General features: G+C 41.8%; 10 protein-coding genes across 12 annotated transcripts; 3 read left to right on the top strand and 7 right to left on the bottom strand.

Moving 5' to 3' along the window:
• Positions 1-14,483: 14,483 nt before the first annotated feature.
• Positions 14,484-18,730, bottom strand: rps15a (ribosomal protein S15a). Its single transcript, XM_076145658.1, has 5 exons — positions 18,623-18,730; positions 17,662-17,799; positions 17,070-17,149; positions 16,619-16,704; positions 14,484-14,615 (listed from the first exon to the last, which is right to left on the bottom strand). Exons 2-5 carry the CDS (start codon positions 17,792-17,794, stop codon positions 14,522-14,524), a joined length of 393 nt encoding a protein of 130 aa, XP_076001773.1. The 5' UTR covers positions 17,795-17,799; positions 18,623-18,730; the 3' UTR covers positions 14,484-14,521.
• A 2,496-nt stretch (positions 18,731-21,226) lies between these two features.
• notum2 (notum pectinacetylesterase 2) lies at positions 21,227-26,748 on the bottom strand. The gene is made up of 11 exons (XM_076145758.1): positions 26,459-26,748; positions 26,157-26,209; positions 25,599-25,694; positions 25,440-25,500; positions 24,719-24,825; positions 24,474-24,576; positions 23,866-24,054; positions 23,585-23,685; positions 22,711-22,858; positions 22,542-22,589; positions 21,227-21,530 (listed from the first exon to the last, which is right to left on the bottom strand). The coding sequence occupies exons 1-11, from the start codon at positions 26,746-26,748 to the stop codon at positions 21,227-21,229; spliced, it is 1,500 nt and encodes a 499-aa protein (XP_076001873.1).
• Positions 26,749-36,687: 9,939 nt separating this feature from the next.
• On the bottom strand, positions 36,688-39,820 carry coq7 (coenzyme Q7 homolog, ubiquinone (yeast)). Its single transcript, XM_076145814.1, has 6 exons — positions 39,632-39,820; positions 38,559-38,743; positions 38,307-38,421; positions 37,994-38,133; positions 37,178-37,246; positions 36,688-37,064 (listed from the first exon to the last, which is right to left on the bottom strand). Exons 1-6 carry the CDS (start codon positions 39,693-39,695, stop codon positions 36,987-36,989), a joined length of 651 nt encoding a protein of 216 aa, XP_076001929.1. The 5' UTR covers positions 39,696-39,820; the 3' UTR covers positions 36,688-36,986.
• An 11,228-nt stretch (positions 39,821-51,048) lies between these two features.
• Positions 51,049-54,821, bottom strand: LOC142994796 (galactose-specific lectin nattectin-like). Its single transcript, XM_076145652.1, has 7 exons — positions 54,517-54,821; positions 54,234-54,336; positions 53,483-53,570; positions 52,706-52,833; positions 52,369-52,494; positions 52,009-52,117; positions 51,049-51,179 (listed from the first exon to the last, which is right to left on the bottom strand). Exons 3-7 carry the CDS (start codon positions 53,532-53,534, stop codon positions 51,115-51,117), a joined length of 480 nt encoding a protein of 159 aa, XP_076001767.1. The 5' UTR covers positions 53,535-53,570; positions 54,234-54,336; positions 54,517-54,821; the 3' UTR covers positions 51,049-51,114.
• A 3,914-nt stretch (positions 54,822-58,735) lies between these two features.
• LOC142994611 (galactose-specific lectin nattectin-like) lies at positions 58,736-67,583 on the bottom strand. 2 transcript variants are annotated; one of them, XM_076145362.1, is made up of 8 exons: positions 67,329-67,583; positions 62,207-62,374; positions 61,924-62,026; positions 61,173-61,260; positions 60,396-60,523; positions 60,067-60,192; positions 59,695-59,803; positions 58,736-58,865 (listed from the first exon to the last, which is right to left on the bottom strand). In XM_076145362.1, the coding sequence occupies exons 4-8, from the start codon at positions 61,222-61,224 to the stop codon at positions 58,801-58,803; spliced, it is 480 nt and encodes a 159-aa protein (XP_076001477.1). In that variant the 5' UTR covers positions 61,225-61,260; positions 61,924-62,026; positions 62,207-62,374; positions 67,329-67,583; the 3' UTR covers positions 58,736-58,800. The 2 variants fall into 2 exon arrangements, with proteins under 2 accessions (XP_076001477.1, XP_076001476.1); XM_076145361.1 differs by lacking the exon at positions 62,207-62,374.
• Positions 64,987-87,350, top strand: abcc6a (ATP-binding cassette, sub-family C (CFTR/MRP), member 6a). Its single transcript, XM_076145360.1, has 31 exons — positions 64,987-65,535; positions 68,124-68,300; positions 68,406-68,531; positions 72,576-72,713; positions 74,591-74,713; positions 75,822-75,883; positions 76,010-76,141; positions 77,154-77,360; positions 78,539-78,716; positions 78,946-79,107; positions 79,228-79,320; positions 79,860-80,063; positions 80,180-80,326; positions 80,442-80,529; positions 81,028-81,097; positions 81,195-81,321; positions 81,416-81,592; positions 81,713-81,880; positions 82,094-82,277; positions 82,392-82,476; positions 82,580-82,697; positions 82,798-83,005; positions 83,184-83,494; positions 83,779-83,978; positions 84,132-84,258; positions 84,487-84,588; positions 84,778-84,924; positions 85,027-85,185; positions 85,286-85,452; positions 85,586-85,780; positions 85,970-87,350. The coding sequence occupies exons 1-31, from the start codon at positions 65,494-65,496 to the stop codon at positions 86,076-86,078; spliced, it is 4,533 nt and encodes a 1,510-aa protein (XP_076001475.1). The 5' UTR covers positions 64,987-65,493; the 3' UTR covers positions 86,079-87,350.
• A 608-nt stretch (positions 87,351-87,958) lies between these two features.
• cep20 (centrosomal protein 20) lies at positions 87,959-90,251 on the top strand. Its single transcript, XM_076145599.1, has 4 exons — positions 87,959-88,017; positions 88,683-88,880; positions 89,465-89,549; positions 89,790-90,251. The coding sequence occupies exons 1-4, from the start codon at positions 87,990-87,992 to the stop codon at positions 89,917-89,919; spliced, it is 441 nt and encodes a 146-aa protein (XP_076001714.1). The 5' UTR covers positions 87,959-87,989; the 3' UTR covers positions 89,920-90,251.
• A 4,370-nt stretch (positions 90,252-94,621) lies between these two features.
• myh11a (myosin, heavy chain 11a, smooth muscle) lies at positions 94,622-120,239 on the top strand. 2 transcript variants are annotated; one of them, XM_076145773.1, is made up of 42 exons: positions 94,622-94,781; positions 97,613-97,980; positions 98,253-98,409; positions 102,565-102,592; positions 105,879-105,978; positions 107,928-108,020; positions 108,148-108,211; positions 108,729-108,827; positions 109,078-109,221; positions 109,540-109,635; positions 109,895-110,013; positions 110,112-110,264; positions 110,497-110,670; positions 110,774-110,947; positions 111,081-111,195; positions 111,351-111,544; positions 111,818-111,939; positions 112,028-112,097; positions 112,223-112,383; positions 112,542-112,650; positions 112,781-112,912; positions 113,048-113,254; positions 113,389-113,526; positions 113,649-113,772; positions 113,876-114,047; positions 114,141-114,353; positions 114,443-114,587; positions 114,728-114,934; positions 115,052-115,156; positions 115,280-115,432; positions 115,519-115,767; positions 116,005-116,217; positions 116,406-116,618; positions 116,703-116,864; positions 116,948-117,076; positions 117,154-117,242; positions 117,329-117,452; positions 117,550-117,758; positions 117,880-117,988; positions 118,219-118,391; positions 118,583-118,615; positions 119,061-119,197. In XM_076145773.1, exons 2-41 carry the CDS (start codon positions 97,636-97,638, stop codon positions 118,605-118,607), a joined length of 5,808 nt encoding a protein of 1,935 aa, XP_076001888.1. In that variant the 5' UTR covers positions 94,622-94,781; positions 97,613-97,635; the 3' UTR covers positions 118,608-118,615; positions 119,061-119,197. The 2 variants fall into 2 exon arrangements, with proteins under 2 accessions (XP_076001888.1, XP_076001887.1); XM_076145772.1 differs by lacking the exon at positions 118,583-118,615 and having other exon boundaries at positions 119,061-120,239.
• Positions 120,240-120,297: 58 nt separating this feature from the next.
• LOC142994889 (nuclear distribution protein nudE homolog 1-like) lies at positions 120,298-125,769 on the bottom strand. Its single transcript, XM_076145774.1, has 9 exons — positions 125,610-125,769; positions 125,138-125,261; positions 124,905-125,058; positions 124,111-124,259; positions 123,742-123,878; positions 122,968-123,144; positions 122,721-122,806; positions 122,452-122,606; positions 120,298-122,142 (listed from the first exon to the last, which is right to left on the bottom strand). The coding sequence occupies exons 2-9, from the start codon at positions 125,221-125,223 to the stop codon at positions 122,049-122,051; spliced, it is 1,038 nt and encodes a 345-aa protein (XP_076001889.1). The 5' UTR covers positions 125,224-125,261; positions 125,610-125,769; the 3' UTR covers positions 120,298-122,048.
• A 1,993-nt stretch (positions 125,770-127,762) lies between these two features.
• Positions 127,763-134,680, bottom strand: epn3b (epsin 3b). Its single transcript, XM_076145594.1, has 11 exons — positions 134,466-134,680; positions 134,096-134,254; positions 133,698-133,781; positions 133,014-133,371; positions 132,403-132,521; positions 131,582-131,716; positions 130,349-130,472; positions 130,097-130,267; positions 129,878-129,973; positions 129,486-129,779; positions 127,763-129,395 (listed from the first exon to the last, which is right to left on the bottom strand). The coding sequence occupies exons 1-11, from the start codon at positions 134,532-134,534 to the stop codon at positions 129,097-129,099; spliced, it is 1,908 nt and encodes a 635-aa protein (XP_076001709.1). The 5' UTR covers positions 134,535-134,680; the 3' UTR covers positions 127,763-129,096.
• Between the last annotated feature and the right edge of the window lie 1,999 nt (positions 134,681-136,679).

Genomic DNA, 136,679 nt, shown 5'->3' with positions numbered 1-136,679 from the left:
GATTTAGTGGGAAAAAAAGAGAGGAAAACATGACATGAATGTATGCAACAGTATGCAACACGAAGGAGCTCGGCTTTTCTTTCCCTTTTCTCATCAAGTTTAATGTCGTTGATATGTAGCCACATAACTCTGCACAGTGTTTTCCTGTGAGACATGAAGTCACATCTCAAGGGCATTGTGGGGTTTTTTTTCTGACTTTATGGGCTGCATGAGAAACGTCCTTTCTCCTCTGGCCCCCTGTACATTGTGAGTGACCCACATAAAACAGTCAAAAGGAACAACAGCCCCTGCCTATGTGCTTACTGTTTGTACACACATCATATGTCACACTGCACTGAGTGTCATCATTGCATGGTGGTGACATCAACATCCACACTGGGAGCAGCCCTCCTGTCTAATGTGTGGGATGCATCATTCCTCAGCCCCTGCACCACACACACACACACACACACACACACACACACACACGCCACCCGCACACTACCACAATCTCTCAGTGTGAATAAGTGATCTGTCAAGCTCACAAGGTGGCACGCCGTCTCCCTGCAACATGCAATGTGAGTCCCTGCTTTATGTAATGTGTGCGATGCAGCTGTGATATTCTGCTTAGAATATATTCATCATGTATGCGTGCAAATATCTCCTTGCTATTTCAAGATAAAACCCCATCTTTTCAGAAACTTACACAAAACTTTATGAGCCAAACGGGCCATATGTGTTTTTCTCATAACAGAATTGTGAATTGCTGGACACCAATTGTCCCTCCACACAGCAACACTGTGTGTTACGCTGCCTGAATACGCAGACAAATCTGATGCTGAATGTGCATTTTATTTGCAGACTGATAAGAAGACTGAAAGGTTTTAATCTATTGTGTGTCTGTAGATTATTGGTGTTGTGTATCCCACTCTCTGCTCTACTTTTCTCTCTGTGCGCTATGTTACTGTGCTCATTGTCAAATGTGTTTACGGACCATATTCACTCAAATTTTCTATATTTCCACGTCTTAAATGCCTGCTGCAGACCTAACAACGCGCTAGCTGGAGGCTCAGGGAGAGTTTGTTGTTCCCTTATTTCACACCTGGAGAACAGCATGAATTTAACAGACTTCAGAGGTGACCGATTTTAGTTACAAGATTGCTGTTTGGAAAATATTGATCAAGCAGATGGTGGTTGATTATGCTGTTTCAGATGTTTCTACCTCTGTTTGTATCCAAGTGAAAGCATGTCACTATTGGAATCCTACTTGGCCAAATCACTTTAACAACGAGTCCAGCTATTACTAAAAATTAAGTTACAAATAAGATGAGGTTTTGATGCCTGCATATTTGAATTGTCCCACCCACAACCCTTCAACATCTCTTCCCTTTTCTTTTGAGCTCTATTATGAGGTCATGCATTAGTCCTCAGCATACACTGCAGGCACACTGCACCATCTTTCTAAATAAACAGACTGACATCATCCTAAATCTGACCACATCCTCCTGCTACTATGTGAAATTTCCTTCTGTCTCTCTCTCTCTCTTCACTCCCTGCAGACCTTGTCTTGTCTTGCCTGCCTCCACAGCGCTTCTTTCAGTCCTTCCTCCTCTCCTTCCTCCTCTCCAGGCTCAGAGGCTCAGCCAGTCATGATAAATGTGTAACAGGGCTAAGCCCAGGCTCCTGCCATTACCCCATGACAATTTATTACCCTTTATCTGTAGGCACAATTAACCCAGGCCCAGGAAATAGGGACTTATCAGTCCTTCATTACCAAGACCCGCTCATGTCCCCATCGCTCTTTGTCACCTGACACACATAAACATGCACATACTCGCACACTCACCTCTCCTTCTGTGTGAGTTTTCAGTTTCTTGATTTGTATGTTGCTGTGGCTGTTAATAACTCCATTACACCTACACACTCTCACCTGAGACACGCTCGCTCTCCCGCTCCCCTAATCTCTGTCCTTTTCACGTGTCCTTCTGTTCTCTGTCACGCAGGCATTCACTCTCACATGGTAATATTCATAGCGATTATATTTATGGACTACGCAGAGCACCCACAAAGCTGCATCGCCCATTGCGTTGATGCATTTACTCACAGTAGGCAGTTATCATTCTTACACAGCAACAGCTTTGAACTTGGAAAAGCAGTTAATGTGATGCAGACGGGCCAACAATGTAACAGTTTTGGACAGTATCATGAATCCTTTTCTTTCTTTTTTTACTGAAACTCTTTGTATTTGTGCCGTGACAATAATCTGGAGGTGCACACAAAAGCATTAAAGAAAGGATCATTAGTAATGAGGATATGATTACCAAACAGGAGGAGGCATTCGTTATTCATTTCAACTTGAGATAAATGTTGCATCAAGACCAGAAAAGACTACATTTATGATAAGTAGAAGGAGAGGTATTTAAATCATTTTCATGGATTAAAGTACAATGTATCTGTGCCAAACCACAAGAGAAAATACTCCATTACATGTCAAAGTACAATATTCAAAAGTCTACTTAATTAAAACTAAATAAAAAAATAGCTTTTGTGAGGAATTGTCCATGTAAACATATTAAATGTGCATGGCATTGTTGTTAGAAGGTATCTAATTCAACTGTATGGACATTTTATACAACATTCTATAGTTTGGAGAAAATGATGTTTTAAAACTCCAGAGAAATAACAAAATCATTTTCTAAATATCCATGCATTTCATCTCAATGGAAGGATTGCATGCTCATTTAGAGCAAACTCACCAAAATATTGTCCCGCCCAAATTCAAAGGGCCAACAGTCTGAAGCCAATCGAGGGAGCAACGATGATTCCACATTGCTTAATTGTCTTGCTTAAGAGTATTCACCACAAACTCTCAGAAAATGACCACACTGTAGTAAAACAAGATTTAACAATGCTTCCCATTGGCCCTTATTGCTCAACTACCAATTAAGACAGGAGCATTTGGAGCACACATGCTTTGTTTCTATGGAGAAATATGACTCCTGGGAAAGTTATTGATATAACAGTATCAAAATTGCTTGTTTGTTTATTGCCGTGTGTTTTACCTGTATTTTCATTTGTAATTATATTTTTTGTGATGGTGAAGGTGTCTACAACAATTGTGAGTTTTGCTGTGTTTCTGTGGTGTGATTATTAACAGTATCAAGCATAAAAAACAAGAACAACAATACATACATTTGCCTATGTGTAGTATGTAAAAGAACAAAAGCCACACAAAAAAAAAAAAAAAAGTGAGCACATGGACAATACTTGACTCAATCTGCTCAGTTACTGTTTACACTACATCACCATATCATGGTAAATAAAATCCCAGATTATATCAAGTCTTTATGGCTATTATACCAGTGTGCTGCCTGGCTCTGCACTGCAGTCACATAAGCTGCAAGAATCCTTTTATATAAATGATAGCACTAATCTGCCCACATTATCCATGCATGTCAAGGGGATAGCCTCCTAATGTGGGTCCAGGAAACAGACAATGGCCCACTCTGTACAGTACACCATAGACCAGGTTGCCATTTGGGCTCATTCAAAGCTAATCGGTGCCAGACTATGAGGGATTGCCACTGGCACAAACAACTGGCAGGCACTGACATTAAACTGAGCTGCTATACAAAATGGAGAAACGGTGTAAAAAACTGCAGTCAATCAGGTGAGAGATTATCCAGCTCTCCTGCTGTCAGGACCCCGAGCAGGCTTCACTGTGGCAGCACCCTGTCACTCCAGCCATACTGTGTAAAACCACTGCTTGTAAATATTATATAAGAGTTTGAAGCTGACTAATGAATGCAGGCCCTGTCCACTTTGCCAGGGTTTGGGGGACGATGACAGCCGGGCTTAACAATTTGTACATTTAGAGCTTTGTGTGTGTGTGTGTGTGTGTGTGTGTGTGTGTGTGTGTGTGTGTGTGTGTGTGTGTGTGTGTGTGTGTGTGTGTGTGTGTGTGTGTATCTGTAGTGTGTATCTGTAGTGTGTGTGTAGTGTCATGTGTTGTTCATTTGCAGTTTACATGCTTGTGATGTGGGCCGAAGAAATTCATGTTACATAAATTAGATATATCGTATAACCAGATGATTTATGAAATCCATCCACCCTCGGCTCGCTCTCTCTGTCTTCCGTGTCTTCTGGTAATCCGAAAGAGGACATCACTCATGCATATGTGTGCAAATCATACACAGTGCCACGTACAGAATCGGAATCCATTTGGATTATGATCATTTCCCTGTTAGGGTGGTAGTGGGTGGAATGGAATTCCTGTGGCAGCTGAGGACTGGGACACAAAACTGGCCAGAAGCAAATAATAATCAAAAAAACACTCCTTATTCTGAACAAACCCACCCACCACACTCCCTGCATCTTATATTCAACTATACTCGGTTTATAAATTAACATTTTAAGACACTTAAGCCTAAATGGACCCAGTATCAACTTTTTGATCAATTCTGCTGAATGAGTCCAAAACATAAATGATTGCTACAACCCCCAAAAAAACAGACTGTGAAGATGTGTTTGTTTTTAATTTAAGTTTGTGTTCAAATTATCTTCACTCATTTATTACTGTGAACAGTAGAAGAAGAATTACGCAGATAGTGTAAAAGTGCAAAACCCAATTCCAAAAAAGTTGGATGTGCCTTCAGGGCTTAACTGGTTAAACATGAATACAGATGAGACAGATTCACCTGTGCACACATGCATGTATCTACATGTGCTACACAGAGCTTCATCTACTGTAGCTCCATGTGAATTAACTACTGACTTCTTTGAACAGATCAGTTCAATAAAAGTGGTGTCTGGAGGTTGAAGTGGAGGTTTAAGCTCTTGTGCTGTCATCTGGTCTCTGTGGGCTGCAGACAGACAGGCGTGGATCTAAGAGAGCAGACAGTCAGTTATCTTGGTGGGATAAAAGGATGAATTCAGCAAGGAACACATTCAACTCAAAAGGACCCAAAGCAGCAGCTTGTTAGTCTAACAGAGACATTGCCTCAAAGATTGCGTTCGCAAGATGTAAGCTTAGAAAAATATGTAGTTTGTCACAAAATGAGTAGGATCAATACAGGCAACCTCCTCTATAAAACATCCTTCAAAGTCTAGTGTCTAGAAAACAACTTAGAGCTCATAACTCTGTCTCAAGGAGGCACACCACTAAACCTGCCAGATTGTGTGTTACACGGCTGTCTCGTCAGAAGTAGAAAAGGTAGCATCAAAGCACGCTACAGGCTACATCCCCAAGCAAACATCCCTTGACAGGCTTTTCACTACTTTTACACGTTACAAACTGCATCTTTAAGCAAAGATTAGCTTAAGAATTACAGGGCTGGATGCTTTCAGCTCTGTGAGAGTGCTGAATCTCTATCCTTAGAGAGTTATCCCCCCATTTTCACTCATCCTTTATACGCATTAAACAAAATGAAGATGTGTGATAGAGCAAGAAGAGAGAGAGGGGAAGATGGAGAGAGAGCGAGAGAGAGAATTAGATTCTCTGACACCCTGCTAATTGAGCGATCTCCTTTGTGCCGGGCCCAGCCAGCCAAGTTTTAATTAGCAACTAATCAAATCAATATGGAGTCTGCCAAGCGAGGAGGAAGGCACCTAGATGGCAGGATAGCTGCCTGGATCACACCTGCCTCTGACCTTTGCACATGGAGCTCGTGTTTCATGGCTTTGAACGATGTGGGCCATCGGTGTTAATGGTGGGGAGTCCTCTTTGTGAGAGAGGGATGGAGTGATTCTGAGAGAGGAAAGGTAGCAACATCTGGCATCACCCAACTGTCTTCAAAGTGAAGATTTTGAAACGTTAAGCTGCTGAAGGAAATTAAATATTTCCTTTTAAATTGACTATTTGCAGGAGGGGAAATGATGGAGTCCAAATTCAGATTCTGCTGATTTTATTGATGGAAGTGATGATCGGTAACGGTTCACATGCAAGCACAAATACCACAGGACTAAGACACACACACACACATATATACAGAGGATTTCATATGTGAAATTAGTTCTGTGCCACAAAATGTATATTGTCATTGTGAAACTAATTCATACCTTGTTGCATTTGTATTTGGTCCACATAATGTTTACACGGGCTTTTCTTACAATTTGTTTCACACACTGAAACAACAACGGCACATTTCATTTCATTTACGAAAGGCAGAATATAATTACATTTCAAGGATGATTAAAAAAAAGTCATTTTGTGAAAGAAAATAGATTTTGTCCGAAACAAAATGTGCAAGGGCGTTAAGAGGATTAATAACAGGCTCACACACAAACCCTCCACCTTCCATCACACACACCTACCCTTCAACAAACCCTATGTGTTAATTATAGACTAATCTGATGTGATGTGTTTTGCCATCTTTAGAGACATCCTATAAGCTGAGATGAGAGGAGAGAGACGCTTGTTCCTTAGGAAGCTGTCAACACATCCTGACCTCCCCAGGGGGCATCCAGCTGGGTCTGACGTCTTCTGCAGCCTGGAGGCTCCTGACTCCTCCAGCTGTTACCTCTCGTTCTTGCTATCAGTAATTCTCACGCTTTTTCTCTCTCTCACACATGAACAGTTACGTACGTGTAATTTCATAAACAGACAATCACACACACATGAACACGTCTTGTCACAAGGGCCTTCAGACCCCTGATGTTCTTCATTCTCGTAAAAGTCAAAGCAAGCTTCACTTCCACCGGCCATTGTCATTTACTGTATGTGTGTCAGAATGACAATGATGTAACTGGGAGGTGACCAATGGAGGGGACACACATGCTGCAGCCCTCCTCGTCAGAAAGAAGAATTCATGCATCTCTAATATACATATTTTTTCGAATTAACCAACAAGCAAACAAACAAACTGACTGATGTGCAGTCTAAGTTTAGCCTGGAGTATAAAGCACCACAACTATCAGAAAGAGCAAACCGGGCAAGACATGCTTTTAAGTGGCAGATGTCTGTCTTGTTTTACTTAAACACACTTAATTGGCTCCTGCTCAAACATGCTTACATTATGTGTTATTTGGCTGAAATGTGGAGCAAAGTGTGTTTCATTTGTTGTATTTTGACACATGCTGCTCTTCATCAAAAATGCATCCAGGGTGTTGTATTTGGCTGAAATGTCAAGCAGAGTGTGTTTAATTTGGTGTATTAAGCTGGGCAAGCATTCTCGCACAGGAGCTGTGGTGTTGTGTTAACAGGCTGGGACCATCGTGGTTGTGTTTTTAATGTTTGGGGAGTCATATTTAATGGTGGAGGTTCGGAACAAACTGATGTAAGTGAGAAGCAGGATCCTGCAGCATCTAAAATACTGTATGTACTAAAAAGATGTTTCATGGGATGTGTGGTGTGTGTGGTTGTTCATTGTTATGGTGATAGTGCTGTAGTGGTACTGTACCAAACACTGGTAACACTGGTACTGGAAACAAATCACAAGTTAGAGAAGTTCTGTGTTGCTTGAATTTCTGCCATTGAGAGCAATAAAGAGGCCAGATTGAACAAACATCCAAAAAGGAAAAAAATCTAAAATCATGTCACAGTAGAAATCTCTTAAGTGAAACAAATTGGTTAAAATGTCCCATTTAGTTATAAAATGCAATTTTTACGGTCCATGTCCTCGAGTAAATCGGTCAAACTTACCATTTCGGAACAAGTACAATTCAAAAATCAAACAAAAAGAACAGGCCTGAACAGAACATGTCCTAGAACACTGTATGCTGTGTAGCCACTTAGCAGCGACGGCAGTGAGGCCTATCTGAAGCTTAGGATGATGATAAGTTTGTTTAGCAATTAAAAAGAAGCCAAAGAAGATGAAAAGACGTTCCTCCTCTGCATCAGAGAAGGTTTATTCTGCAAATATGGACTTCAGATGTTACTCCTATGTATTATACAAACAAAGAATGGACCAACTGTTGCTAGGTAAATTTACATGCATGTACAATTAGTTAGCACATTGAAGTTTAACATCTCACATTAACTCTACTAATTACATTTCATATTTACATTTGTGTTTCACATATATAATTTACAGTTATACATAATATGCTGTTTTCCTGTTATTGTACAGGTAAAAGTTTGCAAGGAAATGTCCCTGTACATGAATTCATCTAAAAATGTGAGGAAATCGGGCGATATAAAGAAATGCTGTAAATCAGAGAAAAGACAGCTTGGTAAAGCAAAGACTCGACATCAAGGATGAAGTGTGCTTTTCTCTTTCATTACCTTCTGAGGCAAGATTGTAAGGACCGTATTATGCAATGGCCCTGATTCACCAGCTTGCTTGGAGGAGTGTTGAAACTATTAACATATAGTCTTGGTTTTATTTGCATAGGTATTTTCATAATCTTTCTAAACTACATGCTGGTGCTCTGGAGGCATAATAGAAAAAACAAAGTTTTATTTTTCAGATGAGGGGAATACACAAGCTGAAAGATGATGATTCAACACCTGTGAGTAATAAATTGACATGGACCTTGGCAGATGGAAGCCTGCAGCAAACTGCACAGAAAATGTCTATCAAATCTATGATGCAAGGAGAAGCTTGGGACATGAAGGAAATATAAGAAACTGTTTCGTGACACCTCATTAGATTTATACCTGACAAAAAAATCATCTCCCTATTATTTTGAATGATTGATTTCTGCCATTTGATGATGTTAAGAGCCATGTAAGAAGGTGTGATGCAGCGTAAGTCCAAAGCAATGCATTGTGGTTACATGCAATCCAATCAGATTAATGCAATTTGATATGATGTCCTGTGCTGCTCGGATTGTATGTCTGCTACCTGGAATGATGATAAATTGTACTTTCTGCTGACTCCTTATTTAAGCACAGAACAGTAAGCACTTCTCATTTACAAATTTATTGCGCTACAAACTGCACATCATTCCCATAAAAGGCCAGAATGCACAATGATGTTCAAGGTGATCTATAGCGGACAAATGAGCGAGCTAATTAATAAAGGCAGACTGTCGTTGGTGCCTTTGGCCTTTCAATTACGATGTGTGCATTAGCTGTGTTTGTTCATTGCCTGTTAATTAACCGCTGTTTAACATGCAGTGGGGCGGCTGTGTGATATTTACCTGTATGATCCAGGCACCCTCTACACAGCAGCACGAGTGGGATCCCCAGTGAGCCACCTGAGACGGGACCCGCAGGAGTACGATGCCCTTGAGGACAACCAGAAACTGTGGGGTAGGATGGATGGCTGCATTCACAGCCATAAATTCACCGCTTCCTAACTATCTCATTCATCATATGCACACTACACTCCTCCACACGGTGAAAATACCCACACACGTATACAACCCCCCCACTCTTACCACCCTGGTGCGTCCTAGTAAATAAGGCATACAGACAGAGATAGGGCAGAAAGTGAAAAACAGGAGATAAGTGTATCAGTGAAATGACCATATGACAATGCTGAGACCTCTATTTCACCTTGGAACATATGAATGCATTCTTGTTAGAGAGCAGCCATATAACAATAGATACATTTTCATATCTTTTTCTCAGCGGGTCACCATTTATTCCAGGATTTCCTCAGGTCTTTGTAGACACTGGTGTGTGCCGAGGCTGTGGAATAAATCACACGGCTGCAAGGAGAGTCCAGTACGGAATTTGATCTCAACCACCACTGGTATAGGAACATAAACAAGATGTGTTTGGGTTGCTACAATCATTTTCACCCTGTTGAATATTTAGCAAACCCATCAGGCTGTGTCCTGCTGCTTTCACAAATATGAGCCACCTATTTCCTATACTGATACACAGGTTGTTTCTTAGATTCATCTTTCATCCTACCTCCTCTCTCTGAATGCAACTTTGAGATGAGAGTTTTTTTGGATGTTTTATGGATGGAAAGCTACGAAAAAGCAGAGGTGAGATACTGTGTTAATGAAATTGTGTGACCGTGAGATAATGGAAGGGAACAGGATCTTCACGATATCATGGACACTGATGAAACTGCTTTGATGGATTTTAAACCTTACCACACCTTTGGAGTAAATGGCGGCCTCGACTTCATTATCTTTGAGCCATAAAACTTATTTATGTAGTAGCCACAAGTTTTTACCTTGTGGCCACGACTTCCATATATTGCATGGCCATACACGACTTCTTTATTAAAGCAGGATATCTCTCCTCTTCTTACTGAGCTCTTTGGGCTGTAGATATTCAGCTTTCTGACACAGGTTAAATATCATTAAAAATACATTGATAAGCCAATAACAACCTTCCTGGATTCACTCGTCCACATCCACATTCCCATTCTGCTATTTGCTGTCACCTGATAAGTGATTTAAGGCAGCAGAAGACTATGTAGAGCTGAGTTAAATTAAATTCATTTCTTTTGACTGAATGCACGTTTCATACTTTTAAAGCTATTTCAATATTAATTCTCTTATCTGTGAATCAATCATAATTAGTCTTGCTGCCTGTCAACTAGACTGGCCTGAATGCAGTATGAGCAGGGTGAGGATCAGGACTTAAAGATCAGATATATTTCTACTGCCCTCAAGTGGTCTCTGGTGGAACTTGCATGATATAGCGGCAGAGGAAAAGGAAAGAGCAGACATCAGACCCTACTGACACCATCTATTATCCACGGTGCAACTCCACTGTTTGAAAACAACTTCCACAGCCATTTGCACAGGGACCTCAGTGTCAACTATAAAATGCTTTCATCTCGCCAAGAATGTGTAATATTGGATTGCTTTGCTCAAGATCCATCTCACTGGCAAAAAGACGGGGTGACCAAATAATTTCACTTGGTTCATAGCAGGAATTGGGTCGATGTCACTATATTCTCATTTCTCAGCACAAAGCAAGAGGACAATTATTAGAGACATTGGAGACAGCTGATTTTGTCAACAGAAATGAAAGAGGTTGGCAAGAAAAACATCTATATGGATGACACAGAAAGCTTTAAACCTGTACGTGGAAGGAGTGGGCTTCTTCTTCTGCACCCTTGAACTCCACAACTCCTTCCACCTGACAACGCAAGACATGATTGACAGTTGGGAAAGTGAGCCCCCTTGTGGTAAAAAAGTGTTTGTGTGGCTCAAACGGTTTTCCACAAACCAGATTCCATCAGTAGACAGCACTGGATTGACATGATGACCTATTTCATCAGTGGAAAGGGGCATAATACAATAACCTATATTCCCTGCACATAGAAAACTGTATTTTGTGAACTATCTCCACCACTCTTATCAAAGAAACACTAACTAATCCATTTTTATTTTGCAGCACAACAGAACAGTTGGTTTGAATTTGGATTAAAAACTCGATAAGATAAGAGCTAATTCATATTATTAACTTATTAACAATTAACTTCCCCACTGTGGATTTTGTATGTATACTGTGAATACAATAAGTCTCTGTCTCTGGCTGTCAAAACAGGCAAGAAGTAGACCTTTTCTTTCAGTATGAGTATTGTATTTGTTTTGAGAATGCACATCTCCAAGCTTTAAACCCTACAGGATCTTCTTTGAGGTCCAGCTGACATATGGTGAAGAGTGGAGACGGATGTTGAAGGCTGCCTGGCTCTGAACCATTCACCGCTGATCAGTCTTTCACTATGGCATTAAGGCAGAAAATCACTGGAAAATGAGGAAACATCTCCAGAATGTGTCTTTAACTTCAGGTGGAATCCTCCTCAAGCCTTTTTCATTTTGAAAGAGCCTCTCAGTGCCTCTCTTCTCCTTTTCGACATTCACTGTTACAGTCTGATGCTATTTGTCTCATGAGCCCCTTTAAGGCTGATACTGATCAGCCAAGGAGCTGAAAGGGGTTTGTAACCAGTTCTAAAGAGCTTTGATACTGCAGTTTCCACACTTATATATAACTCCAGAAGATTGAGTCCAATCACAGCACTAAAATATTTAGACTGAAGAACGTTTCACGGATCAATCTTGGTATTTTAGTCCAGTGATTGCACTTAATCATCTAGATATCTCACTACCTGATTAGAATTTGCAGGCACTTTATGCAGACGTAGCTTTTATAATACCATTATTAATTTGACAATTGTATCCAAAGTTACAAGAACGTGACAACCTAACAACCACGCCCTTCGACAGTACAAACACGCAAACTGCACACACAGAAGCATGAGCGGGATTTGAACCAAAAGTCTTGATGTGAGGCGATCGTGGTATCAAACATGTGCCACGTCTCCTCCGTCCGTCAGTGGACAGCTAATTTTTTTCTGCGAAGCAATCGATCCAATATTCATTGTCGTGGAAAGTCCTGCTGAAATTACAAGATGTGAAATAAAACAGAAGCAAATATTAGAACTCTTCACTTCCAGCAGCCTTGTGCTTAGGTGTTCTGAGATTAAACAGAAGGAGCTGACATATTGATTTAAAGCCGTGGATAAAAATGGAAATATCACTTACTGAGAAGTATTTGAACAAATCAAGCAAGATAATCAGGAAATACTAATACTCATGGCGTGATTTCATTATTCTACTTACTATCTGCATACTGAAGCCCTCTAATTTGGTACGTGCCCCCCTATTTAATATTTCAAAGGTGTCATGTGGCATTTAATATTATACCTCTAATCTTAAAACCAGATTACATGTAAATCTGGATGTAATTTAAGTACACTGTATTTGTAATGGATGAAAGGGGACGCAAATGCCACCATCCAGCTCTCAGCAGCTAGTTTCCTAATTTCAAAATGCACCATACCCCTGGAGTAAGCAGACATTTCTGGTGCGGATTATTTTCAGGACATTATTAAAAAGTTCAAAGTGAAGAGAGAGAAAAGATGAAAGTTGGATGTTATGAGCTTTGAGTTTTCTTTGGAGATTTCAAAATCACAATGTGGTCCGAGTCTGAGCCACAGCCAAAGCTCAGACGTTGTCCTTTAAGAAAATGTGTCCCTGTCCTTTACAGCCTGTGCATGCAAGAGTATCTCTCTGACATTTTGTAGCGTTCCGCCTCTTCACATTAAACTGTTTACAACCTATTTGAACAAAGGGTGTATTTATTGTAGTCAAGAAGCCTGCACCCAGATGATTTAATACCAAAGGCTCACTCTTATCAGAGCATTAAAGCGGTACCTCTCCATCTCTGCTCACTTTAAGCTTGGCATCCTCGTGAGTGTTGCGACTTTTTAAAAACAGCAGCAGCGCACAAGTTGTCTCCTTTTCTTGGCAGCACTTAAGGGCTGTGAACTCATGAGGGAAGCAGCCAGTCTCTGTGCACTTAGCCCTCGCAGTGCGCTTCGATAAAGCTGTTGCATTAGCAGGCTGTTACCTCTCCTCTTCAGTCTAATACGAGGTCAGCAGCCAGACTCCAAAGAGTCTGGGGACAAGACAAAATACACACAAGACTGGCGAAAAGGTCACAGTGGTGAGAGGATTACAGGGGCAGAGAGCCAGGGTCTTTACATGCTGGGGACCTTGGAGCAGAGATGTGGCAGCTCTTAGGAGCCACGTGGGGCTCAGCTACGACATTTGAAGGGAGATTAAGCTCTTTTGCTGTCTGCTGTTAGATGAACAGTGATGTGGCATTAAGTGGTGTTCTCTGTGAAAATGCTTCTCCGTCCTTTGTTGCTCAGATACCAAACAATTGAATCCTTGAGCTAATAGAGAACACCTTGAAATAAGAGCTTGATCTTTCTATGTTGCCTTTCTGTCAGATGGAAAACAAGGACATCTCCTGCCACTCAACTCATCTCAAATCTATTACTATATGACTTTACAATCGGGCCTTGTTTGATTGGATTCATACTGTACAAAATAGAATTGATGCTCCTTGTTCCCATCAAGTTTAGGTCTGCACACCATGTACTCACACTCCAGTTACAGCCCAGAGGATGATTATAAAAAGGGTTACTGGGTCCCCTAACTGTTACTTAAAAGTTTGCATTTTATGCAAGGATAGGGGTTTATATTGTGCATTTTATTCCAAACTATCCAATCAAAATCAAGTGCATTAGCATAACAGTACAGGTTACTGCTGAGAGGCCGTGCTCTGCTGTGGTTGTGGGCCTTCCTTTCCAAGACCTAACTCATCAGGTGGAAGCCCATGACGATGCTAGATAGTAAACCGGGGTTGTTATGGCCGTTGGCCCTAGTCTGTAAACTTCATTATAGCAGAAATTAAGCTGACAAGAGGCTTTCCCCACCTTTGAAACTAAATGTCACGTTTGCCCATTTGTTTTTAGATTAACCTCATGCATACCAAATTGCAGTTCAAGTTTCATGTTGGAACTAGAGCATACAAGTTCGCCCTCAGAGATGGAGTACTTGTTTGTGTTTTGGATGTTGCACTGTAAAAGTGCCTATTAATTTACATGTGGATGTGAGATGTGATTAGTGACTCACTTATTACATCTGTTTGTGTACACAGTTTCTGAGGTATTATGAGGAGGTGCCACTAATTTAACACTTAATCTACAAAAACCCAAGAGACAACATATGCCAGTCTTCACTAACTATCCAGGCCGTGGAGGCATTAATATTTAGAAATAAAAGACAGACAACAAGCATTCCCCTGGGTGTTTTTTAATTTGCAGTTCTTTACATTTTAGAAAAAGAATCCAAGGATTTTGCCTCCTGTGTGTTTCCGTCTGGCCTCTTCGTGGTCCATGATACCAGCTGAGGTGGTCAGGACGATGTATCTGTGAAAACAAGAAAATACAGGCTCATCCCATGTTGTCTCGTATTGAGGAACAGAACTGGACAGAATCAGTGAAACAAAACCAAATACATGACTTCCATAATACAACACACGCCACACACAAGATAGGAACACAACTGCAACACGGAATGAGGAATGGTCAATAGACACGGCAAAACAAGTCATTGTTTAAGTTCCTACATTAAAATGAGCCACAAATATTAAGTTCCCATTGTGAAACATATCGATGGCATAATGTGTGAAACTGGGATTCAACGCAAACGGCAACACCTCTGAGTTGCATCTTCCATGAGATCACAACACATCAATCTTTGCATCAGCATACAAACTGACGGCAGACGTTTTTTAACAACTGTGTCTAGAGTATATGAAACTTTGCCCACCAGAATAAGTCAAAGATTAACAGAGACAAAGCTGCTTTATTCTATTAAGATGGCCTGTTTTATTATTGACAAGTAAACAAACCGATCAAAGGACTTCAGATCAACACTCCCAACAGACCTTGATTGTGTGATGGCAAAACATTTAACTCATGAAATCCTCTTTCTTGTAATATTTGGGGCAACCTTACAAAACCAAATCTCCATCCATGTATACGTCTTATTCTAAAAGTATGCCTTATGCACATTACTGACAAAATTTGAACTATATACATCTGTAAGTGTACCAGCTAATGACCAGTTACAGGCACAGTCTTTAGGGTGGTAAACTGATTTCTGACAGCCAATATTCACACCATACAAAGCTCAAAGCCACGTAGACACGTAAGTTTTTAGTCAAGCTCAAATTTTGTCTGGGGTGACCCACCACGTTTGGTTTCATGTGGAGTATAATCCCATCAAAGCCTTGCATGTCACACTGGGACCAGCTACAGCTCGCCACATCTAATTATGTGTCCCGTAGAGAAAAAAACACCAAAACAACTCCACCTCCAACAACCATACACTGAAAACAGTGTAGGTCCGGCCCTCACTTTGTTACTGTACTTGGGTAGAATTAAACCACCAGTCACTTCTCTTGAAGTGACTGACCGTTTACATTACGAATGAAACGTGTAGAAATAAAAATTATGATTCATGAGTGCCATAATGTAGAAAATAGTTTTACCAAATTAGTGCATGTGTGAAATGGCTCAGAGAAATCCAAATCAAGACCAATGTCTGCACCACCACTGAAAACACACCCAGCAAACACTTCCACAGTGTGAATGTTAGAGTTCAAACTACATGGATAATAGGAAGCCTATAAATAATGCATGAACGGCACATATCTGGACAAGAAAGGCAATTTTTCATTTCTCCACACAAGTACAAAATTTCAATATATTCACCCCCATTTCTCATAAGCTAATGAAGTGACATTTCCAAAACTAACTAACGCTGACTTCCAGCTCAAAGACTGCATGGGCTGGAGGAAGCCTGGGCAGCGACTTTGTGGAGGGAAAAATCTGCAGTCAGTGTGGGCACAATACTGAAATAATCAGCAGGTACAAGGACCCCACATTTACCAACTGTGAGCAGGATTTGGGGTTGATGGGCTTGCTGGGATTCATGGTTCATTTAGGCGAGCATTTATCTGATTTCACTGCATCTGCAGGGCAATAATCCCTCCACACACACTTGGATAAGGAGTTTCCAACCATTCAATGCTACTTTGGAGCCACTTGTTTTTCATTCAAGTGATCCTGTCATGACTATTTAAACATTCGACTAAGGGGGAGCCTAATAACAACAACAACAACTGCAACACTCCTAATAATCATGTTGCTGTAGAAAATGTAACCTTCTGTGACCCTGAAGACCAGATTTCTGTATACATATCTTACAACTTCAACATCTTCAGCCATCGATACACTGCAGTAACTTACTGAGCGAGATCGAAAGCCTATTCGGACCTATGCCAGCAAACTTCACTGTTACAGTAAACGTTAATTCTTTATCATTTGTTCTAAACTGAAGGTTTGTTAGTAAATGTGATTCTCACCCAAACTGTCTTGAGGGCAGCAGGTTGTTCTGCCACTTCTCCAGGTCTTTAAGCTGGAGGTCAAAACGTGGACTAATCACACCACACTGTAAAACAAAAGGAAAGGAGACATTTAAAATGAGAAATACTGTAGGTTTTCTAATGTCAGCAGTACAGTGTGTATCCATTTGTTCATGTTGTGCGACAGCTTGAAGAAGGGTCTTGATGGAAACTAAACGTTGATTATATGCCAGAAATTGTACAACAACGGATATATACCTTTTGCTACCAAATGTACTTTTGCTAGATGCGTTATTACTGCAGTTACACAGCATTAGATTCTGAGGTGTCCACTTAACTTTCTTAGATAGAGTGCAATCTTACATGAATAATTCAGGGTTGAACACCATATGTATGCCAACACTACAAAGATGTTAACACCAAAACATCACACCCACTCAATCATTCTTACCTTGTTCAGCCTGCCAGTGAGATTGACGACTATTTTCCCGGCTCTGTGGTCATCGATGATCTCAAACTCACCAATGTAACCTGAATAGATAGATAAAATGCAAGAATGAAGTCATACACCAGGCCAATTACTTATAACATAATAGCTCAAGAGTGTAAGTAAAGTAAGCCCATGCCCTCTATTAGAGAACCTTGGCATAGAGGAGCAGATAGAGTTGATGGGGTGGATGCTAAGTGGAACGCGCAGCTGCATCCTCACATGGGGTTAAGAGGTGTAACTATGGGAATAATGATGCTGGCAACAAATACAAAAGTTGTGTTTATTATCAATTTGTCATTTCAAATTGTAACAGCGTCTACTGCATTTAACGTAACACTGTTCACACAAGGATGAACAGCAAAAATAACTAGTAATTTTTTTTCCTACTGAAGTTGTGGATGGTGCAAGTGGTTCCAGTAAATACACCACCCCCATTAAACCTGAATCAACACCCGAGAACACTAGTACATGTCTGGGTTGCTGTACCAGCCTCTGTACCAATCCCCAGACTCAAGACAACTCAGGGCAAGTTAACGTACCAAAGTTCACTTACCGTGCTTCATCATGACGGTGAGGAAGCGCACAATAACCTTGGAGCAGGGCCTGATGAGGACCTGGCGTTTCCCACGCTTCTCAGCATTGTTGATGCATTTAAGCGCATCCGCAAGAACGTTCATGCGCACCATGATGCCTGCAGAGGAACAGAGGCAGAGAATACATAAGTTTAAACTGTATGGATGTGACAGAAACAATAGAAACCGATATGTTCCAACCAGTACTTTCAAATAGGCGCCGGATATGGCGACCATTCGTCAACACAACGATGAACCATCGCCCTCCATACTACACTAGAACGCGCACATCTTAGAATGAGTACATACTTTAAACGGGATACACAATTGTAACCAATGAATGATGAGATGCAGATCAACGGGGCTATCGTTCAATGTCTGTCCGGGTACTTGAGCACGGCTAGCATCATTCAAATACAAGATCCTACATATCGCACGGTGGCTACACAGTCCGGGTCATACCTCTAAATGTTACACGGACATTTGTAGTCGGTAAAGTCGCTTATTATATCCGTCTATAACCCGCTCTGCCTCCCTCCACAGCATGGTCCCTCCGCTTCACAGGCTACCGGCTAGCAGCGGCTACATCAGCGTAGCACATTAGTTAAGACAGTGCGTTATGTTTGGACGCCATTAAATTATTTTGGAATAAAACAGCATTTCTATATTTTAAGTTTGAACGCACACACGCGTGTTTTAAATTGAATACTGACGAGAAGCCGTCGTGAACGCATTGATTCACAGGGCCCGAGATGGGAGCAGGCGAAGAGAACTGTTCTAGCCCAAATTGCGGAATGATTGTTATGCTGAGACAGACGATAATCAGCCTACCTTGCTACTAAACACGTCCGCTCAACTATGATCACAAAAATGGCACATATAACATAACGATGTTTTAGATATTTAAAAGATTGAAGGTGACAGTGTTGAAAAGGTTCTTACCGGTTCTGCAATATGGCGGAAAGAGGAAGTAGAAGGGGGCCGCAATGCAATATGGGAAAAAGCCAAAGACTGTATCAGGTCAAGATGGTCCACACAATCGAAGAACTGGCGTTTATTTACGGGTTTGATAGACTCCTGCGCCTCTGATATGCTGGAATAAAGGCACAGGCTGAGAACGTCATCATTCCCCGTCAAATATCAGTTCATGTGCGATTAAAATGTCATTCTAAATGTCAAGGTTTTGCACGGTTCTGCAAGTAGTAGGACCTAATGTAATAGAATAGTAAGATTTTGGAGGGTGTATTTGCCTTTTGAATAAATGTAATAAAATAAATGTTATTTTTGGCATTGGAAGTCGTCACAATTTTAACAGCGCTACTTTTACTTTGTAATTGTATGCAACTGTTCATCTTGTTATTTTGCCTAATTCCTTGTCAAATTCTCTTACATAAAAGTCAACATCTTTATTGATAAAAGCGGCAGTCAAGACGTTTTTCCCAGTGATTTCCCAAAATAGACTGATTGTCCCTGTATCTAAATATGTTATTTCGCCAATAATTGTGGTTTCTTAATATTTGTTTTCTTTTTCTTGTTGATTTGGCTGTAATTGCATTCCTACACACCAGTTTGTCACCATTGTTCCAAAAGAAACTTTTAGGAGAGAGAAAGAGCAGTCAGAGCAGTGCCATCTAGCGTAGTGGATAAAAATGGCATGTCAATGCATTACATTACATTACGATCATTTGGCAGACGCTTTTATCCAAAGCGACTTACATTACATTACCACCCTTCGCAGAGGGGGGAGCAATTGAGGGTTCGGTGCCTTGCTCAGGGGCACCTCGGCAGGGGCTTGAACCGGCGACCCTCCGGTTCCCAAGCGGAAGCACTACCGACTGAGCCAATGCATTTCAACAGTAAGTGAATCATCAGACTATTCTATCCTGGGAGACAATTTGACAATCTTTTGAGATCTACACAGTAGTGTTTACATAGCATGACATATTAATCTGAGTGTGATGTTAAAAATCACAGCAAAATAATTAAATGTGCTGTGAAATTTAGGAACATCTCCTCTATATCTTAACCTTGCATTTCTGTTCAAGATAAGAACGCATTGTGTTCAGCTCAGTATTAGTGTTTCTAGATGTCATTCTATTTCTAAGATTTAATTTGTTTTGTTTGTTTTTATTGAGTATTTCTGCTGTCATCCACGATTTGCATGACTTTTTCCATCACTGACAATGTGCAACTACAAAGTATTTTCAGTCCAGGTGACATGGCAGTATGATGCCGGAAAGGCAGAATGTGAAAAAGCTTTTTGAGTTTATAAATCCTGAAAACTCCTCTACTTATCAGCGCCAGCAATGTATCTGCTCAAATTTTATCATTTTAGAATGTCACAAAAGAATGGAAGATCAGTTAGGACACAACAGGGACACGTGACGTCTGAGCCAACTGACATTTTTATTCACTGTTTTAACACATACCACAACTGTGTGATTCTTATTTGTCAATCTTACATTTATAGCAACATCTGTAAATGCCTTGCAGTATCTAGTATCGTACTTTAAGAACTAGAATGACATTTGAATGTTGACAAAATTAAAAAATTGTCTTTTCATATTTCATAGCTTAACCATACAGCTTGGTCACATCCACAGCATTACTGATTTGTGTCTCTATGAGAAGAAACTTCATATGTGAAAGGTATGTAAATTGGAACTACAGTTATAGGTTTAACAGTATACATGAGAAGAAATGTTGGGTTGTAGTTGTCTGTGACATTCTCCTATCAGCATACACTGAAGAAAATCCATAACCACACATTTGTTGTAACTCCTAATCACACATTTGTGTTACATGCACATTAAATATTTATATATATATATATTAATGTTTTAGTATATGTCAGCAAAGAATCATGAGCTAGAGGCTAAAACTAAGTCACGTTGTCACAATCAGTATCTTTGGATGCAAAAAAAGAACGAGTTGCCTCGAGTACACTTTTAGTGTCTGTTTCATCCTGTATAAGTCCATAAAATAAGAATGTTGAAAAGCACTACAATTTGGCACATTGTGAAAAGATGTGATAGAAAATAAGAGGTAAATTTCCTATTAACTTTTCTATGAAGAGTCACAGAACACATGTATCTGAAACTTATACAGGGGTGGTGTCTCATTACTAAATGTTATTTTTATTGTCAAGACCAGATGTTTGTGTCACTGCTCACTGAATAAAGTCAACTTTGATACCAGACTTCAGAAATGAGTGTATTGATCGGGGTCAAAGTGTGATGTAGGAGGGATGTCTGAACATCTACACAAACTTAAAAACTTTCTAACCACTACAAATTAATAACTTAGGCTTCAGAGCCAAAGCCCTTTCCTCTGGTGTCCAGTAGATGGAGAGCCAAACTCTTGAGACCCAGACGCCCTGACATACAGACCAGTAAAGTCGCCAAAGTAACAGACACACAGAGCATAATGGAATGCTGAGCAGCAAAAGAACTAGCAACCAGATTTCTGTACTATTTCTATGGTTACATCATAATTTCATCATTTTTCCTAGCACGACTATGTATGTTGCTACTCTCCACTTTAAACTTAGCCACCGTTGCTGACAATGCTGGCCAGGGATTCTGCATCTCCCTGGGAATCAAGGCCCAACCTTTGGAGGTCAAGGCCCATAGCTACCAGCATCTGGACCAGGGTGAGCTCCTGCTGGGTTGCTTGGTCCACCAAGGTTGGGCAGGTGGGATTGCACTGAGGCCACTGGCAGGTGTCCACCAGGTGGAAGGGGCAGCCCTTTGCGGGGGTCCGGTTATTGCGGGTTGCCTCCAGACTTCTGTCCCAACAATGCAGAGCACGTGGCAGAGAGGTCCCTTTAACTTGAAAATTCATCCAGTTACTGGAAGATGGACAAATGAGACAGAGGGAGAGAGAAGGATAAATACAAAGATCACACAAGTCTTCCAATTAATTCTTTCTACATAATAGACAAATAAGGTCTGTGGTTCACACACGTTTTACATTTCACTTCTAAATGAATTTTACCCATTATTATTTCAGCTTTCATTTTTAAAATTGAGTTCTCATAAAAATCTGTTTTAACAGGCTTCAGATCAAAAAACCTTTTAACATGTGGAGAATATCTTCTTGCACAGAATGTGTGAGAATTAATCAGCTTTGTTAGCTGAAAAGCCTACGAGAAAATTAATTTGAAATCTACAGTGGGAACTCATGGCAGAGTAAACAATCAGGCCTACAGAAAAGAAATGGCTGTAATGCTCCATAATTAATTCCACCAAGGAGGTTGCCAAAGAGTGAGTGGGCGTGGCTCATACTTCAAAAAGTGCTGCATAAAGTGCTGCATCTCGGGCAGCAGTCTACTGTAACATAACTTGGTGGACATTCACTCACTACCTTTGCAAATAATGAAACATTAATTGATCTGAGTGCCTTCTAGTAACTTTATTGACGGAGGAAATATCTCTCTAAAATTAAGAAATACATATACTGCATTCAACATTATGGTCTGACAGATATGAAGCTACTGCACTTCAGCTGAATGTCACCTCCGCCCATGAAGGAACATATTCCTCAATAAAATAGGCCTAACTTAGACTGACTCTTTAAACATAGCTAAGACTCCACCCCTTGGCCTCACGCTGGCCCATGAATGTTTGCATGTATGGCGTGTGCAGGTTTGAGACCATAAAAGAACGAGTATGTTTGAGGTGTACTGAGGGGTTAGTGAAAGTGTGAAATGGCATTCTGTGACCCACAATATGTGGCATGATGAACGAGCTAACAGAAACAGCAGCATGAGCTCACTAGGGAGAGACGGCAGTGATAATAAAATGAGCGGCAGCAGTGTAAAAGTGCATAAGCACCACCAGAGTCAAATATCCATTCTTACCTTTTAGTGATCACCGTATGGGAAAGGCAGGATGGAGCAAATACAGCCCTGAAAAACACACACAGCAGAAAGCAGTTTTGAGGTTGTGGCGTTCACATAGAATTCTGACCAATGGGTTATTAGATCAATATGTTGGCGCTGTTTCCTCTTCAAAGTAATAGTTACATACGTGACAACTTGCAGCGAGTTCTTGAGCTCCTTGCCGAGGTTCTGTATGTACACCCACTGCTGCTCTGACAGAGCCTGTCCTCCCATATAGATGTTCTCCACTCTTAGCTGCTCCTCATCAAACAGCCACTGTACAACAAAAAGAGGGGCTACGGGGCACAGAGATAAACGTGGTTCAATAATAAGACAACAAGTATTATAAGAATTATCACAGTTGTATCTACACACTGTCCGATATCCAAGCCCTTGATTTTGGACAGGAGAACATGGACATTTTGGACAGGACAACATGGACATTGAAACGTGGACATGGAGAACATGGACATTGAAAGGAAAGATTGTGTTGATTGACTGAAACTGAAGTCCATTTTGCATTCTATTATTTGTAATATGGTTTAAGTTTGTAAAATGTGCAGATTTTGTAGGCCTGGGTCATTATTGAACCCGAGTTGTGTTTAGGATCGAAAGATTTTCTTGTTACAGACTTTGTGTATAGAGCTCAGGAGAGCAGACAAAGAAATATCTTAACATTGTTCCTATACATTTTGGCCACTGTAGGCTAAATGCTTACATGAAACAAAGTTAATTCATCAATCATTGCATTGCATCATTGCAAACATTCCTAATTTCCATGTGATACCGGCGTACTCTTTATGCAATTCTACAGGGATAACTCAATCAAAATGCAAATCATTAGATTAGATTAGATTAGATTAGATTAGATTAGATTAGATTAGATTAGATTAGATTAGATTAGATTAAAATTAGATTAGATAAGATTTGTTTTGACATTTTAGTGTCATTGCATGTCACAGCTATAAGCAACGAAATGCAGATATTGTTATACAGTTCAAATCTCATAAACCGGCACTCACAGGTTAAGGTAGAGTACAGTCTGTGGCCAAAGAAGCACTGCCACTCTTCTCCTCGCTTATAGAGCTGACGACACCTATCAGGCACGGCTCCATTCCACAGCCTGAGAATACAACATCCACAGTCAATACAAACAAATCAAATGGGGCACAGTCACTTGGACATATCATACTACAAAACCAAACTGCACTGCACAAGTGTCACACAATCTACAAAATGTCTCTCTGGAAAGTGAAAGTGATTCAGATTTTTAACATACGTAAGTGTAAGTCTGTGTGCTTACCTGAGTCCTAACTTGATAGCATCTTCAGGTGAACATGAAACAGTCTCAGGACAGTCAGGTGATCTCTGTTGTTTACTTTCCAGAAACCACCCAGAATCCACCAGGCCTCGGACCTGAGCCTCTGCACCTAGCTGCTCCAGCTGGCTGGCCACCCTCTCAATGTTTAGCAAAACACCCGTCCCTCCAGCGCTGCAGGGGAGCCAACATACTGATTGAATCATTTGGCTTTAGAAAGACATTTTGGTTTTGGATATCAAAATTACAATGCATGCCAGGTAATGTTAGGACAGTGAAAATTAAGCAGCTTTACAACCTGACGTAACAGTGGATTCTGTTTCAGGTCTTTAGGTGTTGCTGCTAACATGGGAGGAATGTGCACTATTACAGGGCAAAGGCCCTTTAATAGACATCATGTCAGTGTTCACAGATGACTGTAAACATCTTTATTGTTGACAAGAGGATGCACCCAAAATAGGGCTTCTGTTGTTTGACATGGAGATGGTCAGAAGTGGCCTGGTATAGAGCCAGAAATGAAGTTGTGTAAGAGGGAATTCAGGCACTTGCCAAGAAGCTGTGGTCAACAGCAGAGAGCGAGAGAAGGAGCTCACCTTGTGCCCGACAGCATGACCACCTTGGCCTGTTTGATTCCTTTGGGGATGAGGTCTTTGATGACCTCTTGGATGATCAGAGATCCCATGAAGGTGTACTCCGCTGATAAACACAGACGTCAACTTTAAGGAGAGCTGCATACTGAATGCAAAAGTTACATTAAAAGTGTTCTGAAGGCATATATATTATATTATATATAAAATATATAAGGCCGTATGAGGGACCTAACCAAAAAGAAACATACTTGCATTTCGATTTCTTTCTTTCTCTCTGCCCTGTCGCACCCTTGGAGGAGGGCTCGGGGCAGGCCCAGTGCCACTCCACACATCACTGGAACAGTATGGGATGAATCTACAGAAAATGAAATGGCTACATGTGTTAGACTGATGAGCTCCTCAAGACAAGCCTAACGCTCACCCATAAAGATCTGCCTACTGAGGGAATTCTATAGATGTATAGCAGTGAGATGACTTGACTTCTCTTAGATATAATATACATCTGTCATTTGATAAATTGTCCTTTTACTACAGTGGAAATATTCAAGTTTTGAGCTACAGCACAACTTCATGTAATGGATATAACCATAGAGATGAAAACAACCATATGTGCCTAGATACAGAGAAAAAGTCACTGTTCAGAAAAATATTAAATAACCCTTAATAAATTCTACAAATGTCCACATTAAATATGTATAATAACCCTATAAAATGACCCAGTTTTTAAGCTAATTTAGGTAAGTGAAATGATCAGAAGAACTACCGGCATTAATTTCATGGTTTTAAATTGTATTTCTTCCACTAACCTAATGTCTTCCAAAACAGCGTATTTATCTTTACCTTTACCTAATTCAGTGTGGATTTGAAGGGCAGCGTCAGCATGTTTCACGTCCAGATAATGAGAAAGATTTTAATAGTGCATGCATCTGAAGATTAAATACATTCTTCAGAGGACATACATATACTTACACAATGTTTGCATTATGCCAGTGTGGGTTTTCCTCTGCTTGTGAAGACAAAATTCCACTTCCTGTAAATCAAACAATGAGCGACATATGTTTTCCTCCACTTGTCACCTATAGTAAAATGGGAACACGCATGACGTGTTTTCATGGCCGAATGACCTACCTCTTTTTGACACGGGCCACCCCGTTGAGCTCATTAGCCGAGGGATATTTTGGTACCTGAAATTGCAGGTCTCTTTGCTGTAACAGCACCAGCCACCTAAAAATAAGAGACTTATATTAGTCCATTACATCCGGCACGGAAAGGGAGACCCCTTGTTAGCCCATCACGGAGGCCTGTGAGGAATGGAGCGGGAATATGTAGAGGAATTCACCTGCAGCTTGCTGAGAGGACAACACAACACAACTCTAAACTGTGAGGGAAAACAGCTGACTGTCCCTGAACTGAAACTATTGAATCTGACTTGATTTCATCCAAGCACAGCCAATTAATTAGCTCTCTGAGTCTAAAATTGTCAACAGTGATGAGCTGTAAAATCTGCCAAAGGCATCTTCACTTGCAAGTCACGTGAAACCTTTGTATATTTCTCCCATCCTAACTCCTTCACAGATGATGACTGGACAAGATGACATCCCCATCAAAATTCCAATGAGGGGCGACACGCCAAAACAAGCTGACCTTTGGCGACCAAATTAACCAGTTGACTTTTTAAATACACACCTTCCAGAAATAACAGCCATCGGCGGCTTCCTCTGAACTCCTTTAGGTAAAACCTGTAGAACCACAAATAAACAGGAATGAGGTAATGGCCAATGTGTTGAAGATAAAGAAGCCATGTATGGACACACACTGCACTGGACTCCTTTTGGCTTCTGAAATCTTTCAGTCTTTCAGTAATGATTGCATAGGACAGACAGAAGTATTCACTCTGACTAGCTGGTGGGAAATCTCAATAATAGAAATATTTCTAACAACATAAGTGTAAAAATGGGAGGACACAAAGAAGATCCAGAACATCTCACCCAGCTGCTGTTCCATCATTACATGTCACTTGGGTGTTCTTCAAGAACTGCAGTCTCATTTCATCTGACTGTTGTGCAGCTGCTCGAGCTCCTGCTGTGCCCTCCCTCCCTGATTCGGCAGTGCTTCCAACTCCAGGAGGGACACCACCCGGGGGGGGAGACGGAGCAACATCACCCCCTTGGTTCACAGGCTTCTTGGTGGACCTGCCGCCAGATTTAGCATTACGATTGTTCTGACAGCAGATTCCCCCCAGCAAAAGCAAGAAAGCAATGTGGCTCAGGATCTTCATATCTAAGACGACACAAGAGAGAAAAGGGACATAACTGAGCTGTAATCCGGCTAACTGATAATCTAATACACATTTAAAAAAAACTTTACAAATCACTCTTACTATGACCAAAATTAACTTACCTCTTAACGACTGTGCTTTGAAGACCTTTGTTGAGGCACCCAAAGGGTCAAGCAGAGAGCTGCTGCTGCTGAGGAGGGAGACAGAAGTTCAGATCACAGTAGCCAGGTGTGAGAGGAAGATGCCAGGCACGGGGTGGTGATGAAGGCTTGACCAGGTTTTGATGAAGCCTGCAAATCAGCAGTGAGCTTTATAGTGCCACCATATGGATCATATTTCCCCTGTTTTCTCTTTGAGCTCCTGCCAGGCCCTGAGATAAGCTGCTGACGACACGCCGCAAGGGGAGGTACTGGATGCTCAGTGGCGAGGAGAAAACATAACACACGCTTCTCCACAACATATTTCAAGTCTTTGCTCACACCCACCACCAAGCACCTTCCCATCTGACTGCGGTTCAAGCTCTCCTTCCCCCATCCTCTTTTCTTCTCATCCTTCCCCCTAACTCCATCCATCTCTGATTGCTCCTCTTTTGATTTAAACATCTCTGTGGTTGGCATAACTGCATAGACCCTTTGAGCGGTATGTGACCCTTAGCCTCGCTGGAGCACACACCTCAAACACTTTCCGACACGGGAATGAATAGTGCCGTCGGGTCCTCGCATGGTCAACAACTTAGCGGACACTAAAGACACAGGTGGTGGACACCCTGGTTGGTCTGAGTTCCCCTTTTTTTAACAATAACAGAAATAACTGAAATGTACTCATAAACGTAATTAGATAATTACAAGAGTTTAATCTTATTGCCTTCGGCACAGAAATATTAGGATTCTGTGACACCATATGATGAAAGGATCACTATTCCACTACAAGAGACGCACAGTTTGGAATGTATGCACAAAATCGACAAACGTTTTTCCCCCCTGTGAATTACATCACCTAAAACGCTGAAATATTGTCTGCAGTTCATTACAATTATATAGATATAGAATTTTGTAATTGACATTTCTAACCTTAAACCTTTTTCCCCCTCATGACATGTGTGTGATCTAGGTATGACAATATCTACGGCACAGTTTTGAGTGAAAAGACTTCAGAGCATTTTTCAGCGCATGAATTTTCAAATGTCTACTTTTATCATATGATATGGCAAAAAACACACACACACAACAAAACACAAAAGTAGTGGCCAATATTTCAGCTCTTCATCTAAGGCCAAAAATGAGTGAACACTACAAAACAGTGATCAGTAATGTACTAATGAGTTTAGATCAATCCTATAAATTATCATCTTCTATCTTGCAGAATGATTTCAAAGGTTTTATGCAACATGTGTGTCTTAAGGTGTCTTTACTTATGGCTGTGTCCCCATCAAGGTGGACCTCTCCAGGTCCAGGCAAGTTAGGTTACTTTGCCTTTGGAGAAAAAAGAGACAAAGAATTTGAAACTGATCCATGTCTGTCTGCCTTGGATGGCTGCAGGGTGACGCACCACTGATCACTGAAGGATCACAAGCTCCACGGCTCTAAAATGCTCATCAATGAAATGCACACCATCCAGACATGTCCATCACAGCAAATAATGATCTCTTGGGAGGTCAGGGCTAGAGAGCAGAGGCTGCATGGTACTGTTGGAGATGAAAGGACCGCATGTGTGAATGGAGCTTTGAGCAAAGAACGGAAGGCAACAGCAAATATATGATTATAAAGTGAATACACAGTCAGTTGATAAACTCCCCAGTCATAGATTTGACAGAAAAATTAGCAGCACACATTCTGCTTCAAAGGTTTAGAGTAAAGTTCATAGTAAAAACATCCAACTTTATTCGATGTGGGATCGATATGGAAATGGTATTTTGTCTAATTTTTAGGCATTTCATGCTAGTTACTTTCAACTATGGCCAGAAGATACCAAAGCTACTGCGAAAATATGTGTGTGAGAGCATATGCACCCACGCACAAAGAAATGTACCCCAATGACACCACTATACTGAAATTGATCTACCGAGCTGAACAATTCTTCATTCCTTCAGGAGTCTTGAAGCATGCACACCACCATCTGTCTTCCCAGAAATCGATGCAACAATCTGTTAAGCAGATACCTCAAATACCTGAAAAACAAAAAAGGTTGTTGTAAATCTATCACAATTTTGCCAGAACGTCACGAACAGAGAGATGGCATTGCTGCTGTTTTGTTTTTCTTTGATATGCGATTCGACAGAATGATAAGTTTTTCAGAACAGGCCTCAGATCAGTGGACTAAAAGGGCATTTGTGTTCTAGACATCCTGTGGTTCAACTCCCAGAACCTGTCATGAGTGAAACATCGGCACTATCTTACACGTTCACCATTTTACACACAGCCAGTGAGAATTGACACACTCTCGTAATCCCAGAGTCTATAACATTAGCTTTGAAAAACAAACATTTTGCATAACTTGCTGCAGAATGTGCAAAGGGCGGTTGAGATATGTTGAACTTAACCCTGACAGGGGCAGCAGCTTGACCCCTTGTGCAGCATAGGAGGCATACTTTCTCCCCTTGTGTTGTTGTTATTTTTCCCAGCCAACCTCCAAGGTCAGGACACCTAAAGCCCGGGTGGTCCGGGCACTTTGTCTGCTGAGCATGCGTGTCATCACCAGCCTCAGGAGCTGAAGGCCCAGCAGTGAGTAAGAATATTTGTCGGCTGATGGCTTCAAAGAACAGCAAGCCAGAGAGAACAGTCATGTGCTAGATGCTTCTATCTGCACTGCAATACCGAGAGGTTGTGACCACAAGTAAGCCCTCCAAAGTCCAATCACATGAACAGAATGCCTGTCAGGTTTTATCTAAACAAATGTCCAGTCAATGAACACAGCTTTCAGACTAACACAGAAATCCTCCACGATATTGTCAAAAATACGACTTGGCTTGGTTGTGATCAATACCACAACTATACTGCAGTCGTGTAATCTAACAATATGCGATCAATCTCTGATGTCACCAGCAGTCTCCACAGAAGGAGAAAGAGGCCCTTGATTAATAAAAGAGAAGAGTGGCATCTTTGCAAGCTAAATGATAACCAGCCTCAGGTGAGAGATATGAGGCCTGGCCAGAGTAACACTGCCATAGCCTGCACTTCGTCAGGGTGGATGACAGACAGGTCTTAGCGGGATCAGTACAAAGTGCTGGAAAGCCACTAAGGTATACTAGCAGGTGGGGTGGTCAAAGTTATCCCTAAAACCAGGTGTTAAGAGGACTAACGTGGTAACTGTTAATGTATCAGTGTGATAGATGAAGGAGGTGTCAATGGCAGGAATACAAGGTGTTGGACTCAGGAGAGGGCTTGTGATGTAACGGGCATATAAAAGGATGGCTCACGATGAGGTTTCTGCTCTGCGAGAGGCAGCAACTCAATCTGCTGAACCCCTCACAGGCAACAATTCACCCTGCCCACCTTTTTGACATGCCAGGCATATCTTTGTCCCGGCAAAATATGTTCACCTTCTAGTATGAACACTACAACCACAATCCTGAACAGTCAATCTGCTATGTACTACAGTAAATGACAAATGGTGAGATTAGGGCACACAATTCATCACATCACAAGAATTAATGCATTCAACATTGTAGAGCTGAAATTAATATTCTAATTCTTTTCTATATGTTTTGTTTTCATCTATTTTGTTTTCCGGGTGTTAGAGGAGACTTAACTTCACACCTGGACCTAAAAACAAATATTAATTTATTTGAAAGATCTTAAGGTGTAATGCATCTGCAGATTTGCACCTTGTTGCATGTGCATTTTGTGTGCAGTGTGGAGTTTTATGATGTGCCACTTGCAGACCTCAGTTCTCTGCCTTCACCATGCTTCTCTCGCCTAAGTGGGCCATTGGTTCTAGTAGGGGAACATACTTCAGTGAATAGCTTTAAGTGTCTTTGGGGCTTATGACACAGTGGAGCAGCAACGTGGCCTTGGAGTCATGCTGCATGAGCCCTGTCACTGCAGTGATGGATATCAGTTGAGGGGTCACGCAATGTTCAACTCTGGCACTTAACAACAGGGCCTTGGCGTAAGTCCTTCCACCTGATCAACAATGCAATGATCACACAATGGCAACTGCAAGCTGCGTAAGTCCATTCTGATGAGGACAGATACACACAAATGTCACCCCAATATGACTAAGAGCTTGTGTTTTAGCATGTATGTATAAGTTAAGTTAAGCTAAGTTAAGTTAAGTTATTATTTTGATTTATTATTAATTATATTCTTGGAAGCTGTGGTTAGATTTCTATGATTTGATTATCTTTTTATGATGAAAGCAATGCAGCATGGCAGCTCATGTTTGGACAAGCCTCAATTATAGATAGATAAGAATGTCCCCCAATCTGTTTTTGTTTTCATCTGCTGTACGAATAGGGTCAGTTCAGTCTTCAATAGAGAGAACTCACTTGGGGCATCATTTACTGGATCTAAAAACTGCAATGTTGGCAATAAATCCATTTGAATCAATTTGAAAATGTTAATCCAGGAAAACTATCCATAAAAATCTGTCTATCCAAGTGGCTCCAGCTCGAAGTTTTTGTGTGTGTTTACTTTGACTGGCATGAATGCCCCGCTGCATAGGAGGTGGAGGGTGGTGGAGCCCTCATGTTCATTGTACGATTTGTGACTGTACTGCTCTTGGATTATATTCCACCCCTCAATAGTAGTAGAAATTTATTTTTCTTGTATGCAATTTGACCAAATCTCACCTGTTGCTTATACAACTACAGATCTGCATAGGTCATTGAAGCAACACAACCTAGTCAATCTCATATATTGCATAGTTTTCTGGTTTTATTGCAGAAAGGACACCAACACTTATGAATGTACTAAACAAATATCAAGGGTATGATTAGGGTTTCAGTGCAGAAGACTACATTTAGACGTTATTTTACTGTAAATACACTGTATAGATTTACCTGTAAATACATTGACTTTGTGAAATTGAAAGCATGTATGATCTCAATACAATAAATGAAAATGGTGCAACACATGGCAGAGTATGTGACAGGCAGTAAATCAGAGATTCCAGCTGAGGTGATGTCAGCCCTTAGCATCATGTGTTGTCACTTCACACTGCGAAGACATGCGGACACGTGGTCACGGCTCTTTCCAAATGACTGTGAGATTCATCAGAGCAATATAGGTAGTCAGATGGACATTGCGGCAATGTAACTTCGGGTCTCTTATATTTTGCTGCTCTGTATAGCGCAGTTATTTAAAACAAACAAACATGACATCACATTATAGGTATTTATATGCGTACGCATACCACAACAGTAAAAAAAAGTTTACTGTTTACTATTTATAAAGTTGCCTGTGTTTTTTAGCCCATGCACGTGAATAGTTGACCTGGACATCCATAAGTACATGAAAAGCTAGACTGAATCTGCTCCTGGTCACTTCTAGGAGCCTCTTGTTAAAGGTTCAGAGGAATGGATACTCCAAAAAGCAGGTACACAATGAGAGCATTACATTTATGGTGGCATGAAAGTGCGCATCGGTGAAAATTTTATCATCCTGTATTGTCAAGCTACATTAGTTAAAGGCAGGCTGGATAAGTTGTTGAGATGTCCAGAATGCATTTAACACCGTTTCGATGGCAATCCAAAGCCTATATCTGAGCATATGTCATGTCTTTAGGTACACAGTGAAATACAGACACTGCCGATCTTTTAAAACAATGATACAAGTACAATAGCTTACAAGGGTAACCTACAAGTTTTCCTTTTCAACCACATTAAGCTCCATTTTAACCAAGGCAGACATATCTGGAAAGCTAGTTGGTTAATTAAGGAAATTGGCTTTGCACATGAGAAGGTATGTGGCCATGAAATAAAGGATTGGGAGTGTAGTGAGTGGGAAATGCCAGCAAATGTTGGCCATCCTGCCAACATTCTAATTAATACTTTTGTAGCAGCAGTGTGAGAAGAAAATGCATCTGAATGAAGAATTGAGGGTGTTTTCAAATCCCACCCTAACATCACTTCCATTGTGTTCTTTTCTTCCATCATAACTGTGCTGCCTTGAAAGGAAAGTAGCACTTTTTTTGAATGGGCTCTCAAATGTGTTTCTCAAAAACACTAACAAAGACAGCTTCACAGAATGGAGCCTTTTTTGCAAATACACTTTACAACATGTAAAACCTATTTTACAAGCACGCATTTGAATCCTTTTGAAATCCTTGCTTTTGAATCAAAAACATTTGTTTTTGTAAACGTTGTAGCTATCATATTAATTAACCAGGCTAAGCTTTGATGGGTGCAGTGATAAGTGCAGTGCTCAAATGGAACGACACCATTTGCTGCATTTTCATTGCCAGTAAACCCAGAAAACCTGCTGATTGACAGTTTGCTACTTTCCAAGCCAAGAAGCAATACAATCTGTATCCGAAAGCTTTTATGACTGATAAGGATTTGTACTATTCCTACTCTTCAAAATTTACAACCTCAATTATTCACGGATGGCAGAACAGTCCCAGTTTATTCGAGTTTTATTGCTCCCTTTAAATTCCTGTTGCCGTTTTTTCAGTCTGTATTTCAGCATATTCCATTTAACCTGATTCTAAGAACAATTCACATGAACTCATGATTGCTTGGTGGCTGTAGAAAACAACTGATGATATATGATGTATATTTTATGTGAGTAACACCTGCATCGTGACTGAGTCGTCACTCTTGTTTTATTCACCAGTAATTTCGTCACCCGAGATGGAACTACAAATGGAGCTATACATGTGTTGCTTTATTTAAACCATTGCACCTTGCTATAAAACTGTCAGCACTGTTAATCTGAAGCAAACGTAATATACAATGATCTACCTTTTTATTTACGAAGCTGTGTTGTCCAGTGTTGCCTAGGAATAGTTGCTTACCTCGTATGACCATTGAAATAACATTTTTGTCCTCATCATGTCACAGCAATAGAAAAATGCAGTCTATAAAAATATTATATTTAATTATTTCATCACCACAAGTCATCAAAACCTCTGATTAAAATGTCTATTTCATAAGTAAATGTAAATTACAAGTTGACTCACCAACAGCACCAATATTTCTTCTTGTGCTCTTTCCCCTTGGAAAGTAATAAGTAAAGCATATTATAGAAGCATTATAGCCCCTTTTTGTGCATGTATCTAGTGTGCAAAAACATCAATGTAAGCCATGGTTTTGAGATGCTGACGGCTTATTGACCTCTGTTCAGAGTCTTGGGGCCACAATAGCAAAAGCTTCTTCACCAATGGACTTTCTGACTGAGACACAGTGAGCAGGCCCTAATCAGGAGACCATAGTGTCCTACCTTAAAAAAAACTATGGAGTTAAGACTTGACCTCAGAGATCATATCAGGGTTAGCACTTCATAACTGCAATAAGCAGCAGCTTGATTGAGAGGGTCTTATATGTGATTGGCAGACTTTTGAATTCAACTCAGTACATTGCAGGCAGCCAGGACAGTAGAGCCAGGACAGGGCAGATGTTGGCTCAACAGCTGGTTCTCCAACAGTCTTGCCGTAGAATTTTGAAGCAGCTGCAGTTTATCCAGGTTTTGAAAATATCACATTACAGCAGTCCAGTCGGGAAGAGGCAAAGACACAAATAAAAATGCTTTGGAAAATAATTAGTTAAGATTTCAAAATATGCAATGCAAAAACATTGTCAGTGACTTAATATTTTCTTCAAGGTTTTCAGGTAGGTTCCTAAAACATGATTTGTTTCAGGCTGAAAGCAGGCAGAGGCTCAGCAGCTGCATGGTGCTGTCACCACCAAAAATGAGAATTTCCTTTTCACCAAATAAAGCTGAAAATATGTACTGGCCAACAAATCCCTGACTTGTCTATGAGGTTGCTTAAAGGAGAGTTCAAGCTATCATACATCTACCCATGTTAAAAAAAAAAAACAATGAATGATTTTTCCATATGCAAGCATGTGGAGAACACAAACGGACCAAGACTTGAGCCCTGAGGGACACCGCAGGAAAGAGACAACTCAGTATTTTCTAGAAAGGTGGAAGAGAAATTGCACAGTGCATCCTTATCACCATAAAAGCTAAACACAATTTGTGAGATCCAGTCGCCTTCAGCCCTTCACATGTATGAAAATACAGCTAGAACATGTAGACAAGTGTAGACAAATATTAGACGAATGTGAAATTTTGCATTACCTCATCTCCTAGTCTTAATATCATGTCAAAGCACAGGGATCTCATGGGTCATCAGGTTTTGTTTAAGTCCCAGCACAGATCAGCTCAGTGTTGTGAAATGCAGGTTGAACACAGGTTCAAATTGACTCCCAAGGCTGCGTGTAATCACCATCAACCCTCATTGGTTTGGCTGACCACATTTACAAAAATGCCCGAAGATGCTAAGATTAGCTACACCAAAAACCCCTTTTGGCATTCTGTGTTTGTAGTGAAATGTGTGTAGATATGCGAGACATAGCTATACATTTCATTTTATTCATTAAGATGCTGCACACAGAGCTGCCATGTGAACACATGCAGGATGTCATGCTTAATTTCACATGTCTTCGGACTGACTAAGACTTGGGCCATATCACAACCAGGAAATGATAGATGGCGAAGAACCTATTTTTAAAGAAATGGCCATACAGCATGTTAACCCTTAAGGTCAGGTCTGATATGCAAACCCACCCCAGCAAAAATAACTCCTCTGATCTCATGTTAGAAAAAATAGATCAGAGCCTGTGAACCTGGACAAAGACTCACCTCCATGGCAATCAGACTTCGAGTACAGGCATAGATTACTCTAATGTAACTGCCATCGCTACCTGATAGTCCAAGATCCAATTTTCCATTTTGCATTTTTACAGCTTATTGCTCATTCAAACATGATAAGCAGATCATTTTGCCCTTTCTGGCGGTACTAAATTGTGATAAAGGTCACCAGGTCTTCTCTGTATCCACTAATATGTAATACGGTGCTGGAGAAGGATAAAGTGGTTACATATCTACACCATGCACAGCGAGGACAAACTGATCCCGATATTCAGTATGAGGGGAATGAACACTTTGCTCAACTTGTTGTAAATCCTAATAGATTAGGGGCCCCTGGGCAAACATCGTCAATCCTTTTCTCTGTGACCTAATGTACCCAGAACAGCTGTGTGAGGACGCTTAACAGTTAGGCCAGACTGACAAGTCATTGCTCAGCTTGATATACGACCTATTATACATGAAAGAGGAGAGTCTGTTGAAGGGTATGAAGGCGTGAGCATGTCAATATCAATATGTCCTCATTACATGTATTTTAAGTATTTATCGTTTGGTGAACACCAAGTGTATCTGTAAGGTCAAATCATCAACAATTTCCATTGCTGCCCTGAGAAGAGTAAGAAAGAAGAAGAAAGTACAAAAGAAAGAAAGTACAAACGATCTGTTAATCATTGGGTTTATAATGAGATGAGGAATCGTTTTTCTTTTCTGCATCTAGATTTTGAAAACCAGGAGTGAGTCTAGTAACACACGCAATACTGTGAAATTCCTCATCCTTATTCTTCTTTGAGGTGAAAACAGGCGAGAGGATTACTAAAATAAATAACACAAGTAATTTTTTGAGAAGTTGTTGATTTATTATAGACCAAAACAGACAAATAAATACTGAATATCTTCTGCTGAGTTATATTAAAGAAACACATGGAACAACTACAGGTGTATTTATTGACATTACCCCAAACCATGCTGACCTCAATTACACTGTAGGTAGAAGTAATAGTTTTAGTGATTGTACCACTTAAAGCATTTCACTAATTGTGAAGGTGTAAATTTGATGACATTATGATGACTCAATGTATTTCATTTATTTTCATAAATCATTTCTTTTCGCCGATCGATTCAGTGAATCATTTGTTATCTATGAAACAAACGCCTTCAATAAACTGTCAAAACAATTTGGACCACTGAGGCGTTCTTGATGATACAGCAGTTATTCCACTAATTTTACAAGCTTTGACGGCATCCATCCATTAAACACTGCAGAGTGCCAAAGCATGTAGGCTCACTGAGATAATGATATACTTTTTGTATACTTTAATTCTGACAAAAACACAACAAATTGTGCTTCAGATCAGACAGTTTATATAAATACAAAATGAGCCAAGATATCAAAAATCACTTATGAAAAGCATATTCTTATACATACAGTTAGACACGTTCAGAGATATATATTGCAGCTTTGCAGCCTAGCTGTATTACATTTTTTATGATTGTGTATCCAGGCACCTAAAACAAAGAAAAAAACAATATACTTAGAAAACAGTATCAGTCATTATTATAGCAGTAATTTTAAGCCAAATTACAGGTAGCAAACTACTTTAAAATGAGAACATGCTTACTGTTTCAGCATCATGGTCCAAACCAATATTGTGATGCTCCATCTCATCATCTCTGAATTCTTTGATAACCTATCAAAATAAAGTGAATGGACATTTGCAGACTTAATTCACAGTTGCACTTAAATCACTTTTCCAACCAAAATTATCCATAAATGAAGCTGAATGTACTTAAAACATGATCAGGCAGCATGACACCCAAAATCCCCTTAATGATCCTCTTTCAAAGGGGGGTTGTCAGTGTGCATACTTTGAGTAGCTGGTTCAGCACATCTGGAATTCATCCAGTGTGCTATGGGAAAAATCTTTGCATTCCAGTCAGGCTCTGATTGGAACAAGCTCGGGCAGTGAGTCACTGTTTCAATGGAAAAGGGTGACTTACCCTTGTAAACAAATCCATTTTAATGGGGAATTAGTGTTGTGGTGTAATTAGTATTATTAAGTATTCTCAAAATACAAAACACTTGAAAATAATCTGTGAAGTGCATCAAAAACCTGTCACAATCATCAGTCACCACTTGGGAAAAATCATGCCGAATCAACTTTGATATGCACCGATAATATGTAAATCTGTGCTTTCTTCCATTTGTTTAAGAATTAAACCAAGTGAAATCAACAACTTGACTTGTTAAATGGTGCCTTGTTATTTTCCTCTAAAGGGAAGTACATAGTTTGTGTAATTGTAACCTCCGTGTCTTTAGATTATGTGAGGAATCCCACAAAGAGGGGACGAACGTGCAAACGCCACACAGAAAGGTCCAAGCTGCAAATGGAAAATATGCAACAAGAAACCAATAACAAGAAACAATGTAGACTCACTTGAAGGAGTTCGATGTATCTGTCTGGGTCCTTCTCCATCAGAGCTCTTATCTGGCTGTTGTAGTGCTCTGAGATACTCTCCTCTACAGCTACAGTGCAGGCCATGGCTCCTTCCTTGCCCAGCAGAGCACTGGATGCACCTACAGGGGACGGAAAATATACAGTTAAGGTTCAACATGGCACAATCTCATGACACATCGAGAGCACAACACCTAAAATACTGTAAAATACATAGTCAAATATTCATACAGCTTCAAAACAGAGTGTCACATTACTTTATGATGTCCATTTTATGTTTATGTGCTTTACGGACCTAATAAAAAGCCAGCGACATTCCAGAGGGGCAACAGTGCTGTGGGCCGAACTCTGTTCTCAGCCAGAATTTCATTAAATTTCTCAAGGTGTTTCTTTTCTTGATCCCACATTTCCTAGACAAACAAAAGAATGAGTATGTGGTCACACTCAGGCACAGACAAAAAACACCTGTTCTTTCAAAAAAGATTACAAAACAAGACAGTGTGGTGAAAAAGAATGCTACTGTTCATGTGATGCAAACTGTTCATACCTGGATGAGAGGCCCTGTCCGAGATCTTCCCAACACAGCCATCTGGCCGGCATAAATGCGGTTGGCACCATATTCACCTGCATGATCCACGCGCAACATTCGGTCCAGCATCGCCTTCTCCTCATTGTCCAGTGATGGTGGGAGCACACTGTGAGCACGTGAGCTCAGCTGCAGGGGCACTGTTACTAACACAAGCACAAAACTGTTACATGCAAGCAGAGGCACTCGTAACAAAAGGACCCCTCCACTAAGAGCTCAACATCTGACACACAATATGACCTTCTAAATTACGTTTCTAGGTTCAAGCAAAGATGCGAGTATTTTGCTTGAGGACTCCTGTAATGTATAACTTTCTCTGTACAAATGAAGGTATGTGCAGTTCAACAGCAAGCATCATGTTTCCTTATTTCTCTGCTGAAAGATAAAGGCCTCTCTGTTCTTCACCAAGATCTGTTGTGCACACATGAGCACTATTTGTGACATTTTCAGGCCTATTACTTTGTTATGTGTCCAGAATGGAGTGTAATCAGTGCAGTTTGTGATGGATAGAGATTTTAGAATTGCCAACAAAGTGGTAAGTGCATTTATTTTTAAACTATTTTCAGTAATTTACTGAACTAGGTCATCTTACATCATCCTGAGTCATCTTGTAGGTGTGAAGCCTGCATTACGTTTTACCAACAGGTCGATCTAGTTTTTAACTTCTCATTCTTTACGGGCATATGCTTCTACTTCACTTTACTACATATTTATACATTAATACAGATTTTTCACGAGGGCAGACTCCTCTCTAGCTGCCATTTTGGAAACAGTTTGCCTTACTTTATCAATTTGAGAGCGGATACTAAATGAAAGGCAACCTGGAGCTCAGGCAACAATAGACAAACTCTCACTAGGTAACAAGCAATGCCAATATATCTCTCACAAACTACAGCATGACACAGCATGTTACAGTGATACAGCACACAGAGCTGGATGGAGGAAAACAATGCAAAGCAGACAAGGAGCTCCATGTAGCTTAGCATGTAGCGGTCCCTAGGTGAGGCTATAGGGTCAAATGCTAAGCTAGTTACCTCCACGTTTGACACACAGCCGAAGCATCGCTGGACTCAAAATGTGCGACAAGTTGCACAACATAACGCGCGCGGCTCTCTGCGATGCAGTCGTCGCTATGCAACCTGCGAACTATGCGTACGTTACGGCAGCAAGGGAAACATACGCGACAACGGCGCAAACTTTTATTGTGAATGTCATATGGGGAAGTGGCGCACGTATAAGACGTCACCGAGTTGCGAAAGCGCTCATACACGCGCTTATACTATTTGGCATCGCACGGAACACAAACACAACACTACGAAAGAACGTATGATTAATTGTCAGGTTGAACAGCTGTGTAGTTCTCTTGAACTACGGCAAATAATATCTTTATTCACCATAATGCTCATTAAACACTAAAGCAATCAAAATCTAACACTAGGGCTCCATACTGTGTCTATTTGAATCTGACATGTTCCATGTATTGTATTTTTGCCCATGGATTGTTGTTTCTTTTTTAAAAATCTGTCACACTGTAAGCATGGAAGCAAGCTTCTACTTTATCTGTTCAATGAATACAATATTTTACAATGATTTCAACATTTTGTCGAGATGTGGATACATTGACTGATTTTAGTACAATTATATGTGTCACAAACAAGAAAATTGAGGTTTCAAAATGTATATGAAATACAATATGGCTTCAAAACACTCCAATGGCACAGTAACGTTGTAGACATCTGAAGAGTTTTGAGGTATTCACCCAGACTCTCGAGCAGTCTTTCTGAGTGAGGGCTGCGGCTGCCTCTGGTGGCCCATGAAGGTACTACAGCGGGGCCGCGAGAGGTCATTTACAATAGAATATTTAAAGTAAAATTAAATAAGTATAACATTTTCAATGTTCATTTGTAATTAACTTAAGAATTAGCACAAGATATTTATGGTTAAATGTTTACATTTGAATAAGTAATCGGGACTGATAACACAAAGCCATGGGATTTAAATTGCGCACTATTTTTCATATATGTGTTGATCAGAGTTGTGATTAAAGGTTTTTTGGGGGGGAAATTCTGGGCTTCTCCTGTACACTTGCAAATAAGACAATTAAGAAGAGGATGTGAGTGATTTACTTTGTCTTTGTGGAGCAGTCAGTTATTCTTAATGGTCTACAGATGGCAGTGTTAAACAGATCTGAGCGTTAACTGGAGAGACAACCTTTACCTCCATCATATCATTTTGGTACCAGAGTTCATTGTTACTTGAGTTTAAATTATATATGTATTGTGTGCTGGTCATTTAGATTTCATTTTTAAGATGGGGGGGGGGGTCTAATTAATTAACTAATCTGTTGTCTTATTGCACCATACACTAAAGCAAATTCCTTGTAAGTGAAAACTTGGCAATAAAAACGATTCTGATTCTGATTCCAATAAAAAATAAAATAAAAAATCATTCAGTTGACATTCATATTCTTATTAGGCAGCATTATTTGTTTATTTCTTTGAATCCAGCCTTCGATGAGCAGACAGCACGTCAGCCCTCGCTGCCGAGCTCATAAAACAGTGCGGGGATGCAGGAATCCGTGGAATGATGGGGTTGACTGCTATGGAGCTGTGATGGTCACAAGTAAACAGGACCAGGACGGTGGATGGTGGGGCGTGTCAGTTTTGTCTGTGTGTGTGTTTGTGGTGAGACACCGGTTATGTGTTTCCCTATCTGTCTGTCTGACTGCGTGTGGCTACATTTATGTGGCTTTATATCATAAATGCAAATTTCCTTTTGTCCTGTGTACATGTGTGCGTTTGTTTGTGTATACAGACAAATGCACACATGTGTGTGTGTATGTCTGTATATACATGTGAAAGCTCCAGATATTAGGATTCTATATGATAAATACCTTAACATCACTTGGCCCATCGTGATGTCAGCTCTCCCTGCTAAGATGTATTGGGCCAGTGGATGGAGCTTGAAACCAATAAATGCCTGATTTCTGTAGATACTTTTGTGTGTCTGGCACTCTTGGGCCACATGGTGGAGGGTTTATGGAGAAAAGACTGAGCCTTTCAACACTAATGGTTTTTTATAAGTGCTTTACAGAGCTGTCTGACAGGTGAACCATCTACTGTGCTTGTGTACCTATCCTTGAAAAGTAAACATTCAGGTTCTCATGGATATGTGAGGTACACGACTGAAGAGTAGAGCAATTGATGGAAAGGAAGACTAAATCAAGGCTTGTTTTCTTGCTCTCGAGTTGTTGTGATTGATGAGGGCATTAAAGGGAAAACCACAGAGTCGGAGGAAAAGTGAACTGTCTGGTATACGTGTCTATGTGGCTTCTACCTGTATAAATGTGTGTGTTTGCGTAGTCTTAGCATGCAGCCGTGCACGTGTGTGAGTCTGCACACCCTTGCTCGGAGGCTCCGGTCAGACAGTACATAGCTGTGGTGGCACGCAGGATAAGCGTCTCTAGACTACAGTGAGTCAACAATGTCTGTTCTCACCGAGAAGAGACATGATAGGTCTTGTCTCGTTTGGTCCCTGCCCGGTGTGGTGATCGTGCATATGAGTGTGTGTTTGTGTGTGTGTGAGAGAGAGAGAGCGAGAGCAAGAGAGAGAGAGAGAGAGAGAGAGAGAGAGAGAGAGAGAGAGAGAGAGAGAGACGTTAAGTAAAACTGGTAATTATGGCAGTTTTTTATTATATGACAACACGAGTCAGTGTCTGCACTTATGCACAGAATAATGTGACTAATTTAGTCAGTTAGTAAAACATGTTTACCCTCCAATGAGGCTGAATAATGTCACGTAATTGTTGGGGGTCTGAGGGAAGTGGGCTGAACAGTATTTATTAAAGACCCAGACTTTGACAATTAAAAAAATATTCATGCTGATAATGGTCAGGTTTGGGTTTTTCAATCAATGAAGAGATTACAATATCAGATCTATATGTAAATCTAAATCTTTGTAGATGAGCAATATGAAATGTTTGTCTTTTTGTTGAGTTAAATCCATACACTTAGTCACTAATTCCATTTCAAGATCACACCTGGGTGCCTCTCACTGAACTGGAGAAAGACAAAAACACCACAAAGAGTCTCTAACACACAAAGAGACATATTCACATATTGACATTTTAGAAATGTAATTTTAACTGACCTTCATGTCTTTCAACTGTGGGAGGAAATCTGAGGATCTGGGGAAATCCCAGCTGAGCGCAGAGTGGCTCAGTATTTGGCACTGTCACCTGGGTCAAAGCCCAAGATACCAAGTTCGCCTTGTGTTGGGTGGGCTTCCCCAAGTTTCCAGGTTTTCCCCAATTTAGTGGTATTTCTGACTGAAACCTGACCTAGGGCGTCTGGAGAACTGGAATAGGTTCCTGGGTGCTCCTGGATTTGTCAAATACGAAAAAAAGACTCCAATTAAGGTGGACTCACTCTGGCTCTGAGCTGACAGTGCTAACCTTTAAGTGTAGCTCTAACACAGGCTTTAGGGTGAGCATTATTAGTGCCAAAATTAGTTTTACTGTGTCAAACCCACCCCATCTTGTTAATATCAAATTGTGTTTCCTCTCCTATTTGATTGTCTGTTCATCTGTTACATGTTATCCCAAAAACGACTTAATGTTTGAATTAAATCTTGTGGAAACTGGACTTAAGCAATGGAAGAACTGACTATTTTTTGTATGTGGATAATGTCACTGTGTGGCCATTTATAAAGCACCACTCTTCTAACAAATTTAGTCTTGAGCAACTAAGCTACAGAAAACATTTGTCCAAACCTGCAAAAAAAGTTATTATAATTGGTTGCCAAATTGTGGTAGGTTCAGTCCTTTAGACATGCGCTGCCATTCAATAACTGTTGAATCCAGTTTTGCATTCATTGATGATGATTCAAAATTTGATGCAGTTTGAGAGGTAGTGCTCATCAAACTTTTTATTTTAGGAAATATTGTTAAAATAGCCATTTTAACATGCACAGCAATGGTCCAATATTAATCCCACCAAGCCCATTGGGCAGTGCAATGGACAGACTATTTGAGGTGTAAATGAATATTTTACATTTCAGGTGTTCGGAAGTCTTAGTGGTGATGCTTATAGATATATCAGTTTTGTTTGGCTTTGTTTTTTATCAGTTCCAGGAAAGCGCTCTTTGGTTGTGGCAGCTGGAGTTCAGCATTGTGCTGAAGGGCACCTCAGCAGGGTGGGCTCTTACTTGTATCACGCCCTGCAGTTGAGGGAACCACTTACCATCATTAGTATGTCTGGTTGCTTTGGAGTAGCATTGTTGCCATCCTTCATAATACTAACAACACATGAATGATTTAACAGCATGATATTCCCCATGAAAACATCTAACAACTAACAGCTTTCATTATGTATCCCACAGCACCATTAGGCGAACAAAACTGTTACAAAACCAGGTTAAAGAAAAAACAAAGTTATGCAACGTTGTTTTGAAAAGTTAGTCATTTTATAGGCTTGGTGGTATCCCCAGAAAAAGACAAGATGGCCCATAAAATAGTACAATCATTTTATGATTTAAATTCACCAAGTCGCCTAAAAGCAGCTCAGCCCTTTTTATAGATGACTGCAATAAGGATAAAAGCAGAGGAAAGTGATTTCTCTTCCATTATTGAATTGTTTACACTTGTGTTTCTTTTGCAGCACACAGACCTAGTTAAATAACTCTCTAAACCGCCTGTTTTCATGGACTTTGGAGAGTGTATTTAGCCTTGTCTGGTACAAGTTAAATGGCTCTAGCTGTCTGGCAGGGTTCCTTTTTTGTACACCAAAGGAATAGAAGATCCTATTTAAATCTTCTTCTGATTGTGGGGGATTTCAAAAACCTAGCATGTTCAGGCAATCCTTTTCAAATTTCTTAAATTGTGACTTCTAAATGAGCCTGTCAATAACTACCATTTTGGATAAGAAGCCGGTCAATAAACACATTCATGACCATCCTGCACCAGACTGTTTAAAGGTAAAAATGGGAATTGGGAAAATGAGTACAGAAATTAGATTCACCTCCACAGCAGACAAGTCACCTCGTTTAGACAAGGGAGGTGTGTATCTGAAAACCATGATAGCCTTGAGGAGAAACACTAAAGGGTCATCATGCACATCCATCAGAGGCATTACAGCATGTAGGCATAGAGTTATCACATTCATATTAGGACAACTTGGAAGTACTTGATTTCTAAAGGTATCATGATCCTTGTTTTGTTGTCTTTTGTGTTCATCTCCTGTTTTATGCTGCTTTGTTATCGTCCCGTCATCTCCTGTCCTTGTTTGTGTTTCCTTCCCCTCCTGTCACATGTCCCCTTCATTCTGTCCTTACCCCAAGTGTATTCACACTCCCTCTTTCTCGCTGTCCCTTGCCAGTGCGTTACGTTTCCGTGTCTGTTCCACGTTTCTTGTTCAGCTTCCAGGCTGTTGTGCCGTTCTCCTTGTCATTCTGGTCCCTGTTCTGGTTTGTTCCTGTCGTCCATCTGAGTCTGGTTTTGTCTCTGTGTTTTCTGAGCTAAATAACATTTCCTGTAGGATTTATGCTTGTATTTAAGTTTTCCCAGTTTATCTGTTAAAATAACATTAATAATAAAATAATTGGACACATTTGCAGCAACTGTCATGACCAAACACAGATCAAAAACAATTTATGGAAAAGATCCATTTTAAGGGTGTGATGGCAAACCGAGCAGCCCTTCATTTACGAAACCTATCATTTAACTAGCATTTCCTCTTAGCCACAGGATGCGGTTTCCATTACCATCCCTGCCTTTGCTGTTCTATATGGTTTCCGGAAGTCACGTTCTTACTCTCTGAATTACTGAACATAAACTATGGGTTTGCAGTGTCAGAACACAAAGTACAAATGGCCTTGCAGCAGGACGTTGAGGATGAAAGGTAGCTCTGAGTACTCTATATGGGCGGATATATGATTTACTGTGGTTTTGTTTATTTTTCTAATATGATTAGGATTTTGATAAGGGATGTGAGACCGCAGCAGTTATATTCATGTTCCTTGAAACCTTTGCCTCAGACTTGACATCATTTTAACTATTTGAGGTTTGGAATATGTTTGTGTTTTAATTGGATGGAGATTCGAAGTTCAAAGTGTACATATAATAATATCATAACAAAAAAACCTACATAACACATATTTTGGTAATTTCGGGTAATTTACCCTCTTTTATCCAAAGTACTGGCAACATGTTGATGACTACTGTGCACGTGTTGCTTTTTGTTATTGTGAAACTGCCTTTCCTGGGATGAGGATTTGCTGGCAGCAATCCAAAACACATAAAATAAGAATTGAAAAGCCAGCAGGAAGAACGTGGCAGCATAATGTGGTTGTCCAATAAGAATATTAAAACCTTCAACATGGAGATTTTTTACCACATTTTACTCATCCCATTTGTTTTCCAGCCTGAAAAAGATGTTGAAAAATGTTTTTACAGAGCGTGGGACCGGATCATTCCTTAATAAATGTCAAAGCCACAATCCTGGCCACCCCCTCACTTTTTCTTGGTGATATTTTTAGAGGGGCTTGGTGAAGAAATCCACAAGTTAAAGGGCAAGGAATTGTTTTTGTTGATACTCGGCTTACCACCACAGTGTGGTGACTCGTGATGAGCTGCTGCCTCCGTACGTCACAACAGGCCAGAGTGAGTGGGAGTTGGCTCCAGGTTCTATTAAGGGGGGAGCCAGTCACTTATGTTGTTGGGCAACTAGTGACGAGGGACCGTCCTGTACATTTCCACATGTTGCTATTTCAGGGTAGAGGCAGGTCTGCTTTGAATTTAGAGAGAAGCCACAATATCCTATTAAGCATTGTTAAAGTAATTGAGTGGTGTTTACTCAAGGCCTGCTTGGTTAGAGGGAAGCTTCTGAGTCTGCAGACACTGTGTTAGACGGATTAGGGTTACAGGCTGAGGGATGGATGGAAGGTTTGATGCCTCTAGGTTGTTGGTTCTCTAACTGTGGTAGGTCTCACCAGATGACTGAAAATATCTTCTGAATCAAATCAAATTCCCTGAAATTCTTTAAATGTGGCAAATTATTTACAAAATTTAAAAGTTGAATGCATTAGGATTGTTGAAACTTTGCTACGCAATACATATATCTTTTCTATATGGGCATCACTGACTTTTCATAGTTGTACAAACGTATTGCAACCAACCTGCCAGCAACAGAACATACAGACATATATTAAGGAGATACAAATGTGTGATTTATAAATCAACGAATACTGTATGTGGGTTTTTTTTTACATCTGCCTCTTATATCAACCATCTCCAAAGCTGCTGTCCCACACTGAGGAACAGCAGCTGTGAACTTGTTAAAGGTGTAAGCACACATGCACACAGAGGTTTTTCAGATTTTTACTGATCCAGTGATGTGTCATTATGTGCCACCACTGTAAACATATCTGACTCATAATGTCCTTTACTCAGTGAAATTAATTCCATTGATTTTTAAATGGGAGCGCAAAAAGGCAAATGCAGCAGAAAAGAAGCAGTATGAGATTTATGCCTTTATTGCTGCCAGAGTCTAGCCATACTGTGGCTGCTCCTCATTTGTTTAGTGCCTGCACGTCCAGCTCAGACTCAGTCAATGCTTGCCTCTTGCTGACAAATAAAGTAAAGCTCCTCAAATTAGTGTGTGTGGGTTGAAATTGGTCATGCAGAAAGAAGAAACCTCTAGATTATTGTGAAAATAAATTCTCTTTCATTAATCATTGATTTTCATTCAGAAGCAACGACACTGAATAGTTTTCTTTTCAGTATAATAAAAAAAAAAAAAAAAGATCAGAGGTTGTTTTCAACACCGACTAAATCAAGCACTTGACACCTGGGTTCAGAATCTTGTACAGTCCACTTGCTATCCAAATGTTTAATAGGTCCATTTTTCTTCAGCACTTTATTTAGTCACAATGTGTCCATGACTATTAGTGTTGTGACTTAGTCAACCCATTGTCAAGAATAGACTGAAATAGCGAAACATTACTGTATATTCATACACTCCAATTCTACCTTTTACAAAAATACTAAACTGCCTACAAAAAAGAACAATAAATGCAAAATATTGCTGTTTTTGGAGTGTTTACTGTTGTTCCTAACCAGTTTGCTACCGCCGCCGGTGATCCGCAAACTGTCTGACAGACCGGCAGATCGCAATTTTCCCCCTCAACAAAAGTGTTGCGTTCAATCGCAGTGCAAATTTCGAAGCGCGCGCAAACTCGGCTCAAGTAAGCCAAACTTGGCTACAGAGCATGTCAGAGAGTTTGGGGTGGATTGGTAGAGGGAACTGTGGGGAGAAACCAGAGGAAATGAATAGGAAGACCAGACACGCTTATAATTGCTTGCGTAGGCTTACACATCTGAATGTACAGCCTGCGCCGTAGTTGATCTACTCCTTTCATACAGCTTATTTAAGGGTTAAGAGGGAAAAAACACAAAAGAGATATTTTGTTCACTTGTTGCTTAATCCGTTTAAAGCCCCTCCCTTTGCTTTGCTGTTGCTAAATTTGTCTCCTCTGGCACAAACGAAAGAAGCCAAAATGACACCATTATTTTGACTAGACTGTTTTTCCTCCCAGGGAGAGAGGCCAGAGGAAGTGTAGGTGACCTAGACTGGTTAACCACCGTTTGACCATGGGTTGGCTGGGGCACCACCACCCCCACAGCCACCCTCTGTATCCACTGCCTGCCAGGTCCACATAACTACAACTACACACCATGACCACAACTGGCGCAACTCCAGTACTAGCATCCCATTGGGTCATGCTGAATGCTTTCTCTCCCTACTGGTGTAAACAGTCTGCTGTCTGGCCAGCGGCTGGTGTGCAACTCATCTTGGCCATTTTTACAAGCCAGTCGTGTGTATGTTTATGTACATTGCCTCCTTTGGGCTGCACCAGCAGTTTTTGCTCGTCACTGCATGTGCATGGTTGTGTATCTACTGTTTTTGTGCTGCTCTCTCTATATGCATGGCTCATTTTAGAAGAGAGACGCAGGTATCCCATCTTAGTGTGAGTGTGTGTGAGAGAGAGTCCGTAGTAAGTAGATCGTTGGAGGGAGCATTATTGCGGTTTCGGGTTACGTAAGAAGACATGAATGTACAGTGTGCCAGAGACTGGTGAAAATAAAGCTGCCAACTTCCTGAGGACAACCGAGTTTCTTGTGCGTTATTCTGCCACTCAAAGTTACGGAGCATTAACTTGGTCCCCGCAGTAAACATCTCCCCTGTGCTCCTCGACCACGGTCTGGAAGCTGAACAGGAAAATGTTAACAAAATGCTAAAATAGCGTGTGAAGCAACGCCAATCAAAAACAACAACCAGGCAGACGAGTTGCAGTAAAAACAGACAGTGATAACAAAGGATACAGAGGATGCAAACACATGGAGCAATAATGTTATCTGGTCGCTCTGCTGCGATACAAAGAAGTATTGCTTCATTCATTTACCTTGTCGCACCCCCGCTGCAATAGCTCTGTGCCCCCCACTGAAGAATCTGTTTAGTGCTGGCAAGGAAACACAAACACACTTGGCCACAGTGAATAATGAAACGGTAAATCAAGGTTGAGGTTGATCTTTTTGAAATTATATTTGCTCTCAGCAGTATCACGATTGCTCTTTAACGTTCATCTCCAGCTTGGTGCTTTTCAGTAAATGCTGCGTGTTTGTTCTGGAAATATCTTTGAACATTACATTGATTGTTGAATGCTATTATTATTTCTCTATAATTTCTCTCCATATAGCAAGCACATTATTATTCATTATTATTATGTCTCTCCTGTATTGTTGGCAGTGAAAGCAAATGAATCTGTCCACCCAGAATTAAATTCTCTATGTTCCTCCAAGACTTGTTTTGGATCTATCCATGGCTAGTGAGTCAGTTCAGTTCACATTACTACAAAGATGTCGAAGTGTATGTACATTTAAAATAATTTCTAGTTCTTGACAAGTTGTTTTATATGCTGTATTGTTATTATTGTTTATTGTTGAAATTGCACTTGTTTTTCTTAAGAAATTTCAGGTTCTTCATAATATGTTTTGTAAAAAGATAGTTCATTAAATGTAAACATTTTCAATGTGTACCTCTTTGCACTAAAACAAAGGGGAAACTTGGAGTTGTCCATTTACATCCAATTATAAGTTATTATGCTATGATTTTATTGGTCCAGCCCACTTGAGTTTAAATTGGGCTGAAAGTGGTCCCTGAACTAAAATAGGTTTGACACTTGCTTCCAGGAGAAATTGTCAACATTTAAAAGTTCAACACATTCGTTTATCTGACTCTATCAAAGGATTAAGAATTAATCAAATGCTGATGATTTGATTCCAATTATTTGATCCTGATTTAGATAAATCAATCGTTCTATTTTTAAAATAGGAATTTATAAGTTTCAATTCTCTGTTTAAGTACTGGAACCCAGGATTAATTGATTATTAATTTGGCATTGAAGACGAATTCTTATTTTAAACTAAGGCTAAATTATTCGTTCAGACAGGGTGTACCTGATGTCACTTTAGGAGCTCTGGTGGGCCTGGCTATATATATCTACAACTTCCAAGGTCATGTCCTGGAGCGATTTGAGTTCAGTTCAAGGACGGAGTGTCAAGCATGTCCTGTTAGCTCAGAGGCTGGACTGGTACGCTTTAGGCTCTACCGTCCACGCGTGTCTGACAGGCCAGATGCAGAAACACTCCATTACGCTCAATTCCTTTTCCCTATGTGTCCCCCACTCAGTCTAACTATCCCAATGATTAGACTTGACTCAGGTCAGAGATTGCCGTGCGCTATGCTCCGTGCAATTCAACCGGGACAATGAACTAATCCCTTCACAGTTAAGGAGGAAACAACTAATCCCTAGAAAATACTACAATAATTGCACAAAGGATATTCAGAGATAGATCAATGTTATCATTGCCAATTTATTTAACATATAACTTTTAGATGTCAATTATAAGATAATAGAATGTTTCCTCAAACCCCTCCAGGACGTGTCTTTGGAAGCTGTAGATATATAACCTGGCCGCTATTACACCTGAGCCACATTAGGTGCTATATATAAAGAATAATCTAGCCTTAGTTTAAAATGAGAGTGTGTATTCAATGGCAAACTAATAATCAATTAATTATGGGTTCCCGTTCTAAAACAAAGAATAGAAACTTTTTGAAACGATTTTGTCTAAATCAGGATCAACCAATTGGAAAATAAATGATCATTTAATCAATTTGTTCATATTTTTATGGAGTCAGATAAACAAGGATGTTGAACTTTGAATGATAATAAATTCTCTTAGGAGCTGGAGTGAGATCCGCCCGCCTTTGCCTTGTCATTGGTTTCAGTCAGTGGGCCAGGGGTGGAGTTTGGGTTTACAATGACCTAAAAACATAATTGGCTTAAAGCAGAAATGACAGCAGATCTGTGTGTGTTTGCTGCAATAGAATGTTTATTGAGAAAATACAGAAGCTGCTGGTCTCAGCAGTGAATCTGGAATGAAGTGATCAGTTGATCTTCATTTCTTGATGCAGACAAAATGTAATTTGCGTCTGCAGCGAGCGTCCTTCCAATTTCCATAACCTGCAAAAAAACACAAAGATCGCGTTCAGGGATTTTACAGAGAAAATCTCACTGATCTGAATTGTTTTGTCAGTCATACAAACCTTCAAAGGTTGAGACATAAAAGTGTACATGTCTCACACACACATACAGGGCAGTATAGTAATCATAACAAACGTTTGCTGTGCTTGTGTCGGCAAAACAATTAGACAACCAAGACGGGGCTATTGATCTATTGATTTACTTCCAGTGTTCACATTCCTTGGGTTAACATTGATTATTATATGGCTCTATGCTATATTCCATTCCGACTGGTCAGCCTCAATACTCAGGTGGTCAATCAATTTCCTATCTTGAGATCTTTTCAGACAGGATGATTTATCAGGACGTGTGTGTAACTTGACTATATTCACAGCACATCAGTAATGTTTGCATCATTTGTCACAGAATAAGAAAGTCTTCTATGTTCACTCATCAAAACAGCCTGGAGATGAAGAGTGAGTGATCAGGGTAAAGTTAGCTGCCCATCGCTCCATACAGACACAGCTGGACATCCTGTGTGAATTAATGTAATTAATGTAATTATTTGCATGAATCTCAGAAACACTGAATGGGATTTATATGGTGCAGTTGTGTTATTGGAATGTGTTTTCATGATTGGACTGGTTTGAGTTCTGTGTGTTTTAGCTTGGTGTCCATTTTTTGTGTTTCAAATCAGGTTATAGTTTAAACACTTCATGACCTGGGACTCTGACTTGTATGTGACTCACACACACAGACACAAACACACACCTTGGTAGAGGTTTGAAACTTTGTTTGATTTGGGTTATGAGTTTGTTTTCAGACTTACCCCTATAATTGGTGTACGCACACTTCAGGCTGGGATGAGTTGGTTCCCCCTTCGCCCAGTGGGTGTAGCTGAATCTGGAGCCGTCAGCCCACCTCCATCCTCTCCCCCACTGAACAGAAAGCACCAATCAGTCCACAGAGCAGTAACCTCAGCTCCCATTGGACAGCTGCTGACCTCGAGCCCAACACCAACACCTACTCGTAGTTCTTTTTGTTCTTCAACCCATCCACCAACCCATATCTATCTATCTATCTATCTATCTATCTATCTATCTATCTATCTATCTATCTATCTATCTATCTATCTATCTATCTATCTATCACTATCCATTTGTCCATTCTTGAATTCTTTTATCCTTACCCTCTTAGCTCCGATCCAAATCGGTGTTGCCCTCCGAAATATGTAGTAAGTCATACAGATCAGGACATTATTGCGTAGTACGTTGTGAACTGTAGCCAGCTGAGCCCCATGACGTTTGCAGACTGCCTGCAAACACACAAACAGAAAGGAGAGGATGCACAGTGAGATGTGAGATCATACTTACTGTGAATTGGCATGTCAATCTGTATTTGTGTGTGTGTGTGTGTGTGTCTGTCTGTCTGTCTGTCTGTCTGTCTGTCTGTCTGTCTGTCTGTCTGTCTGTCTGTCTGTCTGTCTGTGTCTGTGTCTGTGTCTGTGTCTGTGCGCATTGCATCACCTTTGCCCTCCACCAGGACTTGGGGTGGAACATTGCAGCGCACGACCTATCACTAAATCTGAACCAATTGCGGCCACACGACCCCCGAGCGATAGTTCTACAGCGGCGGCCCATATAGTGAGTAGAACCTAGTGGACATCGAGGACAAGCAGGAGCATGAATTTCTAAAATTGTGGCTCAACACAAGACAAAAACTGAAAATAGAAATTAAGAGAAAATTGCATTCAAAAAACAAAAACATCTAAAATGACCCTCCACTTGCACATCTGATGTCAAAATGATCATTTTACTATGCTGGCTCTGTAAACACACTAATATTTAGTTAATTTCTATTATCTCATATTAACAAACAATGAAGTTCAAATAGTGATGAATAGCGTTATAATTTAAAGAAAAAAACACAACAGGCATGAACTTGTGTACAAACTGAAAACATTCTTGTAGACAACACTCTTCATACTGCTCATTATTTATGCCTATAAAGCCCTTTCACCATTGTATGGTATATGAAGCTTTATACAAATACATTGGATTGGAGTTAATTCTACAGAGCACACGTATGCCACAGTTATGCCTCTGAAAAACGGAATCTTTAATGATTTATTCTTATAATTCATGATTAAATCATTTTTATGAGGCTTTAAAACAACAACAATCATTGGGATCTTAAATTTCTCTATTTCTGCATTCATAATTTCATCGTCTTTCAACTTTCTTTGATGACAGTCAACAACATGTGTACATTGTGTAGCATATCTGTGATCTGAACTGACTCACCCATCTGCAGGACGCAGGCCAGCATCAACATGAACCCCAGGACAAACTTCATGGCTCCAAAACTCTGGAAACTGATTTGGAATCTGATCTGCAAACATCCCACAATAAACTCAGAGAGCTCATCGCTTGACCAACACCAGACCTCTACATTTGTGATTTCAATCATAGTAAACAATGAAATGGTAATGAACGGATCATCTGCATTTGGTTTATGTGGATTTGCTTCCAAATCCACATAAACCAGGTTTCCATATCCACATCCACAAATGTATATGCTACATTACATTACATACACAATAATGGGTCAATCAATGTGTTTTCTTTTTTCTAAGTGCTAGTTATCAGTTAATCGTGCCTGCCCAATATGTTTCATGTTACACCAGAAACCTCTGTCTTAAGCAGAATCAGTTTTCATCATCAATTTTAGGGCTGCAGAATTCTAATAATAATGATACAAAATGAAAGTACATAAATAAAACAAATTCAAACACTAACATAAGGGTTCCACGACTTTGTTCTTCGACCCTTAATGAATGTCAAGTATCCTGTGTTCACCACAACAATCTTGGGTTTTCTTGCACTGGCATACACTAAACTCCATCTCACTCCTCCTCTGATCGGTAACAAATCAGTAACAACAACACAGATCAATTCCTAAAATCCTGAGTTTTGGTTCATTTTTCTGCCCTTATCAGTGAAGCACACCATTTCCCATTCACCTGAAAGCTGCACAGTGATAAACATGACTCACCTATGATGCAATGTTCCGCTTCTTCGTTGCTCCTAGTCTGAATGGCAGGCAAACACTCAGCTCGGTTAAATACTCTTAGTTTGCCCTGTGGTGATGTTCCAGGCTGATGAAACAAATTATGTAGATCAGAATTAAACAACAAAAAAGGCGGAACAGGATATAGGGAAATTTATTCTTCATGAATTTGCAAGCCACTGTTTGAGTTACGAACATGTGATGTTGTTTCAACATCACACGAACATGTGATGTTGTTTCAACATCACATGTTCGTGCATTGCATCACCTGTGCCCATTGGATGGTCGCTCTTCTCCTGACGATTTTCATTCAGCGTCCCCCATCAAACTTCCACCACTTGCTCTCACACGACGTCAACATGTTCACACCTCTGTCTGTTTACAGGATTCTTCGCTAACGCTTCGCCTTGGTTATGCTTGCTGAGGTGCACTGCCTCTGTAAAGTGTGTGTGTGTGTGTGTGTGTGTGTGTGTGTGTGTGTGTGTTTGTGTGTGTGTTAGAGGGGCACTCAAAACTAAATTCAGATTGACGTGTATGCATGGCGTGTTTGCATGATGACAGTAAACAATCTATCTATCTATCATCATCCATTTGTCCGTTCTTGAATTCTTTTACTCTTACCCTTTTACACTCTAAAAAGTAATTCAGGGGACCTTTTACCACCAATTAATTAGATGCATGGTTGCAAGATAAAAATTCTAATTTATTGATTTAGATCAATTTTTTAAGTTGCAAACATTATTTTGATGAGTTGTGTTTACATAATAATGTTGGTAATTACATCAACTTAATATTGTGTGTAATTTAGACTCAAATTTCTGCGTTAATTGATTCAAAACAAAATTCAAGTTGTAGTAACTTAATGAAATTGGCTTGGTAACTTAATTTTTCTCCACCTTGAGTTCAAGTCCCCTCCCCCCCACGTAACATGCCTGGAGATTCAGACAGTTAAGACTGTGTGTTAGAGGACCTGTAGCTGAAGAAATAAGTAACAAAGGAAATTTTCAAGGTGACTATAATTTCATTTACAAATAAATTCTACTAAAGCAATGTATTTGGGCATATTCTCAATTGTAATATGACCAATAGTGGACCCATGCACAGACGTTAGGCTACACCTGCTAATACAGTTGATGGAATATGTTGTACTACTATATGTAGCTAACGCTAGTCATATTTAGCAGTGTAATTTGGCCATCCAACCCTTTATTTTAGCATAACAGTGAAGAATGATAAAGTTTCATTTGACAAATCTGCTCAGCTAGAGAGGGCTTTTCATTTGTGCTGTGGGGAGGAAAATCATGATTAATTGCTTATTTGTGTAACTGTCAACTACATTGTGTAATCTAAATTCATTTGCTCATTTCATCCAATGTTGCTTTTATGTCTATGTTAGGTGAGATATTTGTATTGTAAATTGGACTTTGGTTACTATTGTGATACAACTTACAGTTTGGAAAAACTAGTTGATGCAACTAAATTTTTTGAGTAATCAACTTTAAAACTTGTGTTAATGCTACCAATTATTAAGTAAGCGGTAATTAAAATACGTTTGATTGTAGCGGAAATGCTAATTCCCCTAACTCAATGTAGTTTGTTGGTTAAACATAATTTCATTAGAAGTTGTAGTAACTCAAAAAGATTGATGCAAACTGTTGCGTTAATTTTTTTTGTTTTTAGAGTGTACCTCCAAGCCGGTTTTACACCCTTGTATAAGTAGTGAGGAGAAATGAAAGGATGGATAGTTTTTACACAGTGAGATCATACTTACTTACTTACTTACTTGGCATGTCAATCTGTGTGTGTGTGTGTGTGTGTGTGCGCGTGTGTGTGTGCGTGTGTGCGTGTGTGCGTGTGTGCGTGCGTCTGTGTGTGTGTGTGTGTGTGTGTGTGTGTGTGTGTGTATCCTTTAAGCCTAAGTGGACCTGGTAGAAGGTTTATGGTGGTCTGAAATGTAAATGATCACTATAGACTGTATAAACCGTAAATATGAAAGGGGCTTTGGCTCCAATCGAAACTTGAGGTAGTTTCGTAAATTTGAGGAATAGCAGCCAGATCAGGTTTATCAGGTGAAAAGTTTCCACGTAAGTAGATCGTTGGAGGGAGCATTATTGCGGTTTCGGGTTACGTAAGAAGACATGAATGTACAGTGTGCCAGAGACTGGTGAAAATAAAGCTGCCAACTTCCTGAGGACAACCGAGTTTCTTGTGCGTTATTCTGCCACTCAAAGTTACGGAGCATTAACTTGGTCCCCGCAGTAAACATCTCCCCTGTGCTCCTCGACCACGGTCTGGAAGCTGAACAGGAAAATGTTAACAAAATGCTAAAATAGCGTGTGAAGCAACGCCAATCAAAAACAACAACCAGGCAGACGAGTTGCAGTAAAAACAGACAGTGATAACAAAGGATACAGAGGATGCAAACACATGGAGCAATAATGTTATCTGGTCGCTCTGCTGCGATACAAAGAAGTATTGCTTCATTCATTTACCTTGTCGCACCCCCGCTGCAATAGCTCTGTGCCCCCCACTGAAGAATCTGTTTAGTGCTGGCAAGGAAACACAAACACACTTGGCCACAGTGAATAATGAAACGGTAAATCAAGGTTGAGGTTGATCTTTTTGAAATTATATTTGCTCTCAGCAGTATCACGATTGCTCTTTAACGTTCATCTCCAGCTTGGTGCTTTTCAGTAAATGCTGCGTGTTTGTTCTGGAAATAGCTTTGAACATTACATTGATTGTTGAATGCTATTATTATTTCTCTATAATTTCTCTCCATATAGCAAGCACATTATTATTCATTATTATTATGTCTCTCCTGTATTGTTGGCAGTGAAAGCAAATGAATCTGTCCACCCAGAATTAAATTCTCTATGTTCCTCCAAGACTTGTTTTGGATCTATCCATGGCTAGTGAGTCAGTTCAGTTCACATTACTACAAAGATGTCGAAGTGTATGTACATTTAAAATAATTTCTAGTTCTTGACAAGTTGTTTTATATGCTGTATTGTTATTATTGTTTATTGTTGAAATTGCACTTGTTTTTCTTAAGAAATTTCAGGTTCTTCATAATATGTTTTGTAAAAAGATAGTTCATTAAATGTAAACATTTTCAATGTGTACCTCTTTGCACTAAAACAAAGGGGAAACTTGGAGTTGTCCATTTACATCCAATTATAAGTTATTATGCTATGATTTTATTGGTCCAGCCCACTTGAGTTTAAATTGGGCTGAAAGTGGTCCCTGAACTAAAATAGGTTTGACACTTGCTTCCAGGAGAAATTGTCAACATTTAAAAGTTCAACACATTCGTTTATCTGACTCTATCGAAGGATTAAGAATTAATCAAATGCTGATGATTTGATTCCACTTATTTGATCCTGATTTAGATAAATCAATCGTTCTATTTTTAAAATAGGAATTTATAAGTTTCAATTCTCTGTTTAAGTACTGGAACCCAGGATTAATTGATTATTAATTTGGCATTGAAGACGAATTCTTATTTTAAACTAAGGCTAAATTATTCGTTCAGACAGGGTGTACCTGATGTCACTTTAGGAGCTCTGGTGGGCCTGGCTATATATATCTACAACTTCCAAAGGTCATGTCCTGGAGCGATTTGAGTTCAGTTCAAGGACGGAGTGTCAAGCATGTCCTGTTAGCTCAGAGGCTGGACTGGTACGCTTTAGGCTCTACCGTCCACGCGTGTCTGACAGGCCAGATGCAGAAACACTCCATTACGCTCAATTCCTTTTCCCTATGTGTCCCCCACTCAGTCTAACTATCCCAATGATTAGACTTGACTCAGGTCAGAGATTGCCGTGCGCTATGCTCCGTGCAATTCAACCGGGACAATGAACTAATCCCTTCACAGTTAAGGAGGAAACAACTAATCCCTAGAAAATACTACAATAATTGCACAAAGGATATTCAGAGATAGATCAATGTTATCATTGCCAATTTATTTAACATATAACTTTTAGATGTCAATTATAAGATAATAGAATGTTTCCTCAAACCCCTCCAGGACGTGTCTTTGGAAGCTGTAGATATATAACCTGGCCGCTATTACACCTGAGCCACATTAGGTGCTATATATAAAGAATAATCTAGCCTTAGTTTAAAATGAGAGTGTGTATTCAATGGCAAACTAATAATCAATTAATTATGGGTTCCCGTTCTAAAACAAAGAATAGAAACTTTTTGAAACGATTTTGTCTAAATCAGGATCAACCAATTGGAAAATAAATGATCATTTAATCAATTTGTTCATATTTTTATGGAGTCAGATAAACAAGGATGTTGAACTTTGAATGATAATAAATTCTCTTAGGAGCTGGAGTGAGATCCGCCCGCCTTTGCCTTGTCATTGGTTTCAGTCAGTGGGCCAGGGGTGGAGTTTGGGTTTACAATGACCTAAAAACATAATTGGCTTAAAGCAGAAATGACAGCAGATCTGTGTGTGTTTGCTGCAATAGAATGTTTATTGAGAAAATACAGAAGCTGCTGGTCTCAGCAGTGAATCTGGAATGAAGTGATCAGTTGATCTTCATTTCTTGATGCAGACAAAATGTAATTTGCGTCTGCAGCGAGCGTCCTTCCAATTTCCATAACCTGCAAAAAAACACAAAGATCGCGTTCAGGGATTTTACAGAGAAAATCTCACTGATCTGAATTGTTTTGTCAGTCATACAAACCTTCAAAGGTTGAGACATAAAAGTGTACATGTCTCACACACACATACAGGGCAGTATAGTAATCATAACAAACGTTTGCTGTGCTTGTGTCGGCAAAACAATTAGACAACCAAGACGGGGCTATTGATCTATTGATTTACTTCCAGTGTTCACATTCCTTGGGTTAACATTGATTATTATATGGCTCTATGCTATATTCCATTCCGACTGGTCAGCCTCAATACTCAGGTGGTCAATCAATTTCCTATCTTGAGATCTTTTCAGACAGGATGATTTATCAGGACGTGTGTGTAACTTGACTATATTCACAGCACATCAGTAATGTTTGCATCATTTGTCACAGAATAAGAAAGTCTTCTATGTTCACTCATCAAAACAGCCTGGAGATGAAGAGTGAGTGATCAGGGTAAAGTTAGCTGCCCATCGCTCCATACAGACACAGCTGGACATCCTGTGTGAATTAATGTAATTAATGTAATTATTTGCATGAATCTCAGAAACACTGAATGGGATTTATATGGTGCAGTTGTGTTATTGGAATGTGTTTTCATGATTGGACTGGTTTGAGTTCTGTGTGTTTTAGCTTGGTGTCCATTTTTTGTGTTTCAAATCAGGTTATAGTTTAAACACTTCATGACCTGGGACTCTGACTTGTATGTGACTCACACACACAGACACAAACACACACCTTGGTAGAGGTTTGAAACTTTGTTTGATTTGGGTTATGAGTTTGTTTTCAGACTTACCCCTATAATTGGTGTACGCACACTTCAGGCTGGGATGAGTTGGTTCCCCCTTCGCCCAGTGGGTGTAGCTGAATCTGGAGCCGTCAGCCCACCTCCATCCTCTCCCCCACTGAACAGAAAGCACCAATCAGTCCACAGAGCAGTAACCTCAGCTCCCATTGGACAGCTGCTGACCTCGAGCCCAACACCAACACCTACTCGTAGTTCTTTTTGTTCTTCAACCCATCCACCAACCCATATCTATCTATCTATCTATCTATCTATCTATCTATCTATCTATCTATCTATCTATCTATCTATCTATCTATCTATCTATCTATCTATCTATCTATCACTATCCATTTGTCCATTCTTGAATTCTTTTATCCTTACCCTCTTAGCTCCGATCCAAATCGGTTTTGCCCTCCGAAATATGTAGTAAGTCATACAGATCAGGACATTATTGCGTAGTACGTTGTGAACTGTAGCCAGCTGAGCCCCATGACGTTTGCAGACTGCCTGCAAACACACAAACAGAAAGGAGAGGATGCACAGTGAGATGTGAGATCATACTTACTGTGAATTGGCATGTCAATCTGTATTTGTGTGTGTGTGTGTGTCTGTCTGTCTGTCTGTCTGTCTGTCTGTCTGTCTGTCTGTCTGTCTGTCTGTCTGTCTGTCTGTGTCTGTGTCTGTGTCTGTGTCTGTGCGCATTGCATCACCTTTGCCCTCCACCAGGACTTGGGGTGGAACATTGCAGCGCACGACCTATCACTAAATCTGAACCAATTGCGGCCACACGACCCCCGAGCGATAGTTCTACAGCGGCGGCCCATATAGTGAGTAGAACCTAGTGGACATCGAGGACAAGCAGGAGCATGAATTTCTAAAATTGTGGCTCAACACAAGACAAAAACTGAAAATAGAAATTAAGAGAAAATTGCATTCAAAAAACAAAAACATCTAAAATGACCCTCCACTTGCACATCTGATGTCAAAATGATCATTTTACTATGCTGGCTCTGTAAACACACTAATATTTAGTTAATTTCTATTATCTCATATTAACAAACAATGAAGTTCAAATAGTGATGAATAGCGTTATAATTTAAAGAAAAAAACACAACAGGCATGAACTTGTGTACAAACTGAAAACATTCTTGTAGACAACACTCTTCATACTGCTCATTATTTATGCCTATAAAGCCCTTTCACCATTGTATGGTATATGAAGCTTTATACAAATACATTGGATTGGAGTTAATTCTACAGAGCACACGTATGCCACAGTTATGCCTCTGAAAAACGGAATCTTTAATGATTTATTCTTATAATTCATGATTAAATCATTTTTATGAGGCTTTAAAACAACAACAATCATTGGGATCTTAAATTTCTCTATTTCTGCATTCATAATTTCATCGTCTTTCAACTTTCTTTGATGACAGTCAACAACATGTGTACATTGTGTAGCATATCTGTGATCTGAACTGACTCACCCATCTGCAGGACGCAGGCCAGCATCAACATGAACCCCAGGACAAACTTCATGGCTCCAAAACTCTGGAAACTGATTTGGAATCTGATCTGCAAACATCCCACAATAAACTCAGAGAGCTCATCGCTTGACCAACACCAGACCTCTACATTTGTGATTTCAATCATAGTAAACAATGAAATGGTAATGAACGGATCATCTGCATTTGGTTTATGTGGATTTGCTTCCAAATCCACATAAACCAGGTTTCCATATCCACATCCACAAATGTATATGCTACATTACATTACATACACAATGATGGGTCAATCAATGTGTTTTCTTTTTTCTAAGTGCTAGTTATCAGTTAATCGTGCCTGCCCAATATGTTTCATGTTACACCAGAAACCTCTGTCTTAAGCAGAATCAGTTTTCATCATCAATTTTAGGGCTGCAGAATTCTAAAAATAATGATACAAAATGAAAGTACATAAATAAAACAAATTCAAACACTAACATAAGGGTTCCACGACTTTGTTCTTTGACCCTTAATGAATGTCAAGTATCCTGTGTTCACCACAACAATCTTGGGTTTTCTTGCACTGGCATACACTAAACTCCATCTCACTCCTCCTCTGATCGGTAACAAATCAGTAACAACAACACAGATCAATTCCTAAAATCCTGAGTTTTGGTTCATTTTTCTGCCCTTATCAGTGAAGCACACCATTTCCCATTCACCTGAAAGCTGCACAGTGATAAACATGACTCACCTACGATGCAATGTTCCGCTTCTTCGTTGCTCCTAGTCTGAATGGCAGGCAAACACTCAGCTCGGTTAAATACTCTTAGTTTGCCCTGTGGTGATGTTCCAGGCTGATGAAACAAATTATGTAGATCAGAATTAAACAACAAAAAAGGCGGAACAGGATGAAGGGAAATTTATTCTTCATGAATTTGCAAGCCACTGTTTGAGTTACGAACATGCGATGTTGTTTCAACATCACACGAACATGTGATGTTGTTTCAACATCACATGTTCGTGCATTGCATCACCTGTGCCCATTGGATGGTCGCTCTTCTCCTGACGATTTTCATTCAGCGTCCCCCATCAAACTTCCACCACTTGCTCTCACACGACGTCAACATGTTCACACCTCTGTCTGTTTACAGGATTCTTCGCTAACGCTTCGCCTTGGTTATGCTTGCCGAGGTGCACTGCCTCTGTAAAGTGTGTGTGTGTGTGTGTGTGTGTGTGTGTGTGTGTGTTTGTGTGTGTGTTAGAGGGGCACTCAAAACAAAATTCAGATTGACGTGTATGCATGGCGTGTTTGCATGATGACAGTGAACAATCTATCTATCTATCATCATCCATTTGTCCGTTCTTGAATTCTTTTACTCTTACCCTTTTACCTCCAAGCCGGTTTTACACCCTTGTATAAGTAGTGAGGAGAAATGAAAGGATGGATAGTTTTTACACAGTGAGATCATACTTACTTACTTACTTACTTGGCATGTCAATCTGTGTGTGTGTGTGTGTGTGTGTGCGCGTGTGTGTGTGCGTGTGTGCGTGTGTGCGTGTGTGCGTGCGTCTGTGTGTGTGTGTGTGTGTGTGTGTGTGTGTGTGTGTGTGTGTGTGTGTGTGTATCCTTTAAGCCTAAGTGGACCTGGTAGAAGGTTTATGGTGGTCTGAAATGTAAATGATCACTATAGACTGTATAAACCGTAAATATGAAAGGGGCTTTGGCTCCAATCGAAACTTGAGGTAGTTTCGTAAATTTGAGGAATAGCAGCCAGATCAGGTTTATCAGGGGAAAAGTTTCCACCTTCGCCCATGGCAGTAAACCTGCAAACACACAAAGACAAATTTGACAAATATCCAGTGTTTACATAATGAGCTCATGCTGTGAGTTAACACACACACACACACACACACACACACACACACACACACACACACACACACACCCACACACACCGTCATTCCTTTCAAAGGGTACAGCCGTAAATACAGTATATACTGTACTGTACAGGCGGAGGAGTCACAGTAAAAACAGACAGTCAAACCTGATTACAGAAGATACAAATACATGGAGAAATAATGTTATCTGGACACTCATTCTCCTGCTGCGATACGAAGAAGTTTCGCCTCGTTCATTTGCCTTGCAGCATCCCCCCTGCTATAGCTCTGAGGGGAACTGCCCACTTTAGGAACCACTGGTTAGGCCCTAACCAGTAGGGGAAGACACAGCCTGAATACACGCAGGACTGATCCTGTGCAATAAATGCATTTTGAGCATACTGTATACACATTTCACCTCCCACCGCTCACTCCTCTGGTTGTGCTACGTTGCCTGAGGTGTTTCAGACCAGTGCTTAGTAGAAGCAACCCTCCAGCCTGTGAGACCGAGACACAACATTCAACCAGTAGTTCTCAAAGTGGGGGGCACGCCCCCTAGGGGGGGCACAGAGCTATTGCAGGAGGGGCGCAACGCGGGATCGGAAGAGGAGAGATATGAATAAGTACCGCCTCAGGTACTCATGAGGTTGTAAATTCTATTTATAATTCAGTCAAATCAAACTGGTAAGTTATAAACACTGTTTGCAGTTTAAATTTCTTATTTCTTAATAGACCTCCAAACACATAATTAGATGAGAGCGTCAATGTCCTTTAATGTCACATTCAAAGGCTTTGTTGTGTTGTCTTACATTACTCACGTTGTTTTGTAGTAATGAATAAAAACACTTGATGACTCACGTTTGAAGAATAATAACCTAATATTTGCACGTGGCCAGACACAGGACCTGGTGGTGGTCTGCCTCTGTGCTGAACTTTCCATGTTTCTTCCCTGCGGTGATGGTGATGGTGTAAGTCCCAGTCGAGACAGTGTCATACTTTCCTGCACAGCTGCTGCACTGAAATTTTCCCCTGTGTCTTGACCAAGGTGACCATCATCACGCCATGCAACACTGCCGTTTCACATATCACAAAGAGTTTAAATACAAACACTTCTGTTTTTGAGGTTACACAACGTGGATGAAAAATTCTGTTGAGACAGAAGGTACAGTAATGTTTTTGTTATATTGTAATGTTTTTCATAAAAAATACCTGTGTCAGCATGTCAGGGGAACTCACGCTCTTCTATGCTTACTTACTTCCACTAGTCAATTTACAACTTGTGCCCCATTAAAGTCTATCAACGGGTCACTTTGGTTCATCATGGGATACCAACTTTCCACTTACACTGCAAATCTCATCACAAGTAAGGTGACTAATTAACCAATGGTCTACTTTCCTTCTGCGATCAGCAAGTTCCTTTTATGCAATATTTGGAAATACATGTGATGCATGTGAGGTGAGGGAGATAGTTCTGCATATTTAACACAATTCCAAAGGCTTGTGTGAGGACTGAATGTCAGAATCGTGCCAGAAATGGTGTGCTGGTATCCATTCACAAGGGGCTTCACACGTATACGCTGGTATGTTAAGCTTTGCACCACACTGATATGTATGAATAAATGTCACACCATAGTGGCTAGAGTTGCTAATATCTTGTATTTAACATGCGTGGAGATCAAAATCAAAGCTTTTATGTGAGTGTTGTTGGACTTAGTTTGTCTCAGTGTGTCTTAGTGTGTCTAAAACAGACACTGTGTGGTGAGGGCAGGAGACGACTGGTGGTTTGCAAAGTAGGGAAAGGGGGAAAGACGGGGAGAGAGAGGGAGAGGAGGTAGGGGGGTAGTCATCAAAAGTGGGAGGAGAGTAGGGTGTGGGACTGTCATCCCACTTAGGGGAGTAGCTGCGGTCTTTAGATCAAAATCCACCAGATATATGTGTGGTGTGTGTGTATGTGTGTGTGAGAGAGAGAGAGAGGGAGAGAGGGGGGAGTGAGTGAAATATTTCCACCCACCCAACAAGGACACACACTCATAAACAGAAGGCAGACTGAACGAGAGTCAGAAGGACTTAGGAACTCAGAGAGGCAGCAGTTTGAGCAGCGAGGGAGACAGAGAGAGAAAAGTGAGATGTTTTATTAACAGAGGGAAAGACACACAGGCGCACTCACACAGCTTCATAAACACAGACCGGTACCGCCCAGACAGACCAGCAGGAAAACACCAGAAATCCTACCGTCATCTAGAGAGCAAAAGTCCAACAAGGACACACGTTTTCTCCCCCCTATCCCCACATTCAAACACAAACACACACGCATACACAAACACACACACACACACACACACACTTCTTTCTGCTCGTGCTGAGTCTGTGCTACCCAGCGAGAGGAGAAAGGCAGTTCAAACCCAGCAAGTGGAGCATCTGGGAGGAAGGACCAAACGAGTGGATGGATGCCTTCTGCCGACTCAGTGGCCTGGACCCTCTTTGGGTGAGTGGACTGAAGTGACACTGCAGTCATATGACTAATCTGTGTGTATTCTTCTGCCAATAACAGTTCAAGGAAACGAGTGTGAACTTTTTATTGTTGCAACAAACTGCACATGCCTATTGGGTGGTGAAAGTTTGAGTTGTTTGTCAGTTATTGCGTTTGTTTCCTTGTTTTTGTCTATATTGTCCTCAATATTGAATCACATGATTTAGATTACTTGCGACAGTATGTTTACATAAGAAATTGTTTCATTTGTTTGACATTGTCTTCTTGTACTTGGCGATCAGGGGGCTTACACAGGCCTGCTGCTTAATGTCAAATACCATTGAAGTATACAAAATGATAATATGAAGAATAGTAAGTGTGTGTTTGTGTGTGGAGGAGAAGAGGTCCACCTAAAATGTCAGCTGGCAGCGGTCAGTAGCACGGGAAAACACCATTGCAGGACACTGACCTTCTCGGTTTGCAGCCCTTATGCATGTGAGAGAGCAAATCTGAGGCTAATCAGGAGAGTTTCCCCTTGATCGGTAGTACCGTTTCATTTACTGTAACTGGTCTGTATGATTCAGCACCTTGTGATGCTGAGATGCGTCACACTGAGCGAGCTGCTGTTGTTGGATAGGCTTCAGTCTTGTATATATGCAAACCTCCACATTCTGCATCATGGCTCGAAACTGGAAGTATGGCTGTCATCCAAACATGACTGAACGCACTTGGCCCCAACTTGCCCGCCACTCTCTCTCTACTCTACTTTAAAGTTTGTCATGACGCCACTGTTTTTGTATTTGCAAACCTCCCCCCTTAAAAAAAACATTAAAGAAAGTGAAAGCACCATCTGCTGCAGCCATCAGTGTGGATTGAATGTTGTTTGTTGCAGGACATCCACCACAGAACACACTGTTTTTAATCATGTTGGCCATGAGGAACTTTCAGTAAACTGTACTAATTAACGTCACATCACATATTTTTGAGCCTGCATCATTGCTGCCTCATAGGCCACACAGCCTTGGGGTAGTGATGAGGATTTTAAGTGCCTTTAATACTGAACTTAATGTGTACAATCCAGCTCAGCGGGGAGGTTTGATCCTGATGCAGTTCCCTGGCAACTTTTTTGTAAGGAGGACCCATCTGAAAAACTGGTCATGGAAATCTGTTATGGTCATATTTGATTTACTTCTGAGTGACATATGAATCAGGTCAAGCCCACTTCCTTTCAAGGCTTTCTCAAGAAAACCCTTTGCCTACTTTTGCAATTAGACGCTGCTTTTGTCTACCTAAAAGCAGCGAGAGACATGCAGAGAAGAATCAGCAGATTTACAATACAGTAGAAGCCTCTCTTCTCCAGTTTCACATCACCGTGTCTGGCAGGTAAAAATAGACACCTTGCGGCACCGAAGCTGTTGGCACGTACTAGTTTACTGTAACCACTCCAGCTGTGGGTGAGAAACAGGATAAGTACTGAGCCCAAGAAACTGCTTGGAGTGTGTTTGATAAGTTGAGATCCATACAGAAAAGTGCTCTGTTCATCTGCCTGCCACTGACCGCAGGAATCAGAAGAGTCTGTGAAAGTACAGTAGCCTCCCACTCACTGACTCGCAAGAGATTCATCACATGGATTTTGGTACATCAGTGCTGTCAAAGACCATGTGCAGTACGTGCAAAATGATGCATCCATCCGTTGTAATGGAAACAGGTAACCTACAGTCGGACGGTCCACAATGTCTTTGTGTTAAAATAGTAGAAATTAGAGGAAAGCCTGTGCCTACACCACTTTTTCCTCAGTGGAGTCTCACCTGCTGTGGTTCACTGGCAGGTCTGTAGGCGGATTGTCGTTACATAATGATCCTGCAGCTGCCATCAATTGTGTCCACTCTCCTTTACTCCATTTGGAAGTACACAACAGGCCAGACTGTTCCTCGATGCTTGAACCTTTAAACCACTTCCTGTGGTGAGTCCGCAGGCCAGTTGAGCTTGCACAGCCAGACACCCTGCCCCTGATTAGACTAGAGTGGTGATAAACAAGCCAACTAAACAACAGCGCACTTAGCTCCCGGTTTGGGGTTTAAAAAAAAGTTTTTACGACAGACAGCCCATCGTGGTGTTGCTGCTGTTACGTAACTTTGTCATTTGGCAGCGTTTGCCCAACACAATTCGCCTGCATGAACTTTTATTGTTTATATGCTTCATCATTAGTATAATCTCTGACCTCCGAATTTAACATGTTGACAGCTCATATTGCCCCACAATGGACAATGTTATGAAACGAGTCTAAGATGTGGTTAGAAAGGCTCCTCCAACACACTTTCTCATGCTTGGACACACACGCACGCACACATTCTGTTGAGCTGCTGTGGTTTCACTCTCCACTGCCTAGATACACAGAATGAAACACAAGACCTGCACAAAGTCTAGATTCTCTGGACTTGGCCCTGACCTGCTTTGTGTGTCACATGAGATCTCAACGTTTAACCTCAAATTCTGAATTCATATTCCAGCACAGATTACTGATTCTCGTGATCACAGTTTAAGACATACTCTGGGTTTTACTGTTTTTGTGCCTCATGCTTCTCCTAATCTGTCTGTCCTAGGACTGGAACCGCACATGGTACACAGCCAATCCAGACCTGACCCAGTGTTTCCAGAACACAGTGCTGGTGTGGGTCCCCTGTATCTATCTTTGGCTGCTGGCCCCATTCTACAGCCTCCATCTTTACTGCCATGACCGTGGACGCATTCGAATGTCTTGTCTCTGCACCGCCAAGATGGTGAGACATCACTGCATTTATGTCTCACCACATAAGATAACGCATAACAAATATCCCAAAATGATGTCTTCAGGTAATCTCTCATTAATATCCTGTTGTGTTCAGGTGTTGGGTTTCCTGTTAGCCTCCTTTGGCTTCGTGGAGTTCTTCTACATCTTGCTGGAAAGAAGCCAGGAGATCCAACAGCACATGGTCTTCCTGCTCAGCCCCATCATACGCAGCATGACGGTGGTAAATAGCTCTGCCCTCACTTCACACACTGCACACATATGAAATCATCAAACACAGTTTATTTTCATATTCCTTAATGCATCTCAAACAAGCAGGACAAGGTTCAACAAAAAGAGGACAAAAAGTCAAAAATACAAACTACCTTAATGCGCCTATTTAAACCAATTTGTTCCTGCTGACATTTTTTTTAATCAAAGATGCACAGCAAACGATCAACTCTATCATGCTGCAGGCAAAGCAGCTATTACACCAGACTGTAAACAGAGCCAGTATTTGACCATCATTAATCATTAATGTAGTGGAGAAGTGGGTATGCAAGTTTCAATGTGCAATGTGATTTATTTTTAGATACCTACCTGTGAATTGTGATTTAATCTTATATCGGAAATCAAATTCTATACATTACTAAAATAAACAACAGCCTATTATTTAGAAAATATAACATAATATCACACATTTTTCTATTTCTATAACACATGTGTATGGGTAGTTTTTGAATACATGTAATGCTTGTGAAATGTACACCAGTTAGTGTTATAATGGCTGTGTATATATGTGACCACTATGCCAAACTGGGCAACTCGCCACACAACTCAGTGCTATTCCTGCGTGTGCTACATTCGTGATGCTAGGTGGACGGTCAGTGTTTGTCCAGGGAATCAGAGGTGCCTATCTCACGTGATGCATGGTTCCAAGTGCGTATTGGCACGAATATGAGAGTTCAGATGAGTTCATACACCCTTTTGTTCCAGCGGTCCAATTCCAGTTTTTTCATGGCCATCCAAACAACCACCAAACACAAAGGTGAAGACGTGCAATTGGAGCCTGTAAAACATAATGATATGGAATGGATCATCATATACCTTGAGTACAATATAGATGTGTATGTAGGACTGAAGGTGTGTAATTAAACGCCTCTGCAGAAAAGTATTAAAAAAGAGGGAAAAAATGTAGAGCGAATGTGAAAACAAAACCAAAATCATATTGTTGGTTGATTCATCTGAACATAAACAACTTTGTCTTTACATAGAGATCCTGTACTCTTCTCCTTTAAAAAAGTCTTGAATCCAGCAATAATGGTTCCACTACACAAACCGTGGTGCTGCAAGGGGTGGGGTCCTTATTCAGAAAGTATTATTTAGAAAAGACTGCAGTACAATTAAAGAAATATCACAATTGGCTTGTGTTGATGAAAATTGCATCGTTGCTCCCATTCATTTTCGGTATGAAAAAGTAAATGGTATTTAACTGATGAGTAGGAGCAGACAGAAGAGGGGTGCAGCTTACAACATGGGTGGCATGTTATCCAGGATAAAATGCTGTTTATCCTAGGTGGGAGTGTACGAATTATAAGACAGTACAATAGTGCACAGCACAGATACTGTAGGGACAGATTGCTGAAGTCGCCTGTACGTCCACAGCTGAACCGCAGAGCCTTATAGCTTTCCACACAAAGCTCCCTCTCTCTGCACACTTACACAGGTCCTGCACAGCCTCAGCTTCTCTCAGTCAGACAGTCTTACCCACCTGTGGTCTTTTCAGACTACTGAGTAAATACCAGCATGTGTTTGGGTAAAAAAAAATACACTGACCTCTCTTTAATAGAGGGTTGTTTTTCACAAAGATTTATTTTGAGGATATCAATTATCACTGAAAGGGGGCATACAACAAACATCTGCTAAATCATAAATAGAGCATGGCACAAATCTTTAAATCTATTTACCAGTACCTTCCATATTAAAGGATATAATTTTCTAGATGTAAATTGCAGCCACCACCACTCCTTTCCCAGGGTGAAGGCCTGGGACACTGAGTTCTTGTTACTCTGACCAACCAGTCAACGTATGGGAACGGTTTCGCCCAAGAACAGTCAGCCCACGTATGAATCGCGGTGACTATTGATGAAAACACCACACGTAACACTGCAATACCATGATGTAAAACCCCTATTCCTCCCCTAGATCTGGGCACTTCCCGTGTAATTATAAGTTAGGGCTTTGATTTGGGGTTCAGCGATGGACTCAGTTCCACCCACTGACATGTGCAAACAAATGGGCTGCAGCTATATAGCAAGACGGAGGCCAGGAATAGAGGAAGTTGCCCCCATATGCGAGGCCGAGGTCAGCTTGCCATCTCTTCACCCTCATTGAGGTTGACAATGTGGATGATGCAGCCTCTTGCCGGCTTGCTCTTCTAGAACTGAATGTACCCGGGGTGAAGTTGAGAAAGCTCCTAACATTGGTTAAACACACTCTGTTGGTCTGTGATATAGGAGGGATGCTGTCTAAATGTAGAAACACACACACACGTATCTCACAGGATGTAGAAGTAGTTTTTACACCAAAATAGTATGTTTATTTTGGTGTAAATTTGTAATTATTTCTCTCCCTGTGGTTGTTTAATATGATATTTTCTTTTAAAGCTGCTGTGAGAGGATAGTTGCTGTTTTGGATTTGGAAAATATACTGTATACAATAATGTCCTACCCCCTACTGTCTTGTACTGCAGCACACTATATCATGATCAATATTGTTTGAGTGTGTTGAGCTCCCTTCCCACATGGTGATATTTGTTGTTGATGCTAAACGCTTATATAATTCCCCCACCAGTTGTTTATGATAGGATAGTACTGCGGCTCATCCCAAAGTCACCAATGCGGTGTTCCATTATGCAACCTAAACCCGGCTCTCTCCCCACTTGGTGATGAGCTGGCGATGCAAAGTGACGTCTCACTTGGCCAGCCAGTCAGAGAGGGACCAATTATGGTTCAAACACCACAGGCGGATGCATGACTCCTCGTTGGATGGTCAGACAGACGTCTTTGTCCAACAATGAATCAGTCCTATTTTTGAGAAAACAGCAGAGCGTAGACTTTTCTTTTGTGGAAAACAGATAATGCACTTAAGCAAAATGTGTGCAGGACAGGCGGTATAGGATATATGCGTCGAATTTATTTTATAGGCGGACTCAGCCAGGGCACATCTGCGCCTGTGGCCAGGGAAATCCCAGAACCTCAAAACCACCATCAGCTGCATTGCATCAGAATAAATTTGATAACCTCTGCAAGACGTAGATGAAAAGTTGGCAGAGACATCAGGAGAGATATACTGGGTTTTCTCCAACTAAAGTGACTCCAAAGCTTAAGAAAGGTGATTCAAAGGCACAATTTTCTCTTCTAAAATAAATAAGCTCACATACGTAAAAAGTAGAGCTTACCTGTGTTTTTCGGCTGTTTTTCTTTAAAAGAACAGAATAATAAGTGCTGTGATATTTCACAGTGATTAACTACTGATTTGTGCAGAATAAACCTACGGAGTCCAAATAAACATGGAAAGCTGTGTTGTGAAAGAGATTTGTGTGTAATGACACATTTGTTCCTTTGGTCAGTGAGATTGACATTTTTTTGTTAGTCTTTTTGGATCCTTTTGTAACCTTTTGCCAAACACGTTGCAAAGCTTCTTGACAAGTTGAATTTGATACAAATATTTCACCTTTGCCTCAGAATGTGTTTATCTATAACAAACAATTGTAGTTTAGTGTGAAATAACCGGGACAATGTTGCAGAAGCTCAACTTCAAATGCAAACCCTCCCTGACCTAGTTCAGACCTGGAAATCATGAGATTGTGTAGTATCACTTTAACAACGTGCAGATATGTAACCAGTGTGTGTGAAATGATTCATCCACTCAGAAACCTGCCCTGTTTTATGTCTGTGCACTATTGAAAGCTTTTTAAAAAGCACACTTGCACGTAAAATGTAAGATGTGTTGTGTTGGGGAGGAGAAGTTTTCAGTCTCAGTTTTCCTGTCGTAGCTGTTGTCAGTGGAGTTCATCCAGGCTGTTCATCAATGTGGCGACACACATTGGAGTTTTGGCTGTCTGCTTCCTGACTTTGGGATAAAGTTGTTTCCTCCTCTGAGAACCACATGTGTAAATTGAAACTTTTAATCTCTCTCTCTCTCTCTCTCTCTCTCTCTCTCTCTCTCTCTCTCTCTCTCTCTCTCTCTCTCTCTCTCTCTCTCTCTCTCTCTCTCTCTCTTTTAGATCCTGGCTTTATGCATCATCCAGTTGGAAAGGATAAGAGGCTGTCGCTCTTCCATATTCCTCTTCCTGTTCTGGGTCTTGGCAGTTGTCTGTTCCCTGGTGCCTCTCAGAGCGAAGATCCAGCTGGCCTTGGATGAGGTGTGTAGTTAGCCTATAGGCATACATATCACATTATACCATATACGGTATAAATAGATATACGGTAAAGCTTGAATGTTCCATTCCAAGCATCAACAACAATGTTCTGTATTTTATAATGAGTAATAATCTGATTAACAATGTGAATGCGATCGGGTTTGGAGCGAATGACCTTGAGGTGTCAAAGCTCTGTGCAGAGGTTCCTCTTCAGGTCAAGTTAAGTATGGTGTACCCAGAGTCGAGACCCAAGACTCCAACAGCACAGCTTGACATATATCCTGTGTCAGCAAATGGTTTCTATTTCATCCCAAATTTAACCAAGGTAACCTAAAGTTAACCAAGTGTTGGAGGATGACACTGCCAATTCTGGTCAAGCCCATGTGTGTTTAAGTTTTCCCTTTCTTCCTGTGTATTCATCAGACACTGCAATCATTGTTGTATGGGGTAGGTTTCTATTTAAACACACATAGCCGAGGGGCAGTCGCATTTGCATTTTGCTATAAAAACACACAAACACGCACACATCCATATTTCTGTTTTATCGTCCTCAGTGTGACATTCCCACACTGCTTGGGGGAGAGTAATGATGGGCCTGGGATAAATGCTGGTGAGACATGGCAGCCCAGGGTCAGACCAGAGGAACGTCAGCGCTGTGTTTATGGGCCTACACTGCTGTAAACACAGTCAGATGGAAATCTATGCATCCACTCATAACGTGGGGCCATTTAGAATTCAGATGCAGATGGATTCATTTCACATAAATTCACACATGCACAGAGACTACATGTATGAACACTTGTGCTATACGCGAGCACGGATAGATTCACGCCTGTGAGGCTTTTGAATGATAGCTGAGAGAACAAAAGCGAGTCCGTGTCCTGTGTGTCACTTGACCTTGACCTATTTTACGGACACATTTTTTGAATAGTTATAATGAAAGTGTCTTATTCACATCGTGGCGCTAAAGACTTGAGTTGACCGAGTTCATGTTTGTGGACCACTGGACATTCTAGGTTGCTTGACCTACATTTTTACCACCCACTCTCCGACCATCTTGACCCTGTTTTTCACAGTGTGGCCGGATCCATTCGGCCCCTTCATATCTCCTTTCTAGGCACAGCAGCACATTTCAGAGAAAACCTTTTTTACTGTTTGCTGAAGCTCTGCCTTTCATGCATACCCATGCTGCTGCACAACACATTGGCTGCGGCTATGGCGTTGACCCAGTAAACAATGCCCCTGCCAAAAACCCCAAATTCTGTAGGTCGAGAATAACACGCAAGTACCACATTTCACAAAAGTCTCTGAGTGGTTAATATCTCAGCTGCTGCCTTGATTGAAAGTGGTCTGTGAACCACAATCTCTCTATTTACAGATACAGGCTCTTAGCGTGTCTAAGCTGGAGCTTTAACTGTCGTTTCATTTATTTAAAGTGCTATTAAAGACTTTGGGTTTTCACTCTGATTTAGCTGAATGGCTTAAAAAAGGCTTTATTGTGTCTGGCACTTTGCAGTGTAAACCATATTCTTTGCCTTTGCTATACAATGTGTAAGCATGTGAAAACCATATAATGAATTTTGCGCTCCGACTGTCTGGAAACGGCGAGCAAACCACACTGAAGAGTAAATGACAAACATACCACAAGATGTTGTTATTTTGAGATGACAAAACTAAAATAGGTTTTGGACCTGATAAAAACCTTCATGGTCTTGGTGTGAGAGAAATGTTATTTTTCTGTGGCGCAGGCTCAGCCACAAAGTCAATTAACTTTGTCTTGGGTTTCATATAAATGACTAATTTACGAAACGTGTCTGTAAAAGCTTGTGGTGTTTCTCCGCACTGTAGCAGTCTCTTTAATCTGTGCTCTTATATTTTAGGGCATCGCCTCTGATATTGTACGATACCTGGCCTTCTTCTCCTACTTCTCAATCCAACTGGCCGAACTCTTCCTATGCTGTTTTGCTGACCAACGTCCAGAGGGGAAAACCGTCTTGGAAAAGGTAAGTGGAGCAGAATGTGTCCCACTTCCGTCAAAACGTAACCGGAAAAGACAACGACCAAACAGCTATCTTGTGGTTTTCGACTTCAGACGTCAAGACACTTTTCCCTTTAGGAGGAAATGATGTGATTCACTTCCTCCCTCGCTTCTCTCCCACTCGCACTTCACCGCTAAGGGGAGAGTGTGAATGAATGTGTGTGTCTGTGTTTTTGTTGTTGTTCTCCTACATTCCATCAACGCGACTCAAACCTCAAACCAGCCTTGGATAACATCATGACCAATGCCTCGAGTCCGTGACCACAACTCCAAAGCCGTTACTTAATACAGATACACATGTCACAAGCCCATCAAACACGAGTCTGACGAAAGTGTTTCGCACACAAAATCTGCGAACTGATTTGTGACAGCTGACAGGGAAACGAGAATTAAGTTCTACTTAATCAAACAGACAAAGTGATGTAATATTCCTCTGGTAATAAAATTAAATAACTGGAAAAGTCCCTGGCAAACTGTTGCCCAGTGATGTGGAGGCTGAGGGTGCAGAAGCCACAGCCTGGCGTGTACACACCCATTGGTCACTCCTTGGTGTGTCCTCCTCCCCCTCTTCACCCCACGCTATGGTTAGAGTTACTCACAGGAAGAGAGGGAGAGAGAGGAAGTGAGGGACGGAGAGTAAGAGTGCGAGCAATGAAGAGAGCAAACACCCTGGTGAGGGGGTGGCAGGATGGAGAGATGCCATAAGGGATATGTGAGCGCACAAACTTGTCTCTGTGTGTGCGTGTGTGTGTGTGTGTGTGTGTGTGTGTGTGTGTGTGTGTGTGTGTTTGTGAAGCCACTGTCGGGAGAGTTAGGGATGACAAATTTCCGCTCTGTCTGCACCTCAAAACGTCATGTTCAACCAGCACGAACACTGAGCGCTATTTATTCCGCCACGTTAGAGTTCACGGCCTCGACTCTCTACAGAGGACCACCTGAGTGTATCATCCTGTAGACACACTTTCCACAGACACACCGTGCACTCCGCCAAGCTGTGCAATTCTCAAAAGCCTTTAAGCCGTGAGAGATTTGCTTGGAAAACAAGAGTGATGCTGGTCTGTAATCTCTTTCAGAATCCGTGTCCTGTGAAAGATGCCTCCTTCCTCTCAAAAATCCTCTTCTGGTGGTTCACTGGGTAAGATGGTTCTTCAAAACCCTTCATTTATAGGCTGGGACCAGTCAACAGTGTGTGTGCCTGTTTGCAATAATGTGCATGGTTTGTTGACTGTAACGTGTGTGAATCATCTCCGTGCCTCTGCAGGCTTGTTGTGAAAGGATATCGTACACCACTGGCGGCAGAGGACCTGTGGACCCTGAGAGACGAGGACACGTCAGACAAAATCATCTCTGAGCTGGAGCAGGATTGGACAGCAGAATGTGCCAACATCCAAAAGTGAGAACACCTTTTAACCACTGATGGAGCGGGCTCAGGTCTTGAACAGAAGCAGCGCCGAGTCCAGTTTCCATTCCTTCATTTGTGCTTCTAGCTAATTTTGATGACACTGTTGGGTCATGTTGTGCCAGCTACTTAAAATACTTTAACATTGTTTCCCAGAAAATGTTTTCCCATCAGCTTTGCATGTGGATCCAAATACTACAGACTACAGAATGCTTCACTATTGAAGTCAGGAACAAAACACTGCATCATAGTTACTGAAATAAACCAAAACTGATCCTGAAAGTAAATGGCTCTCGATGCTGAAGGATAAAAACAGTCCTGCCTGCCATTAGCTGCACTCACAGTTGAATTGTAACACAACTAACATTTGAAGCACACAGTCAAGAACCTTCAGTGGCTTTGTGCCTATGCAAGCAAACATTGTCCACCTAAAATAAATCCTCCCACTATGTTTCTCTTTTGTTGATTGGCAGGTTAATGATCCCTGAGGTTATGTGTCTATTAGTGAGTGATCATGACAAATGTGCAGCACAAGACAGTATTCTTCACGACTGTGTAAACATGTGCTGCACATGTTGTCTTTCATGTTTCCTCTGGTTTGTATTAGTTGTTAAAATCAACACAAGCCTGCAATCCACAGTGCTGTTATTATATTAATTTACCAGAGACCATGGCATAACTATGATTGCAGTAAATTGTAATTTTGTTAATTCTCATCATTAGAAACATTCTGGGTCAAAAATAGGACAAATTGAGCCCCACGAGGGCATACAGAGTCATAATGTCAAGCCAAGAGCTGTGTCATTTTCAAAGCTTGTTAACATAATTTCTGTTTTGAAGATCCATCGCTAAGTCTATTTACCTTGTCAGTGAGTAACTGTTCTTTTTTAATGCTTCTGGCAAATTCTGTTATGCAACGAACACCAACAGTGTTTCCTTTGTTTAGTCTGTTTTACATTAACACTTGAACGTCTGTGTAACCGTGCGCTTTCTCTCCCTCTGGCAGGCAGGAGAAGGCCTTGGCGTCAGGCGTGGCACTGGGGAGCCGACTGCCAGATCAAGCTCAGCTGCTCAGAAAGCTTCAGAAGGAGCAGAGCTCGGGGTTCTTCCTCCTCAGAACACTGGCGCGAAAGTTTGGTCCGTACTTCCTGACCGGTACCCTGTGCATCATATTCCACGATGCCTTCATGTTCGCTATCCCCCAGGTGCTCAGGTAAGAGTTAATGACAAAACCCCAGAATGCAAATTAGGGCAAAGTGGAGTTTTTCATTTCAGGGGCTCAAAAAGAATCTGAAAAGTCTATTTGAAATACAGAAACATACCTTTCCAAGATTATTCACAAAAGTTTTATCATTCTGGGCAAAAGCAGAGAGGATGTTGATAACAAATGTTCTCAATAAAAATGTGAACGAGCAGGCCTGTTGATTATTATAATTTTCTGTGCCATTATATTTGAAAAAAAATTGTTATTGTTGAATCCCTCAAATACAACTTTTTGAAATGAGTGCACTGAAATAAAGTCAAGTGCAGCCAATATTTCTGCACTAAAACACAGAACTTACCAGCAAGAATAACAAGTTCAATGTGTTTTTGAGTGATTTGTCCTACTGATTCTGGAATTTGATAAAAATTATAAATTGTCATAGAAGAAATGCGATGAAGCATTGCATTACCAAATTCTAGCCAAATACCGTCACAGTCCAACAAATACACATTGCATTATTGAATACATAAAACAATCTTATCTATCAACCACGTATCCCCTTCATTGTTCTGTTTTCAATGATTTATGACACTGACATCCAAACAACAAAAGAAGCTGGCAAAAGTGAAAATAGGCCACCACCACCAAACACTCGCTGCACCATGCCAGCAGTCAGGCTGGAATGTTGTTGTTGATGCACAGTTGAGGGCCAGTGGAAGTGTTAATTACGGTCATGGAACTGTGAGCAAGAAATGGAGACGGGACCACAGTCTTCTCTGCTCCAGTACGGACGACAGCGAGCCACTGTAGAGCAGCGAGCAGTGAGGGAGAGGAGGCTCTAAATGGCAGAAATGCCGGTAGACCACAATAAGGGAGCCGCTGGCCAAGTGTGAGGGCAGCTTGGCCACAGACTGAGCACTGTTGTGCAACCGGAGCTTCTTTGTGCAAACCAGTGAGCCAACAGCCACAGCAATGCTCAAGGCCACTGGTTTAAGGCACACATGTATGAAAGAAGCGCAAAATGCTGATAGCTGGCATGGATGAAGAGGAGCAATCTGTTATTTAATCAAAGTGGGAGGTCTGTCTGTGCATGAGGGTCAAAAATGCTTTGATATGATGAATTTAAATTGTGTAAACTTCATCATTTGAGGTATTAAAGTCATCTCGTTGTTTTCTTCTCAATCTAGTCTCCTGCTGGGTTTCATGAGAGACGAAGATGCTCCGCTGTGGAAGGGCTACTTCTACGCCACGCTCATGTTCCTGCTCTCCTGTCTTCAGTCCCTCTTCAACCACCAGTACATGTACACTTGCTTTACTGTGGGCATGAGGGTGAAGACAGCTGTTATGGGCTTAGTTTACAGAAAGGTGGGTATCAGTGTATCCGCTGACATGGCCACTAGCATCCAGACATGAGATAAACATCGGTCTAAACACAAGTGCCTTCTTTTCATCCCAGACTGGAAAACAGCATACAGTGCAATGGTTACCAGCTTTTACCTAGGATGAATGATGCCCAGAGGCCTTTATGGAGCTGGAAATTATACACACTGTACTGACGACTTAATTGTCTTTGATTCGTGTGCTGTCTCTCCAGTCTTTGGTGGTAAACAGTTCTGCCAGGAGGACTTGCACCGTGGGAGAGATCGTGAACCTGGTTTCAGCAGACACTCAGAAGCTGATGGATTTTGTGGTTTACTTCAACGCTGTCTGGCTGGCTCCTATTGAGATTGCGCTTTGTCTCTTCTTCCTCTGGCAGGTACGTTGGAATGTTGCATTTTCATTGCATAATTTATTTAGCACTAATTCTTTAAAGTAATCATTCATTTTCATTCTGGAAATCCCAACGATGACAAATTGTATTTGTCCTTTTCTTCAGCATCTCGGACCGTCTGCTTTGGCAGGAATTGCCACTGTTATCCTCATCTTTCCACTGAATGGAATCATAGCAAAGAAAAGAAGCAAACTGCAGGTAAAAGAAGTGAAAAGCACTTTCACTGCAGTAGCACTGGCATCTGGCATGTTGGTTCAGGGATGCCACAGCTGGTTTAGATAGTGGCTGAAGAGCCGTGTGGGCGTATGGTACATTCTAACTTGTCCTTTTGATGTCTACACCATGTAATGTATTTGAAAAACAATGACAGGAAAGAGTGGGCAATACTAAGCCATCATTTTTCATTTCTTCTAAAAAAAAAAACAACAGACATCCTGCAAATATTTACGCCAATTTATACAAGCTTACAGTCTTGACTGCAGTGACCGCATTCCTGGCGCTTTGTTGTTTCCTTCTCATAAAACTTTGAATGTAACAAGCACTGAAGTGCAATAAATTCTTTTTGAATTTAACAAGTTGGTGTTATGTTGTGGAACACTACTACGGCTCTAGGGATGAGTGGACAAGCCCGTGCTCACAAATACATGCATTTTGCTCTGGTCGTGTAAATAATGTGGTCACTCAAATGTGACCCAGTTGTTAAAAAGACTAAACAATCTGCTTTTTCTGGTCAACAGGAAGTCCAAATGAAGTTCATGGACGGCCGAATCCGACTCATGAATGAGATTCTCAATGGAATTAAGATCCTTAAGTTCTATGCCTGGGAGAAAGCCTTCCTGGAGCAGGTTTTGGGCTACAGAGAGAAAGAGCTCAAGGCCCTCAAGAAGTCACAGATCCTTTATTCCATCTCCATTGCCTCCTTTCACTCTTCGTCTTTCCTGGTAATTCTAATGAACTAAGAGAGCTACTGGTGTTTTAGTAATATTGTCTCTTAACATTATCCATAACTCCAATGTGGGCCCATGAAAGTGACCTTTAGTCCCTCTCTTCTCCCTAGATCGCTTTTTCCATGTTTGGAGTGTACGTGATGCTCGATGACAGAAACGTCCTGGACGCACAGAAGGTTTTCGTCTCCATGGCGCTGATCAACATTCTGAAAACCCCACTAAGTCAGCTTCCATTTGCAATCAGCACGACTATGCAGGTAGGGGACACGGCACTCAAGAGCACATTGAGATGATTGTTGTAGCTGTAAAGTCAGACTAGTTAACAAAATAATGGCCTATAAGATCCATAAAGACCAGATCATTCTGTTCCAGGCTATGGTTTCGCTGCGGCGTCTGGGAAAGTACCTGTGTTCAGAGGAACTGAAAGCGGACAATATCTCAAAGGATCCATTGAGTGCTGGTAAGAACCCGACCCATGAATGAACTATTTAATTTCAACAATTCCCACAAATTGGTTGCTCAAATCATAGGCTGTCATAATCAATATAAGCAGTGCGCATGATGTCGTTGTTTATAACTGTGGCGTACCACAGCCTTGTATGGATCATGTGCATTGTCACTTCTTGGGTCTGAGGCTGACGGGTAGACAGGCTAATTATAGGATGTTCCCATTTAGTGGTTGAATGTAAATCACAGCATGAATTCAGACATATGATTCACAGAGAAATAAAAACTATACTCCCCTGTCTGTAATCTGTCAACACTTCCCAAGACAGCTAGTGAAAAAGCAACAGCTCTGTAATTTGCATGATTAACCAAATTCACATGCAATTACAACCAGACTGCAATCTGACGAGTAACTTGAAAGGGGAATGTTGCTGCTCAGGTTGATAGAACAAAGGAGCCTCTGTCTTTGGTGTTCATTGTAGACTTTGTTTATTTGGTCTTTTTTGTTCAGATGGTGAAGATGTAGCGATAGAAAATGGAACTTTCAGTTGGTCTGCAGAAGGTCCTCCTTGTCTTAAGAGGTATGCTCTATTAAACACAGCTACATACAAAAAGAAAACTAAACTGAGGATAAAATGAGAGGGAGACTCACAGGACGATTCACTTCTTCTGCGGCAGGCTTGACGTCCATGTGCCACGAGGTTCACTCGTCGCTGTGGTCGGGCACGTGGGTAGTGGAAAGTCATCGTTGCTGTCTGCTGTGCTCGGGGAAACAGAGAAAAGAAGCGGCTCTGTTACTGTCAAGGTACTGTGTGTATTCAGTTCTGTGTATTCTTCACAGATGTTGGATTCATTTTAGAAATACTGAGTGTATCTCTTTTGGCTTTTTGCTTTTGCAGGGCTCTATAGCATATGTGCCCCAGCAGGCCTGGATCCAGAATGCCACAGTCCAAGACAACGTTGTATTTGGCCGTGAAAAGCTGAAGACTTGGTATCACCGTGTGCTGGAGGCCTGTGCGCTGTTGCCCGACCTGGACATCCTTCCAGCTGGAGATGCTACAGAAATTGGAGAGAAGGTATGTTGAGTATTGTTCTAGTATTCGCTCTAGTAATATTTCTGAGATGTTACTCCAAAAATGGTTCCTCTATCCTTTGTCAGTCAGTCAAAATCTCAATGAGACTTGCTGTCTATGCAGGGACTGAACCTGTCAGGAGGGCAGAAGCAGAGGGTGAGCCTGGCCAGGGCCGTCTATAGGAAGGCCGATGTTTACCTGCTTGATGATCCACTGTCTGCTGTGGATGCTCATGTGGGTCAACACATCTTCGACAAAGTCATTGGACCAAAGGGAGTGCTGAGAGACAAGGTAATATATATAATAAAAACATGTGCAACTGAGGGCACCTTGGAAAGAGTCAGACAATTTTTACAAAACTTAAACCCCTAATCAGCAATATAACTGTTATCATTTTATGGTAAATACCACTTTGCTGACATTTGTTGTGTTCAAGCCTCAATTCTGTGTTGGATTGTGCTTAGTTCCCTCCTATTATTCTGACTGGTGTGGCTTGTTGTACAGACCCGTATCCTTGTGACCCATGGGATGAGTTTCCTGCCACAAGCTGACCTCATCCTCGTGCTGGTAGATGGAGAAATCACAGAGAGCGGCTCCTATCAGGAGCTCCTCAGCCGCCATGGGGCTTTTGCTGACTTCATCCATACATTCGCCAATGGAGAGCGCAAAGAGAGCGCCATACAGAGAGGTAAAGGCACATCTCAGTCACATTTAAAGGCAGAACACATTGTTTTATACACTTCTATTTGTCCATTTCAGATTGTGCTCAGAAAAATTAATGATTGCTTTTTTTCTTCTGTAGCTGGTTCCAGAAGATCCAATGCTCGGCTCAGCATGGTGGATTTCATGCCGTTCTCCAGAGATCTGTCACAGGAGCAGCTCATTGGGTATGGAAACAACAAGTGAAGATTTACTCAAGCATCTTAAAGATGCTCAGGATTCAAAACTTCTTCTTATGAGACTGACCTCTAGCCTCTGCGTGATCCCCAGGGGTGACACCACGAATACCAACCTGCAGAATATGGAGCCTGTGTCTGAAACCGAGCAGGAGCAGGTACCAGAGGACCTGGGGAAGCTGACTCAGGCTGACAAAGCTCGGACTGGACGGGTTAGTTTGGATTTTGGCTTCTCCCTTTACTTGTAATGGTTAGAAACGGTCACGCTTCAGTGACACTGACCTCACTTTGATGTTTTGCTTTCAACAACAGGTGAGGTTGGATATGTACAAGAAGTACTTCAAGACCATCGGCGTGGTCCTTATTATTCCCATAGTCTTCCTGTACGCCTTCCAGCAAGGTGCTTCACTGGCATACAGCTACTGGCTCAGCATGTGGGCTGATGACCCCATTGTTAATGGCACCCAGATCGATACTGACCTGAAGCTGACCGTCTTTGGGGCACTCGGCTTTGCACAAGGTTAGAAAATAATTAACAAAAAAAAACCTGAAATGCTGTTATAGATACAAGAAGCTGGTTTCTGGACTTACACATGTTGTCATATAAATGTGTGTTGAGACATGTCTGATTCACGTTATTCTGTTGTAGTTAGTATGTTTAACTCTATACTAATAAGATATTGTTCCTTTGTTTTCAGGTGTAGCGATCTTCGGCACGACTGTTGCCATCTCGATCTGCGGCATCATAGCCTCTCGCCACCTGCATATGGAGCTGCTGAACAACGTGCTTCATTCGCCAATGTCTTTCTTTGAGAGCACGCCCAGCGGCAACCTGCTCAACCGATTCGCCAAAGAGATCGATGCCATTGACTGTATGGTGCCAGAAGGCTTGAAGATGCTGCTGAGCTACGTCTTTAAACTCATGGAAGTCTGCATAATCGTGCTGATGGCGACGCCCTTTGCTGCCGCGATCATCCTTCCCCTTGCCTTCCTCTACGCCTTTGTACAGGTACAATTCCCTCCAACCATTGAAGCCACCACTGACTTTGATCTTTGTTTTCACTTTGAGAGATTTCGAGACGGTTCCATTACTCTGTTATTGGAAATGGTAGCTCTGTGGTCCAAAACCAACCCTGCTGATTTTGCCTTTCACTTGTGCTTTGTTCCCGCTGACATAGATATTACACACATTCACTATGAATTCTGGGAAAGCTCTGAGGGCTCTCTTTCTGCCCTCTTCGTTTGACTCAGTTCATTAAAGCTAGTGTTTTACTTTTCCACTGTGGGCTACAGAGCTTCTACGTTGCCACATCCTGTCAGCTGCGGAGGCTGGAAGCTGTGAGCCGCTCGCCCATCTACACCCACTTCAATGAGACAGTGCAGGGTGCCAGTGTTATCCGGGCCTTTGGGGAACAGTCCAGATTCATTCAGCAGGCAAATAAGAGGGTAGACTTCAATCAAACCTCCTACTTCCCACGTTTTGTGGCCACTCGGTAAGATGATCTGGGATGATTAGAAGGTTCTCTAATGTAATTGATTTGTCCGTTCAAGTAATGTCATGTTTATTGTATTTATATTCATACATACCGATAGACTGTGTATGGAGGTTTGTATGTTGAAAGTGTTGTGATACTGTATATCCACAGGTGGCTGGCTGTCAATCTGGAGTTTGTTGGCAATGGTGTGGTCTTAGCTGCTGCCATTCTTTCTGTGATGGGAAAGAACACACTGAGCCCAGGCATAGTTGGTTTGGCTGTGTCTCACTCCCTCCAGGTAAGAGGATCTGCACATACCCATACACTGACACACAGAATGTGTTGCAGGTGTTCCAGTATATGACTAATCAAACATTAAAGACCAGTGCAAAACCCATTATTGCTCCAGTTTAATGCAACATCAGATTTAGCAATTGTCAAATACAAATGTACAGCATTGCGCAATCCATTATCAGTGCTGATAAGAAAGCACATTTGGTAAACCTCATTCTGTTGAATGCTACAGGTGACTGGAATCCTGAGCTGGATTGTGAGATCATGGACAGATGTAGAAAACAACATTGTGTCTGTGGAGAGAGTCAATGAGTATGCTGACACTGCCAAAGAGGTCAGTGTTCCCAACACACACATGCACACACAAAAAACAGAATGAGTTTTAGTGACAGACTGATACATTTCACAGAATGCACTGATTTATTCCGCCCATGACAGCAGTAGTAACACATGTGTGTTTAGGACTCTACATCCGGCAAGGTTTTTATGTTCTTTACTCACCATTTGCTGTCTTTTCACTCAGGCCAGTTGGAGTGTAGAGGGCAGCTCCTTGCCCCTGGCTTGGCCCCAAACAGGCACCATAGAGTTCCAAGACTATGGGCTGCAGTACCGTAAGGGCCTTGAATTGGCTCTGAAAGGCATTACCTTGCATATTCGAGAAAGAGAAAAGGTAAGTCTTCAGCAGTGTCAATACTTGAGAAGTTGAATTCATCTCTTCACTGCGTCAGGACAATTAAACACAGATTCTGACTGAAAACTAATTCCTTCCCAGGTTGGAATTGTGGGTAGGACAGGAGCAGGAAAGTCATCCCTGGCCCTGGGAATCTTCAGAATCTTAGAGGCAGCAAAGGGAAAGATCTTTATTGATGGAGTGGACATTGCTGACATTGGACTCCATGACCTCCGATCACGCATCACTATCATCCCTCAGGTACAACACACCTTCATAACAGAGGCAGAGCTGGTTTGATCGGTATACACCATTTTATGATGAATAACTTACAGTGCGCCCTACCTGTCCTCTTTCCCAGGACCCTGTGCTGTTCTCAGGCTCCCTCCGAATGAACCTTGACCCCTTTGACAGCTACTCTGATGAGGAGGTGTGGAGTTCACTGGAGCTTGCTCACCTCAAGAACTTTGTCTCCAATCTGCCTGACAAGCTCAACTATGAATGCTCTGAGGGAGGGGAAAACCTCAGGTACATATGGATACACTGAACCTGTACAGTCTTACACGGGTATCTTGAAAAAGTTGCAATATACAGCTCATGTCTAATATAATATCTAACGTGATTCTCCTGCTCCCTCTCCAAATTCAATCTGTCTGTGTAGTCTGGGTCAGCGCCAACTTGTGTGTCTGGCCAGAGCATTGCTGAGGAAAACCAAGATCCTGGTCCTGGATGAGGCTACAGCTGCTGTGGATCTGGAGACAGACACACTCATCCAGTCAACAATCCGTACTCAGTTTGAGGACTGCACCGTCCTGACCATTGCCCACCGTCTTAACACCATCATGGACTATACTAGGTAGGTAACCACAATCCACAAGTGCTTAACCCACTTTTGGATTGATCAAGCAATCCAGTTAGACATTCTTGGGGTAACACCAGTGTAAATTAAATACGTGATGAAAAATATGTGATCCCACGCTACAGTCAGCGACACACAAAATAATCAATCTGGAACCTTTGCTCCTGTCCTCTTGCTGTTTCACAGAGTGATAGTTATGGACAGAGGCCACATCGCTGAAATGGACTCTCCTGCCAGCCTAATCGCACAGAGGGGACATTTCTACCGAATGTGCAGAGAGGCCGGGCTGGCCTAATTCCTCAGTGCCTTGTTCCATAGTGTGGGAGACCTGCTGAACAGATGGCACATCATTTGTGTGATTTTTCAACACGTGCAGAATCGGCCTTTTCCAAGCTTTGCGGCAGCTTCGTATGTCTCTCCATAAGGGCATTGCCTATTTACAACCAAAGATGAATCTCAAGAGAAGCTGATGATTCAGGTTTATAAGACATATAGACATGTTGTCCCAAGTCAGAAAAATACTTTTCTTGACCTATGATTATGTACATTCAACAGCTACAGTGGATTGTTGAGATTCTGCAACGTATAAATATTGTACATATAGTTATGGAGTAAGTATATTCCATGAAAGAATTAAGCCAAAGGCTGGAATGAAAGTGTACTACAAATCTTAGTGATTTTCATTCTCTTTTTGAATGGCAGATATATTATTTTTATAATTTTGTTACATTCAAGTGTTCATAAAGCACATGATATATTTTTGATGTTGTCTCAGGCTTAAATGTTGATAATGTTTACTCCTGTTTTAGCCTAGTAAACACAAAAAAGCCAGGCAATATGTAATTGTGATATGATGGAAATCACTATTGTTTTCTTGTAGCAGAAAGTGGGGCAGAATATTCTGACACACTAACCTTCCAAAGGTTCACCCTGGCATGCGTGGGGAATATGAGGTTTTCAAAGCCTCCAAAATCTGAGCTGCAAGCAGCTAATTTTGAGTTTTTATATGTCAGGGAATAGAGGAAAACATTGAAGTGAGCCAAGGCATGAGCAAACATCCAAGTATGTTGTGGTCATTGTTTATTTCTGTCAACGTAAACATATAAAAGAGTCAATAGAGACCTTGCGGGTCAGATTTAACCTGACACTGGTCGTGAAAACCACAACGAATGAGGAGTATGTATCTTCAAAACAATGGTGATAAGTCTGTGTGTGAATTTGTCGCTCTGCCTCCACCACACAACTCAGGCCATACACATATGCAGAGAGAGAATCAGTGTTGTTCACTTGGTGCTGATATAAGATACTGGAAATAAGCTTCACATTGCCCTTTACTCTCAATTCAAAGAACCCTATGAACTTTTCAAAGAGAACAGGCATTTATTGTTTACTGGTTTAGACAATATATCCTAAGAGGAGCCCTATAGTTTATTTATGTCATATGACAAAATGTATTAAGTGTCCTAAAAATTGTAAGGATTGTATTATATTTATACTTTTTATAACAAGCTTGTTCATTTTTGACTGACCATTTATTGTAAATGTACTGTCTGTTCCATACATCATGCTGGATAATAAAATGTTATTTGAATTGGCGGTTTTCTTCTCATCTTTTGAATTTCAATTAATAATGATTTAAGTTCCAAAAAATGTATTCATAATGAAGAAGAACTTTTTAAGTACCATGTTGAAGGGGTATCGCTTAAGAAGGCAGTATGATTGAAGTGTGGCCGGGTGTAACATTCATAAATAACACAGTAATATATTAATGGGAATATTTTGGCTATTGAGTACACATAAAACTACCTTAAAACACCACTTAAAATCTTAAACATCCACTTAAAGTAATTTTTTTTGTAATAATGCATAAAAGCCATAGTATGTAGGTCTTCAGGTCTCCACAAAGAAATAAAGTGAATGTACAAAGTATGTGATGTACAAATGTTCATTCATCCAATTCTTCTCTGGGTCAAAATTGTACTACTTTTTTTCAAATTGAAAAATAATGAAAATTTAAAATTACAACAACGCTCTTGGCTTTCTAGTTGTCAAACGCGACAATGAATAAAATCATAAGTAAAATCAAGACAACAATTAGGTTAAAACAACACAGGGTGGATGTAATTACAAAGTTTTGCCTCTAGGTGGCGGAATACGCACGTCGTCCATTTCCGTTGGCTGTGTCAGTGTGTTTACACTTGTAGCAATGGCGACCATCACTGAACTGAAGTGCGGTAAGAACTAGTTTGCTGTAATTTGCGATTTCGTTCTTGTTAAATCTGAGTCGATGAAAAACAAACCGCTGTATTGCGTATGTTTGTTTGTTACCACTGTTTTACTTAAAGCTAGATTTACCCCGAATCAACACGATTCACTTGCGTGCACACCCCTCCATTCAAACATCTAACAATTAAGCCAAAACGGCTCCAGTTGTCGACAAACAAAATGTTTAAAATGACATAAAACCCTCTGTACTGTCAATGTGTAATTACAATTATATTCGGCAAGTATATGATCTATGAAGTAATTGTTTTAATGAAATTCTAACTAGGTTTAGTATTCCCACACTGCCAGTCGGTGCCTCACTAGCTAACGATAACATAGCGAGCAAGCACCTTTAAAATGTGGCATTTTTTTAGACTTTAAGGCAGCATAGTTAAAAGTATGTATCCCGAATTACAGATATGTGTCTAATCATTCTACTAAGATCAATCAGCTGGGTTTCTTAATCGATGCGTAAACACTTATGGATACATCTTTCAGTGGAGTTTGGCAGATAGAGGTAAACATGCGCAGACGTGTCTATTGGTGACGTAATTCAATTCATGTCGTTGGCGCGGTTAACCTGTCTTACAAAAAGCCTGTTGATGATCTTGTTCAAATTTTTTATTCATTTTAGCTGTGAGGGAGACGCTGGAGTCCCGCGGGGTGTTGGGCCAGCTGAAGGCTCGTATCCGGGCGGAAGTGTTCAGCGCCCTGGATGACCAGCGTGAACCGCGTCCGCCGCTTTCCCACGAAAACCTGCTCATCAACGAGCTGATCCGGGAATACCTGGAGTTTAATAAGTACAAGTACTCCGCCTCGGTACTGGCTGCAGGTGGGTGACAAACGAGCACTCTGGTTCAATTATAATGCAGATTCCTAGTCAATATGCAAGGTGTTTACAGTATATTATCATCTCTCACCTTCTTATGGGCGATACAATAACACACATCTCTTACTATAACAATCCAATGAAAATCTAACATAAGATATTCTATTGAAAATGACTGCAGATAAGAATCGAGCCCTGTTGATAAAAGCTGAACACTGAAATGTACAAATATAGGATTTATGTTAGGGCTCATATTGATTCCACAGTGTTGATCTGGTGTCCTTGTGAGTTTGTATTACCTGGATGCCCTTGTTGTGCAATCAACTGCAATTAACATGTTTGGAACAACACTATTGTCAAATGAGGTCAGATATAACACATTGCTCTCCTGAAATACTACTGAAAGAACACTAAAGGCCATTGATGACCTTACAAAGCCCAGTGGCTGAAGTTGCTTATGCGGCAAAGATGATCCTGCTCTTTATTACATTGTATGTACCTCATATCCATAGACAGTCTATACATCCAATTACAGCAGCTGACACTTATCCACTGTTCTAGTTTAAAAATGAACACTGTTTCCGCAGAGTCAGGCCAACCTGAAGTCCCCCTGGACAGACAGTTCCTGGCAAATGAGCTGAAAGTAGTAGAAGACACAAGCTCTAAATCTGTGTAAGTATGCAAGGCTGAGTTTGGGGAATTTGGGCATCACAATCCTTTATTCAACACAGGGGAATACATGTGTCAATATATACAGTGTTGTTTTTCAGAAAACTAATATAGGCTTTTTGTGTTCGTTTATTTGTTTTTTCCATGCTACCGTTTTTTTAATTTGTAAACTCTTTCAACACAGTAGCCCAGAATTACCGAATCATCCGAATCAAGATTTTAATCAATATAATGTCTTTTCAGACCTCTTCTTTATGGCTTGGTGTCCCACTTCCTGAGCAGCGGTGATGATGGGGGTAAACTGTTTCTGCGGGGCGCCTCTGTGCAAGCTGGTCCCTCTGCCAGCAACACAGTACCTGGACCTGATGCCTAAACTCATTCATCTTCATGGAAATATGTTCATTTGGTGTCTTGTCAGTTTCCTTTTGCTGTCATTAGCAGCATTGCTACATAGACATTGAGTGCTATGAAGCCAAATGTGTTTTTAAATATTGCCAAATGTTTCCGTATGGCTTATGTTTTTTAATTTTAGCTATACATTTAACATTTTATATTCAAGCGAATGGTCTGAATTGGTCTCAGATGTCGTTGTTTAAACATAATCTATTTATATGTGCTTGTTACTATGTAACCAAGACAACATTCCCTGGTGCCTCCTTTATGTTTATGTTGAAATGTTTGATATTTTATACTTCGATTTGACTGTTAAAAATAAATATTCTGTATTTACACTTTGAATTAAATCCTTTGTGGGTGTGTTGTTTTATTGGAATCCACATGGTGGCAGCCTAAGCCACCACAAGCCTGAAGGTTTGCCCTGTGAAGTCATACAAGTTCTTCACTATTAAGAACATAAAGAAAAATACGTTTGTGCATATAGATGTTTAGAATGCCATATGTCATTATTATGCATTCTGTGATGGTGCTATTCTAACAAACCATTCTCAATATCTGTTGATATCAAATATGGTATCTTCCATTGAACAGACACCACCATTCTGACTAAGACGTTAGACAAATCATTGTAGACGATACTATGAATACAAAATAACATGTTGGCAAACCTTAGCGATTATCTAATAAGTCATTTTCAAACAAGGTGATAGTACTGTTGATTCCAGGTTTGTTGTGTAAGGTAATACTCTCCCTGTCCTGATGTCAAACCTTGTGATGGGAGGACAGCTGATCGATCTGCAACAGCTTTCTTGTCAGTATGGTGTACACAGTATTGGTTGACTTGTCCGAGGATAAATATATTAAATTCGCATTGAATGACTTTCCTGTCATTATGGCATTATTGTTGCCTGCACCAAAGTCCCAACACTGTGCCACTGCCTCACAATGCACCTAAGTAACCACATGTGTACACAACATGTGATACATTCTCTCATCTCATCTCAGATCAAATCTAATCCATTTGTTTATTCTTGTTTACATCTGCTTAGCTGTTTTTCTTCCTTCCTTCGGAGAAACTGCAGAGACCTTATGGCATCTCTCATTTGAGTTTATTTTCACAATAGTTATCATTGCAACAAAATCTGATTTCATTTGCCAGGCAAGGAAAAAGCATGCCACCTAGCACCCAGTAACCACGAAGGCTAGTAAAATGAAAAATAATCTAAGTCTTTGATCTTATGACGTCCTTTCAAATCCCCACAGTCGTTGAATGGAAAAACGCCACTCTTAATGTAGCCCAGTGTTTGCATGAGAGTGTAATACTTGATTGAGACCAAACTACTCACAGTCTACAATGACAGAGCTCAATGCAAATATTGCATCATGTATTTTACCATGGTTATTGTGCATGTAACTATGTTTCCCCATAATACTTGAATCTAGTTTATCTGTTACGCATATGATCTCATGACCTGAAACCTCATTTACTAAACATGTTTATGCTTCATTAAGGAGTAAGAAGCCTTTGGACTATTCTGTCTTAGTGTTGTTCATCTCAAAGAACCACCACATGTTGCTCAGACCAAAACAGGTCACACAAACATCTATAGTTACCAGCCAGAAGGTTTTACATCTCACTTCCTTTCTCACCATTTAAGGCAACTTGACAGTCTTATCTCACGCCACTTAAAGCATTAAGTTTCTGGAACTGATTAAGAATGGGACTGGCTCCTTACTCCTTAGTCTATTTACTCATGCTGAATTGTGTTGCATTGTGTTGTTGATAGGCTTTGATAAGATGAATATCAGTTTATGAAATCATAGTTCTCAGCTAAGCTTACTAGAAGAGCACGAGGACCTAAATGTACACTGGCCTCTCATGGAGCTGCAAGGAGCTGTAAAGATGAAATGTATCCAGTAATTACCAGTGCAGTATGTAAAGCGAGAAGCATACTGTGTGTTTATACAGTATCCTAATCCATCCTCCATTCTCAGTGTTATGAAAACATAATAAAGAGGTGTTTAGTGCATGTTCTTACTGAAGATAGAGCCATAAGTGAGTCTCATCTGGGGAACCTTGGAGTGTGAATTTACATGTCTGCTTTGGACCAAACCTTATTTGCCCTTAATAGTTCTGGCACCAAGCTACCTCGCTTACTGGCACCACATGTGTGAGTGTTCCCTTGTAAATGGCTATATAAGCAGAGGAAGTCGAACAATGGCAAGTGATCGTTCAGTTGGCAGACACAGCTGTATAAATTGTATCGAACACAGTTGTCTTTTGACTGCACTAGAGTAAACTGATGTTTGCCCTGGGCTCAAATTAGAATGCTATTGCATTCCATGGGGGTCAAACATATCCATAAACATATTTTCTCTCTAATAGATGACCATGTATGGCCAGGATGGTGAGGAATCATGCTAAACATATGAAAGGAATCTCATTTGTGGTTGTGTCTTAATTCATGTATTTTCATTGTATTTGTTCTACCACATTGAGGTGAACAGTCTGCCAATCATTTTAGTCAAATGAAAACTGCAACTTCACTCATTTAAGTCACGATGTGCGATGTGCGAATCATTGAAACAGTACCATAATTATTTGTAGTAAATAACAGTGATTGCTCAAAGGAGTGCAGTGACATTTATCCACTACTACTGTATATTTATCCATCCGTCAGTTAGACTTTTTATCCAAGTTAACTCCCACCCCTTCCTTGTCACAGTGTACTTTTCATAGTTTTATTCATTGCTCTGTGGAGCTGCTCAGAGATTACGCTCCATCTCACAGCTCCGGGGGAGGAGAATATTTTGGCAAAACTTTTAAGACCAACTCGTTTTGTTAGCACAACATTGCCCCCATACTTCCAGTTCAGCCCTTCCAATTTTCATTCTCCTGTCCTCCCCTTTTCTCGCATGTAGCTCCACACATCAGAATAGAGAGTTTCATCGACATAAATCATGAGGTAATTATATCACAGGATCTTGGATTTAGCACAGAGAGTAAAAATGAGTAATACAAATGTAGCAGATTAACTGATGTGTAGTGCAAATGATCAACTGGCAGCAGAAGGTCAAGAGAAATGTACGATTTAAATTTCCTCTTCCTGACTTTCCTCTCCTGACAGCTTTCCATTTTTGAGCTATAACCTCTATTACACCTACAGTACATGATGAGGAAGAATTATCCCCACAGAGGTAACAGTGTTTGTTTGAACAATGATATTGTTGCTGGACCATATTTAGTCACTGGTGCTTGGGTTGCTTGTCTGTGCACTTTGAAAGCAACACAGAAAGCAGCTGAGATCCCACACAGACCCCACTGTCCTTATATGGCACACACACGGCAACCCTCACTGCTCAGTGCATCTCCCGCTTCTGCTCCTCCCTCCTCCTCCTCCTCCTCCTCGCCCCCCTTCCATTCCCTCCTTTTAGCCTTCATCCCTTCCTCAGTCTTCCTCTTTCTCCATCAGCATGTTTCTGTTTTCTCCTCTGCCAAGTCTTTCAGCCGTAGTTTCCTCCACGCCTCCTTGATGTTGAGCAGGGGGAGCGTGGAGGTCCTCCATGTTGGTCTTTGGTCTGTCATCAGGGTTCACATACATACCGACACTGCAGCAATGTAGAACAGAACAGGCCCCAACTATCAACCATCTGCTTGATTTATTGGACCAAATAGAATACAGTCCTTTTATAGGAAGTTCCACGCACTTGGAGGCTCACAGTCATCCACTTGTGTATACTGGGGGAATCTCTCTAAGGGGGGTAGCAGTAAGGGGATTCCTGTGCTGGAGACAGCTGATTTACCTTATGAGGAGTGGGAGCGGATTGCATAATCTGTAATTTTGCAGTGGGTGGAATTGGACCAAACAGATACACACTAAACAGACTTTTAACCTTTTAACAAGGCACCAGTTGACATACACTCTCATAGACAGATGAGTGTGACACGACCATATTGGGCTCAGGAATGTTGCAACATAACTGCACTGAAGGAATTTAACTGTATTCAATATCATCCAAATGTATTTATTTATTTACATGTTTAACGGTGAAGGTTTAACATTATTCAATGATGTGGAATTTCGTCATAGATAGATGTATAGATAGATAGAGAGACAGACAGACAGACAGACAGACAGACAGACAGACAGACAGACAGATAGATAGATAGATAGATAGATAGATAGATAGATAGATAGATAGATAGATAGATAGATAGATAGATAGATAGACTGACTGACTACCTTCACTACAATCATTCCTTGCAGACAGACAGACAGACAGACAGACAGACAGACAGACTGACTGACTGACTGACTGACTGACTGACTGACTGACTGACTACCTTCACTACAATCATTCCTTGCAGACAGACAGACAGACAGACAGACTGACTGACAGACTGACTGACTGACTGACTGACTGACTGACTGACTGACTGACTACCTTCACTACAATCATTCCTTGCAGACAGACAGACAGACAGACAGACTGACTGACTGACTGACTGACTGACTACCTTCACTCCCATCATTCCTTGCCGTGCCTGCTCACACCTGCCGCTGCACTGCGCATGTCTGTTGCCTCTTGCTCCGTTAATGGATGTTGCGGGCGAACCAGGATGGAGGAGGAGGAGGAGGAGGAGGAAGAGGCTCACTTCGCTCGTGCGTCTCCGCCCCTCGCGAAGGGGCGCAGTTTAAATGTAAAGTGTCAGTATTTAGTTTGGTAATCTGGACTGTTCGTTTTTGGAGTACCTTGTCAGCGCCGTACGCTCCAAACCCTGACTTTCCAAATCCAAATCTTCCCTCCCCCCCACAATCAGACATTTCTTCACGTTATGTAAGTATTCAACTCTTTTACTCTACTGCAAGTGTTAAAGTGTGTTTGCTCACGAGAGGCGGTGTTTCGGTGCACTTGTCGGCGTCATCTCCACTCAAACTAAACTACACTGCCCGTCAAGGTGAGGAAATGAGATTTAAACCTGATGAAGAACATTATAGCGTTCTGATGTGGAAAAAACACTTTTAAACCAACGCAGCAACCAAGTCAGCAGCTTTACTTGCTGAAGAGCGTATATAGTCCATAAAAATACTGTGTGTAATGTTTATAGACACCAGAGTCAGCATCTTCTAACTTGTAGATGTATTCGTTATTTATGCTGCATTCACTGTCTCACACAACCCTGGAAGCTTTTGTTCTTTTGTTTTCTCCACCACATTGAATTGGATGTAAGGGGAAATGAGTGTTGATTATCACAGTCAAACCAGTCACAACTCTAACCGAGGAGTTTCCTGTTCTCCAAATATGGTTGTATAAAGCCGCCTGCCTCTGACTGATGCTGTGGCTGCAAGCTGTCAGTTTGCATTCGTGCATGTGTTCCTCAAATACGGGCGTTTAATTGTTTTTGCTTGTTCTCTATTGCTCTGTATATTTATTGAGCTAATGTCTACACACTCTTCCCCCTTCAATACACTTTTACCGCACAGACACACAGGTTACAGTATGTGTTTAATGTGTTAAATGTTATCTTATAGATGCTAAGATAGAATGGTTGCCTTACATGCATTTAAAAGGACATTTGGCAGTTGCTGACATATTCCTAAGTTATGAATGCTTTAATAATTAACACTTGTGCAGAATGGCTTGCCCGACAGTTTATTAACATTTTGGCAACAGGGAAACACCCAAGACCGGAAATGACTTAAATAGTCCACGGGCTCCACAGGTCACTTGCTCTCCTGGGTGGGATTTCCACTTGTTTATTATTTTTCATAAAGTTTCCAAAACAATTCAACTGGTAAGTAGATGCATCAGGTCTTGCCTAAGTGTGTTTAAGTAGGGTTAGTTGAGCTATGTAACATGACAGTGAAAATGCGTACTTATCCATTCAACGGTTGCACTTCCAATGAGATGGGAGTTTACCATGTGCGGTAATGTGAACGCTATATAAGATCACAAATGTTTATAGTATTATATTCTGATGGCATCTGTGTGTTGACAAACAGAGCTGTGTCACCCTTCAGACAGTAGCATCAAGGATCCTCAGATGTGGTGTACATGAGTATAAGTCTGTGTGTGTGTGTGTGTGTGTGTGTGTGTGTGTGTGTGTGTGTGTGTGTGTGTGTGTGTGTGTGTGCGCACAGTGTCAGGAGGGAAGTTAAAGGGGCCCTGATTGTCCATGCGTGTTTTCACACAGGGGCACTCCTCGGTACCCAGGGAAAGGTCAGTTTACTTTCACTGTCAGAAATAGCTGATCATCAAAGCCTCAGTGGAAGTGTGCCTGGGTTTAACCACTGGCTTTGCAGGTTTTGACAAATAGGAAATGTCTCAAACTAATATTTATGTAATAACTCCCAGTAGTTTCTGTGTGGTTTGTTTTGGCTGGTCCCTGGGGTACATTTACAGGGTTTCTCAGGAGGCTCCATGCCTTTTTGTGTGCCAGTCTCACGATGGAGGAGGGGTGATGTAATGGTCTGTGGATTGGAGTGGGTCATCATCTGTAATCCAAGAAGACTTTGTATGTGTACCTTATCACACAGAGGCTAATCCAATTTGACAAAAGTGTAGTATGGTCTCACTGGATTCAGAGAAGTGAAGTAAATAGTGATGTACTGTATATCTGCTGTCCCTACTTTCAAATGTATTCAGTTGCAGGTACCATTGGCAAAAATGGTACCTGCAGTGCCAGTGTCACCATTGGTTCAGAGTGTAGAACCTTTAAAAATGAAGGCTGCTGCAGGGCCCATGTGTGAGTGTTAAAATTCTGGGCCCCCTCATGCTCGCTGCCGTGCTGTTATCATTTTGGCGTAAACGACAAGACTGACTAGAGACATACTATTCCCTATATGGGCTTTGTTTGGGAGTTCACTTGCCTTGCTGTTTAGGTCCACAGAAAAGAGTCCTGCTCCAGAGAAGGGGCCCATATATGGTCATCGCAGCATGAGACTGAAGCCTCATAGCAGACAGAGAGTGGGAGAGGGAAGCGAAGGGAGTACGAGATGAGAAAAAAAGGGACGTTTGTCAATTGTGCAATGACTTAATGATTGACTTATTAAATGGTTGTAAGAATTGTTGATTTGGGTTATTTCAGCTGAGGCTGTTGACTAATGCACTGGTCTTTGACAATTGAGCTAATTCAATTCATTTCCTGGCCTCAATCGTTCCCCAAATGAGGGACAGGAATTGTTTGTGCATTTCCCTTGTGGCGTTAGTGTGTGTGAAAGTATACGGTGGGGGGGGTCTGTGAGAATGGCTGCACTCTGGAACTCCCCCGATGGATGAAACAAATTAACTCTTTGAGCTACAACCACAAGCTGGAGGCAATGTTACTTCCAGACTCGTCACTTGCTGCAGTGTTTAATTGTCGCTGTACATCTTAATTTTTGCCCACAAACAATTCCCCAGCTTTTTAACAATTCTACCAATGGGGGTTTTAATTATCTGTGGCTTGTCTTATACGTTCCAAACTGTTTCTCCATCACTGCAGGTCCACTCTATTCAATATTGTCGCTGCTTTATGCAATTTCTTAATCCCTATGTTAAATTTGTTTCAAATTTCACTAAATCCCTAAATTAGTTTGCATTCGTTTCCTACTCCTTTCCCATCTTCCTTTATGCTTCATGTCCCTTTCTCTCTTCCTGATCTCCCATTTGTTTGTTCTGTTCCATAGTTGGCACACATCCTTAATCCAAGATGTCCAAGAAGGCCCCAAGCGGTGAGGATGAGAAGTTCCTCTTTGTTGACAAAGACTTCCTGAACAGCCCCATGGCGCAGGCCGACTGGTCAGCCAAGAAGCTGGTTTGGATCCCCTCAGAGAAGCATGGCTTCGAGGCAGCTTGTATCAAGGAGGAGCACGGCGAGGAGGTGCTGGTGGAGCTTGCTGACAATGGAAAGAAGGCGACAGTCAACAAGGATGACATCCAGAAGATGAACCCACCTAAGTTCAGCAAGGTGGAGGACATGGCTGAGCTCACCTGCCTGAACGAGGCCTCCGTGTTACACAATCTGCGTGAGAGGTACTTCTCTGGCCTGATCTATGTGAGTACACAGCGCAAACATGTCAATAAATGCACAATCAATGACACACAAGGCTGCCATAAACTAATCCACTTCATCGATTCCTCAGTCCCTAACACTGAGCTCAACCTGCTAAAACACTTCCCTTAACTAAGATTAGTGCTAAAAGATGTGTCCATTAAAATCATCCGAAAATAACTATTTTCATTCCTGACATTTTTAGTCCTCAGACGTTCAGAAATACAAGAACTCAAAGTCAAATCACTTCACACACTTCTGATATCTGCTCTCAGACGTACTCCGGCCTGTTCTGCGTGGTGGTGAACCCATATAAAATGCTGCCCATCTACTCAGAGAAGATCATTGACATGTACAAAGGAAAGAAACGACATGAAGTCCCCCCTCATATCTACTCCATTACTGATAACGCCTACAGAAACATGATGCAAGGTAAGGTTTTAATACACTCACTTTCCGTTTGTTTAATGATTCCTGGCCCTTTTTGTTTGGATTCTGTGACAGACCTACAAATCAGGTAGACAGGAAACCTTAACAGGACACCTTATGAATGTCCTAGGATGGACATGTGACCTCGTCAAACTATTTCCCTGAAAATGAATGAACGATCCTGCTGAGGCAAAGAAAGGGGGAGATTCACCATCATGAGTTGGTGCAACTCCTTGGATTCTCTCGCACATTTTCAGATTAGACAGTCAAACCTGACAGCAGCTGGCCTCATATTTTCCAATTGATTTGTGTTGAATTGTTCTCAGACTTCTATTTAGATGTCAGATGTTTGTTTGGCTAAGGCTCCATCAAGTGGTCTTTTTACGAGGTGGCTGATAAAAGCCACAAACCGACTAATGCTCTCAGGTAAGATGGTCACTTCAAAGGCAGCCTCAGAGTTTCGTATTTGCAGTGTCATGTGAAATGATATAACTGAAAATGGCAAATCTAACCACGTTCGTTTCATCAGCTATTGTTTTGTATAGGTGACAATAGTCCTGCCTTACAGTTAACAGCTCTTGGTTGACTGTGCAGTGGCTTAATTTTAGAGTAGCTAGTGTTTTCCCATAGAAATTGTTTCTTGTGGTTCCAGGGTTCGTGCCCACTGGATTTCATGTTGACGTGAGGATGTCTTGCTGGTTCCCTCTGAGGAGTTGAGGGATGGGTGGAGGGCAGTAAAGCATTTCCTGTTTTAGCAACCCCTTTCCTTATTCACATTTTCCAGCTTTTGGTTCATATTCTTCTATTGTCTTTTGTAATTTTCTCAATAACTCCTTACTAACAGGTGAATATTATTCTTTCGTTTAATGTTGACTCAATCTGGCTCTACCAGGCTGTGGAAGGAGAGTTTAAATGCCCCTTGTTTCTTCCCTCCCGAGGCTTGATGAGTCACCCATTAAAACACGATGTTTGCACAGGACTACAAAGCAGGAAGAGGCTGTTTAGAGAGTTTCAAGTTTGGCATGACAGAATGTACAGTGATGGTTGTCTTTACATAATGTTGAGGATCACTCCTGTACTCCATCTCCTCCTTTTACAAAGAGAGAGGGATATGTTTTTATTCGGCTGTCAGGCCATTTACAGTATGTATGTGTGTGAAACTGATGTGACCTTTCACTTACCTACCAGGAGCTGTCTATGCCTGGAAACTCTGCTTTTGTTTCACCTTACCTCAACAACATGTAACTTTTTTTAAACTATTTGCTGATATCCTCATTAGATCCTGATAGGAATCTATGAATTGAGCAATCTGGGAAAATATGCAAGTAGGAAGAGGAAGGGAATTTCCTCAGTGATTCCACCTCCTCCACACTTTTAAAGACTGCTTTTTTTTCCTCTTGATAACATCAATTAAGTACATTGCAAGTGTGTTCACATGCATAAACATCAAAGCAGCTACTGAGCTTTTAACTTACAGTAAATTAAGTCTTGGTCTCTTTATACAAGTGACTGTACTGTAATAGGATGTACATCTACTGAAGTGATATCTGACAAGAATCAGTGTAGCAGCAAAGACTGAAGAATCCTAAAGAGCAGCAGCTTTACATAGAGACTGTTGTGATATCGACTTGAAAAATGTCATTCATATTGGCGTCTCTTATTAGAGTGGCTGAGACTGTATGTTTGGCCAGGGCCTCTTTGTATTTACAACTACAGCTATGGTGTGTAAATACAATGTCATTAGTAAACAAGGAACCGAGGGATTTATTGGTGTTTAGAGTACACTACAAATAAATATGCTGAGGCTCATCCATGCATAAAAAGTCATGCAGCTGTTACTTACAGGACCTTTTCAGTTTGACAGGGCTGAAACACACCGCCGTTTACACCCTGGAACGCCGTGTGCATTTGACTCAGACTAAACAAATCCGACATTTGCAGAGGCTCATTTGTGTTCATGGGTGTTCAGGTTTCGGAATTAAAATATAACTGCGGTGTAAGGTTTTACAAGAGAGTCCAAACGCTAAGTTAAGAGGAATACATGCACAACGAAACAAGAGGTCAAAGCAAGGTAAGAGATGGAAAAGCAAGCGGAAAGATAAGGAAGATTAAGGTTGACAATAAAATGGAGATAGAAGACGTTTAAGATTTAAATTTGAAGCAGTCTTAGCGAGTCTTGCATGTCATTATAAAAGCATAACTTGTTCTTTTTAACAGCAGACAGCAGTGACAGCAGTGACAGCAGCACAACCACCTTAGTTTAAAAATGGAACTGTGATGCTATGAGACAATCCATCAGAAAAACTACAGAGATCATGTATTCACTTGTTTTTGTCCAAATAATGGAACCATCAGGTAGACAGGGGCTTAACTTGTTCTCATAGAAAGTGGCAGGGTTAGAATGCTAGGATGGATTTGATTGGCTGTCCAAACTCAAGATCAGGCGCTCTGATTGGCCAGTCTAAGAAATTAACCCTACTGACGCAAATTATGGGGAAGTTCAGAGGTCAGCCAGATGAGAAGGTTTCAAAAATCTGTCTCAAACTGCCTCCACAATTACGAAAATGTTATTACAATAAACATAAACACAATGTTGTTTGCAGGATTGTTATTGTTGATGCATCAGTGGAACTTCCCACGATGTAGAGACTGATGGAGCCATATATTCCATACATAGTGTTAACTGTCAAACAAGAAATCCACATGCTCGAGTGGAAGTGGAGCATAACTACAACAAATCCCAATAACAGCCTGAGGCTTCGTCTGCTTTGAACCATTCTGCCTCCCACTTGGCTGGAATCCCATCTGTCCGAGTTTAAATTCCTCTTTGATGCTGAAGAGATAAAAATATGTAACATTTCACCGCAGCAGATGAGGGATGTGTTATTTTCCCTTTCTCCTGTAATAATCAGCGTATTTACAGTCAACGTCGGCCAGAAGTGAGGAGAGCTCGACGAGCTCATCTTGTATTTCATTTGAGTCAGTTTCAAGATATTTGTTGAGATAATGTTGTGGATTTGTTTTCTTTGTGCTCATTTCCCTGCAGCCGATAGCCCTCTGCCTCTCTTTCCTCCGTCTCTGGCACCAAAGCGAGCTTGGTGTCAGTGTTGTTTTTGGACGTTGTACAAATGCTCACAGCACTGGTTACCTCGGCCTATCTCTCTCCCTCTCTCCCTCTCCCTCTCTCTCCCTCTCCCTCTCTCTCCCTGCATCTGCCTTAATTAGGAAGTGAAAACAGCAAATGGCCTGCATTTTGTGTGTGTGTATGTGAGGAATGGAACCTGTGCTACAGCAGCCGAGCCGGCCAAGTCCTGTCCAAAAGGAGAAATAGCATCCGTACTAGTTTACAGTTCAAATCAGGGGGAGACTGCATGATGTTAATGTGTGTGATCTGCCAAACTGGATGGTGAATCATAGAAAAATGAAAATTATGAAGCTGCACATCACTGAATGAGGCAGAGAAAATACTAAAAGAATATGCATGTTTGGTAATTATGCTTTGATAATTGATATTCAGACGTGCACCCTTTATTCACCCTGGGGTCTACTGAGGGGATACAGTTGCAAAATATCCTTACATGGACTCAACATATTCTCCCAAGGGTATTTTTGGAAGCAGTGTAATGAGTCATTGCTCAGCACATTCAGAGTTGAATTTCATGGTTAAAATCAAAGTATTTTTCTGGGAATTCAATGTCTCCTTAGGCACAGGAAAGGCTTTGCAGTTCACACAGTCTCTCCTAAGACTTGACTGAGGCTCATTTAGTGTCAAGGTCAACACTAGATTGACTTTTGTTCTTTGGGAAAGGCCCTCTGGTTTCGTGTGAGATATGAAGAGATTTGCACTAAGGTAATGAACCAAACCAAGAGGAGCAAAGGAGGAGTCTCTCGTGCATGAAATGGATAATAGAATATGTCATTTTATACTGAATATTTAAGTTTAGGTTGGTTCTCAAACTGCATTGAATCTGCACCCTTGCACATATGAGGTTTTTCAATTTGGCAAGGCGGTATTTAGATGTTTGGTTTGCTCAGAGGTCCTATTTGTTTCCAAATGTTTGAGAACCATTGACCTGAACAGTACAAAAAGTTCATGTGTTTGCACCTTCTAAGTGATGCCACCTACAGTACATCAACTTTGTGTCTTTGTTTCCTCAGATCGGGAGGATCAGTCCATTCTCTGCACGTAAGTAAAAATCTACAACTTACTTACAACCTGACCTTTGTTGCCTTTTCCTCAACTTTTTCCTAAACTGCACATCGTCGCACGCTTGAAGGAAGGTGACCGTACGTGTGGAAGAACAGTTACATAATGCTTGTGTAAACACAGAGTTAAACAAATGAGATCCTCACAGCAGACAGCCTCATCCAGTTATGTTCACAGCTAATCATTGGTGATATAACACCCCTGCTTTTGTGAGGATGTTGCGTCTTACTGTCAAATCTGGGGATGAATTCACAGTGTTAACTTTTAGCTGTGTTCTATTCACACTGTGAGCTGGATCACAGAGGTCCCAGTGGGCTGTGGGGGTCGGCCCTCACTCTCCTCTCACATTTGTCCTGCATCCGGATGGGGGAACTAGATTATCTCTCCACATATTTGGCCTCTATCTTGTTTATTTACTTGTTTTAAGTGTTTTTTGAGAATTTTAGTTCGTAATTGATTTTCCATTCCAAGCACAACAGCAGGCAGCCATACAGTCACAATACATTGTCTGGTAGTTCTCAGTGGGAAAATGCAGATACACATCCTAACACACAGATGTCCATATTTCCTTTATTTACGCTGAGTGAACAGTGGCATTTTGCTGTTCAGTGTCCAGTAGAGATGGTGCAGAAGCCCCATTAAAGGAAATGGGAGGAAGGGCTCCTCCTCAGTGATGTGCTTCAGGCTCTTGCACCAAATTCCTTTGATCCCATCAGACCTTTATCTCAACTCTCTGTGGCTTTTCTTATCAGCAGTAAAAGTCTTATATCTATGGATTTCTGTTAATTAACAGCCAATAGTTTGCAGTGCTGCTCTACAAGCAAATTTGGGCAGGATATGTCCCACAAAGCTGTTAGTGATGGGCAAATGTCTGTGAAATATCATGTAAAATCATTTTAAGTTTGATGAAGATGGAGATGATATCGCATAATAGAGACCAAAGCATAAACTCTGCTATTTTGGTGCACCAGTTTGATTTAAAGAGTCACTTTAAGTTTCCACTATGAAGTGAAGCTTATGTTTAACCTTAGCGTGACTGTGGAGCCATATATGGAAGGAATGTTTCTGGTGAAGTAGATGGAATGTCATGTAGGACATTCTCCTGTGTGTGTTAAATTACACATAAACACATACACATACACAGCATATTTTATTTATTTTGTTAAACATGCAAGGCTTCTACACAACTTAACTAAGCCGGTCAGTTTTATGGTTTATGAAAATTCCCATGACAATGTAAAGATACTGATTTTCAGAGACACACAAAATATTGATCTCAAAATCTTCCACAGATTCACAGGATCTGGCCATGGGAAATATTTGGGAGTCAACTACATCCATTTTCAAGATGGTGACATGTCATGTCAGTAGGGTCACAAGTTTCCATTGTCCCGAATGAATTATGTGTGCACATGTGTGAAAGTCTGGACAGATGGAATGAGCACTGTATCCACCCAGAGACAGGATGAGCACAGATACGGTTTTTATATTGGTGCTTATTCATTGTAGACTGAGGGTTGCAGGACACTGAGAGGTGTTCGTGGACCTTAGCCATGTCAGCCCATGATGCTTAAAGACAGACTGCGATGTTTTTAACATTTTAACCAAAGTCTTACTTTCTTAAATGTTTCCTTATTGTTGTATTCTAATGTGCAAATGTGCAGAGCAGACTTCATCCTCTAAGAGCATTTGTTTGACATGGTGAAGTAAAACCGTCAACATAGCCACAAACAGAGTTGGTCCTGACCTCCCTAGGCCTCTAGGCATTATTCTGCTTAGGGGCCCTCCTACCTCACTTAGGAGCCATGGAAACCATTTGCAATTGCCACACAGTCTCACCTGACACCCAAGCGCTCACTTACAATCCTCCTTCCTTTAAAGTAGTTTGCTCCATCCGTCGCCCTAAGAATAAGCACACCTCTTCAGAACAGGATGAGTTCTAAACAAACAACATTTATTGAATCAAATATTCTATATAGAATCTTAAGATAAGGGGAAATTATATTTGCCTTATACTGTATCTCCTGTGTAATGTGTTCAGAGAGATTGTTCAGCTTCATACTCTCATCCAAATTGTAAACACTCACACCCACTCTGACATGAAAGACCCTTGAGTAATTTTCAGGGCCCTACGCAACTTGCAGAGTGAGCATATAGGGCCGGCCAGCTCTGGTCCCAACCATGCACAGCCCAGTCTCACACTGATCAATAAAAGGCTCTGACCCGTTATGTCCTTACAAGGGCATCTAACAACAGGATGACAACTCAACAGGTGGGAATCATTTGTTTAGATCAACATATGATCAACATTTGTACAGAACACATTACTAAACAGGAGTAAACATGAATCATTGTTTTGGGATCTTTTGAATATAAGCACAGATTTAGACATTGAGATTCAGAGGAGGAAGAAAATTGTTGTAATTGAAATAAATAATCCAATGAATATATGTGAAAAGCTGTTGAGGAGAAGTAGCAGCTAATATGTGGCAAATGTCCAAACATGACAGAGATTTGTTGTGAACGTTATGCAGACCATTTGGAGAAAAATCTTCTCCCATCTTTATTTATTCAGTGCTAACAGTCTCAGGTACCAGTCTGTCCTCAGCAGACCTGAAAAGGACAGAGTAACTAGCTTCCTCCTATAGCTGCCAAACTCAATGACAGAGCCATGGTGCATCCCATGCCTTTTATGGACCCATGTCTGAGTGTGTGTCTGTGCTGGACTGCTGGCTGATGGGTCTGGGAACGTTCAAGGTTGTCTTTGGAAGTTTGCAGGATGGAGAGATACAGCTTCTGAAAAAAAAAGGTTCTTTCCTCTGTTTGGAAAAACTCAAATTAATAAATTGCTTGGAGAGACAGCACATTGTTTCTGACAAGTTCAGAAGAATCTATCACAATAATCCTAAACAATGTTGTAAGAGGTTTCAAGATGAATAAATGTCAACTTTGTCACCATGACATTACAAGTCATCTGTCCGAAATGAATGGTAGACCACCACTGAAACCTCATATATTTAAAGCACATTTTCCCTAAGTGTGTATGGATTATGACAGTAATTTTGAAATTTTTTAAGATCAAACATTGAGTAATCTGGGTGTACAGGGATCAGTTTGTACTGGACAGAATAAACAATAACACTGTGATTTCTGTCAGGCAACATTAAACTTAGTTGTTGATCTGTTTATCTTCTTCATCTCTCATATGCCCATTTATTCAACCCAACGTAACACCTTCATCTGAATCTGGCTTTCTTTCCTCCAGTGGGGAGTCTGGTGCAGGAAAGACAGAGAACACCAAGAAGGTCATCCAGTATCTGGCGGTTGTGGCATCCTCGCACAAAGGGAAGAAAGACAGCAGTGCTGTAAGTGTCCATGTGAACAGATTGTTATGTGTGACAAGTTAGTACACAGTTCCCTCACTCTTATCGCAGAGCTGAGCAGTGAATATAGGAACCTGTCTTCTTTAACCCTATCGCCATTTCCTCCAAATAGCAACAATCAGGAACACAGTTTGCCTACGTGAGTAAAGGGGAATGCTTGGAGTGTGTTTTTGTGTGGTGTTTGTGTTTCTTGTTAGGCTAAAAATGCATGGAAGACAACGTCACTAAGTTTTAAAAAAATCTAACTTTTTATTATTTTCTTTACACTCAGGGTCTTTGGTCAAGATCCCATGTCTTACTGTTTTTGACCTTGAATGTGTTTACCATAACATACTGTGTGTCAACAAGAGACGTGTGTAGACTGCATGATCGTCCTCATCGTGATACTGACTCGCAGTCACCTTTCAAATCTGCAAAGTGTTCAAAGACATTTAGTCATGCAATAGTCCTGTACTGGTTTATCAGGTGGATTTTTGTCATAAGCACCCTTTCACTGCTAGGGGAGGTCAGACCGGCGCCTCTCTGGCAGTGACAGGGTCCATCACAGACCAACGAGCACAGTGTGAGCATGACCATCTCCTGTTTTTGTCTATCCAGAAACATTATCTCCTCACAGATCCCCTCCCCCCTTCCTCCTCATCCACAACATTTCCTTTGACAAGCTCTCTTGTCCTGTAGAGTTTAGTCAATCTTTGGGTTTGCACAGTGTGGAGTTTCTGAAACACCCATTTTTGTAAGTTTGTTGTCTCCTGATAAGGCCGCTTCTAAACTGGACTCAGTCCTCTTGTTTGAACTTTAATATTAAAACCCCTTTTTAGAGCAGCTGCTTCAGAATGGAACCATGACTCAGCTCTGGAGCAGATTTGATGGTGTTAAGTCGTCTGGCATTGGTTGAGGTACCAGGCGGATTCATTTTTGGGGTCAAATCGATGCTGCTTGTCTTTGCCCAGGAGGTTTTGCTGTCCTCAGATGGACCTTGAGGCTCTGCTGGGCCTCAGCCAAACAGAAATAGCATTTTACCGATCATACATCTGAACCCTCTCCGCTTCATTTTCTCTTCTCCTCTTTCTATTTTCTCCCAGGTTCTATTTTGACTGTGCCTCTCAATTTCACTTTGTTGCCATTTCCCTGTGATCTGTTCTTCCTTTACTGTCTTCTTTAATTTCCTGTCTTTTGCTCAGCGACTTAAGTGAACAGGACAGTTTCCTTTGCTTTGCCAACTCTGAACTGCATCTGGTCAGCTGGTCTGTATCTTTCTTCTTCTTCAATACTGAAAAACATCTCACAGCTAGTAAACCATACGTGTTTTCATTTGCCATCAGCAGAATAAAAGCTATAAACATCAGTAATAAACTATCCTCATGTTTGTCTTCCTTATCTCACACAATTCCTGCAGTTCTACTCTGTGTTGTTCAGCTCATTTACTGCTAAGCTAAAGGGAGTGTTTTTAAGAGAGAGCATTTCAGTTCGAGGTCTACAGCACCTGACGCTGATGCTATGCTGACACAGACCCCTTTGATCAGGTAGCTTATCTTAATACAGAGTGAAGGGAGGTCTGGCTGATCGTCCAGCTGCACCCATGGGCCCACAGACACTGCAGTCACGCTGGAAGCAAACACATCTCAGCTGTTTTTGAATCATCAATGTACTGAACGCTAAGATCTGTGTTTACACATCAGCAGCACCTTCTTCATTTATTTAGGTATTTAAAATGACAGTGAGAGTCAAGAAACTCAATAAGATGGTTTGTGAATAATTACATTGCATCGATTTTTATTCATTACTGAAAATCCCTCACCATGCTGTTTTCTTTTTCCAAACATCACTTCTGGTAGATTAGCAAACAGGCCCACCAAGCACCACTCAGTTAACAACCACCCAGTGTTTAACGTTCAGTGCTTGATGTGGTTATGTGTCACTGTCATCACCAGGGGGAGCTGGAGAAGCAGCTCCTGCAGGCAAATCCCATCATGGAGGCCTTTGGAAATGCCAAGACCATCAAAAACGACAACTCCTCTCGATTTGTAAGTTCACCATCATAGATATGTTCAATGTAATTTCTGCAGCATCAAGGAACACTCAAATATTTTGACTGTGTAGTTGGTGTAAATCAAATTATTGTGTCCCTTAACATCTTTATCTCTCCCACAGGGTAAATTCATCCGTATCAACTTTGATGTGACCGGCTACATTGTTGGAGCAAACATTGAGACCTGTATCCTGAGATTATGGTGTTATTTTTGTTATAATTTCTTCACATTTTTGTCACATTTGTATCTCAGAAAATCCTGTTCACACATTACTGTGAGAACTGGCATCTAGGCATTCCCACAGAATCATGACCTCAATATAAAATGTGCTTTTAGAGCTTTGCTTGATGTAACCTTCATTTCATAGCTGTATGTGTTCAGATTTGTTTATTTGGATTTATGTAATGCATATTTAATAGTGTTTATTTATAGTATAGACATGTGCGTACTAAATAATGGCACACAGTAATCAATAAGGAGCTCATATTGTGTACATTTTCGGCACATTTTTAAGCTACTCTTTGCTATTTCAGGCCCTTCTAGAATCTGTTCCCTTGCAGAAACGGCAGAAGCTGAGAGGCAGATTAGACATAAACTGTTGTTGAGATCCTCATGTAGGCCTGGATGGAGGTTTAATTACTAAAGCATCAGACTAAATCTTCAATATGCATACAGAACGTTACCTTTAACAGCTTCTGTCAGACCTGCTGGAGAAGTCTCGCTGCATCAGACAGGGAAAGACAGAAAGAGCCTTCCACATCTTCTACTACATGATTGCTGGTGCCAAGGACAAGCTGCGCGGTAAGATGATGAAACATCTCTGTATGATAAACAATAGTAATATGATAGCTATAAAGCAGCTGTTTTCAGATGGATAGGACATCTGTAACAATTAGTTCCATACCATGTTGATGCTACTTGCTACTTGCTACTTTCAACTGCCATGATAAACAATGGAGTAACTGCTGAATCATTTTATCTGCAAATCTATTAGGAAAAGCATACAAACAATCCTAAACCGCTGTCTTTTCCACCCTGTTGTTGTTTCTAGAGGAGCTTCTTCTGGAGCCCTTCAATAGCTACCGCTTCCTGGTTGCAGGCCACGTCCAGATCACTGGCCAGGAAGATGATGAGCTGTATGAAGAGACCATGGAGGCCATGAAGATCATGGGCCTCACTGACGAGGAGAGAATTGGTATCAATGATAATTCTCATCTCTTCTGAGTTTGGCTAAAAGAGAACTAGTTGATCTGGTCTCATCTAGTCTAGCCTCATCTAGTGTTCAGATTAGAGACTGTCAGTGTACAAATACTATTTCAACAAATTCACTGGCATGAAAGAAATCAAATACAATAGATACGTATGGAATGATCAAATGTGAAATAACCTAAATGCTAATTACCAAATTTGGCCCTTGATTCATCATTGTGAGCTGTGAATGCCTCTGATGAACAAATTCAAATACATGTGTTGCCACTGTGGTGAGGCTAATTGTCACCCAATTGTGTTCCAGATATTCTGAAGGTGTGTTCCACTGTGATGCACCTGGGAAATATTGAGTTCAAGAAAGAGAGGAACCAGGAGCAGGCCACTATGCCAGACAACACCGGTGAGACATCACTATGTTCCAAATTTAAACATATTGCGTAGACTCTGATCCCCAAGCAACAGCGCTGACCTGTGCTGAAACTGTATAATAGCTGATTCATGTGTCAAAACACAAACATTAAACAGAAGAAAGAGGGAAGGAAGATGATGTTGTGTTTCCAGATCAGATCACTACTTTACCAAAGAAAGAAAGAATTGAGAATATACAGTGTTTGACTTAGGTGAGCAAAGTGAAGACATATTCCTCTTTGTGCCTCTAGCTGCACAGAAGGTGTGTCACCTGCAGGGCATCAATGTGACAGACTTCACTCGGGCCATCCTCACCCCTCGAATCAAAGTGGGCAGAGAGGTAGTCCAGAAGGCACAGACCAAAGAGCAGGTACTGCATGTAAAAACACACTAAATATGTATGTACCTGCCCCCTATTCTCTCAACAGGAATTATTTGTGTGTGTGTGTGTGTGTGTGTGTGTGTTAGGCTGACTTTGCTATTGAGGCCTTGGCTAAAGCTGTGTTCGAACGTCTCTTTCGCTGGATCCTGGCCCGAGTCAACAAGGCCCTGGACAAGACAAAGCGGCAGGGTGCCTCCTTCCTGGGAATCCTTGACATTGCTGGCTTTGAGATCTTTGAGGTAAACACACATTGATGACAAATGAGTCAGGAACCACTAAGCTCTTGTCTCCTCCTCTCACCGTGATGCCGTTTCAAACATTCGGGGAGTAAACAGTGCGAGTGCATGAATCTTGTAGGTTGATGACAAAGCTCCAATATCAGTGTAATGTGAAATACTACAAGGTGAAGGCCAAAATGAAATGAATGCTATTTGCTTTCAGCTCTGTCTTTTGGTCTTTCGCCATTTGCAGGACAACTCCTTTGAGCAGCTGTGCATCAACTACACCAATGAGAAGCTGCAGCAGCTCTTCAACCACACCATGTTCGTCCTGGAGCAGGAGGAGTATCAGAGGGAGGGCATCGAGTGGAACTTCATCGACTTTGGCCTTGACTTGCAGCCCACCATTGAACTCATCGAGAGGCCGGTGAGTAGCCTTTAGACAGAGAAGAAGCACCTTTATCCACATTGATATAGTGTGTTGTGGTCCATCTTATGGGGTTACATGCTGAGTTCCATCTTTTCTGCAGAACAACCCTCCAGGCATCCTTGCCCTGCTGGATGAAGAGTGTTGGTTCCCAAAAGCCACAGATGTCTCATTTGTGGAGAAGCTCATGAGCACACAAGGAACCCATGTGAAATTTGCCAAACCTAAACAGCTCAAAGACAAGAAAGAGTTCTCTGTGTTTCACTATGCTGGAAGGGTGAGTATGCTAAATGGTAGCATGTGTACTGTATGTAACTTTCCTGCTGTTGTAAATCATTATTTGGATTTCTGAAATGTCCCGATACTGTTTTTTTATTATTATTATTATATCAATATTGTTTTGGTTGTAGGTGGACTACAATGCCGCAGCCTGGTTGACAAAGAACATGGACCCTCTAAATGACAACGTCACATCGCTGCTTAACAACTCCTCCAGCCTGTTTGTGCAGGATCTCTGGAAGGATGGTGAGGAGCAATAACACTTTCATGAGAATTTCCCATGAAATGCAGAGCCGTAACCCACACATTTCAAACAATGTGTCATAGTTGGTGTTAACGTATACCATATCTTGAACACACGTATTGTTTGGCTTAACGCAGTATTCTGTTGTCTGTTGTAGCGGACAGAGTCGTAGGTCTGGACACTATTGCAAAGATGTCAGAGAGCTCCATGCCAAGCGCCTCCAAGACCAAAAAGGGAATGTTCCGTACGGTCGGACAGCTCTACAAAGAGTCTCTGGCCAAACTCATGACTACTCTGCACAACACCCAGCCCAACTTTGTTAGATGCATCATCCCCAACCACGAGAAGAGGGTAAAGAAAAGCATGCTGTCATTAACACAAGTGTCTCTGTTGGAAACATGTCAGCTTTCTGGATGAATTTGATATCTATATTTTGCAGGAACAGTTGTGTCTAATGCAGATATTTACATATTTTGTGCCTTATGGGAAGATAAAATTTCAATTATTGAATCACTGAAGGCATGAGTTCCTCAAAGTGATATTATTCAGTACCATTCCATAGTGTGTTAAGTTGTATTTTCTTCATAAACCACTATAATAAAAGTAAATGACTGCTCTCCTCAGGCAGGGAAGCTTGATGCCCATTTGGTCCTGGAGCAGCTGAGGTGTAACGGTGTGCTGGAGGGGATCCGTATCTGCCGGCAAGGATTCCCTAACAGAATCGTCTTCCAGGAGTTCCGTCAGCGGTGAGTGGGATCAAATGTAGCGTGTTATTTCCTTTATATTTCATTACAGTTTCTACATTGGCTTCTCTCCATCTACTTTCTGTTTCAGTTATGAGATCCTGGCTGCCAATGCTATTCCCAAAGGATTCATGGATGGAAAACAAGCCTGCATCCTCATGGTAACTTCATGAATTCTAAAGATCTCCTTCTTGTTCATCAACCGAGAATGACATTCAGTCACAGCTTCTTTCCATATGTGTGTCATCAGCACCTAATCTTTCTTACTGATATCCTGTCTGTGCAGATCAAGCACCTGGACTTGGACCCCAATCTGTACAGGATTGGACAGAGTAAGACTTTCTTCCGCACTGGAGTACTGGCCCAGCTGGAGGAGGAGAGAGACCTGAAGATCACTGTGATCATCATTGCTTTCCAGGCCCAGGCTAGAGGCTTCCTGGCCAGAAGGTATGTGAATTCAGCCTCCTCTCACATCCACGTCCTCTAATAAATGTGAAGTTTGTAGTTTGTAATCCTTCCAACATTGTTCCATCGCACTTCATAGTCTCTTTCGTTATGCATCATTAGATTACATATCGTTCATTGATTTTACTGTATTTTTTAAGGGCATTCGCTAAGAGGCAACAACAGTTGACAGCCATGAAGGTGATTCAGAGGAACTGTGCTGCCTACCTCAAACTCAGGAACTGGCAATGGTGGAGACTCTTCACCAAGGTCAGTCTCATTTTAATGCTTTAATGTGGTCTGATGAATAATTATTCGTGTGGTCAACTGAACTGACATTGTATTCACAGTGATTAACTTGGTATTGCATTGCCTTTCCCAATTTACACCTGAACAATAGGTCAAGCCTCTTCTGCAAGTGACCCGCCAGGAGGAAGAGATGGGTCTGAAGGACGAAGAGTTGCAGAAAGCCAAAGACGTTGCTACAAAGTTTGAATCAGAGCTGAAAGAGATCAGTTTGAAACACACATCGGTAAAGAACTATACAAATTTACAATCCTAGCTGCCATCTGAGACTCTACTAGGGTGTCCATTCAAGTTGACTTGCAGCGGTCTATCACAGGAGTTTATAGATAATGACAGTGATACCGACCTTTTCCTGCTCCAGGTATTAGAGGAGAGGAACGCACTGCAGGAGCAGCTCCAAGCAGAGACAGAGCTGTATGCTGAGGCAGAGGAGATGAGGGTTCGTCTAGGAGCTAAGAAGCAGGAGTTGGAGGAGATCCTCCATGAGATGGAGGCGCGGCTGGATGAGGAGGAAGAACGTTCTCAGGTGCTGTCAGTGGAAAAGAAAAAGATGCAACAGCAGATGCAGGTGTGGATACTCATTTCTTCTTCTTGCATATTGTTATGTTTATTATTGCTATTAATAATTCTCTGAGAGGTTGCTGCGGCCTAGAACCAAGTTCTATGTGAGCCCCAATCCAGACGGTCTTCTTCTTCTTGTAGGAATTGGAAGAACATTTGGAGGAAGAGGAAGATGCTCGCCAAAAGCTTCAATTGGAGAAGGTTACTTGTGAGGGCAAAATCAAAAAGCTGGAAGATGATGTTCTGGTGATGGAGGACCATAACAACAAGCTGCTGAAGGTAAACGGGGAAAGAAAGATTTGATCTGAGAGGCTTTGTTATGCTGAAATCAATCATATGCTAGTTCACCCAGTAGTAAATTACTTGCTGATATAGTTTAATTACTGTGTGTTGGTTTGTAGGAGAGGAAGATGATGGAGGAGAGGATTGCAGACTTCAGTTCCAATCTGGCTGAGGAAGAGGAGAAGTCTAAGAACCTGACCAAGCTCAAAAATAAGCACGAGTCCATGATTTCTGACCTGGAGGGTAAAACCTGTTTTAAACAATGAAACCAGCTCAAAAGTTAAATAAACTATGCTTATTGTTAGAACAGGATGTAGAGTAACTTACCTGTCTGTCATCTTTGCAGTCCGCTTGAAGAAGGAGGAGAAGAGTCGGCAGGAGCTGGACAAGGCCAAGCGTAAATTGGAGGCAGAGTCCAATGACCTACAAGAGCAGATAGCTGACCTACAGGCCCAGATTGCTGACCTCAAAGCCCAGCTCGCCAAAAAGGAGGAGGAGTTACAGAACGCTCTGGCGAGGTAAAGTCTAACTCTACACACACACACACCACCACATTAACCTTCTGGATCCTGTGTCTTTCATTTCTGAAATGCTGGCCTGTGGCTTGTCAGGTTGGAGGATGAGGCAGCTCAGAAGAACAACGCACTGAAGAAGATCAGAGAGCTGGAGGGACACATTTCTGACCTGCAAGAGGACCTCGACTCTGAGCGAGCGGCCAGGAATAAGGCAGAGAAAATTAAAAGGGATCTCGGGGAGGAACTGGAGGCATTAAAATCTGAGTTGGAGGACACACTGGACACCACTGCCACCCAACAGGAACTGAGGTTAGCAGAAGATGAGATGAGATGACAAAACAAAACAAAATATCCAAAAGGTCTTAAACATCTGCATAATTCTTTAATCTGTTGGTCAGAGGCAAACGAGAGCAGGAGGTGAACCTATTGAAGAGAGCCATAGAGGATGAGAATCGAGCCCATGAGGCTCAGGTACAGGAGATGAGACAGAAACACACCCAGGGTGTGGAGGAGCTCACAGAGCAGCTGGAGCAGTCCAAACGAGTAGGCCTCTTTATTTCATATATTATCATGAATATTGACATGTCTTGTTGTAAGGTTTTAATTAAGTATGGTATCATCATGCTCCAATCAACACTAAGTCAAAACTGGTTTGTTTTTGTCACATTGAATTTGCTGCTCAGGTTAAGACAACCCTGGAGAAGGCTAAACAAGCGCTAGAGAAGGAAACGTCAGAACTAACAATGGAGGTGCGTTCACTGACACAAGCCAAACAAGATGGGGAGCACAAGAGGAAGAAGGTGGAGAGTCAGCTGGCAGATCTGCAGGCACGATGCAATGATAGCGAGAAGCTGAAAGCTGAGCTGGGCGACCGCTGCTCCAAGATCACTGTAAGTGTCCATCAGTAAGATATGACAAAGTTTCTGTTTTTACAGAGCTACTATACACGCTTGACAACCAAAAATTCTCATGCATTTCCCTGAGATTTCATCTTTGTCTCCCTACAGACTGAATTAGAGAGCGTGACAAACCTACTGAACGAGGCAGAGGGCAAGAACATCAAACTGGGCAAAGATGTTGCAAGTCTTGGCTCCCAACTCCAAGACACACAGGTAACAGGATGTCTAGATGTGTTAAACTGAAACAATCGCAATAATGACACAGTTACAGATGATCTAAGGCTGTGTGATGTTTGTAACTAACCCACTGACCTTTGACCTGGTGTGCTGATTCAGGAGCTGCTGGCTGAGGAGACTCGTCAGAAGCTACAGTTCGGTACAAAGTTGCGGCAAGCAGAAGATGACAAGAACAGCTTGCAAGAGCAGCTGGATGACGAGATAGAGGCCAAGAGGACAGTGGAGAGACATGTGTCCACCCTCAACATCCAGGTCAGAGTTCGTAAAGATGATGTACTCAATTTGCTGCCAATAAGCCAGTTTAAGTATTTTTTTGTCTCACACTCATCTGTTCACAGCTGTCAGACAACAAAAAGAAGTTGGATGAAATGTCGGGCAACATCGAGCTGCTGGAGGAAGGAAAGAAACGTCTGCAGAGGGACTTGGAAGCCGCAAACACCCAATTTGAGGAAAAGGCCTCAGCCTATGACAAGTTGGAGAAGACCAAAAACCGACTGCAGCAGGAGCTGGAGGACACATTGATGGACCTGGACAACCAGAGACAGAACGTGTCAAACCTGGAGAAGAAACAGAAGAAGTTTGACCAGGTAGAGATAGCGGCCATACATTGTAACAAGTTGTTTGGGGGGTTGGGTTGGGTCTTTGGGTGGGATGCCCTTTCTTTGTTTTTGTTTTTTTTGTTTCTCCCTTCTCTCCTTCTCTTTACCACAGCCTATGATACGATTTGTGCTCGCCTACATTGCTGTTTGACATAATCCTGAATTGTATGTATGTGGGTTTAGACTCCTCAGTTAATCATGGCTCTCCATTTCTCTGTCCTCCAGATGCTGGCTGAGGAGAAGAGCATCTCCTGTAAATTTGCAGAGGAGAGAGACCGGGCTGAGGCCGAGGCCAGGGAGAAGGAAACCAAGGCCCTGTCCTTGGCGAGGGCTCTTGATGACACCCAAGATGGCAGAGAAGAGCTGGAGAGAGCCAACAAGGCCCTGCGGGTAGAGATGGAAGACCTGATCAGCTCCAAAGATGATGTGGGAAAGAATGTGAGTGTTGGAACATTCAAAACTTTAGATGTTACGATTCAGTTTAAGATATAACAATTACACAAAGGTATCATGGTTAATTTAATGAGAAATTAGTGGTTTACACAAGCTATACATGGCACCTTCAACACACATAGTAGTAACCACCACCCAAACATCTTCTCTTCACCTTCCCCACCCACCATCAGGTCCACGAACTGGAAAAGTCCAAACGAGGCCTGGAGGCCCAGGTAGAGGAGATGAAAACCCAGTTGGAGGAATTGGAGGACGAACTGCAGGCAGCTGAGGATGCCAAGCTGCGCCTGGAGGTCAACATGCAAGCTCTGAAGGCCCAGTTTGACAGGGACCTTCAGGGACGCGATGAGATGGGAGAGGAGAAGAAGAGACAGCTCGTCAAGCAGGTAAAGAATCGCATTTTTCACACATCGCTGCAAATCGATGGAGCTGTACCAGGAATCTAAATGATTATGCAACTTAAATCGCAGGTTCGTGAGTTGGAGACTGAGTTGGAGGATGAACGCAAGCAGAGGGCCACAGCAGCAGCAGCCAAGAAGAAGTTGGAGACAGACATAAAAGATCTGGAGGGACAGATTGAGACTTCTAATAAGGGACGAGATGAAGCCATCAAGCAGCTCCGCAAGCTCCAGGTGAGAGTGAATTCAGGAATGGAATGTGTAACTGTTTTCATTCATTCTGATTCTTTCTTATCACTGTCTCTTACTTCCCTCAGGCCCAGATGAAGGACTTCCAGAGGGAGTTGGAGGATGCTCGCGCTGCCCGGGAGGAGGTGCTGACTACTGCTAAGGAGAGCGAGAAGAAGGCCAAGAGTCTGGAGGCTGAGCTCATGCAGCTACAGGAGGTAATGTTAGAGATTCATGCAAAACAAGGCAGAAACATATTTAGGAGAAGAAACTTGACGGATGGGTCTCCTTTTAGGATATGGCTGCAGCCGAGAGGGCACGGAAGCAGGCTGAAGCTGAGAGAGACGAGCTGTCCGATGAACTGTCGAGCAATACATCTGGAAAGTGGGTGGAGGTTTCGTCCCGTTAAGTGAAAATGAACGACACTCGATTGGAGTGGATGTCTAAGTAACCGTGCGCTTTGTGTGCAGGTCCGCCTTGGCAGATGAGAAGCGTCGTCTAGAAGGGAAGATTGCCCAGCTGGAGGAGGAACTGGAGGAGGAGCAGAGCAACATGGAGATGCTCAATGACAGGCTGAGGAAGAGCACACAGCAGGTGAAGAGCCGGCTTCTGCACCTTTGGTCTTCAATGCTCAAAAGGCATAGAAACTTATTCAGCACCACCACCTTCATGCCATGCTTTCCCTCCACAGGTGGACCAGCTAAACAACGAACTGCAGACAGAGCGGACCGCCTCCCAGAAGAACGAGAGTGCTCGGCAGCAGATGGAGCGCCAGAACAAGGAGCTGAAGGCTAAACTCCAGGAAATGGAGAACCAGGTCAAGTCCAAGTTCAAGTCATCCATCTCTGCTTTGGAGAGTAAAGTGGCACAGCTGGAGGAGCAGCTGGAGCAGGAGAGCAGGTGAGGACCATGGGCTTCAGATAGTGAAATGTGCTGAATGTCCCTTAGCAATCGAGTTATTTTGTTTTTGAATTAGATAAGGAAAACTAACATCCTAATCTAACACTTTCTCTTTAATCAGAGACAAACAGGCCTCTGCCAAGGGTTTGCGCCAGAAGGACAAGAAGCTGAAGGACCTGATAATGCAGGTGGAGGATGAAAGGAAACAAGCAGAGCAGAACAAAGACCAGGTACGCATAAACACTGATAGCATAAAGGCAGACACACACTCTCCTATGTACACTTACACACCATACTTATTATTTTGATTGTAAAAAAAGGTAATAAGCAAACAAAAGCAGTGGCATTGTAGTGCTCATTTTGAAAGTGTGTGTGTGGTTATTAGCTGGGGGTCCATTGTGCCCAGATGGTTCAGTAGCTTAGCCGATCAGTCTGTAATCACCCCCTTTTCACTCTTTAGGCGGAAAAGTCCAACACTCGCATGAAGCAGCTGAAGCGGCAGCTGGAGGAGTCAGAGGAGGAGTCCCAGCGTGCCACCGCTGCCCGCAGGAAGCTGCAGCGGGAGCTGGATGAAGCTACTGAGGCCAACGATGCCATGAGCCGCGAGGTCAACTCTCTGAAGAGCAAACTCAGGTAAGGATGCAGAGCCGGAATCAATCTGCTGTCTCCTCCTGCTGAAGTGTGTTACTCTTTCCTCTCAAACCATTTTATCACGTGAAGATACAACACTGCAACAGATACATATCCACCACACTTTGTAAGTTTGTATAGTGCAGTGGATTTAGTGAGCACAAGCAAAGAAACTGTGTCCATCTCTATTACAGAGGCAACCCTGAACCCAAGGAGTAACACAGCAGGTACCTCTGTGTATAGAAGTTAACCCATCACCACTGCTTCATATCTCATCATAACTGTTCATTCCCTCATGCACACTCGGTTCTGTCATTTCTAGCATTGAGCCTGACTGAGGGACATATGGTTCATCGGCTACCTGTGATTTCCTTAGAAAAGCCCTAAAGTCAAGGCAAAAGCACTTTGCATTTCCAATAAACTAGTAACTAAGAACTGGTGACCATATTTCCCTCAGTGCGCTTGGTTTAACTGCCATAAACCAAACTCATTTTCCTGGGCCAGGAGTCAAATGAGTTCCTTTGTAACAATAGCACAACCTGTACGTCCTGTACTTAATAGAGCCTAGAGCTTTTTTTCCAATCAAAACTTGGCCGTCTCGCGTAACCGCTCCTCTCCCTGTGGTGGCATGTTTGTGTTTGTATCTGTACGCGTGTACCTGTGGTACCTCAGGCGCGGGAATGAGCCCTCCTTCGGCAGCACGCCTCGACGTATAGGAGGAGGAGGAGGCCGGAGAGGGATGGTGGAGGACGCCTCAGAGGAGGAGGGCGACTTCCAAAGCGACTTCAACGGAACCAAGTCGGCAGAGTAAAGAAGGAAACCAAATGCCATATAACCAGAATATCAGAATGACATGCCAGGAGACATCTGGAAAGCCTGATATGCTAACTTCTTCTTCCAGATCTCCTCAAAATATGTATTTCTCTCATTTCTCTCAGTAGTGTACTGATATATACGTATTTTGTTACAGAGCACCTTTCTTGACACAAAACAATCAAAAAGGACTTCATATCAACCAGGGGGGGTTTGTTTTGTGGCTCTGCAGATGTGTGATTTGCTGTTCCTTTTTCTATTCACACTGTTTTGTAGTGCACTGAATGTTACTTTCTTATGCAAGATTTTGTACACAAAAATAGGTGCATCTAATTATAAGACACTCTAATCTGCCAGCAAAGCCTTGAATCTCCACAGTAACTCACCTTAGAAGCCGAATCCTCATCTGTGGGTGTGTGTGTGTGTGTGTGTGTGTGTGTGTGTGTTACCAGTGACTGTTGTCCTGTTGCCTGTGACTGCTGTTAGTGTTTCACATCAGCACCGAACTGTTCGAACAGATTGGGAATAGAAAACTCTTTCTAGCGATCCAACTGCTTCCAGTCAGTGCTGTTGTTTATACCCCCATCAAGTGTGTATTGCAAATCTCTATGTAGTTCCAATATATGGCTTAGAAAATATGGATTCATAGATATTAAGGACAAAGAGTGACTGCTGATGTTTGGACAGTGAAAACCAACATACAGTGTTTATTATATTTACAAACCTTTACAATTAGAGCCGCATTAAGAATGAAACGGCCATTTATGTTTAGATTTCATTTACTCATGTACAAAACTGACAGAATTGTTGAGCTTGTACTCTCAACAATACAATCATGAGCCAAATTTTACTATTGGGTACTAAAGCTGCAATCATGTGCATTTTCAGTTCCTCGTTTCTAGATTTCTATGTTTTCCCCGAACCGATTCATTCTCAGTTTCTTCTCTTCTATGTAATCATTTGACGTTTCCATTGTCACCATTTGTATCTTATGAATTGCTGAACCACCTGCACAAGAAATAAAGACTTTAAAAGTTTGGTTGTTGTTGGGTTTTTTTATTCTCTCCTTTTTAATGTTTCTGTTTTGCTCAGTAACTTGTAAAAGCTTACACTGCATCATCACCACACCACCATCAGTTCAGTCCGTGTTAAATCAACTACAAACCCAGCAGGAGAAAAGGGGCGGTATAGTACCTCAGGCACAAACACAGCAGGCAGAGAGGCGTTACACACACACCGACCTGTTACTACACAGTGGTCATTGGTTACAGTCAGACACGGAAGAGGACCGGAAACTGTTTGAACATAAGATATGTCGCATGTCCTTGTGGAACCTGTGGATGGCAGCAGCGAGAACTCCGGTCTAACCCAGGAACCTTCGAGGGAGACGAGTTGATTTAAATATGAAGGTTTGAATCGCTCTTGGAAGAGTTTCCCCATTTGTCATATTGCTTATTAAACACTGCTATTATAATAAAGGCTCTATTTACCTACAGAATTTACATTTACTACCAACTGTGCTTGCGGGCTCATCTTCTCATCTCCTTTATTGCTTGGTAATTTTTCCTGTCTAACCGCAATAGTCTTGTTGGCGGGAAAAACAGGCCGGGCCTATAAGATAATTATCTGTATACATTCAGTAGTGCACACACGTATATGTGCCAATCTAATTTCTGGAGTCCACGATTAAAACAAACCGTATAAAAGTTATTGATAAAACAAACTAGATCATAAATCTGCAGCGTGTAAAATGAACGGTCATCTCCGGGGGCTTGAACCCTACAGGAACTCTTCACATTAATAAGCCTTGCATATCAAACAACAAATGTTAGTCGGCTTTAGACAACAACAACAACAACAACAAACAACAACCTGTGGAATGACAGGAGGTGAGAGAGAGGAAGAGTCGAAGTTCCCATCCCGCTGAGTGAGATACCCTGAAAGGAGCCGATTCCCCTCATTTCTAGGTGCCTGGCAGCCAGAGATTAATTATTCAAGTATTTCTAATTGCTAATCGACCCAGGGTCAGTCGTGGAATCATAGCAGAGAAAGGCCTAAAAACAAAAAGGAGGGTAATAATATGGATGAAGGCAGCAGTGACTACAATCCTGTTCACTATCAGTTCAGTATCCCTTCTTCTGCTAGTCTGCAAAAACCTTAGTACCAGTGTTCTTTAGTTCTACGCTACTTTAGAAAAATATAACCCGTGACTTTCACGTTGGATGAGTCTTTCATGTATCACAACTTTGGTTTGATCATGGTCGCAAAGCCCAAAAGTGTCTCAATTCTTGCCAACAGGGGCCCCCGGGTTCTTGGTCTCCATACCAGTGTGAGTCCCAGTGCCTGTAACAGATTGTAACCGCCTTCATCGGGCCGTTACCCATCAATAACCAGCTGCGTCCGCAGATACACGCCGTTTGTATTCGCTTTCAGTGTCAACGTTTGTGTTCTCAACAACCCCTGATGTGCTCGATCCGTCCCAGGAGGCAAATCAGTGGACACAGAAGGAATTATTGGAGACTCTACTCACCACGGGCTCTGGAGACAGTGTCCGGAAGGTTCCAATCTCCACGTTTTAACACGGTGAAAAAGCTGAAGTGTCTCGTCTTTTCACACGGTTAGACACTAGTTAGAAGCAGCGGGGCCTCCAATGCGCTGATGGTGTGGGTGCACGGAGTGAGGAAGGCGCCTGTCTTGTTGAGACGGCTCAGCGGTAAAACGTGGCAGCAAAGGAGACGGCTCAGTTCAACGTCCTGTTGCTATGGTGGAAGAAGGTTGCGAGGGGTATGGGTTTGGGAGGGGGGGGGGGAGTATGGGGCGGGGAGGTTGGGTGTCTTCTTCCTCCACTCATAGCAGGATCTTGACTCCTCCCTGTGGAGACTGAGGGCCCTGGTTGACCCCTCTGGGAGGTGCTGGTCCAAACTCTAACCGCTTCACTAAACTGTAAGATAAGACGCAGCACATGCATTCATGAGCCCAAACAACGAGGGGGAGAAGCCTATTGGTTCTCAGTGCTCCACAGCTCGTTCAGACATAGAATCAGTCAAAGTCAAAAACAATAACTTCAATCAGTCAGTAGTTAAGGGACAGTAAGCAGAAATGGAATTCTCGACAGTTAAAGGCGAATTTGAACAAAACACACTCATGCTCCTCAGACACTAAAAGCCGATTGGCCAGTAGATATCGTCAGATCCAGCAGGACAGCAGCTGTGTTAACAAGGTGAGACTGTGCCGTCGTGGTGCTCCTCACCTGTCGTACTGAGGGGGAGGACTCATGCTGCTGGCCTGGGCCTCCAGGCCTCCTTCTAAACCTGCGGGGCTACCGAGACCAGCTGGAAGTGCCAGTCTGTTGGTCGACGTGTCGTAAACAAAGTCTCGACATGACGCCAACTTGGACTCCAGATTCTGGCAAGGGAACAAAAAGGAGGTAAGAAAAATCACATATGAGTCATTAGTAGCCTCGAGTGTGTGGAGTCTAATAACGTGGGATGTCGCATCAAATTCTTTAAATTCTCTTACTCCAACTTTTCTCAGCAGCTCCCCTACAATGTTGAGAGCAGATATTCTGGCAGACGTAGTGAGGGGAGTCCCCGTCAGACCGTCACCTGAAACAGAACAGCTGCAGGTGAACCAAAGTAATGTAGGCCGATAAGACTTCACAATGTTTACAGGCCATATATTTGCAATCGCATTTTCTTTTGCTCCGCTTCATTGAACTCAGTCAAAGCAGGACGTTTCGTCTTGGCCGTTAAGTCTTTCTGCTCACCCCGCCGGATGCTGGAAGCCGGTGGTGTCGTGAATGAGCCAATAGGCTTGCAGGGCGTGGCGGGGAGGGATACGTGTCTGGACGAGGCGCACGGCAGATCTGCGCGGTCAGCATCTCTGCCCAGAGCGCTGGATGGCCGTCTTTCCTTCTGCCGTACTGCCAGCTCCTGCCGCAGGTCTGCCAGAGACGGGAGGGAAAAGACAAACTATGCAAATCCCAGTTGCATCACATGCCGACGCCCCGGGGCCTGAGCGCTCCCTGACCTTTCTAAACAGCCTCTGGGAATATAGTGCTGTTTCATTACCCTGCATGTGTGACTACACACAGCATTGTAGAGCAATAAGAAGCATTAAACAAATATGTGATGGAGAACCGAACCTTCCAATCTCTGCAAGTTGATTTTCGTGCCACAGCAAATGAAGAGAAACCAAATTAATAGAAAATCAAACGACAAAATGATGAAGTATTCATGTTGTTCTAAAATGTGTGTGTGGCGGGGGGGAGGGAGACATATGGTCCTTAAATGTCCCCATCAGGACAGAACCGGTATGAACTCGGATGAAACTGTGTGACACCAAGAGACCCAGGATTGATTGAATGAATGAATCCAGATATCAAAATTCACAAAGTCAGGCATAACTGTGTGTTTGCAGAGAAAGCTGAAATCAGCAGTAATTGCAAACATAAGATGCCAGTGTGTGTGTGTGTGTGTGTGTGTGTGTGTGTGTGTGTGTGTGTGTGTGTGTGTGTGTGTGTGTGTGTGTGTGTGTGTACCTCTGGATTCGTCCTTGAGCCTCTGAACAGACTCAAGTAGGTTCTCCTTCTCATCAAGTTCACTTTCTAAAAAGGCGTTCCTCTCAATGACTTGGTTCATCCTCTGCTCAAAGTCCTCCAGAGACATGATCGTCGCCCTGGCACACAAGCCAAAGAGAGGTCTTACATTAGGTCATTGCGGACATTGAGCGAGCGTAGAGTTTACTCTGTGTGTGTGGTGTGTTTCCCACATGCTTGATCAGTATTTCACAACACCAAAAATGGCGAGACAATACCTAAAGCCTAACCCCCGAGACAGAAACGTGTCGCCCTGTGTATATTTAACGTTTCTTGTGTTCTGTTGTCTCTGCTGGTGAGTTAGGCGCTGACCTCTTGGTTCTCTCCAGGTCGTCGTTGGACTGCTCCAGCTCTCTGATGTATTTCTGTAGGTGATCTCTAACTGCTTTGGTCTCACTCAGCTCATCCTCCATCGTTGAAATGTGTCTCAAAGCCTCAGAGTGTTGGACTTCAAATTTCTCCTACAAAAAGACACACACGGAAAGTCAAATTTATCGCTGCTGGATTTGGCAAAAAAGGCTGATAGTGTATCGCATGAATGTTACTTCAAACATTAACCAGGACAACAAGCTTGCTTTTGAATGTTCTCTCTCCCCTTGAGGGATCAGACGGGTTTCAGCACAATCACACACACACACATCTTCCATTAATGTTTGCTTCCCCACAGGACAACTGAGTATAAATAGGAATCAGCTGCTTCACAGCCAGGCAGCAATCTGGTGTCAGTGAAACAGGGAATATGGGCTGTGTATACATTCAAAGCTACTATTAAACAAACTAGAAGAAGAAGAAACTTTATTGGGTCAGATCACACGCAAGCACATCATCTGAAATGTGTCTTGCGTGCCCCACTTACACACACACGCATGCATTACAGAGGGGTCAGCGCAGGGCAGCCATGATACGGCACCCCTGGAGCAGATGGGGGGTCGGTGCCTTGCTCAAGGGCACCTCGGCAGTACCCTGGAGGCAAACTGGCAACACTCCAGCTGCCAGTCCACTTCTTGGGGGGCTGAGTCCCCTATGGACTGAGCTACTGCTGCCCCACAATAGAACGCAAACTGCGTCCTGCTGTGTAGAGTCTGTTTACAATCCACATTCTCTACCTTGAAGTTCTCCAGCTCCATTCGGAGTCTGTTGTTGTCCGACAGCAGCTCTTTGTTGCGGCTCTCGCACTGCTTCAGCTCTGCCTCCAGCTCCGCCTCATAGTCTCGACTCATCTGCTGGAACTCCTGCAGCTCCTCCTGAGCCTCCTCGGCCCTGAGGACGAGACAAAGTTTAGCCTCCTCTCATGAGTGTTAGGACTGACGTAGCTGTGTGTCTCACTGCCATTGTTTACCTCTGCTCGTGTTTCTCTGCCTGCTCCTTCCAGAAGCCCAGCTCATCTTCCAAGGACGCAAACGTGTGCGCCGCTGACTCCTCCATGTCTGCTGCACTGCGTGGGGGTGATGAGTGCTGGACACCTGAAACGTTACCGAACTTTTCACGCAGTCTCAGAGCCTCAGCGACACCAGCCTCGCCATTCAAACACACGCACAACTCCCAACTGTTAGCTAATGCTGGCTAACGAAAGTCTACACACACAAACACGATTCTCATTTGTCACCGCAACAAAAGTGACTACGCTTCATTTTGAGTCGATTAATTCAATTTGAAGTAGCAAGATGCACAAACGCTACTTCAATTGTCTTTACTTACTTTAATAACTTAATAACTTGGGTTGTCCGGCTAAGCTAATGCGGCTAAGGAGCGAGTTAGCTAGGCTACAATTTGTTAGGTACCAACAAAATGAACAACAAACAGTCACTCACCTGCATATACACCGATATTTTAAATAAACCGAAGTTATGACGTTTATTAAAATTATAACAAAGTCCTCCGATTCTGTGCAAGATATAGAGACTTGCGCACACTAATCCGACGTTACGTTAGGTCGCCGTTCCCCACCAACCAAATATAAACCAACATGTTTTCTTGACGCCATTGGCCAATAGGGATGATGACGGCGCATGATTCAGCCAATCACGTCGTTTATCCAAGCAAAGGCCACGCCTCTTCACCCTCCTTCAGTTGTTACAAACTGCTGAAAACAAAGTTCGAGTTTAGCTAAATTAAACGAATAATTAATTCACGACAATATACGCTACCACTAGTAATATTAGTACAGAATAGTAAAATAATATTAAAATTATTTTCACAAATAATTTTACAAACTCAAACTTTTACAAAACTCACGTTTTATTCAAAAGGACACAATTTGTTCCACAGATTCGCATCACATTTGTCCAGAAATTGGTGATTGTTGGACAAAGCATTGTACAGGTAACTCTAATTATATGTAGATAATAATAAAAAATAATATTAGCACTTTTTTTCGAAACGCATTTTTATTTTACTTTCATCTGATTCGCCAGCCTCTTGCAACAACTCGAGCACCTGCAAATCAGATATTTGGGGGGTTTTCCTGAGCAAAAACATTTCATTTCCAGTAATCCAGTAACGCAATGGAACAGAACAGACGATTTTTTTTCTTTTTCTTTCATAAAAGTACAAAAAACATATGCATGACATTAAAGGCTTTGATATAATTGTGTTCGTTTGATTCGAGTTTTTTTCTTAATAAACCTTAACATGAGAAAAGGAAGTAAATGAAATCCACAGCTAAGTCTTTAAGTTAACTTACACTGAACAGCAGAGGGCACCGTGCTGTAATTTTTCAGCAATCCTGTCTGCAAGTCACAGGGAAACTCATCAGTGAGGGAGGCCAGCAGGATATACAGTAGTAACCCAGGTAGAGACAGGCCAGCAGCGAGGTCAGCAGGGTCAGTAGGGATGGCAGAGTTAGGCCCCAGCAGGCCAAGTACCTCACAGGAGAGAAGTGCTTGGTCCTGAGATACTGCTCAACCAAAGGGTACTTGAAGCAGCCCTCAGCCAGGTCAACAGCACTGATGCAGGACAAAAAGGCACATTAGCTTCAGGTGAAATGTGATCAGTATGTTCAAGTGCAAATAAATGTACTCAAACAATGACAACACGCAAAGCTAGAACAACGCTGCCATTTGATATTATACTATAGAGGAAGAACAGCTTTGCTATATCCTGGCCATTTGTGTCACCTTTTTCAATTTTGTTTATTGAAATTTTCATCCTTAGACCTTATTTAAAGTAATTTTATTTCAATGTTTAAATTTAGCCGTTGTCTGTCTATTTCACAGGAAAAGCACATTGAAAGTCCATTGAAAGTTATTAAGTAAACAAGCAACTAAGTATTGACAACCTTTGTAGTGTGAAAACATGAATATTAAAATACTTATGTACTAAAATATGTCCTCTTTGTTTCAGATCTGCAATCTAAAATGTCTCCGATAGTCAAAAGATGATAACAAAATCAAGGCACGGCTTTGGCGTCAAACACTGAACGGTCAATGTTATACTACGGAAACAAAAATGTCCACATGGTCACAATGACACAAACTTCAAGGCCGGGTCAGGAGTCATGGTCAATCTTGAAAATTGGAAAGGAATGTAAATCTGTTTATGAAATACTGAAATCTTAATGTCTATACTACCATCTAGTGGTCAACACTTCATGTGCACATTCCTGCCTTTTGTCCAGTAAGGGTCTGTTGTTCCTTAGAGAGGCGAGGGAGGGGCTTCAGGTTTTCAGCAGAATCAAACCTTCTCCTGATGAATAAGCTCCTCCACTGATTGATTGTGGTGGTCAGCTGGTCACGTATTGGGTTGACCTGAATATCTACAGTCTCTTGGCCCTTGATGACTTGACACAATTGTTTGACACGAGTGGTCTGATGTCAGAAAAGTGTAAAAAAAACTGATGTGAATGTGATGAATGAATAAACCAAACAATCACATGACCACCTTCAAAATTATAATGGCAATTACCATTAATTTATTTATATATTTCATAATATTTCATCATACTGTTTAGACACCATTTTGTTAAATGCCTGTGTGTATCTTGAGGCATTTCACATTTATGTCCAGGTTCAGTGCATTGATGACCAAACAAACTCTTCTTGTCTTCTCACAGTTTGTCTTTTTTGTAACAAAGAAGTCAACAAGGAGCAGAGAGTCTTTCTTCCACCCCCTCCCCCTTTCAGCTACCCTGTTGGGCTCTTATTTTCCATATATCCACATAATGTATGTCTGAAATATAGTTCCTCAACCATTTCTCAACTGCAGAATAATGCCATTTCCATTGCTTCTATTCAGTCGCATGGAGGAGGGACAGAGTGCTCTCCCTGATGTCCTCCTCAATGGTGCCAACATGAACCAGCCCAAAATGCATTGTGGGTCAGCTGTGAGACAGGCACACAGGGCTAATAGGGTACAATCAGGTTATGTCCAGACTGAAACAGTAGTGGTTTAGGTTGAATGAGTTCAGCTTTGAGTCTACCTGGGTCCTGTTGTGGATATTTGCCTTTGAAGACAAACAACAAACCGAGGACCACATTTGGACTTACAAGGTCTACTGTAACAAGGCAATGTAAAATAGAAAACATCATGTACCTTAGCATCATGTAGGAGAGAATACCTGAGTCAATTAGTACTTGAACAGTGCTGAATGTTTTCATACAATAACAAATAGTCGTTGTTTGCACATTTGGGTCAATTCCAGTATTTCAGTAAAGTCGAGAAAGCTCAAGATACTATCTGACTCATCAAAAACAGATTGTTATTTTAGGCATTCAGGTGCTCCGGATACTGCATGTGATGTGTCACAGGGATGCATTCATGCTCTCGGTGAAGCAGCAGCACTAAGGATCCTGAAGAATCCCAGTGGACATTGTGGGGGTTAGAACAATGTGTGTGACTCAAAGGGTGCTCAGAGTTGTCACTGTTGACCAGACTACTAGATACGCCCTATTAGTGTGGTGGCATGGTTCAGTCTTTGCAAGTGAACATAGGTACATGTGCATGTCTGTGTGTGTGCATAATCTTTGTATCTATGTCTAGGCACCCTTAAGTGGACCTGAGTGCATGTGTACGTGTGTGTGTGCATGAGTTAAGTTTTTCTTAGAGTTTAAGGTATAGCAGCTGATGTGTCTTTAGACAGAAAAAATGGATCTGGCCATGATTTATCCCTTTCAAGTGCACGCATTGACATCGTAACAGGATCCATAATCTAGTTCAGGCTTGGAAAAGCTTGTTTAAACTAGTCTCATTTCTAATCCAGAGGCTGGTCAGGCATAGATTAAGTTCACACAAAAAGAATCCACTCTGCTGTCGTCCTCTGCAGATTCAGAGCTTGAAGCAGAGGCACCAGACAGAGGAGTCTCAGAGGAAGGGGTTGTGGCTTTGTGTTTGTGAGTGTGAATGTGAGCGTAGAGCTGGCCGGGGAGAAAGGGGGAGCAGGGGCTGGGGAAGGTTGGAGGGAAGGTCCAGCAGGCCAGCGGGAGGCTGCGTTTGAGACGAGGGGAGGACAGGTGGCTGGTGAGACAGAGGCAGGGGTAGCGAAGGGCTGTACGAGAGCATGTGAGGGGGCAGTGGGGAGGTGGAGGCTGGCCGCATTTGGTTGAGGGTAAGGCGAGGCTGGTCGCAGTGGAATGGGTTGGTGGGAGATGGAGCACTCAAACCTAGAAAGAGAAAGAGGATTTGTTGGTTGAATAACATCCACATCATCGTATGTACAATGTATATGCTGTATGTGAGGATTTATGCATCACCTAATAGGAAGGGGTTGTTGTGTGTTTTGCTGGGGGGGTTGGTGGGTATCAGAGCGTCCAGGTTGACTAGTGAAGCTCCAGTAGGTCCCAGGAAGGCCTCTGGGGTCCGACACAAACGCATAGGTGGGGCGCTAAGTGGGGGGGCTAGCCGAGACAGGTCAAACATCTCTGGACTGGCTGAATCTCTGCCATTTAACTGCGGTTTCACCGGCGGGTCGTTTCCAAATGGATCCGACTCGGAATCAACTCCTGCAAACGGGTCAGGATCTGTTCTTGACCCAAACAGCTCTGCATCTGCATTAAGAAAGGAGAACAAAAGTTAATAGAGATGATGAAGAACTAAAATTTCAGTTTCAATTCAGTGTGTGTGGCGGCGTTGAGTGTAACAGTACCTGTGGGACTGCCTGGTTGAGGGGAGGAGATTTGCGGAGGCTCTTGATTAGGCCTCTCCTCTTCCTGTGCAGCAAATGGATCTGCCCTGTCTCCCCCTGGATGTGAAAGAAGCAGAGTACACAAATATTAAACTTAAAACTGAATGAAATAATCAAAATGTCACTACAGTACATGCACACGAATGTACATGAAGACTGATCGGTACTTCTGAAAACTACCTCTATCAGGTAGGCTCTCCCATGAGTGATTGACCGGGCTGGATGAGTCAGGTGCTGCTTCCCAGGGGTCTGAGTGTAAATTGGAACACGAAGCCCAAGGATTGGACGTGTTGGAGGACGAGGGCGGGGCTCTCCAGGGGCTACCAATGACAGGAGTGCTGGCGTGGACTGCTGTGAAGACAAAGCGAGGTGTAAATCCTCTCGGGCTTTGTGGTGGTTGTGTATGTTTTCTGTGATAATGAGCCCACCCACCTATAGAGTCCCAGGGGTCAGAGCTGACATCACAGGCAGGCTGAGCTGTGTTCCAAGGGTCACCCGAGGGATGCTGGTCCTCGGCTGAAGGGCCAAATATGTCCACCAGGTCCAACATGGCTGACTAGAAATGGAGCAAAAACATCAACGTGCAGCATTTGGCTGATTATATTACAAATGCAGTAAAAAGTTGTGCCAGAGTGAATTATTTATTTACAAATGAGTGGGCAAGTAACTGAGTGACATTAACTATTGAGATTTAAAATACCCTGACAAATGCTGATGATGTTATTGACGTAATCGATGCTGTAGAGTAACAGAGGGGAGAGTGTTCTAGGTTGACTATTTTATAATCTTTGCGCAATAAGAGCCAGTCTGGATTCACCTTCTGTGTCTTTTGTGCCTGTGAAATGATTCGAATTCACACATCTCACTCTTACCCTGAAACACACACACGCACACACATATCTGACGACTGACACGTTCTTTCATTCATTTACTGTTTGAAGGTTTGATTGATTTAAATCTAAGGGCACAGCATCTAAAATTAAAAGCTTACGTTCTACTGCTGGATAACTCAGAGATGATACAAGCCATGATGATGCATGGATATATGTCAGGTATTGTTATTATCAGTAACTGGCACATAAACACTGAAAATGCTGCACTGTGATTGCAGGATATGAATGGATCATTTGCGTTTTGAAAGCTTTGTTATTCAGTGTGTTTTTTGTTTTCATCGCATCGTGGTTTAGATGCTTCTGTGCAGCACCTGACTGTACCAGCAATTTCACAATAATAAGCCGGGTGAGTAATTATGTGAGCAATAGGCCCTTTACATAAGTACAGCTGGTGGCTCTGATTGGTTTGCTGACAGGCCAATGAGTAAGAGAGCTGGTGTGTGAGGGGCATCTTGTCAAGAAAATGTCATGTCGAGCTCAAGGTTAGACCTGACAAAGCCATTGTCATTCTGCAGGCACCTCCTCCTTCTCCCCCCTATATGCTCTTTAACATCTCTCTCCCAAAGCTCACATAATATGCTGATGTGTGTTTTTACCTTGTTTCCTCCTGCATCACACTCTCACCACCGACACAGAGCTCCTGAGCATAGTCGACACTATATCCTCCAACTACCAGCAACCACCTACACATACGAATGCATCCACCCACCTTTCCCAGCACAAACACACACGTGAAGCACATATGCGCCCACACACACATATTTAAACTCACCTCCTGTGTCCCTGACTGGCTCGCTCTCCTGCTCTCATCCAAGGCTTTCTGTAACAGAGACTCGTCTCCTTGGCGACAACGCTGCTCCTGCAGGGGCGGCATGGTGACATCATCAACATGGTCGGCAGAGAAATGCTGTGGATGCACACAAATCAGCATTACAGGAGCCAGTTCTTTTGGCTCGGCCCAGTGAAATCACAGCGCTGGTGGCTTTTCGTGCGGCTGAGGTATGAAGCTGATGAAGAGCGGTGGCTAGTTTGGAACAAGCAGAACGAGAATGCAGAGAAGGAATCAACACAGTGTGAGGCATCAACTCTGCAAATGGGAACATAAGATGGACATGATATGATGTTAAATAAAGGAGGGACATGTTCTGCAGGTTTCTGGAAAAGGAAAGGAGTCAAATGTAACAAAACAAAGTCATTAGGTAATCAAAACAGAAATGGTTTGTTAGATGGAAGAGACTTATAGTATTATCATACACGCAGCTCAGGTTGTTAAGTGTAAATACGTGTTGTGAAGATGTGAGGTGTGTACTCATGTGTATACCTGTCCATGCTCCTTTTGGCTAAGGCTTAAAGCAATCTGTAGTTGTGTGTTTTCGTCCATCTCTATGGTTACAGGAGAAGCACAGGCTAGCTAGATGAAGGCGGGTGAATGTTCCAAATGTTTGAACCAACATTTCATCAATAGAATTATTACGAGGCAAACGGTATATGCAGCTCAGCCTGAAATGATCTCTGCAACCAGTGAGACTGAGAGGAGGAGAGAGTGCGGTGATGCTGTGCTGTGAAAAACCTCGCACAGAGTGTGTGTTTTACCTTCTGACTCTCCTCCCTGCTCATGGCTAAAGCCAGCTGGAGCTGCAGCTCCTCCTCGCCGCTGGTCTGAGGGCGAGCCTGCTCCAAATCTGAGGCCGCCCGAGGAGACGAGGAGGAGGCTGGAGGGAGGAGGAGCGAGAGAGTGAGAGGGAGTTTTGCAGTCCAGACAGAGTGGAAGAATAAGAGTGGGTGAAGAGAAATTGTCAAATTGAAAAAGCGATATGATAAAGTGCCCTTCTTCACCTTTATGTGCTTTACCTGAGACTCGTGATTCTTTGAGATTGAGAAACTGTACAAGCCACTGCTGAGAAAGTGGTGATAATTAGCCCTCTACCATTAGTTTTAAAAACATTCACAGAGGGATGAACGGAGAGAGAAACAGAGCAAAAGAAACATGGGGCCATTTTGAATATATTCAAGCTTACGCTGCATTATTGATCATCTATCTTGCAGGTTGTCCAAACTGCTGGGCTACAGCAGAAAATTCATTTCACAGGGGATCAGCCTGAAACTGACTCTGTGTTTTTAACTGCATCTTCATCCATTTATTCACAACTTGCCACCACATGAGAGGAGCCGCTTGCTGCTCCAGACCTGAAATAATCACTCACAGTTAAAGGAGGACGGCGAGCCTCTGGAGCGGCTGAACTCTTCTCCGTACAGCACCGCCATGCTCGGCTGGCTCGTCCGCCTGCCAGGGTGGTAAGATGGGGGTATGCCTCCGTACACACCCCCAGCCCCGGCTCCGGCCACACTCCCGCAGCTCCCGCTGGCTCCAACGCCTCCACCGGCTCCGCCGCCTCCGCTGCCTCCCCCGGCCATGCGCTCTTTGGTCTTCAGGGCCTGGCTCCTCTCCTGCCGCAGGCGCTCCTCATCTCGGAGGAGACATACCAGTTGCCGCGCCTTCTCCCTCACATTGGCCCCCTGGTCTCTGCCATCGCGGTCCACATATTGGAAATCACGCAGTGTCTGAGCCACAAAGTGACAGAAGACAATATGAGGCCAAGATAATCAGTCATCTTTCTAATCAGCGTAATGTGCAGGTTTTGGTGCAGCAAAGCCTGTAAATCTGAGCCTCAGGAATACTTTATGTAATATTGCAAGTTAAAACAATTTTTGATAAATACATAACAGAATTTTAGAATATACTTTCTGTACATTTTGATTGTGTGAAAGTATAATACAGGCATCATTCTGCACAGTAGATTTTTCAATCATCCAAACATAAATGTACTCTCCAATCCCATAGAGTTCAGATAGCTGAGGATCTGCTTAGTGATGGCAGGTCAGTATACCTGTACAGTGAATGCGTTCTCACGGCACTGTTGAGCGACCCTCTCTGAGCCTGTCTTCAGCAGGTAATCCAAAAGAGTCAGCGCCTGAAGTACAAACAGTGATTATCATGCTGATCTCCACAAAAAGGATTTCATTAAAGCCCCTCCTGACTCTTTTATCAGGATAAACTTTGATCATCACAAGCGCAGAAAACAAGCATTATCATATCACAAGGAAAAAGCAAAATGAGATGAGCCAAGAAAGAGTGAGGTTCATACGCAGGCTGGTCAGAGACGGAGAGACAAGTGTGAAGAGGTTGGGAAGAAGAGAGGAGAGGATGAGAATGAAGGAGGAAGAAGTGAAGACGAGGTAGACAGAGGAAGAGGCAGTTCTTTTTTTTTTGTGACAGAACTTTCACCTTGTACACGTGTCTCCAGTTCTTGCCGCTGTCATTGAGACGTTTCCAAACCATGCCCATCACCTCAGCAAAGGCGACCACATTGAAGGTCAAGTCAGCGATCTCTGACATGAGAGACGAGGACGGGCCCCATGGATCGTTAGATGTGGCCTCACGCACCTGCACATCACCAACAGAGGAAGTGTGTGGAAGTGTGTGTAAGGCCTTTATCCATTCAGTGTGACTTCCAGTAAGTGTAAGAATATGATCAAACACAAGAAATACAAACTGAAGAACACAAGGATATTTAATTTCAAAATCATCAGAACACAAGCTTTCTCTAAATCGTACAGCACATTCACGATACACAAATAGAGTACAGCACTAATACCTTGATCTCTGCTTCAGAATAGTTGTGTACAATATTCTTCACCTGCCGGCGCAGGGCTGAGGTTGTCATGGTGATAGGTGATGGAGGTGATGGAAAGTAGACAGCGACTTCTTAACAGGTGAGAGGAAGAGGTGCAGGCCCAAATGTGGCGTGGGGAAGAGAGAGAGAGATAGTGATGGCAGCACGGGCTCCTTCTTCTCTGTCAGGAGTTATGGTCAGCCTTGAAAGAAAGGGAGAAAACTATGTGTGAGGCGAACAAAAAGGTGCAAACGTGATGTTTAGAAATGTCTTTTAAGTTTACATCAGCAGTGTGTGAGATTGTGAATTGGGCAGAATTGTGGAGAAACTTTGACGGACTCCCTCCTCCTCCTCCTCCTCCTACTCCTCCTCCTCCTCCTCCTACTCCTCCTCCTCCTTTACCTGCAGCACCTACAAAGCGCCTCCCAGTTAACAACATTACACATGATTGACAGTTGAGTTAGTTATTCCCCATTTTTGGGCTCAAAGGTTTTTCCCACAAAATCAGATTCCATTAGTTGAGATTTTTTTTTCACAGAGCACTCAAATGATCACACGTGTTTCCTACCAGCATTTTAAAAACATTACATACTGTAGCTTAAATCAAATTCAGCAGTGATTTCGAGTATAAATGGGCTTAGTGGAGGAATCTGAGACGGAATAGTCCAGCAACATGGAGTCCAGCATTTGTTCAAATCAATTTTCAGTTCCAGAATACACTGAAGAGTAACACGAAACCATCTGTCAGGGGAACGTTTTAGGATCTCCCAGGAAGAACAGGGGGATGTGGTTAGAGAGAGAGAGGGAAAGAGAGAGAGGAGACAGGAGACAGAGAGAGAGAGAGAGATCTGGGCTACTTTGCCTAGCATGCTGACCCAGATAAGCAGTGGAAAACTGATGGATGGGTAGACGGATGGATCCTTATCTGACTGAAGGCAATGGCTCAAAAATATAAAACAATTCACTGCGGATGAGAGGAAGACAGACAATGAGTCAGAGTAAAGGCTGGGCAAAGCAGTTTTATTCTTTATTTCCTCAAAGGAATTTATTCTATTCGCATCAGTCTGAATATAGTGAAAAACATAAAACATGACTGAAGTCAGAAACTGAATGAGCAGTGAACCGCTGGCGCCTGCATAGAGGGAAGTGGGTCATATAAATGCACTGGCACTCAGGTGTCTGATGAATCTTCCCAGTAGCTTGTTTTATTCAGGCCAACACACACACACACACACACACACACACACACACACACACACACACGCACACTGGCTGTACACACAACCCATTTTCCCCTCCAAATTCATATTTCAGTGAGGGCACAAGAGAATTCATCATTAAGAGCTTGTGTGATTCTTCTTCCTTTGCCAGCGAACAAATCCTCTCTCACACACACACACATGCAAACACACACAAACACACACACTGCTTAATTAACCTACTAAACCAAAGCTGAACGAGTGACCCTAATAAACCAAACCCCCTCTCATTAAGCATCAGACTGCTCAGCTTTCACATTTATTGTCTTAAAGATAATCACACTTTCCAACTTGCGCCAACAACACTTTCTGTTCTATCGTGTTGTAATTAAACGATATGCTATTTAGATTGTTTAAAGCTGAAAAGGGATATTAAGATGTTTTCCCTGATTGCCTCGTTGTTTAGTGACACTCTTATTATGTCTGTACTAATTTCAGTTCTGGTTGACTGTCCAGCAAATGATGCATGTTACAAATGGCTTCTAGTTACAAATAACATATATAATAATGTGTATGTTGTCAGTGTCAATCACGTCACATGTTCTCAGGTGGGAGGAGCATGGAGGCAGCAGGTAGGAAGGGGAGGAGGGAGTTGAGCAAATTTTCTCAACGATTCCATCCAATCCAGAATCTACAGACTGCTGCTTTAACTCTTCTTCAAACCATCTGTCTTCTGTCTTTTGGGTCAGTAGTTCCCAAGCCTGGTCCTTGTAGCCCACAACAGTGCATCTTCTCCATCTCTCCCTGCTCTAACCACACACATCAGGATATGATGACTGCCTTTGGTTTGGCAAAACAAACCAGAGTTTGGTTATTAGTGTGTGGGTAGAGTTGCCAGCGATCTAGACACAATAACTAAAATTGTCTTTTTTGGGATGTCAACAACAGTTCCATTCACACAGTTGCTGTGCTGAAACAAATCACAGGATGTCCTGCG

This window comes from Genypterus blacodes, unplaced genomic scaffold, assembly GCF_046128005.1.
Source record: "Genypterus blacodes isolate CSIRO-AG114 ecotype Tasmania unplaced genomic scaffold, CSIRO-AGI_Gbla_v1 ptg000030l_1, whole genome shotgun sequence".
In the NCBI taxonomy this organism is placed as follows: domain Eukaryota; kingdom Metazoa; phylum Chordata; class Actinopteri; order Ophidiiformes; family Ophidiidae; genus Genypterus; species Genypterus blacodes.
Note: the sequence above shows the minus strand (reverse complement) of the source record. Positions and strands in the feature narration are given on the sequence as shown.

Excerpts from the sequence above, each read along its gene's own strand:
- rps15a (XM_076145658.1), bottom strand. The coding sequence starts at position 17,794 with ATGGTGCGCATGAACGTTCTTGCGGATGCGCTTAAATGCATCAACAAT. Across the intron at positions 16,705-17,069 it reads TCACTGGCAGGCTGAACAAG|TGTGGTGTGATTAGTCCACG; the intron begins GTAAGAATGATT and ends TTTGTTTTACAG. Across the intron at positions 14,616-16,618 it reads CTGCCCTCAAGACAGTTTGG|ATACATCGTCCTGACCACCT; the intron begins GTGAGAATCACA and ends TTGTTTTCACAG.
- notum2 (XM_076145758.1), bottom strand. The coding sequence starts at position 26,748 with ATGAAGATCCTGAGCCACATTGCTTTCTTGCTTTTGCTGGGGGGAATC. Across the intron at positions 23,686-23,865 it reads GCTATCAAGTTAGGACTCAG|GCTGTGGAATGGAGCCGTGC; the intron begins GTAAGCACACAG and ends TTGTATTCTCAG. Across the intron at positions 21,531-22,541 it reads CATACGGTGATCACTAAAAG|TAACTGGATGAATTTTCAAG; the intron begins GTAAGAATGGAT and ends TCCATCTTCCAG.
- coq7 (XM_076145814.1), bottom strand. The coding sequence starts at position 39,695 with ATGTTGTGCAACTTGTCGCACATTTTGAGTCCAGCGATGCTTCGGCTG. Across the intron at positions 38,422-38,558 it reads GGACAGGGCCTCTCATCCAG|GAAATGTGGGATCAAGAAAA; the intron begins GTATGAACAGTT and ends TTGTTTGTCTAG. Across the intron at positions 38,134-38,306 it reads TGTCGCTGGCTTTTTATTAG|GTGCATCCAGTGCTCTGCTG; the intron begins GTCCGTAAAGCA and ends CGTCCCCTGTAG.
- LOC142994796 (XM_076145652.1), bottom strand. The coding sequence starts at position 53,534 with ATGAAGTTTGTCCTGGGGTTCATGTTGATGCTGGCCTGCGTCCTGCAG. Across the intron at positions 52,834-53,482 it reads GGCCTGCGTCCTGCAGATGG|GTTCTACTCACTATATGGGC; the intron begins GTGAGTCAGTTC and ends GATGTCCACTAG. Across the intron at positions 52,495-52,705 it reads AGTCCTGGTGGAGGGCAAAG|GCAGTCTGCAAACGTCATGG; the intron begins GTGATGCAATGC and ends GTGTGTTTGCAG.
- LOC142994611 (XM_076145362.1), bottom strand. The coding sequence starts at position 61,224 with ATGAAGTTTGTCCTGGGGTTCATGTTGATGCTGGCCTGCGTCCTGCAG. Across the intron at positions 60,524-61,172 it reads GGCCTGCGTCCTGCAGATGG|GTTCTACTCACTATATGGGC; the intron begins GTGAGTCAGTTC and ends GATGTCCACTAG. Across the intron at positions 58,866-59,694 it reads TGCGTACACCAATTATAGGG|GTTATGGAAATTGGAAGGAC; the intron begins GTAAGTCTGAAA and ends GTTTTTTTGCAG.
- abcc6a (XM_076145360.1), top strand. The coding sequence starts at position 65,494 with ATGGATGCCTTCTGCCGACTCAGTGGCCTGGACCCTCTTTGG. Across the intron at positions 82,278-82,391 it reads AGAGAGCGCCATACAGAGAG|CTGGTTCCAGAAGATCCAAT; the intron begins GTAAAGGCACAT and ends TTTCTTCTGTAG. Across the intron at positions 84,259-84,486 it reads CTGTGTCTCACTCCCTCCAG|GTGACTGGAATCCTGAGCTG; the intron begins GTAAGAGGATCT and ends TGAATGCTACAG.
- cep20 (XM_076145599.1), top strand. The coding sequence starts at position 87,990 with ATGGCGACCATCACTGAACTGAAGTGCG. Across the intron at positions 88,018-88,682 it reads CATCACTGAACTGAAGTGCG|CTGTGAGGGAGACGCTGGAG; the intron begins GTAAGAACTAGT and ends TATTCATTTTAG. Across the intron at positions 88,881-89,464 it reads CGCCTCGGTACTGGCTGCAG|AGTCAGGCCAACCTGAAGTC; the intron begins GTGGGTGACAAA and ends CTGTTTCCGCAG.
- myh11a (XM_076145772.1), top strand. The coding sequence starts at position 97,636 with ATGTCCAAGAAGGCCCCAAGCGGTGAGGATGAGAAGTTCCTCTTTGTT. Across the intron at positions 111,545-111,817 it reads TCCCCAACCACGAGAAGAGG|GCAGGGAAGCTTGATGCCCA; the intron begins GTAAAGAAAAGC and ends TGCTCTCCTCAG. Across the intron at positions 112,913-113,047 it reads TCAGTTTGAAACACACATCG|GTATTAGAGGAGAGGAACGC; the intron begins GTAAAGAACTAT and ends TTCCTGCTCCAG.
- LOC142994889 (XM_076145774.1), bottom strand. The coding sequence starts at position 125,223 with ATGGAGGAGTCAGCGGCGCACACGTTTGCGTCCTTGGAAGATGAGCTG. Across the intron at positions 122,807-122,967 it reads GGCTTCCAGCATCCGGCGGG|GTGACGGTCTGACGGGGACT; the intron begins GTGAGCAGAAAG and ends GTTCTGTTTCAG. Across the intron at positions 122,143-122,451 it reads CCTCCCCCTCAGTACGACAG|TTTAGTGAAGCGGTTAGAGT; the intron begins GTGAGGAGCACC and ends CTTATCTTACAG.
- epn3b (XM_076145594.1), bottom strand. The coding sequence starts at position 134,534 with ATGACAACCTCAGCCCTGCGCCGGCAGGTGAAGAATATTGTACACAAC. Across the intron at positions 132,522-133,013 it reads CTCGCCGTCCTCCTTTAACT|CCTCCTCCTCGTCTCCTCGG; the intron begins GTGAGTGATTAT and ends TCCTCCCTCCAG. Across the intron at positions 130,473-131,581 it reads GCCAGTCAGGGACACAGGAG|TCAGCCATGTTGGACCTGGT; the intron begins GTGAGTTTAAAT and ends CTCCATTTCTAG.